We start from the raw sequence: 140,900 nt of genomic DNA on the forward strand, positions 1-140,900 counted from the left end.
GAGTCTTTGGCAGCCCAACATGACAGGGACTGGCAGTCTGTTTCACCATATTCCGTCTAGACTGTGGCTTCCTGCTCTGTGTCTAGGTTTCTCATGAGAACAATGAGATGTTCCGGGACACCTATTTTCCTAAGGATATTCCACAACTTGACGTGGTCGATGCAATCGAAGGCTTTTCTGTAGTCAATAAAGCACATATTGACTTCTTTTTGGTATTCTTTGGCTTTCTCAATTATCCAGCATGCATCAGCAATGATGTCTCTTGTTCCTCTGCCTTTTCTGAAACCAGGTTGAACATCCGGCATTTCTCTTTCCACGTAGCGCTCTGATCTGCTTTAGATGATCCTGAGCATTATTTTGCTAGCATGTGAAATTAAAGATATTGTGCGATGGTTTGCGAAATCTGTTACATCTCCTTTCTTTGGTATGGATATGTAGACTGACCTCTTCCAATCTGCTGGCCACTGTGTTGTTCTCCAAATTTGCTGGCATAGTTTGGTTAGAGCCTTGACTGGTTCCTCTTCTGTTGCCTGCCATATTTCTATACTTATTCCGTCAATTCCTGTAGCCTTCCGACTTGGTAATGACCGGAGTGCTAATCTACCTTCATCTTCCCGTACTAGAGGTTCTTGCAAGTAGGGAATATCTTCTAGAGTATCGTGGATGTTGACATCCCTGCTGTACAGATTTTCAGTATACTCCTTCCTTCTCTGTTTGATCTTCTCTGAGTCAGTTACTATCTGTCCTTTGGCATCCCTTAACATACTAATTCGAGGTTGGAACCTCCCGCTGAGTTCAGAAATATTTTGGAAAACTTGCCTTGTTTTTCCATATCTATTTCCATCCTCAAGGTCTTTACAGATGTCATTGTAGTATTGCTCCTTGTCTCTTCTAACAGCTTTCTGAAATTCCCTATTAAGTTCTTTCTTGAGTTCTTTATTTTTCTTGACTTTGGCTTCTCTCCTTTCCTGGGCAATTTCCACCGTCTGTTCTGACATCCATTTTCCTTTCTTCTGTTTCTTGTTCTTTGGCAGTCTCTTTTCACATTCATCCTTAACAACTTCTTTGATTTCATTCCACAGTTCCTCTGGTTCCCTATCAATGAGGTTCAGAACTTCAAAGCGGTTCTTGATGTTCTCCTTGAAAATGGTGGGTACATTCTCAAGATCATATCGTGGAAGCTGGATAGCTTTGTTTTTCTGCTTTAGTTTGACTTGGAACTTGCACATGAGCAGTTCGTGATCTGTTCCACAATCAGCCCCGAGCCATGTCTTTGCTGTTATAACTGAGCGCTTCCACCTCCTTGCACCAATAATGTAATCAATTTGATTTCTGTGTACTCCATCTGGTGATGTCCATGTGTATAGACGCCACTTTGGTTGTTTGAAGAATGTATTAGCAATGAAGAGATCATTGGCTTGGCAGAAACTAATAAGTCATTCTTCTGCTTCATTTCTGTTTCCTAGGCTGTACAGGCCGACTGTGTTTTCCTCCTTACCTTTTCCAACTTTGGCATTCCAGTCTCCAGCCACCAGCAAACACATCTTGCTTGCATGTTCTGTCAGTTTCAGACTGAACTTGAGCATAAAACTCATCAACTTCCTCTTCTTCTGCATCAGGTGTTGGGGCATAGACTTGAAGAACTGTCATGTTAAAGGGTTGTCCATGAAATCTAATTGATATTAGTTGGTCACTGACCGCATTGTGCCAAAGCACTGTCGTTGCTATATCCTTCCTGACTATGAAAACAACACCGTTCCTTCTTTGGTTTTCATGTCCTGAGTAATAAACGGTACGATTTTCTGACTGAAAGTGTCCCATTCCGGTCCATTTTAATTCACAGATGCCCAAGATGTCAATCTGTAGTCGATTCATTTCATCTTTCACTTCTTTCACCGTGTCAAGCTTTCCCATATTCATGCTTCTTACATTTCACACTCCCATTGTAATTCTATCTTTGCAGCTTCGGATTTTCTTTTCCCGCATGGCAACATCAGCTGCTAGACATCCAAAAGTCTTTAGTCTAACCGCGTCATAAACACCATTGGTACTCAGAGAGATCCTCAGCTCTTCCTCAGTAGCATGTTGAGTACCATCCGACTTGAGGGGTCCATCATCCGGCACTACATCGACAGTCATTCCATTTTGTCTATTCATGTGGTTTTCTTGGTAAAATACAGGAGTGGTTTGCCATTGCCTTCTCCTGCGCAGTCTGAAATGATGCCTTTGTCCTTGTCACTGAAGTGATCATCCACCTCCAGCACCTACCTATATCGCTGCTGCCCAATAGAGGTGCCTTCTTGCTTCAGCTGGGCAGCTGGGATGACCTTCATGCTTTGGGTGACCCTACTGGGAGTATACCTCCCAGCTTACTTCGCTCATGCCACCCAGGAACACCGCCCTCCACCACGATGAGGCAGCATAGCAGGACTTGGGGGGACAGGCTGGGAACTCCCAAGATAGGCAATGCTTTTTCAACAGGAGCTCCTCAGGACAGGAATCTATCTGGTTTGTTTTTGTAAAGTGCCATGCTAGTGGTGCTAGCTAAATAAGTAAGCAAGCAAGCAAGCTTGCTCTGGACTCTGTGGCGGCATGAAGGAGGACTCACATCCACTACTGTGAGCAGCTTAGATTGACTTTTTAAAGGAAACTGAATGGAAGACATGTCTGAATTTTCCCAAATTCATTGAGGAAATGCCCGTTAAGGGTTCTTAGCTATAATAACTAAAGGGAAACCCTGCTAACTGGATAAAGAAACACCATCTTACTCTCTAATATATAGCAGGGGGAGAGCAACTGGCCCTCTCCAACCTCAGCACAGCATCCCTCCAGTGACTGTTGCTGGGATCTCCCTTATGCTACTTTTTAGACTGTGAGTCCTTTGGGGATAAGAAGCCATTTGTTCACACTCTTTATTCTGTCAGCTACTTTGAGAACTTCTTTGTTGAAAAGCGATATAGAAATGTTTTTAGCAAAAGTTTTCATTAATAATGACATTGCCGCGGCTTTTCACATTTGCTGCTGCTCTAAGACCTGGAGAACAGCAGGGGATCCTCTGGAGTTTCAGGGCAGGGTTGGGTGGGCAGGCGTGGCCCTTTTGAGCGGTGTGAGCACTCAGCCTATGCCCGGTCTGGCTGGCCCCTGAGGATGTGTGCGCTGGTACCAGTGTCACCCCTTCCTTGCAAATAACAACTTTGCTAGTCGCCCATTCACTATTCCCTCTAAGGCGTGCATGAGCTCACAAGTTTTTGGATGTCCGCTCAGTTCATTTTAGATCCCACTCAGGCTGAATCAGGAAGGCCCCACTCTGAATGCAGGTGCGCACACACTGCCTTGATCCTGCCGCCCAGAACAAAACTCATTCCGCACAGAGATGAAAAAAATTAGAGGAACCCCTGCACCCCATTGTTCTCTGGGCGGCTCACAAAAGAACAGGGATTCTGAAATCCCAGCATAAGGATGGAAACCCCTTCTGACATGCAGGTAGAGTTTTTAGGGGGGTGGGGGCTGTACCTGTTGAATCTCCCTTGGGCTCAGCCAGGCTCCACCCAGGGATAAGCAGCAGAGCTTATTCTCCCGCAGAGAGAGGCCGTGGGCCACCTCTGCGCCTTTGCCTTATAAGCAAGCTGACAGACAGGAATCCAACAGGCGGAGCTTTTTCTTATAGGGAAGGGAACATTTCACCTGCTCGATTTCCGCCTGTCGGTGAAGGGGGCAGGGGGCAGCCCTACAGGTGAATATACCAGAGAAGTGGGTGGGGCTGGATGGGGGAAAGAACTCAGTGGGCTCCAAGAGGGGGGACCTCACTCACCCGTGGGGGCTGCTGCTGCTTCATCTTCTTCATCATCATCTTCTTCTTCTTCACCTTCTTTCTCCTCCTCCTCCGCTTCCGAGCTGACCCTCATCCCTTCCTCCTTCTGCCTTGGCACCGCCCACTCCGCCTTCCATTGGCGTGTCCTGTTGCCCTGGAGACAAGCCCCGCCTCTCTTTCTCTTCTTTTTCCCGATCCTTTACTCCCACCGGCCCCCGCCAAAAGATAGAAAGGTCTAGAGTGACATAGAGTGGTTTGTTCACGCGAAATGGGACCCGAGTTCGAAAACGAGCCGCTGCCTTTGCCTGCTGGGTGGAGAGGACACGCGGGTGGCCAGTCTCCATAAGAGTGTTATGGCTTTAAAAGGGGCTTAGACCAATTCCTGGAAAACAGGCCTGTCAGTGGCTACTAATCTTGATGGCTGTAAGCTCCCTCCAGGCTCAGAGGCAGGATGCTTCTGAATACCCGTAGCACAGGGAGCAAGCGCAGGAGAGGGGGTGTGTGCCTGTGGGTTTTCCTCCGAGGCATCTGGTGGGCTACTGTGAGAAACAGGCTACTGGCCTGGATGGGCCCTGGGCCTAATATACTGGATTTCTCTATGGATTTATTGGAGCAAATCACACTCGCTCAGGAGGGAGAGCCCGATGCCTTCACTTTCGACGCAATACTGTACACCCGCCACAGACCCACGCCATGCCTCCCTCTGGGGTTTTCCTGTTTCTCCCTGCTTTTCCACTTCCCCCTCTCCGTTGTGTTCCCGGCCTGCGGCCTACTACCTCACTTCCGTTTGCGTAACCACCGGAAGCGGTTCTCCGCGAGGGGCTTGCCGGGGTCTGTAGTCTCAGCGCGTGAGAGGGAAAAGAGCGAGCCGGCCGGCCAGTGAGCGACCGACGGGCCCCGACCCAGCCCATTTTGCATAGCCGCCGCCGAGGCCGAGCGCCGCGGTGGGAAGGAAGAAGGCGGAGGAAGTGGGGAAGGAGGAGGAGGTCGGTGGCCGCTGAGCAGACGGGGGCGAGCGCAGGCTTCGTCCGCGGGGGCGTCGCGGCCGGGGGGGCGGGCGAGTGGAGGCGCCCCGGAGTAGCCTCCAGGGCTCTGCAAGCGCCGGCTGGGCTGGAAGCCTCTACCCCGCCCCGCTCCCCTCGCCGCTGGGGGTGGGCGAGGAGAGGACGGGGGAGGGGCCGGAAGAGGGGTGCGGTGCAGAGGGACCCCCACCATCGGGTGGGGGGGGCGTCCCAGGAGACAGCTGGGGCAGCGCCTCTCTAGCCCCCTTCACACGTTCTGCCCCGCCGCACGCCGTGTCCACAGGTCCCCGTGCCTGCGCGCCATGCCATGCCTTGGAGCGGCCGGGACCCAGGCGGGCTCACTTCTAATCACATGCACACGCAGGTCAGGCGCCTGCCTGCCTCCACACATCCACACGAGCAGGCGCGAGTGGACAGACGTCTGCACAGCCGTCGCCGTGCGGCCTCCTGGCTGGAGGAGGCTCCTCTCTTCCCGCCCCCACCTGCGAGCTGCGCTGCCTGCAGGTCGACCATTTGTCAGCTCTGCAGTTCTACCTGACGATGGGGCAGGCAGCGCGCAGCTCTTGGGGGGCGTGGGGTGAGAGAGAGAGGGGGGCGAGCCCCCTGAGTTGCTGGCTCGGGAGGGGCTGCCCTTGGGAAGGGGCTTGTGCTGGGAGGCAAGGCATGGATGGGCAGAGGCCAGCGGGGAGATGGAAAACAGGGAGGTGTTGCACCCAGGAGATGGATGTTGTGGTGGGGCTGAGATGCGAGGGTTAGAGGGAGGAGGAGAGCAGGATGAGTGAGAGGAGGGTTGCCCCCCAAGGGGTGCTGGTGGCATAGGAACATAGGAAACTGCCATATACTGAGTCAGATCCTTGGTCCACCTAGCTCAGTATTGTCTTCAGAGACTGGCAGCGGCTTCTCCTTCGCCAAGGTTGCAGGCAGGAATCTCTCTCAGCCCTGTCTTGGAGATACTGCCAGGGAGGGAACTTGGAACCTTCTCCTCTTCCCAGAGCGGCTCCATCTCCTGAGGGGGATATCTTGCAGTGCTCACACTTCTGGTCTCCCATTCAGATGCAACCAGGGCAGACCCTGCTTAGCTATGGGGACAAGTCATGCTTGCTACCACAAGACCAGCTCTCACAAGACCAGCGCTCTCTGGCATGTGAGGAAGGGGTGGGAGCAGAGCCAGGGATGTGACCTGAGAACTAGAGACTCTGGGGATGGAGACAAGCCTGTGAGGATGGGGAAGGCGGTGTTTGGGAGGCAAAAGAGAAATCATCAGGGCCAGTAAAGATGGTGGCCACTGAGCAGGAATGCAAGGATGGGGGTCCTGCAGAGGAATTAGATGCTGACTTACCCTCAAGAAAACCCCAGGTTCAGTACCTCACCTGGCAGCATCTCCAGGTAGGGCTGGAAAAGACTCTTTGACTGAAACCTCTGGGAGCTCCTGCCAGTCACTTTAGACAATGCTGAGCAAGATAAACCAAGGGTCAGACTCGATATAAGGCAGCTTCCCATGTTTCTGTGGTCGAGGTCTGTCTGTGAAATTTTAGAGCATGGGATTTTCTTGGCTGGATCAGCCCACGGTCCTTCTCTTGCCACTGGGTGCTCCTAAGCAGCTGTGTTACCTGTAGTCGCAGAATCTCTAGTGTGGCAAAGGCAGATGGATGGCTAACAAAAACTGGTCTTCAGGTCACAAGTAGGTAAAACCCCTCTACAGTGATAATGGAGAACATAAAAACTGCCCTGCTGGGTCAAGCCCAAGGTAGCCTATCTAGTCCAGCACCGTGTTTCACACAGTAGGCGAACAGATTCCTCTGGGAAGCCCACAGACAAGAGCTGAGGGCATGCCCTCTCTTTCTTGTTGTTGCTCCTCTGCCACTGGTATTGAGAGGCATGTGCCTCTGAGGGTGAAGGTGGCCCACAGCCACCAGACTAGCAGCCATTGATAGACCTGTCTTCCATGAATTTGGTTAAGTCCCTTTTAAAGCCATCAAAACTAGTGGCCGTTAGGGATGTGCACGAAACGTGGTTTGGAAACCAAATCGCAGCACATCCCTTTAAAATGGAGGGACCACATATCCCCTTGAACACAAAGAAGACCAAGTCCATACCTGCTCCTCCTCCTCCGCTTGCCACCACTTCTGTAATTGCTGCATTCCCCCCAGCTATACTTGCACACCAATGCGGCGTCTCCCAGCTGCCCTGCACGACGCTGGCATGCACATGGCCTCCATGCATGCACAGCAGTCATTCAAGAACATAAGAACAGCCCTGCTGGATCAGGCCCAAGGCCCATCTAGTCCAGCATCTTGTTTCACACAGTGGCCCACCAGATGCCGCTGGAAGCTTACAGGCAGGAGTTGAGGGCATTCCCTCTCTCCTGCTGTCACTCCCCTGCAACTGTTACTCAGAGGCATCTGCCTTTGAGGCTGGAGGTGGCCTATAGCCCTCCAACTAGTAGCTGTTGATAGACCTCTCCTCCATGAAGTGATCCAAACCCCTCTTAAAGCCATTCAGGTTGTTGGCTGTCACCATATCTTGTGGCAGAGAATTCCACCAGTTGATTATGCGTTTTGTGAAAGAGTACTTCCATTTGTTGGTCCTAGATTTCCTAGCAATCAATTTCATGGGATGACCCCTGGTTCTAGTGTTATGTGAGAGGGAGAAGAATTTCTCTCTCTCCACTTTCTCCACACCATGCATGATTTTATAGACCTCAATCATGTCTCCCTGAAGTTGTCTTTTTTCTAAACTAAAAAGCCCCAGATATTGTAGCCTTGCCTCATAAGAAAGGTGCTCTAGGCCTCTGATCATCTTGGTTGCCCTCTTCTGTACCTTTTCCAGCTCTACAATGTTCTTTTAAAATTATTTATTTATTATTTATTTAATGTATTTGTATACCGCCCCAACCCAAGGTCTCAGGGCAGTTCACAACAAAACCAAAACAAAACATTAAAATCAATTAAATGTTTAAAACAGTTTAAAACAAGTCAGTAAACAATCTAAATTTTAAACAGTTAAAAAGCTAAAAGGCCTGGGTAAAAAGATGAGTCTTCAGACACTTTTTTTAAAAAGTGGTCTCCTGGTCCGTCACTCTTATTCCCACGGGAAGCGTGTTCCAAAGTCTCGGGGCAACAACAGAGAAGGCCCGTCCCTGGGTAGCCACCAAGCGACATGAAAATAGCCACAGATGAGCCTCCCCTGATGTACGCAGTGGACGATGGAGATCATGCAGAAGAAGACGCTCTCTTAAATACCGTGGGCCTAAGCTGTTTAGGGCTTTATAGGTTATAACCAGCACTTTGTATTTTGCCCGAAAGCTTATTGGCAGCCAGTGCAACTCGTAATATAGGAGTAATGTGGTCTCTTCGAGATGACCCGGAGACCAAAACTTTTTTAGATGTGGTGACCAGAATTGTACGCAGTACTCCAGGTGTGGCCGCACCATAGTTTTGTATAAGGGCATTAGAATATTAGCCGTTTTATTTTCAATCCCCTTCCTAATGATCCCTAGCATGGAATTGGCCTTTTTCACAGCTGCCGCACATTGAGTCGACACTTTTAACGAGCTGTCCACCAAAATCCCAAGATCCCTTTTCTGGTCAGTCACCGACAGCTCAGATCCCATCAATGTATACTTGAAGTTGGGGTTTTTTATCCCAATGTGCATCACTTTACACTTGCCAACACTGAACCACTTTTGCCATTTTGTCGCCCACTCCCCCAGTTTAGAGAGATCCTTTTGGAGCTCCTCACAATCCATTTTGGATTTCACTACCCGAAAGGGTTTGGTATCCTCTGCAAATTTGGCCACCTCACTGCTTACCCCTGCTTCTAGATCATTTATGAATAAGTTAAAAAGCATCGGTCCCAGTACAGATCCCTGGGGGACCCCACTTCTTACTTCTCTCCATTGTGAAAACTCTCCATTTATCCCTACCCTCTGTTTCCTGTCTTTCAACCAGTTAGCAATCCACACATGTACTTGTCCCCTTATCCCATGACTGCTAAGTTTTCTCAGGAGTCTTTAATGAGGAACTTTGTCGAAAGCTTTTTGGAAGTCCAGGTATACTTGATCCACACACTTGTTGACACTCTCAAAGAACTCCAAAAGGTTGGTAAGGCAAGATTTCCCTTTGCAGAAGCCATGTTGGTTCTCCCCCGGCAGGGCCTGTTCTTCTATGTGCTTTACAATTTTATCCTTGAGGTTGCATTCCATCAGTTTGCCTGGAACAGATGTTAAGATAATTGGCTGTAATTTCCCAGATCGCCCCCGGATCCCTTTTTGAAAATCGGTGTTACTTTTGCTACTTTCCAGTCCTCTGGTACAGAGCCTGATAGTGGGGATAAGTTATATATTTTAGCAAGGAGGTCGGCAATTTCACATTCGAGTTCTTTGAGGACTCTTGGATGGATGCCATCCGGCCCTGCCGATTTATTTTTCACTTTTTCCAGACAGTTTAGAACATCATCTTTTGTCACTTCTATCTGACTTAGTTCTTTAGCCTCCATCCCCAAAAAGCCTGGTTCAGGAACAGGTATATGCTCAGTATCCTCTGCCGTGAAGACGGACGCAAAGAACTCATTTAGCTTCTCTGCAACCTCCATATCCTTCTTAATAATCCCTTTCACTCCCTCGTTGTCTAATGGTCCAACAGCCTCCCTGGCAGATTTCCTGCTTCTGATGTATTTAAAGAAGTTTTTGTTATTCTCCTTGATGCTCCTTGTTATTCTCCTTGATCTCTTTTCGCCTCCCTTATTGTCACCTTACATTTGTTTTGCCAGAGTTTGTGTTCGTTTCTGTTCTCTTCATTTGGACAGACCTTCCAATTTCGGAAGGAAGTCTTCTTCCCTTTTATGGCTTCCTTGACTTTACCTGTTAGCCATGCTGGCATCCTACTGGACTTAGTGGTACCTTTCCTCCTTTTGGGTATACAATCTAACTGGGCTTCTAGTATTGTGGTTTTGAGTAAACTCCATGCATTCTGGAGCAAAGTGACTCTCCTGATTTTCCCTTTCAGCTTTCTTTTCACCATACTCCTCATTTTGGAGAAGTTTCCTCTTCTGAAATTCAAAATAACTGTGTTAGACTTCCTTGGTGATTCTCTCCCCACATGTATGCTGAATTTGATGGCACTATGGTCACTGTTCTCTAAAGGGTTGATGACACTGACATCATGCACCAGGTCCTCGTTGCCACTCAGTATTAAGTCCAAGGTCGCCTTCTCTCTGGTTGGTTCCAGGACCAACTGTTCTAGGGCACAATCTTTCAGCGTATCTAGAAATTTGACCTCTCTGTCATGACCTGACTGTGAATTTACCCAGTCTATGTGTGGGTAATTGAAGTCACCCATTATTACAGCCCTGCGTCTCCCTGATTTCCTCCTGCAACTCCCAGTTACGGTCAGCATTTTGATCCAGAGGGCGATAGCACGTACCCAGTAGCACATTGCCTTTCAGGCCTTGTATTGTCACCCACAGGGTTTCTGTGGAGGACTCCAGTCCACCTAGGTTTTCTAGCTTGTTAGATTCTATCCCTTCTTTAACATACGGTGCTACTCCACCTCCAAGGTTCCCCTCCCTGTCCTTTCTATAGAGTTTATATCCAGGGATAACAGTGTCCCACTGGTTCTCACAGTTCCACCCTGTTTCTGTTATGCCCACTATATCTATTGCTGTGTTGGGGATTGCTGGTCAATTCTCTACAGATTGCATGGTCAATTCTTTGCCACAGGATATGGTGATGGCCACTAGGGATGTGCATGAAACGTGATTCGGAAACTGAATCACGGCACATATCTTTAAAATGGAGGGATCACACATCCCTTTTAACACAAAGGGAGCACGGTGCTCCCCCCAGCTATGATCACACACCGACAGGGCATCTCCCAGCTGCCCCCGTGCGATGCCGGCACGCACATGGTCTCCTGGACATGGACCTTTTCTCCGTGTTAAAGGGGATGTGTCCACCCTCTATTTTAATGGGATGTGCCACAATTCGGTTTCTGAATCGCATTTTGTGCACATCCCTAGTGGCCTTCACCACATCCTGTGACGGAGAATTCCATAGATTATGCGCTACATTCTGTGACGGAGAATTCCATAGATTATGCGCTGTGTGGAAAAGTACTTTCTTTTTGTTGTGAGGTGAAGAGTAGCAAGAGCACATGGATTCAGCCTGAATGTAAAGGTTGAGGAGTTTGCTATCTATATAAATCTTGTTATAACACTTTAGTAAAAACTGCCAAGATAAGGGAATGTTAGGGTGTCCCTGGAAACAAGGTATTTTTAGTTATACTTGTGCTGTTTAACATGTATGTGTCTGATTTCTTGTCTTGAGCATTTAGTGCTGCTACTGCTTTGCAGGATTTGGGGAGAAAGGACTGAAGCGTTCATCTTGATAAGGGGTTTGGAGTAGAGGTATAAGCTGGGGTTCTACAGGCTTGTCTGTGTGCAGTTGAGGGAGCTTTTGGCATTGGAAGAGGGTAAGAACAGCTTGGAACTGTTCCAGCCTGACTTCTTGCCAAGTTAGATGCTCTTAAGTCCATCTACATTCATGGGCTTTTCGGCCTGTCCAGCTCTGCACAGGATCAGACTTCTAGTTGCCAGGCCGTTGGGAGTCCCAGCAGCATTTCTTCTTCTAAAACACAAGATGCAGGAGAGCTCGAGTTGGTGGCATCCAGTATCTTAGACCTCTTGGGTTTCAGTCAGTGGAGCAGGAATGAATGGGTCAGTGGAGCTCAGAGGCCGGCTGGGACAGAGAGTTGCACTGAAGAGAAGGAGCAGAGCTTGGTTCTCGGGCTGTCACTGGTCTGATGAGCTAGCTCTTGGCCTCAACGGGCTCCCTCACAACAACTCTGAAGGAGGTTGGACTGAGATGCATAGTGACTTGCCAAGGGTCACACCCTGCTCTTGGGATTTAGCCAAGATGTCAAGCTAGGCACCTACATTCAGATCCACTCTCCGCCTGCATCATTGAGTTTTTGTTGTTGTTCTTGTTTTTAAAGATACATCATCTTCTTACTCATCTGAAGTTACTGTGGTAAGGAAGCTTGGTTCGGTGCTTATCAAACAGTTTACTTCATGGCTCTGGAGCAGGAACTGCTTTCAGGAGGCCAGTCTGCTAGAATCCCTGAGAACCTGCGGTTTTGACTTGGCAGTGGATGTCTGCAGGGTTTGTGAAGAACGACAAAATGGCAGCTGGAATGGCATTTAGGAAAGGGTGTTAGATTTCAGTGGGAGTGTATTTCTTGCCCCGCATGAGAAGTTAACTAACACCTGACAGCTCCTCTCATCTACTATGCAACTCTTCCTTTGTAGGAAACCCTACAGCAGGAGTAACAAACTGCAGCCCTCCTGCAGATGTTGGCCTACAACTCCCGTCATCTCTGGCTACTGGCCATTGTAACTAGGGATGATGGGAATTGTATTACAACAACAGGTACAGGGCCACGCTTTGAGACCCCGGCCTATATACTGGCCCACTTTATATATCATGTTATAATTAGGAATGACTGCTGAGAAATACCATTAGGATTTTCTGCCTCATGACTGTCTTGTGTTCTGTTGAGGCACACCATTGGTTAAGGACAGAGTATAGTTCAGGGGTTGAGCATATGCTTTGCATGCAGGAGGTGTGTTATTCAGTTCCCAGCATCTCCAGCTAAGAGGATCTTGGGTAGCAGGGCTAGGAAAGACCTCTCTGTGCCTGAAACCTTGGAGTGCTTCTGCCAATTGGAACAGGCACTACTGAGCCACATGGTCCCAAGGCTCTGCCTCTGTATAATTCGATCATATTGTTAATCAGTTTCATTGCATGTTCTGTACCAGGGTCTCAACGTTGGGTCCCCAGATGTTATTGGACTTCAACTCCCATAATCCCCAACCCAAGGCCACTGGGGCTGGGGATTATGGGAGTTGAAGTCCAATAACATCTGGGAACCCAACGTTGAGAATCTCTGGTCTGTACAATATATGTTTTGTGCCATCAAGGAACTTAGACCTCTTGGGTCTAGTGAGTGAGAAGCTGCCTAATTTTAACAAGGTGAAATAAGCAGTAGAATAAAATTAAAAAAAAAATAGTTTTGTTTTCTTCAGATATTATTTTAAAGTCAAGAACTTTCTCATTAAGCTATAATCTCCTTTGTTACATAACAGAAGCAGAGATGAGTTAGTACTAAGACCCCAGATATCCCAGGAAGATGCTCATAGTTGTACATGAAAGGTGGCCTTAGGTTGCTTCTGTTATAGTGACCATTCTTGGATTCCCAATCTTGCAGCTTAATCAAGTTGAAAAGCTTTTGAGAGGCCTAGCAAAATCATGAATAAGAACCTCAGATTCTCAGAGTAAGTGACTGTAATAGTAGGGTCAGACTATAAGATGATTCCCAACAGTGCAGTGGGCTGAGAGTACTTTCTTCACTGTGGATTCCACTTCCGGCATTCACTGCCTGCATTAGATAGCAATTAGTAGTGAAGCCAGTGCTAGTATGTGCAAGAAAATATCTTTTTCCTAGGTTTCTCATGGTTGCTGTCCCTCCAGTTCATGGTGGGTTACAATAACTTTAGCTTTTAAAAATATTTTTAAAGTATATGTATGAATAAACTGAGTTAAACCATTTGTTGAAAAGCAGTATATAAGTATTTGTCGTATTCATAAACATTTTAGTCAGTAAGGCCCTGGAATCCTTAGGTGGATGAATTCAGTCACTTTTAAATACCTGCATGTGTACTGTATATACAACTCCCACCACGTACTCTTAAATATTAAAGTCTTAACTGATTGATTAAAATGTCTTGTATTGCTGCCAGAGATGTTCACATCAAAATATTGAGTGGTCTTGGCCAAAACCCCTGCTAACTGGGCAAAGATGCACCTTTTACTGTGGTGATTCTCTTTATTTAGCAGGGTGAGAGTAACTGGCCCTATCCACCCCCAGCACAGGACCTCCAGGGACTGTTGCTGGTGTCTGTCTTTTCTTTCTTTTTAGGTTGTGAGCCCTTTGGGGACAGGGAGCCATCTTATTTATTTATTTATTATTTCTCTTTGTAAACTGCCCTGAGCTATTTTCGGAAGGGCAGTATAGAAATCGAAATAATAATAATAATAATAATAATAACAGCCTATATTCTGCCACGATGTCTATAATAACAGCAACAACATTGATGATAAAATTCAGCCATCCCAGGTCCTTGGGAAGGACTCGATGTCTGGATAAAACAAACCAGTCAATAACACCTGTTTGACTGTTAATTAATTAATAAATAAAAAAACATTCCCCTCGGGTTAGTCAACTGGACCACAGTTCCCAAATGGGGACACTTCACCTCATGCCTTTGCCATTCATTCTTAAAATGTAGAGGGAATGGTCAAAAGGCTGTTTCTAGAAGACTACATCAAGAATATTGGTTAGGGTTTCTTAGAACTGCCCAACCTTCCTTTTTTCTTATGTATTGTTGTAACAACCCTGTGAAGTAGACTGGGTGGAGCCAGAGCAACTTGGCCAAGCCGGTCTAGGGCAGGGTTTCCCAGCCTTGGGTCACCAGGTGTTGTTGAACTACGGCTTCTGTCAACCCCAGCCACAGTGGCCATAATTCCTTCCCTTCAGTGTTGTGTGTCTGAATTTGTGCAAGTATTCCATCATAAAGGTAGGCAAGTTGAGGGCTGCCAGATGTCTCTTTAGAACACATGTGAACACTGTCTGACATCTAGACTAATACTGCACATGCTGGAAAAAGTTTCATGTAGTTGCAATGGGGGAAGCCACCTAATGGTACAGCGGGGAAGTAACTTGTCTAGGGAGCAAGAGGTTTCTGGTTCAAATCCCCGCTGGTATGTTCCCCAGACTATGGGAAACACCTATATCAGGCAGCAGCAATAGAGGAAGATGTTGAAAGACATCATCTCATACTGTGTGGGAGATGGCAATGGTAAATCCCTCCTGTATTCTGCCAAAGAAAACCACATGGCTCTTTGGTTACCAGGAGTTGACACCAACTCGACGGCACAACTTTACTTTTTACACAATGGGGGATGGGGATTTTTGCTGTTCTCAGCCCTCTTCCCTCTGCAACCACCTGTGCCTCCCAAAAATATGTCCCTGAGGATCCCGCAACCCTCAGGGACATATTTTCATAAGGCACAGTGTGCTTCAGAAGGAAGGGGAGATCAGCAAAAATCACCCTTCCCCCATTGCATGTGCAGAATGTTTTTGGCACATGCAGCGTTGGTCTGGCTTTTGACTACTATATTGTCTAGCTGTGGACGGGCATGTTTAACCTAGAAATGCTAGATGGTTAGATAGATCCACCCTATCTATCACTGAAACTGTCCTATTCCTTTATATCACAGGACTCCTCTAAGGTCTTGGTTGCCATGCTTTTTGCTAAAGCAACTCATCAGAAAAATAATGTTTAACAGAACTTGCCTGTTGGTTCAGTCAGTTACCTAGAAGTGAAGCTCTTGGACTCTAATAATACATTACCTCCCAGTGTCGGTGACGTCAGCTTGGCCATCATCCCAACAGCCAACTATGATCCTGTCTGGGATAGATGCTCTGTTCAGGCATGTTGTTGAATTGTTCAATAACATTACTGGGAGTCATTTCTCTTGAGACTAGGAATTTTTTTGACAGCTGCAGTTTGTTGTACAATTAGAAGAAAGTTGCATATCCTAAAAAACCTCTTTTACATAACCATTACAGGTGTGAGAGCCTTACTGTTACCTGTTCATCCTAATCTTGTTGCAGAAATAAACTTGTTTAATTTACATCCAGACTAGTCTTGCCTTAGTGTAAATACTGTTGTACTACAGGTGAAACTCGGAAAATTAGAATATTGTGCAAAAGTCCATTAATTTCAGTAATGCAAATTAAAAGGTGAAACTGATATATGAGACAGACGCATTACATGCAAAGCGAGATAAGTCAAGCCTTAATCCTCTATAATAAAAGCCTTGAGCGTGATCCCGTGTCCTTTTCCGGCCCGTGTCTTTCTCGGCTGTTCTGGGCATGCGCGGCGCGCATGCCTAGAACAGCCGAGAAAGATACGGCTGCCCAGACACGGGTGGCCATGTTGAGAACATGTTGCCTACGGAGAAGGCAAAAACAGCAGCAGGGGGACCGGGAGAACAGAGGCAGCAGCGGGGGAGGGGAAAAAAGCCGGGAAGAAAAGAGAAGGGGGGGAAACGGGCCCGCGGGGGGACCGGGAGGGCAGAGACGGCAATGGTGGGAATACTAAACTGCAGCGTCAGGGAGATGAGAGCGGGGAGAAGAGACCGGCCCGTCCGCCGCGGCAGAAACATAATGGCGCCCATGTTGACTCTCGGTGCGGCGGCGGCAGGAAGGACTGGCTCTGTTGGCGGCAGCCACCGCGGCGAGAAGACTGGGCCCGCTGGCGGCCCAAGAAGAGGATTGAACTTCGGAGCAAGAGCAGCACCCCCCCCACTAGAGCCCGTTATTAAAACGGGCTTAAAAATACTTGTTTGTTATAATTGTGATGATCATGGCGTACAGCTCATGAAAACCCCAAATCCACAATCTCAGAAAATTAGAATATTACATGGAACCAAGAAGACAAGGATTGAAGAATAGAACAATATCGGACCTCTGAAAAGTATAAGCATGCATATGTATTCAGTACTTGGTTTGGGCCCCTTTTGCAGCAATTACTGCCTCAATGCGGCGTGGCATGGATGCTATCAGCCTGTGGCACTGATGAGGTATTATGGAAGACCAGGATGCTTCATTAGCGGCCTTCAGCAATTCTGCATTGTTTGGTCTCATGTCTCTCATCCTTCTCTTGGCAATGCCCCGTAGATTCTCTATGGGGTCAGGTCAGGCGAGTTTGCTGGCCAATCAAGCACAGTACACTGTATACTTTTCAGAGGTCCGATATTGTTCTATTCTACAATCCTTGTCTTCTTGGTTCCATGTAATATTCTAATTTTCTGAGATTGTGGATTTGGGGTTTTCATGAGCTGTACGCCATGATCATCACAATTATAACAAATTAAGTCTTGACTTATCTCGCTTTGCATGTAATGCGTCTGTCTCATATATCAGTTTCACCTTTTAATTTGCATTACTGAAATTAATGGACTTTTGCACAATATTCTAATTTTCCAAGTTTCACCTGTAGTAGAAGGTCAAAGAACATGTTGGTTGCACAAAGAAATTCACCTCTGTTCCAAACTAGTTCTTGTGCATGCCCATCTATATATCTATATCTACACACATACATGCACGTGCGCACCCCCACACACACACAAACACAAGAAACTCTTTGTGTGATGTGCTTTCAGGTTGTTCATTTTCCACTGCTGGTAGTATAGCACTAGAACTGCAAAAGGTCCTTCCCGCACAAGTGACACTGGGGCTGTTACTCTGGAGTCTCAAATCTAGTTGTGAATAGTGCTGACGAAGCAGGAGTTTTTCACTGAACTTGTCACATTCTTAACACGGCCTTAGATGTTGCTGCACTCCACACTGGCAGCAGGTGTTCCTTGAACTGATATGTAATTTCATTCCCCGCATCAGGAGCTACTTTAATAGCACAGAACCTTAAAGAGAGACTTGCTCCTAGCCCAGTTTCATTGGGGCGGAGAAGTGCAACACTAGTGAAGACATTGTACTGACCTTTCAGTAGTGGCTGGACTAATGGCAGTCACTGAACCACCACTATCTTCTAGGGGATAAAAAGGACTATTCAGACTCCCGCCAATACCTGTACAGCTATTTGTATAGCTGAAATCTCTATGGCAGTCTTCCCCTTCTCTCAAAATCTGCTTTGTGTGCAGAAAGTCCCAGTTTTTATCCCTGGAATCAAATAACACATTAACAGGATATGTATCCAATCCAGCAAGAGCTACATAAAACAAGAAGGAAGAAGATCAGGCGTACCATTAGTAATTTCTTTATCAATATACAGATATACACACACACACTGTTTTCTAGATAATAAATGTTAATCATTTGTTTACGATGCTCCTGATTTTTTTGGTTTGTTTTGTTTTCTATCCCTGGTGTCTCCAGGTAGGTGGACCAGTGGTCTGACTTGTATACAGCAGGTACTTATGTATGTGCAATGCTCACATTCCCATTAGAAACAAATTCACAAAGTGGCTAACAGTAGTTAAATCCAATACTAAACATAAAAACCACAACATAAGTTCTGGTAAGAACTAATCTGCCTACTTTCACTATCCCTAATACTGGACTAAATTTGGTCCAAATCGATTAGGCAGTTCACAAGTTAGCCCACTTGTGCCTCAAACATTCACATGTCTGCCATCTTGAATTAGGGTAGATGACATCAACACAAACTATGCCTCTGAGGTGTCCATATCACGGCACCAAATTTGGTCCAAATTCAGTGGTGGTCAACAATTTAGGCCACTTATGCCTCAAATGTTCACACATCTGCCATCTTGAATCGGGGTGGATGACATTACAAACTACACCATTGAGGCATCCCTTTGTGTCCTTAAATTTGGTTCAAATTGGTTAGGCAGTCCACAAGTCAGTCCACTTGCACCTCAAATGTTCATGTGTCTGCCATCTTGAATTGAGGTGGATGACATTATCACAAACTATGCCATTGAGGTGTCCCTAAAACTGTACCCAATTTGGTTCATATTGGTACAAGCATTGCAAAGTGGATGGGGACACACACACAGAGCCCGGTGATCTCATAAGCTTACTTTCCTTAAGGTAAGCTAAAAACCAACCACAGTCGATCAGAGAGAAAATTATTAATAGGATCTCTGTGATGGCAGTAAATGAATTAAGAGATGAGAAGAGACTTGTGCCCTTGTCACTCTCCACTGCTCTGAACTGATCCCTCATATTACTGATCACTGCAGCGCATTCCAATTGGAGGTTGCAGTGACCGATCCCTAGTCTGTGCTGACTTCTGGAATGCGCCCCCCCTCACACACACACACACACACACACACACACGTGCATACACACAGTATGCATATGTTCAACGGTTCAGTAGGACAGGTGCATGAGGAGGAAACATGACAAGAGCCAAGACCCTCTGCTCCCCTCCCTCCAAGCCTCTTCCTGGTAAGCATTGCTATATCTGTTGGGTCTCCCCCCCACCCCCACCCCCACCCCCGTTTTGCCTGAAGTTGGACCAAAAAAACAAAACTGGAAAGCAAACAAGTGCCAGAGTCTTCTTTTTTTTTTAAACTGGTCTTGAATGGAAAAGGTCATCATCATGATTGTGTACAATTGTGTTTCAAAGGTGAGGACTGTACAAGTGAGAGTGTGTGCCTTTTCCAGTTATGAGTGCTAAAATAGAGACTTTAACCTAGAAGCATCAAGTAACAGTTTTCGCCGTTAACAATAAAGCAGTTACTGTGGAATAAGTGACCTTGTGCAGTTGGGACAGGGGGAGTATACAATCATCCCTCGGCAACCACAGATTTCCCAATCACGGATTTGGGGGGGTGATTTTTGCTGGTCGGGGGTCATTTTGGGGGATTGGGGGCTCATTTTCAGGGGTCCCCATCACTCCTCCCTGATTCCTGGTGATTTGGGGGGATGTTTTTCTTTTCTTTCTTAACTGTATTTTGCAGTCATTTTGTGACTGCGATTCCCCCATAGCCCCCCGTTTGCCATTGATTTCAATGGAATTCGTCTACCACAAATAATAATAATAATTATTATTATTATTATTATTATTTATTTATTTATTTATTTTACACTTATATCCCGCTCTTCCTCCAAGGAGCCCAGAGCGGTGTACTACATACTTGAGTTTCTCCTCACAACAACCCTGTGAAGTAGGTTAGGCTGAGAGAGAAGTGACTGGCCCAGAGTCACCCAGCTAGTTTCATGGCTGAATGGGAATTTGAACTCGGGTCTCCCGGTCCTAGTCCAGCACTCTAACCACTACACCACACAACTGTGAGGTTTTCCTGGAATGGAACCCTCGCAGTTGGCGAGAGATGACTACTATGAATGAAGATTAATATGTGGGGGCGGAATGGTGTTTCGAATCCCAACAGCCCTGTGGATTTACAAGACTTCTTTAAGATTTGTAGCAGCACTTTCTGGCATAAGTGGATCAAAAAAGGTGTGGTAGAAGCCTGCCAATTTGACAGCATAGATAACTATGGGCTTTGTGTTTCTCTCAAAAATATAAATGACATAAAAAGTGCTGGTTGGAAGACGAATTAAAACTTGCATGGCTCTCCTTAATGTATCTCGCCTCCTATCTCCTCACTCTCCTGTTTTTCAGGAATTGGACCATTTCAGTCTGCCAGAGATGTTCTCCCTGAACTCATGTAGAAGAGGTAAGAAGCTGGCTGGTGACTGGAGCGGGAGGGGGCTGCAGGGAAGAGCCATGTGGTCAAGCAGCTCCAGAACTGGATGGTGGTCTCCCCCCGGCCCCGCCCCAGTTGATCCAGTTTTTCAGGAGACTTGAGCTTCTCACTGTGACTGATGGTGCGTGAAATCCTAACATGCTCCACCCATATCTGCTGCAGGGCCATATACTAAGCTTACTGATATAGGCTGGTATTTTTAATAATGTACTACCTAGAAAAAAGAAAAGAAAAGAGCAGGTGGGTTAGGAAAGACATTGTTTAGGTCCTCACTTGAGCTGGAAAATCCCATGCCCTGGTGTATTAATTGGCCTGGGACTTCATAATTATTTTTCAGAGGTTGAGTCAAGGCATGTTCCAGTGATGCACATCTGACAAAGCTGGCTGACATCCAGACTAGTGTTGCACTAGCCGAATGAGAGAAATTGCTCACACTTAAGTTTGTGGAGCTCTGCAAAGTTGTGGTTCTCTGCAGTGTTGCACAACTCCTAGTGGGAGACCTCCTCTGGGACATATATAAGCTTGTGCAGTGTGTTGTGCAAATCTCTAGCACCTTCCACTACCGCAAGAACTAGTATGAAGCATGCTGCAGGGACAGCTTTACTCTAGCACAACACTAGTCTGGATGTCAGCCGTTGTTACTGGAGCTGTATGTGGCCATAAATCTGCTCATGTTGTCAGTGTCACAAGTGCCAAGATTCACTTTGCCCGTTTTCAGTGGCTATGCTGATAGTGACCCTCCTTGTCTCTGCGAAGATCCAAGTGGAGGTCTACTGCTTCAGCTCACCGTGTTTATGTAGAACTCCTAATCTGCAGAGTACCTGGCTGTCTTTGTTTCCTCTCAAAGCTGCCTTCTTGAGTAGCTCGTTGTACCCATGTTACAGATGGGGAGGTGGAGCTCAGAGAGAGCTACTTGTCTAAGGCCACACATTAACAGGCAGTGGTAAGGCTTGAACCCATGTCCCGTGCCACTCTGGCACTCCTACTGACTTCCCAACTAGATGAAGTTTGATTTTTCTGCCTAGCTTTAAATAGCCTGCAACGTTCTCTTTTGTAGCCTTATATTCCTAGCCCTTAATTGTGCCCTTAGTTCCACCTCAGTGAGACTGCTGTCCTTGGTGCTGACACCTTTACACATGTTCTTCTGTCATATTGTCTTCTTCCCCCATTGCTTAACAAAACTCTTCATTTAGCTCCTTATTAGTTCTCCATACTAGTCACTCCAGCCATCAGTCATCTTTGTTGCCCTTTCCGAGCTCCCAGCAATTGATGCTAACGTGAGGTGCTTGAGCTGGAATAAAGGATTGCTGTTTGTGGCTGCGAGAGAGGTGGGATGGAGCAATTGCTATGACTGCTTAATGAAGTCCTATGTCACCTTTATAGCCCTGCACTGATTTTCATTTGAAGTAAAGATACACTGCACATTCTCACCATCAGGAGTAATGGACTCAAGAATTGTTTTCCTAAAAGCATTGGGCACAAGTGCCAGGTAAGCTGGCATGATGATGATGACGGCGATGGCTGAATCAGCTGCAGGATCTGAAAACTTCTAAATCCGGGCTGTGGGCAGAAAGCCAAAGCAGAGCAGGATCCTCATTCCAAGGCTAGTGGTTTGTCATGGATTCCACGGTGGAAAAGAAAGTAGCGAAGTTTCCTTCCTGGCTGCCTCCAAAGGGCCTGATCAATGCTGCTTCCTTTGAAACAAGAGTGGCCAGTAGTGGCTTCAGCCTGACCTACTGGGCTACCGGACAAAATGTGTTAGTGAAATGCTGTTAAACACTTGACATTGCTTAATAAAATGTACTATGATTTCAAATAAGGAGAATGTTGACTTTTGGCATCTGTCCTACACACTGTTGAGCAGAGTGGAAAACTTTTATTTAACATGCCGTGACAAACCACTAGCCATCCTCATGTGTAGGTTGTTGTCCATCCTTGCCCTTCTTCTTTGGTTCTTCATTACTGTTTTCCAGCTTCCTCTTTCTGGCCTGTCAGAGATGTGATTCTAGCCACTCTTTTCCCCACTGCTGCATTTACAGACCTGATTTCCTTCTCTCTAGAGTAGAAATACTGTGAACACTCTAGTGACCCACCCTTCTGACTAACTGGTGAACCCGATACTGAGCCACCCTGTAACCCAGAGCCTGGCTCTCTTTGTTCCTACTTCCTCTCCCTCATATGTCCAACTTCCCATTTTCCTGTGCTCTTTCCTATCATTTTCCAAGCCATTACTTTTCTTGTAGATCCACATAAATGTCTTGTGAGGTAGAGCTGCCATCTCTTCCCTCTCAGCAATCTCCTCTTTTTGGCAGCTCTAATAATATATTTCACTCCTGCAGCAATAGCCCTTCCTCCACAAGTTAGGAAAAACATGTGTCTTTTCCCCCTAAGAGCGTATATTGCACTAAAGTATCTGGTTCATGGGCAGCCTTTGTGACAATTTCAGATAAGCAAAAAAGTGACCTCCTCCCCCTACCTTCTTGTTGGTTAATCAATAGCAGCGAGACAATAAAAGCCCACAAGGCCAATATGGTATGCAGTCCAGAATTTCAAACACAGAAACATCCCTATTCCGTTTCTACTGCACATCTCTTCCACCAATCACGATGGTAAAGCCAGACGACATTCTTAGCAACTGTAGAAGGAAAGCAGCAGTTGCTGTATCGTGCTAATCACATTATGAGCAGCATTAACGAGTTTTTCTACCCCACTTCCGACCATGCTCAGTGGTGGTGTAACAGCCTTCCCTTCTGGCTGTTGTCTGTCTTATATGGCTGGCTGGTTGGTAGCTGGGCTGATGTTGAGCCCTACTCCTGCTGGTCCTTTGAGGTCAGATTTTTGGTGCTTTTCCCTTCTGTTGGGAGTGTCTCATTGTGAACATACATTTGCGGGAGAGACAGTTTCTTATGTCCACAGCTACCATGGAGAGCAATGGGTGCAGCTGTGTTTCCAGCCATCTGGTCTACTCAGGCTTGTCTTCCAGAGGGTAGTTTGGCTGCAGATAGCCCCATATATGGGAGTGGCACCACAAACTCTGCTCCCCTTTCCATGGTGCTTGTTGCCTTGCAACTAATCTCCATTCCCAGGCAGATCATCTGCTTGTTCCCTGACTGTGTTTCTGCAAGGAAGAGGGGAGTGTTTGGGCCAGCACTGCCTGTGATGGTATGTTTGGTGTCCTGTTGTATAACTGCCTGTGGCTCTAAATCTATTCCCATGCCTGTGGCAGGACCTAAATCTATTCCCATGCCTGTGGCATGCCTGTGTGCTCTAAATCTATTCCCATGCCTGTGGCCTGAGGCATGCATGCGCGCGCACAGAGGCGTAACTATAGGGGGGGCAGGGGGGGCACGTGCCCCGGGCACCATCTTTTCTGGTCATGTGGGGGGCGCCGCCAGGACAATTTTTTTTTTATTTTATTTTTTTGTTAATACAAATGTTTCCTGCTCAGTGCAGCAGCGCTGCAGCAGTCAAAGGAGCGCGTCGGCGCCCCCTCCCCCACGAACGGTCCCTTCCGTGCCGCCCGTGCCCCCCCATTGCTTTGCTGGAGCCTGGCGGCCAGTCAGTGGCCTGGCTTGGCAGCAGCGGCGGGCGCTTGTGAGGAAAAACCTAAGTATAATGTAGTATGTTGGGGGGGGGGCGCGGGGGGGCGCCATTTCAGTGCTTGCCCCGGGCGCCGTTTTCCCTAGTTATGCCTCTGCGCGCGCATGCCTCCATGGACCTCTTCTAAGACTCTGGTTACTTACCTTGGAGTTTGTTTGTGGGTTGTTTTTTTGTTTTGTTTTGTTTCCGCTGTCACAACCACCTGGTGGATGGGGAGCAGCAGCTGTTAACTCTGGTATAGACTGCTACGCATGCCAGTCTGAGACTGAATGGACCTCTCATGCAAAGCTATAAAAATGAATGATTAAAGCTGCAAATGGCTGTCATAGTGACAGAGAGTGTGGGGGAACAGAGGGCAGCTGCCCCCTCTGTTACTCATCTGTGTGTTTAGGAGAGAGGAGTCTTGTCCTTGCACCCCGGTTTTACGGTCAGAAGCCAGGGACAGGGTCTCTGTAGGGCAGGGGTTCCGAACCTGGGGTCCCCAGATGTTGCTAGTCTACAACTCCCATCATCCCCATGGGAATTGCAGTCCAAATTGCAGTTTTGGATAGCTTCATGGAGGAGAAGTCTATCAATGGCTACTAGTCGGAGGGCTATAGGCCACCTCCAGCCTCAAAGGAAGGATGCCTCTGAGTACCAGTTGCAGGGGAGGAACAGCAGGAGAGAGGCCATGCCCTGCATCTGGTGGGCCACTGTGTGAAACAGGATGCTGGACTAGATGGGCCGTGGTCCTGATCCAGCAGGGCTGTTCTTATGTTCTTATCTGGGGACCCAGAATTGGGACCCAGCTTGCTGTAGAAAACTGAAAGTGCACAGTTCTTCCTCCTTTTCTGTGAGCATATTGTTGGGCCCTGGATGCGAGCCCTTCCCTTTCTGCTTGGTACCTTTCAATAGCGCCAGTTTCTTCCCCACCCATTAGTATCATGTACTCCAGTTTGGCTCATATTGACAGAGTTCGCTCAGCTGGTTCTGCCTTTTATGTTGAAATAACATTGCAGTCCTGAGTAGGGGTATGCATGAACTTGGTTAGGTGCTCCTTTTTTGGAGCGCCAAACCGGTTTGTATGTCTGGCATTCGAGCCAGTTTGGAGGCGGGGGAGAGGGGCTTACCTGCCCCGCTGCTTTTCCCTGCCGGTGCATGTCAGCCATTTCCGGTATGACAGTGACTGGGGCTGCAGGGTGGTACACTGCAGCCCCGCAGCAATGGTTTTGGGGACAGTGCTGGCAGGGAGGAAGCGGCAGGGCAGGTAAGGGCACCCTCCCTGCCCCTTAAAGCCCCCCCTCCCGGGAGTGCATGAACCAGTTCATGCACATCCCTAGCCCTGAGGCCGGCACCCTGATGTGTTGTCCTGCTGCAGCTTTTCTGCCTGTGGCTGTCACATCACGGACTGTGGTGTGGCTTGCACCAGTGCAAGTATGTGGTCATGATCCTGTTCCCCAGCCTGTGCATGTCATCTGTGGGCATACTCGTATCCTTCACTCTGTGCACAGGCTTTCCATCCTGGGTGGAACTCATGAGCCATATCTTTTGCATTTTTACAGCTACACCAGTGAAGTCCTTTTATGTAGATGCAGTTGAACAACATTAGCCACCTTGACAGAATGGAACTGCCAGTCTATACGAGACAGCCAAGCCTCTGTATCTGCATATTAATTATCCACCCCTGGGTATTGCCAGAATTGCCATGTGTTGCTAGAACTTTTGTTTCAACCAACTTCTTAGTGGCTTTTTGTGTTGGGTCTTCCTTTCAGATGTTGGCAAGTCCAGCTGGGTGATGTTCTGCTAATGTCTTCAAGCCTCACAGTTGTGTATGTGTCTTTCCCATAAACAGCTAGTTCTTTAAAATCAGCTAATATCTTGTGTGTGTTCCAGTCCAACGAATTGCTGCCTTCAGAAAAAAACATTCTGCATGAGCCACAGTTGCTGCCACCCTATCTTAGCAAAGTAGCAGCATTTTCAGTCTGCACAAGCTGTCTTGCAGGCACACCATTGAGGGTCACTATGAGGTGTAGCCCACTGATCAGCTGAAAAAACAGGCAGAGTTGGGACTTGAGGGAGGCCAGATGCTCATGGAACCAGGGACGACCTTGATTGGATGCACAGGATCAAGAACAAAGGCTGCCTGCAGTTCTTGTGCCTGTGATGGCCTGCCTTTTGCTTCCTGGGGCAGTTGTGATTTGCACTGTTTTGTGAAACACAGCCTTCAGACTTTTCAGGACCCTCTAGAGTACTGCACAGGCGTAAGAAATTGTGTCTGTATTCCAACAACACGATGCTTTTCTTTTTTCTTTTAACACATCCTCCTAACCTTGGAATTAGCAGCAGTCAGACTTTATAGCATGGGGATGGCAGCCCGAATCAATCCTTTTTGGAGAGGGGAAGGCTGTAGGCAAAGTTGGGGCTTGTCCCCTGCCCGTAACCGAGACGGGAGGCGGCGCCTTCCTCCGCCCGGGGAGGCTGAAGTCCACCCCTCCTCCCCCCGGGAGAGTCTCGCTGGGTGGAGGCTCTTGGTGGCCCGCGATGCCCTTTCCGCCGCGGCTTGCTGCAAGCACTACTCTGGCAGGGGCCCGCTAGGGGGCGCTCCGGAAGCTGAGCGCTCGCGACGCTCCTCGCGGCTTGTCTGCTCCGCGCAGCCGCGCGTGCTCCTTCCAAGATGGCGGCCCCCAGCCGGCTCCTGCAGACGTTGTGGAACGGCGCTGCGTGGCCGCTGCTGCTGCGCCCGAGAGAGCCCAGGCCTGCGCTGAGCGGCGCGTGGCGGAGGGGCCTGTGCGAGCGCGCGGCCGGGGCGGAGGAGCCGGAAGAAGACGAGGGCGACGGCGCGATGGGCAGGCAGGGTGAGCGGGGCGAGCTGAGGGTGGCTGGGAAGAAGGCCGCTGCCGCCGCCGCCTCCGGTGTCAGGGAGCGGCGCGGCGGGAGAAGGCCCCGGCCCCTCCTGACCTCGCCGCGAGGCGCCTGCTCTCCTTCATGGCAGCCGGCCCGGCGCCCAGGCGCTCCCCCTGTGCCTCCCCTCCCGGCACCCTGGGGGGCAGCCGGCCGTTGAGGGCCCCCTGCGCCAGAGCGGCTCGTGGCTGCGGGCAGCCGCGGGAGGGAGGGAGGGAGAGTGACGAGCTCGCTGGCAGCCTCCCGCCGCCCGGCTTCTCCAAAGACAAGAGAGCTTTGGAGGAGGCGGCGGCGGCGGCTTCCGTTTATTTGGCTGCGAGAGAGAACAAAGGGATCCGCCGGCCTGCAACGCGGTCTGGGCCCAGCAAGCTCCAGGCCCGAGGCGACAAAACCAGCGCGAAGGCTGCGCCGCATGCATGTTGTGGCAGGACGGTGGCGGTCCCTTTTCCAGTGGCCGCGCCCGGGAATGGTTCGCAGTTATGGAAGCGACCTTTCCCACAGCACCCCCATTAGCAGGCGTCTTCTGCCATGTACTAAATACATTGCTTGATGAAGTGCCGTCAAGTCGGTGTGGACTCTTAGCGACCACAGAGAGGGAGTCTCGCCAGGGTGGGGTCTGATGCCTGCTGAGCCTCTGAATGTGAGAAAGTTGCTGCCTCCGTCTCGTGAAGGGCACTTATCTAATGGGAGGAGGAACTGACTTCCTTTGCATGCATCGGCTTCGCTTGGGCCTCTGGTTCCGCCCACAAACTATTTTATGATTTTCTACTCTGGGGTGGGGTGTGCTTCCCCCTCCTGCCTTCATTTTGGTGTTTGTGGTTTGAAGTGCAGAGGGGTTTCATTTTTAAAAGAACACTTCCTTGGTACCTAGGATTAGCCATGTTAGTTAACTGGAATATTACTTTGCATTGTGATAATGTATTTAAACAGTATTTCAGTAAAACACCTGGGATGAGATCAAAGGTGGGCATGTCCCATCCCCTCAAAATATTGTGGATTTTCAGCCTTCCCCCAATTAACATTTGAATTGTTTCATTAACAGTTTTGCATAAAACTACATTGGTTTTTGTTTTCTAAGGAAAAGAGTTGCACTTCTTCCTTTTTTGTAGCACTCTTGTGCTCAAATATGCCTGCAGGGAGTTGAGTTTCTTTCAGAGGAGGACAAACTCCAGGAATTGAAACTGAGAGAAAATGCTATATGGAAGGAACTGCTTTATCCTGACTAGAACCAAGTGGCTGCTCTGTGGTGGTGCTGGGTACTCAAGGTCTTTTCAGGTTGCTTCTGTAAGCTTCCTGCTCAAGATTTACTCTTCTGGCGTGGTGAAGACCCAGAGGCTAAGCACATTAATGAAGGGCAGAGTTTTTTGCACTGCCTCTGAGCCAAGTGAGAGTCAGTTGAAACATTCCTATGACACTGACAGCTGGGCCAAGTGCTCCCTTTTGGCAAGCAGCCTTCCAAGAGACCAGGCTCCCAAAGAAAGGGTTAGTGAGCTAGTCATTGGAAAAGTTCTGCTGATCTGAGGAAAATTGATACCAGAGGCTAGCAATTTCTTGGTTTCAGTGCAGTATGCTCCAGATATTTAAGACCCATCTTTTTAGCCTGGCTTTTAATGTCTTTTAGTTGTAGTTGTAATTTTAATCTGCCTTTAATTGGGTTTTTATTTTAATTGTTACGTATTTTTAGCCTACTTTCCAGTAGGCTTATGAGATCACCCAGTATTCTTTGTGTGTCCCCCACAGGGTGGATTTGATTTAAATCAAACTGATTTAAATCATGATTTAAATCACGATTTAAATCACTAGCAGGGTGGATAAAAATCAAAAAAATCCAATTTAAATCAAAAAAATCCAATTTTTTTGATTTAAATCGGATTTTTTTGATTTTTATCCACCCTGCTAGTGATTTAAATCGTGATTTAAATCAGTTTGATTTAAATCAAATCCACCCTGGTCCCCCACTATCAACTTCACAACACCTGGACCAATACGAACCAAATTGGGTACAGTTGTAGGGACACCTCAATGGTGTAGTTTAATTAGGTCATCCACCCTGATTCAAGATGGCAGACACTTAAATATTTGAGGCTCAAGTGGGCTAACTTGTGGACTGTCTAACTGATTTGAACCAAATTAGGTGTTTGTAGTGAGTGACACATAGACACACCTCAGTGGTGTTGTTTGTGATGATGTCATCCACCCCAATTCAAGATGGCGGACGCATAAACTTTTGAGGTGCAAGTGGGTTAACTTGTGAACTGCCTAATCAATCTGAACCAAATTTGCTACAGCTGTCAGGACACATTGGGACACCTGAGTGGTGTAGTTAGTAATGATGTCATCTGCTCCGATCCAAGATGGCAGGTGCATGAACCTTTGAGGCACAAGAAATCTAACTTGTGGGCCACCTAGCTGATTTGGACCAAATTTAGTCCAGTTGTAGAGATAGTGAAAGGAAAGTAGGCAGATTAATTCTTACTAGAACAACTTGTTGATTTTAGTGTAAACTGCCCTGAGCCACTTTAGGGAGAGCGGTATATAAATTGAATGAATGAGTAAATAAGTAAATAAAAATAAGTAGTCTGGTTTTAGCTGGTCTTCGTCAGCCCCAGTCCTGTTCCGAAACGAGAATCTGGAAGACTGAAAGTCATTGTTAAGAAAAAATAGTGAGGAACAGCACTAAGTGCTCAAAGCACTTCACATACATTAGTTCAACTGTCCTTGCAACAGCCCTGTAAGGTAGGCCTTTGTTCACAACTCAGGCAGAGAGTGTGTGGTGTGGCTAAGTGAGTTTGAACCAAGGATTTCAGCTTGTGCTCTTAACCTCTGTGCTACACCAGCTTATAGTATGGTCAGCTAATCTTATTCAGAAATCAAGCCATCTGTAAAGTCTTATGGTGAAGCAATCTCTAGTTGTTATTAAAAGAAAGTCATTGCTACCTTGGCTGCTTCAAATAGTCATTGAAGTGTTAGCTGAGTTTTGATATTTTCCATGTTGTTCCCCAAAAACTGGTGATGCTGCAGTTAAAAATCAGCTTAGATGTTTTAAAGGTTGCATTGTCAAATGAGCAGTTTCTACCACATAAGCAGAGGAGAGTGTCTAGATTTTGAAACTACAACTTATTTTCCTTCCCCAACCTCCAGTTTGACTGAGCTAAAACTAAAATATTCATACGTGAGCATAGCTAGAATACCACTTGATTGTGACAGAACGTTTGTTAGTATGACAGTGTCCGATATTTAAATGTAAGTAACACTGCTAATATTCTGTCCATTGACCTTAGTTTCATAGTCTGTTCTATCCCATTCTGTGTGAAACATTGTCTAAGTAAAAATAATAGTTCACATTTCAATACAACTGGAGTTTAATGTTATCTGATAAGACAAGCTGTGGTAAATTCCATTCTCCACTCACCGGCATGGATATACATAGTCCCCACCTGCAGCTCTTTGGAGTCTTCATTGAATGCCAGTTAGTTGTGCCTTTATCCACCCTGTTCCACGAACACTTACAAAGATGACTACAATGAATATTTATGTGCTGCTTTTCAACAGAAGTTCCCAAAGTGGTTTACACAGATATAAACAAATAAATAAAATGGCTCCCTGTCCCCAAAGAGCTCACAGTCGAAAAAGGATGCTGTGCTGGGGTGGATAGGGCCAGTTGCTCTCCCCCTGCTCAAGAGAATCACCACTTTAAAAAGGTGCCTCTTTGCTCATTTAGCAGGGGAATTTAGGGTGATCAACGAATAGTCAAAAGGTGGTTGTTTCCACCTTTCCAATCCACAGGTGAAGTGAGTGTGGGAATCAGTGAGGCATGCTTTCTCTGCTGAGAAAGCTGTAATCAAATGTATGTGAGCCTCCCAACCCTATTATTTATTTCTTTAAAATATTTATACCCTGCCCCTCCAGTGCAATACTGCTTGGGGCGGCTTACAACAATAAGATAGACACAGATACAAGTAATACAATTAATTTTTTTTAAAAAGTCAGATTAAAAACAATTATTAGATTCAAATTAAAACTGAAAATTATAAGAAGCTAAAGAACCTACCAGATATAACAAAATAATAATGATATTAAAAAGCCTCCTTTAAAAGGTGTGTTTTAAGATTTTTTTTAAACATCTTAAAATGTTTTATTATTTATTATTATTATTATTATTAACATCAAGTTGTTGTTGTTATGTATTTATTTATTTATTTATTTATTAAAAACACTGAGGGAGGGAGCATGGCGAAGCTCTTCGGGGAGGGCGTTCCAAAGCCAAGGGGCCACAATCTATGCTTGGATGAACTGCTGAAGTCCTCCTCTGAGTGCCTCAGCCTTCCAGTGTTAATTAGGCCAGTGACCCGTGAGCAGCAGGACCCTCTTGCTGCTGGCCCCCATCTCCAGTTGCAAATGCAAACTGCATTTGCAACTTTACTTGCTTGAAGCCTAGCCCAGAATACTTGTTCTGCTATTGGCTTTCAAGTGATGGATAAAGACTTCTTTATTTCAAAAAGTCTTTTATTGATCAGAGTGTTCTGTATGGCTTAGTTTACTGTTTTTATTGTTTAAACTGTAACTGATAATATTTAAATCTTGATTTTTGTTGGAACTGCCTTGAAGCCCAGTGTAGACCGAAATGCAAATTAATGAAATGAAATGTGACATCCTGGCTGAATAAATAATTGGAGTGTCTTGCCTCTCTATGGTCAGCTGTCCAGGGCTGGGAGTTGCTGGTTTGCAGGAGTGATGGGGTTGGCATTGTGATTATTCCATGGGCACATTCATCTGTTCAACTCCAGCTGTTTTCTCAGAAGTATATACCTTTTTATTCTGGATCTTTTCCTCCTTGCTTTCCTCTTAGATAGGACAATGCAAGTAGGTGAGTCACTTTCTTTTTCCTTTTTCAGTAGTTCACAACTCTAGGTGTTAACAGTGGTGTATGAATGTATCCGTGAATGGATCTCCCTAACGGAGAGAGGGCTTCTGTTGATCTCTTGGTGTGAGAAAACTTTGGGATGTGTTTGAATTCTCAGCTCATACATTTCAGCCATCTCAACGTATTTGGAAGGTGGATGGAGCAAGTGGAGCTGAAACGGAGGCGCTCCATCGCCACACCTTGGAAACTGTGCCCTTGTGCAACTGGGGGTTGTGTTAATTGGCTTCCATGGGTGGTTAGCCGTGGGGGGGTTTGCCCTACTGCAGGGATTCTTAAACTTAGGTCTCCAAATGCTGTTAGACGACAACTCCCATCACTGAGCTATTGTGGCTGGAGATGACGGACATTGTAATGCAACTGCATTTGGGGACCCAGGTTTGAGAATCCCTGCAATAGGGTAATATCTGTTTCCCGAGGACTAGAACTGTGGGAAATGGAACCCAAGGAGGAGGCACTTAAGTGGTGAGTGCTGCAAACAAGAGATGGATGGGGCTGTTCTCCCTTGGATGCTGGAAGATGCGTTGCGGGCAGTGAAATGTCCCAGAAATTTGCAGAATTTACTGTCCCTCGGCTTTTTCTTTTCAGATTCAAGAGATTTGTTGAAGGAATTTCCCCAGCCTAAAAACTTGCTCAACAGTGTGATCGGAAGAGCCCTCGGTATCTCCCATGCAAGAGACAAGCTGGTGTATATCCATACCAGTGGGCCACGGAAAAAGGTAACCTCCTGTGCTGAAAGGCCTGTGAAGAGTGAATTGAGATGTTCTCCATCATAAACTGTACAGGTTAAAGAAGTTGCCTGAGTTCCTCCCTCTCTCAGAAGTATTGTTCCTTCCCATTTGTGAGCAGAACAGTACTCAGAAGTATTGTTCCTTCCCAGTTGCTCACCTTTGCACCTGAAAACAGGCATTTGCAGGAGCACTTACTCTAGTTGGTTTATTCTTAGGTCAGCTACATGCCACTTGCTGACCCACAGCACCCGGGCCCCTCTCTGGAACTCTTCGTTGGCCTTCCAGTAGCAATGCAAACATTCCAGAGGGAAAACCAAGAGACCAAAGTGACTGCATGCCATGAGTCGAAAAGGGTGGTGTGGAGCCGCAAGGACAGATCAGCTCTGCCCACTACTCTGCCCTCTTTCCCACAAGCAGTACAAGGCCAGTCCTGGGTCCTGGCATTATGTTAAGTCTTCTTTCTAGAATGTTCTGTGGCGATGTAGTAGCACAGCTGGGCCAGGGAGGGCAGCAAGAGCATCTTGGAGCTATGTGGGTTCCCTGCCACCTTCTTTAACTTTTTTCTCAGCAGGCTGCCTCTCCCACTATCACCTGTACGTCAGCTTTACCTTGGGGAGGGATAGGGAGGAGAGCTGGCCTTGTAGCAAGCATGACTTGTCCCCTTAGCTAAGCAGGGTCTGCCCTGGTTGTATCTGAATGGGAGACTTGATGTGTGAGCCCTGCAAGATATTCCCCTCAGGGGATGGAGCCGCTCTGGGAAGAGCAGAAGGTTCCAAGTTCCCTCCCTGGCAGCATCTCCAAGATAGGGCTGAGAGAGATTCCTGCCTGCCACCTTGGAGAAACCGTTGCCAGTCTGTGTAGACAATACTGAGCTAGATGGACCAAGGGTCTGACTCAGTATATGGCAGCTTCCTATGTTCTTATGTCTTTAAGAACAATCTACGTGTTATGTGCTTTAATCTAGCACCTCATATCGCTACAGCCATCATAAGTGTTCTATAATGGTGTCTGTACACAATCCCTGGGCTTTATGATCGCATTGTCTAATATAAATGTAACAATACATTGTGCATCTGTTCCTGTTGAATTGTTGGGCATCGTGAATATTGACCATGAATGAATTAGGGATGTGCACGAACTGGTTTGTGCACTCCGGAGAGGCGGGGAGGAGCCTTTGAGGCGGTGGGGGGAGGGTGCCCTTAGGGGTGTGTCCGAACCGGTCCGGCGGCCATTCTAAAGAATGGCCGAACTGCCGGACCGGTTCGGCCCTGGCTGGTTCGGGTCCGGGTGGGGGGGGTATTGCTTTAAGGGCGGGGAGGGCTTACTTACCCCTCCCGCCTGTTTGCCCCCTCCAGTGCCCGTATTCAACAGAATAACGGGGCGCTGGAAACCAGCCGCCCCCACCGCCGCCGCCCCCCCCCCCCACCGCGGGCAGATTTGGCCAAAAACTCAAGGTACAAATGCCGCCGTCGCCCGCCAGCCCTCCCTCCCTCCCAGCTGCCCGCCCGAGTCCTCACCCGATCTCTTTGAAAAAAACGAGAGGAGCTAGTGAACAAAGCTCCTCTCGTTAGGGAGTCCTGTAGCATACTGAAGAAGCTTTGCGCGCGCGCCGCAAAGCACGCCGACCGCCGGAGGCCCGGTCTACCCGCCGGGAAAAGGTAGGGTAGACCGGCGGGTAGGGTAGAAAAGGCGGGTAGACCGGGCCTCCGGCGGTCGGTGTGCTTTGTGGCGCGCGCATGCGCGCGCAAAGCTTCTTCAGTATGCTACAGGACTCCCTAACGAGAGGAGCTTTGTTCGCTAGCTCCTCTCGTTTTTTTCAAAGAGATCGGGTGAGGACGCGGGCGGGCGGGCGGGCAGCTGGGAGGGAGGGAGGGCTGGCGGGCGACGGCGGCGGCATTTGTACCTTGAGTTTTTGGCCAAATCTGCCCGCGGCGGGGGGGGGGGCGGCTGGCTTCCAGCGCCCCGTTATTCTGTTGAATACGGGCGCTGGAGGGGACAAAGAGGCGGGAGGGGTAAGTAAGCCCTCCCCGCCCTTAAAGTAAGGCCCCCCTTCGGTGCCGGTCCAGACTGCTCCGGACCGTGCACATCCCTAGGTGCCCTTACATGCCCCGCTGCTTTCCCCCCGCTGGTGCTCTCCCCAAAACCATTGGTGCGAGGCTGCAGCATATCTCCTTGCAGCCCTGGTCAGCGTCGTACCAGAAGTGGCTGATGCCACTTGGGGAGAGCACCGGTGGTGGGGAAGTGGCGGGGCAGGTAAGGGAACCCTCCCTGCCCCTTAAAGGCGCCCCCGCCTCCGAACTAGCTTGAACACCGGACTTTTGAACCAATTCAATGCTCCACAAAAGGAGCGCTGAACCAGATGGTGCACATCCCTAGAAGGAATATTGATCATGAATATTGACATGCAGCCTCTAGGAATGAAAAAATCTGTTTTGCTGATGTTTGTGGACAAAGGAAACAGAGGCAGAGTAGCTAACGGAAATGGGCAGAGACCTTGGTGGAACCTTCAGTGAAGGCGATCTGTGGCCAGAGAGTGGCATTCTGTTCTTGATCTTTGGCTTATAGGGGAGTGGCTCTTCTCTCTTTCCATTTCTTCACCTGTGAAATGGACCTAAGAAGAAGCTCCATGTGATGCTTGATGAGGATGGGAATAAACTTAGCCACCCCATAACAAATTGTTCTTTGGGCAGCTCACAGCACAATATTAAAACATCCAATAAAACACATCAAATCACAACACACACAAAATAATAATACAGTACCAAACAATTTGGAAACCTGTTTTTTAAAAATCAAGTTTTAAAAGCCTGAGTGAACAGAAACAAGGTCTTGGCATCTAAAATAACTAAGTGATGGTGCCCGATGAAACTCACTGGGGAGGCTGTTCCATAAATGGAGAGTGACCACTGAAAATGCCCTCCCCCTGGTATCTACCTGCGTTGTGCAGGGGCACTCAGAGAAGGGCCTCAGATCTTAAGGTCTGAGTCGGGATGTATGAGACAAGGTGCTCTCTCAGGTAACCTGGTCCCAAGCCATTTAGGGCTTTAAAGGTTAAAACCAGCACTTTGAATTGGGCCAAGAAATTGACTGGGAGCCAGTGCAACTAACAAAACACTGGTGTGATATGATCAAACTGCCCAGTCCCAATTAATAATCTTGCAGCCTTATTACTGCAGTTTCCAAACCGTTTCAAAGGCAGCCCTATGTACAACGCATTGCAGTAATCTATGCAAGAGGTTACCAGAGCATGAGTAACTGGGGCCAAGCTCTCTCTATCCAGGTACAGTTGCATTTGGCGTATCAGCCCAAGCTGATAAAGGCTGCTCCAAGCCACAGAGGTCGCTTGAGCCTCTAGCTACAGTGCTGGATCGATGAGCAACCCCAGACTGTGTACCTGGTCCTTCAGGGGGAGTGCCACTCCATCTAGAACAGGCTGAACGTCATTCACCCAGGCAGAGGAACCACCAACCAACAGTAGTTCTCCCTTGTCTGGACTGAGTCTCGACTTGTTCATCCTCAACTAGTCTGTTACCTCATCCAAGCACTGATTCAGGACAGTCATCGCCTCACCTGCGTCTGATGAAAAAGATATACAATCTAGTGTCATCTGCATACAGATGACTCCTCAGGCCATATTTCCAGACTAGGTTTCTTTAGGAGTGGTCCAGTACTGTAAGAGCTTTCTTCAATAAACCTGGGACCACACCCTCTCTCAGTGAGGCATTTAGAACCTGCTGGCCCAGCTGAAAATTCCTTCTTTAATAGATTTAATAAGCCATAAAGAGCAAGGGTCAGGCATGCACGTGGTCAGCTGAATTTGACTCAACACCTTGTCCATATCCTGGGGGACCAATAATTGAAACCCTTCCAGCTACACTGGGACCAGGTGGTGCTCTGGAGACCTCTCCCAAGAGCCTTCTCCTTCCTGTACTCTGCTAAAAGGGAAAGTGCCCGCTGCCTGCCTTAACGTCCTGCTCTTCTCTTTCCGTTGCAGAAAGTCACCCTGCTCATCAAGTGGCCAAAGAACGTGGAAGTGGAAGGTTATGGGACCAAAAAGATTGATGCTGAGCGACAGGCTGCAGCGGCTGCTTGCCAGCTCTTCAAGGTGATCTTGGCTTCTCTTCCCTGTGGATGAGCAGCCTCAGATGCTCTGCCAGGCCTTGGTGGACTTTTAGGATGCCGAAGCCCATTTGTGCATTTGAAATGGGAACCACTGTTAACACTTGTGGCCCCGGCAGCCAGCATTCTTGAACTGGAAGCTGCATCTTCCCAGAGGTTTTATTTATTTATTTTATTGTTCCGTTCATATATTGCCTTGCATCAAACTCATCCCAAGGTATGAAAATACTAAAATCAATTAAGGCCATTACAAAAACCACATGAAAGCACCAAAAAGCATGCAGTTGTGCTCTGGGGAGATGCCCTGGTCAAAGCAACTGCTTGGGAGTGTGATGGGGCCATCTTTCTTATTTTGGGCTTAGCTTTTGAGGATTAGAGGAACTGGGGAAGCAATGCAAAGGCTAGCAGTGGTTTTAAAATATGGTCACGTTAGCCAACCCCACGTTGGAAGCTGCCTTAGACGGACTCAGACCACTGGTCCCTCTGGCTCAGTATTCCCAAGAATGACTGGCTGCAACTCTCCAGGGCCTCCCCCCACCCGCAAAACAACCCAAGCAGGCATCTCCCAGCCCAACCTGGAGAGGTCTGAGATTGGACCTGAGACCTTTTGCATGCAGAGCAGATACTCTGCCACCGTGCTATAGCCCCGTCAGGTCTTTGGGGTTGAGCAGGCTCTGCATGTAAAGAAAAGCAGGTGCTGTTGTTGTTGCTCCTGCTCCTGATCTTGGTGGGGACACCATTTAGAGCAGGGGTCCTCAAACTTGGGTCCCCAGATGTTGGACTTCAACTCCCATAATCCCCAGCCAGAAAAGCCTTCGTTCATTGTGACTGGGAATTGTGGGAGTTGCATCTGGGGACCCAAGTCTGAGAACGGGGCAGACCCGCTCCTCTTCCTAGTGTTTCAGGGAACACACAACTATTCTTCAGCAGTGCCTCCATCCCAGGCTAACATGGGTTCAGATTTTGGTTCTAATGAGAAATGAAAAGTGCCCACCCAAAAGGCTTCCACACGCTGCTCTTTCCCCAGTGTCATCTTGAATGTTTGCAAGGGCTTCTGGTGCTCCGTTATGGAACAGCAGCAACAAAAAGAGTGTTTTCCTAAACTAGGCTGTTTAGGAAAAACAGCCTCCAGCAACTCAGATGCAGATTTGTGCTGTTGTATGTGCAGGGTATCCCAGTGTATGGCTTGTGGGGGATGGGTGCAGTTGGCCATTGCCCCCACCATATTAATATGATGAATATTCATATACCGCTTTTCAGCCAAAGTTCCCAAAGCGGTTTACATAGTTAGAACAAATGAACGAACTAAGTAAATAGAATGGAATAGAACCATCTGAGCCACCGTCTACCTCCAACTTTGCCCTCCCTGCCACTGTGTTGCAACTAACTCTAGGGCTGCCTGCCCTTGGGGTTCTGGCAAAAACCCAGAGTTGACCCTCCTGGCCAGCAGGAAGGCAGGGTCCAAGAGTACCTTTGGCGCTTGCTCCGAACCTGAAGGATGCCCTTCCGCTTGGCCCTATGCCTGTGCTCTGTAAGCCATTCCCCTTTGTTTTGAGTGTCTTGTTCTTGCGGAAGTTTGAAGTGCTGCAAATAGTGATAGCTTTGGGGGGTGACCATTCACTGAGCTGAAGTGCAAGGACCCCTGTGGAAGAGGAGGAGAAGGTGGCGGAGTCTGGGGTGGTGCAAGCAGAGAGCAGGCGGACTCGAGCGCAGAGAGAGCGCGCACTGCTCCAGACACTCACAGAGCTAAGAGGAGCCCCAGAGAAACTTCCCATCTTGCCTGCCCTAGTCATCATTGCACATTTAAAATGCCCTTTTTCATTCAATTGCTGCAGTAATCCTATTTGTTTTTATTCAGAAGCAGCATCAACAGAAGAGGAAGCAACACCTTTTCTGTAAAAGCCAGGGTAAAAACCCAGGTCTTTATCTGCTTTTGTTGTGAACTATACCTGGTTTCGCACTCTGTACATGCTCAGAGGGAAAGAGGGAAAGTCACATCATACACAAACTGAATTGGTTCTTGGAGATGGTGACCATGTAGGATCTGGGCGCGCAAACAGAGATAGAGACACACTCAGAAAGTTCAATGGGCTTTATTATAAAAAGTTGCTCATCAGGATAAAATAATCCACATTAAAAACATGTTTCTGATTCAAGGTGTAGTGTAATGTGCCTAACTAACATATGTGTGTGCAATCAGTAATTACAGATAACTAATAATCTAACAAATCCTAAATAAAACATTTAGAGAGAAGCAGAGAAAAGAGGAGGAAGGGGGTGGCTTAGGAAGGGGGGTAGCAGTGATTAGTAAGGAGGAGGAAAGTAGGGATCCAAGGCTTGTGAAGGCAGCATATTACCAGGATCAGAGGCTTGAGAACGGTGGATCTTTCAGCTGAAGGAGAGAAGCTTTTGGCTGGAGACAGGAGCTCTTGGATCAAGCATGCAGTTTGCTCAGAGCACGGCTGAGAGTCAGAGCACCATGGCTGGGGAAGTCTTGACTTCTCACTGCGCAGTGGAAGTCACAGACAGTTCCTGTCCATGGACAGAGTTCCTGCTTGTTGCCCTGCGGCTTAGCAGCAAACTCTGGGATTGCTCGTGAGCAGATGTTGCTTGTAGGCACAAGATTGCGTGTAGGCACAAGACTGCTTCCTCTCTGTCCAGTAAGCCTGTTCTTTATAGTTATAGCTTCCTTTGATCTCCCATCATCTTTCCTGGGTCCCAAAAGGTGACAACTTGCTGCTACCTTCTGGATAATGTCTTTTAATTATTCAGGATATTAGCCCAGACCAGGGAGATCTTAATCCCATCTTCTGTTAGCTGCTGTCTTGAGGAGGGGACATTGCCCAAAGCAAATCTGCATCTCTGAGCTGCAAATGGGCATCTTCTCTTGTCCCAGATTTGCTAGCCTGATCCCAAAATGTGTTAAAGTGTTAGTAAAGTAAGAATTAAAGTCTATAGGTGTTTTATTTGTGTGCATTTACCTATGTTGAATTTCTATAGAGAGCAATTGAGTTAATCCTTGACAAAGATTAACATAGACTTCTTGCAAAAGGAAAGGGGAGATCAGCCTCTGGCCTCTTCCACAGACATTATCTGATAGTGAGTCACATTTTAGCATTTGGATTGTTCTGGCCTGGCTTTTGTGCTTCCTTGAGTACCCATTTCACAATACAATGCTGGATTGCCACTTCCCTCACAGACCAGTTGAGATCTGGGGTGTCAATTCACCCTGAGTCCAGGTATTAATTCATTTCTTAATAAGATGGAACTAGACACAGGCCTAAATTCCATATAGTTCTGAGTTGGTAGCTCTGGGTTGAATGTTGGGGTCCCCAACACTTTCTAAAAGCTGAGGGAGACTGAGGAGAAGGTGCCTTTTGGTAGAGCATTCCAAAGCTTGGGGGCAGTGATTGAGAAGGCCTTGTCCCACCAGCACGGCAACCGATCCTCCCTCAAAATTGGCACACAGAGCAGAGCCCCCTCTGATGAAACCTTTGGGAGCACGCGGTCCTTCCGATACCCAGGATACCCAGCTAAAATGCCCCTTTTCATTCCATTGCTGCAGTGACCTTGACAGTCTCTCCTCCTCTCTTTCAGGGTTGGGGTTTGCTGGGCCCCCGGAACGAGCTCTTTGATGCTGCCAAGTACCGCATCCTTGCTGAGCAGCTGGGCTGCCCTGACGAGAGGTGGTACCCAGAAGGACGGTGGCGCTCCAAGTCGGGACCTTCTCTGGCCGACCTCTCGACTTGCTGGAGGCGGATGGAGCCCGATGAGCCCATCCAGCCCCTGGAGCAGAGCAGACTTCTGAAGCCCATCCGCAAGGAAGAGCTGGAGGAGGGCGAGTTGGAAGAGGGCGAGCTGGAGGAGGGCGAGCTGGAGGAAGACACCATCGACATGTCTGACTACCTGTCCATAACCCATCCTGGCGCTCGGACCCCGCCCAGGGACATGAGGTAGAATCAGCTCATCTGAAGTGGGCATGCCAGAGCCAGCGTCCATGGACATGGTCTGTGCACAACTGTTACCCGGCATCAGTAGGGGCATGTGTGCCTTTGCATGATGTCACGGTCCCCAGATCAGGTGCTGCTGTGCTGAAGAAAGGGAGGCCAAGGACACATCGAGGCCAGCCTTGGGGGTCAGGGCAATTGGGTTTCCCCCCAAATCCTACTCGGCTCTACGGTGTACCTGCAGTTCATTCGTCTTCCATGTAGTAGCTCTTCCAAGTGTGTCTTCACCAAGAGCAGCTTGTGCCTGCCTTCCTGGAACACCCTCTTCTAGCAACCAGGGGGCCGTCGGTGTGAAAGAGGGAGGGTCATCTTGCCACCTTGCAGTCAGCTGCCCAGTGCATGTACCCGGCATCCAAGCCATTGCTGATGTTGTTCCAGGTGCAACCTGCTGCTGTCTGCCTTTCACCCTCGGTGGTCCCTTCCTAGAGGGAGGGGTGGAATGCTCTTGGCCATGTTCTAGAATGCCCTGGAGGTTCTGTTAGTCAGTGTGATGCAAGGCCTTTAGAGCTCATGGCCTTCAGGAGCAAGAGAGACCCTGCCAGGTCACCTCCCGTGTGATCCTCCTTAGGCACCAGCCGTGCTCAAATGTGTGTCTCTGTGCCAGCAATGCAGACCCTTCGTAGGAATGGCCGCACACACTCTATAGAACCGGGGGAAAGGCGGGCCGGACCCTGATGACTGCGGAGAGAGTACTGGAAACCAAGCAAGCAGTTTTTGCCAAGAAACTTGGGAGCGGGGGAGTGTCCTGGTGTGGCTGCTCATGCTTAGGGACCAGGCACTTAACTTCAGTTTCCAACCTCTCTTCGTGGTCCTTCACTCCCTTTTCCCTGCCTCTGTGCATCTGTTACCCAGTGTTCTGTGCCTTTCCGCAAAACCCTTCAAATTATTCATGCAAAAAGACTTCAGAGAAAACTATGGAGCCTGTAATTAAATAGCACAGTTAAATATAAGCACAATTATGTGACGACAGATGGTTTGAGGGTGTATGTGTGCATATGTGTAATTCTCCACACACAGACACACTCTTCTCCCTGATAGGGGGTGGCCGCCTCAGAGAGCAGAAGAGATCCTAAGGGCGCCCTTCTCATTTCTTTTCTGCTGCAGGGACGGGTTCTCCGTTGACATGACGGATGACAACACTGCCCTCAGGGCTCTGACCCAGTTTCCTCTGCCCAAAAACCTCCTGGCCCAGGTGATCCAGATCGCAACTTCTTCATCCACAGTCAAGGTGAGTTGCCCCCAGAACGAGGCCCTTTGTTTCATAGTCCAGAGGCGTTAGCTGGATTCCTTGTGGAGGCTCTTCTGATGGGGCCTGAGAATAGAGCCTACTGAGCAAGGGAGAAACGGAGAGCCGTCCTTGGTGTTGACAGTGTTGTTATGTCACAGTCCCTGGTTCTGAATAGTGTGTTTTGATAAACGTGCAGCTGCACAGTTTCCAGAGGGACTTGAAGAGCAGGGGTTGAGGTGATACAGGCAAGCGAGCCAAGCCCGCCCCCCCCCGGGGGGGGGGGAGTGGAAGCCTCTTGGGCCCCTTGCGTATCTGCCCGGGGAGGAGGTGTTGCTTTGCTGGAATGAGCCCTTTGGCAAGCAGGCAGTCGTGCCCCCCTCCCCGCCCCACTGCTGCCTTGCTGCATCTAGCTCCTGCTGGCCCTTGAGGCTAGGTAGAGGCTGGCATGCGGCCTTCTTGGCAGCTGGCATGAGTCTGCTGGCGCTGCTGTCCTCTGCCTCAGCATCCTCTGGCATGGATTGGCTGGCTGCATGGTCCTAGCTGCTCCCAAGTGCACGCCAGGCACAGGGCCACCTGCTCACCCGTCTTTCCCTTGCAGGAGTACATGCAGTTCCGGACAGTGGGGACCAAGACCAAGATCTGCAAGTTGACCCTGCGCTGGCCCTGCCCAATGACCTTCGCTGCCAAGGGACGTCGCAAGGTGGAGGCGGAGAACAAGGCAGCTGCGCTGGCCTGCCAGAAGCTGAAGGTCAGTGTAAGAAGGAAGGCCCCCAGGGCTCCTGATTTTCTGCTGTTGTGCTTAAGCCAAATTCAGTGACTCCGCTCTTGAGGGCATGCTTTGTGTGTTCAAAGCCCCAGATGCTGTCCCCACCATCTCCAGCTCAAGGCTCTCTAGTAGCTGGGCTGGAAAAGGCACCCTCCAGTCTCCCAGGCCAAGAAGTGGTGGATTTCCAAGACCCAGCAAATCCAGACTTGGCATCATTTCCTCTGCCCCCACCCCGCTTCTATCCAGCCCCACCTGCCCAGCCTTCCTGTTTGCCCTTTTGAGCCCCTCCTGCTGCCTTCCAGTCTCACAGCTTCCTTGTTTTGGTTCCAGAGTCTCGGCTTGGTGGACAAGAACAACAACCCCCTGAGCCATGCCATGTACAACATGACGTCCCTCCGGGAGCTGGGTGAGAACCAGAGGAAGCCCTGCCACATCAAAGTCCCCGAGGCTACGCTGCGCAAGATCGAGAACTACTTGAACCACGTACGTCTGCCCTGTGTACTAGAAGAGGAAGGCAGGGTGGGGAAGCAGCTCAGATTTCAAACTGGAATCAGCCAAGGGGAGCTGACCCCGTTTTTGCCCAGGGGATCTCCACAGCCCATCGTTGGCTGAGCTGCTGTGATGTCACAGAGTACTTGTAAACATTCTGGCTGCTAAGGATGAATGTAGTGATGCTATTAATAGGGCAGCTCTTGTGAGCAAAGTAAAAGATCACTCTGAAGCCAAATGTGGGGTGGGAGAAAAACCTCTCGCAGGCCTCTGGAGGAAGAAGGCCTTGGGGACCTTTGGACAGGCTTGGGAGTCTCGTCCAGTAGCTAATAGGCAAGTGAACTTTGGAGCACTGGTGTGGGGAGAGACCAAGGGACAAAAGAGACTATGATGGGGAATGATAATTTTTCATTCCAGATTTCTAGTTTCCTCTTGGGACTTTTCCTTTCCCGTTCTGCCTCTTAAGTTTTCCACATCATTATTGATTACTGCTTCTGAATTGCTTTTCTTGCATTATCCTCCTCATAGTCATGCCAGGTACGTACTATCAGGGACCTGAGATTGAGAGTGGACAAGAATCCAGATCTTAAATTTAGCTCTTCTTTTAGAAATCGGGTTTTGTTTTGGTGGAAGACCTGACATACTACATTCAGAGACCGGCTTCTGCTTCCTACAGGTTATGCCGCAGATGGAGAACAAGGCATGGATGAAAAATACAGCTCTTGCCTCACATCAGAATGGCAAACTTCAAGTGTAAGTTTGCTGTTCTCATGTGGAGTGAGTGTTGGGCTTTGGCGATGCCTCACTCTCCAGCTCTTCCACCCCAGAACTTGGCTTGTGATGGCTTCACCCGCCAGATCCTGGAAAGTAGTTCCAAGAGCAGTGTTCCCTCTCACAGGGATTCCCAGATGTTGTTGACTACAATTCCCAGCATCCCCAGCTGCAGTGGCCTTTGGCTGGGAATTGTGGGAGTTGTAGACAACAACATCTGGGAATCCCTGTGAGAGGGAACACTGTCCAAGAGCACCGTGCTACGTCCCCCATTGGAATGGTGGCAGTGCAGGAGTCTGGCATCTGGCCGGAACTCGTGATGGAGGCAGGACCTGCAGTTGCCACCCTCTCTGATTTTCTCCTCCTTGCCTCAGTTCCCAGTAGACAGCCGGGAGTCCAGGCCGCGGCTTGCTGACGACATGATGAACCTCAGCAAGGAGACGGGCTCCATGAGCGATGCCATCACGGGCAAAACCTACATCCCCTTGTTGGAGTCGGAGGAGCTGCGCCTCAGCCAGAACCTCCTGGCCCTCTGGAAGCGGAGGGGCACCGCCTGGCAGGAGAGCCACCCTCTGCCTGTGGACTCCCACAGGGAAGTCATCCTCTCCGCTGTGGAGCAGAACCCAGTGGTGGTGATCGCCGGGGACACCGGGTGTGGGAAGACGACCCGCATCCCCCAGCTCATGCTGGAGCACTACATTCTGGAAGGGCGTGGAGCCCAGTGTAACATGGTCATCACGCAGCCTCGGCGGATCAGCGCCATCTCTGTGGCCCAGCGCGTCGTGCAGGAGCTGGGCCCCAACATGAGGAAGAACGTGGGCTACCAGGTGCGGCTGGAGAGCAAACCCCCTGCGCGGGGAGGGGCCCTGCTCTTCTGCACCGTGGGCATTCTCCTGAGGAAGCTGCAGGGCAACCCCCGCTTGGAGGGGGTCAGCCACGTCATTGTGGACGAGGTGCACGAGCGGGACGTCAACACGGATTTCCTGCTCATCCTGCTCAAAGGCATCCAGAAGCAGAACCCCGACCTCCGCCTGGTGCTGATGAGCGCCACGGGGGACAACCAGCGGTTCTCACAGTACTTTGGGGATTGCCCTGTGGTCAAGGTGCCAGGCTTCATGTATCCTGTCAAAGAGTACTACCTGGAGGAGATCATGGCCATGCTGGGGCGCCACAGGCACCGGCACTACGAGATCAAGGTGAGTTCAAGGTCCGTCCGTCCCGTTCCCCCCCCCCCCCCCGCCGCACATCCTTGAAATGTGCCCTCTGTCTGGCTTGCTTTCGTGCTTTGCTGTCTTAAAGCTAAGGAAATGTGGCACCATCAGTGGTTCCCCTTCAGCTTTGTGATTGGCAGGGGTGCTTAAAAAGATGTTTGCTGCTGCCCAGTTGAGTCTCTGAAGCCTCCTTGATGTTGGCAAGGAGCAGCACTAGTGCAACCCTGTTACCTGTGGGATGTCGTGGGCCCTCCTGTTAGGCAAGCCAAGGTGCAAGGGAAGCACAAGCCTCCCATGGAGTGGAGCATAGCAGGCCGGAGGGGGAGGGCTAGTCACGCTGCACTTTGCCCCCTTCTCCAAATGGTCATATCTCAAAAATAGTTTCCGATTAGGTTCACACACCCTGTCTCAGACTAAACCGGAGTGGGATATGGTTGGTAAAAGCTCCATGAGAATGCATGTGTCTCTCCCAGGACTAAAACAGCTGCTGGAGTAGCCTGTAGGTGCTTCACTGCAGTGGTGGCATTCTTTTAAGTCTGCTAGTCATTGACTTAAAGGGAGACGTTAGCTTTAAGCAAATGTACATTTGTCTGTCTCAGATACTGGCCATCTGCTTGGGAGCCTTTGTCTGATTCAGGAAGTGGCAAACCCCAGCAGCAGGCAGACATGAGGAAGCGGCTTCATAACCTACATCCTAACCTACTCTCTTCATATGAGAGCCAGCACGGTGTAGTGGTTAGAGTGCTGGACTAGGACCAGGGAGACCCGAGTTCAAATCCCCATTCAGCCATGAAACTAGCTGGGTGACTCTGGGCCAGTCACTTCTCTCTCAGCCTAACCTACTTCACAGGGTTGTTGTGAGGAGAAATTTAAGTCTGTAGTACACTGCTCTAGGCTCCTTGGAGGAAGAGCGGGATATAAATGTAAAAATAATAACAACATCATCATCATCATCCTGGGTATAAAATCAGGGGAACACAGTTCACTAGGTCCAACATTCAATTAATTAGTCAGCAGAAGATCCCTTGAAATATGAATAGAAGACCTTCTCTCGCACTGACTAGCCAAATGGTGAGAGGGACTCTTCCTTGGTTAGTCATGGTTTCTGCCTTCAGCAGAGAGAGAAAACTTCCAAGTCTTTATTTTTGCTTCAATTTCCACACAAATGATCTACTTGATAAAATCTAGAAAGCCCCAGATATCAGACAGAATCTTCAAGAGTTGTCAGAAACGCCTTTCAGTTAACTTTCTCATCCAGCAAAGGATACCCACTTCTCTGGGGCAGCCATCTCTACTAAACCAGGTTCTGCTTGTGGTACACTGTACCTGGGTCTGAATGTATGCTGTGACTGCAGAAGCAGAGAGAAAGTACGGAATGAGTCAGTCACCGTCACCTGCTTGTGCATCTTGATGCTCCTTTGAAAATAAATGGCAGGTTTCTAACTCTTACTATTGTGAAAGGATGTTTGCGAAATGTGTGGGCCATGTTGTCTGCCAACATCTTGGAAATCAGAGGTAGGGGGCGCTGGGGCTTCCATGACAGGACATGGACCATTGATTTACTGGAGTAAATTAAGCAAAATGTGGGGGAGGGTTTGTTGTTGAGCCAAATTGTGCAAAAGTGCATATATTCAAGTTACATAATTCAAACAAGTTGCAGAAATCAGCACTTTTGGCACAGAATTTGGATTGCTCTGCAGAATTTCTTTTTGGTATGGAGATGACACAGTCCTGAATAGAGTTCATTGAAGATATTTCATATGAATATAAAAGCCCTGCTGGATCAGAGCCAAGGTCCATCTGGTTCAGCATCCTGCTTCTTGCAGTGGTCACCCAGATGCCTCCAGAAAGCCCGTCACCCCCCTTCCAGCATCCTAGGGTCCAGTGACATGCTGCTTCTGAATGTGGAGGCTCCATTTAGCTACTCTAAGTGGCAGCAGTAGATAGACCCAGCACCCAGGAGTGCTGGAATCCTATCTTAAAGCCATCTTGGCCATAATTGGATAAACATTGATTATGCCTTATGTGAAGTACTTTCCTTTGTCTTCCCTGACTTACTGCCCCATCTGTTTTCCTGGGTGACCCCAAATTTTTGCATTAAGGGTGAGGGTGAAATGTGTCTCCAAACCATTTTACGGCGAACTCTGAAAATAGTCCAGATGTTTGGACTTCATGGTCATCTGTTGCCTTCTGATTTGGAGTTGGGGCAGAGAGACTCCTCTGACTGAGGAACCTGAAGTCAGGGCAAGACTGGCCAAGTGAGCAGTGCTCCCTCTAAGGCGTGCCAGTGCTCACAAGTTTTTAAATGTCTGCTCAGTTAATTTTAGATCCCGCTCAGGTTGAATCAGGAAGGCCCCATTGTGAGTGCATGTGTACACACACTTCCTTGATACTGCCGCCCAGAACAAAACTCATTCCCCACACAGATGAAAAAAATGAGAGAACACTGCGAGTGAGATCTTGAGGAATGGTGTCATCTTTTTTCTGATGCTCTGATCTCGTCTTTCCAGACAAAGTCCTCTCAAGGCAGCGGTGGTAATGCTTGGCATTTGCACAGTGCAAGCCGTGGCAAGTTTTCTTTCTTTGCTAGGAGTCAGCCCCAAAATGTTGGAGCCCAGACAGTGAACACTGGATGAAATTATTGTGTTTTATGACGGATGTAGTGGAGAGGGAGGGTAAATGAGCTCTTCTTTATCCCTTTTGCAAGTAACATCCTAGAACAGAAACAGGACTACCCGGGACAAATAAACCTTTTCTTCAGTAACTCTACCTCTGAATGTCCCAGTCTAGGTGTCACAGCCAAGTGGCACCGTGACTCTCTGGCACCTGGAATTTCCCTTTTCGGTTTACAAAGAACTTCACCTATGTTACCTTGATTGGCATCATGCTTTTGACAACTCTGTGAGGTAAATAAGTAGCATTATCCCCACATTGCAGCTGAGACTGAGAGAAAGAGGCTCACCTCAAGCCCCTATTCGAAGCCTGGCAGAGCCAAGGTTCAAACCAGCAAAGTCCTGGCTTGCAGCTCCGTCTCGTAGTCAGCGTGCCACACCAGCTCTGGCACCATGGCCTCCGTCCTCTCGTCCACTTGCCTTCTGAGCCTCTGCCTCCAGCCCTTTGGCTGCTTCCGCACTTCACACCCACTGCTCTCAGCTGCCCTCTCCTTGTGATAAAACCTGTGCAGCTGCTCTAAGGGAGCAGTATGGCAGTGACCGGGATGCCAGCAAGCCCTGAGAGAAAGCCGTGCCAAGGACAGGTTGTCGCCCCTCGAGGGGAGGCCCGTTTGACCCTTCCGTGGATGGAACCCGGCTGCCAGTTGAATGTCTTCCTCTAGCAGCAAAGGTTCTCTCTGCAGGGCTTTGTCAGTTTGCTGCGTATGCAGATGCTTAACTCTGCCTCCTTGGTCTCTCAGCAATCAGATGAGGAGTGCGTTCTTGACCTTGAGCTGATCACGGACCTGGTTCTTCAGATCGACGCCCATGGAGAGCCAGGTGAGGTGTCGGTGGGTGGGGTGGCGGGGGTGCAGCTTCATCTACCAGCTGGCCTGCTCTGATAAAGTGAAAAATGAGCAAAGAACAGCCGCTGGGTTGATCCACTTCAGTCTCTGGGGCAACAAAAAAAGTTTAACTAATTTGTGTGACATTGTAGAACTAACTTTCCTTCGAGCAGAATTAAAATAATCTTGGCACAGAAGGTGTTATGGGTAGGGATCACTGTTCGCTCTAACAGGGATTGCCAGTTGTTGTTCACTACAACTCCCAGCATCCCCAGCTGCAGTGGCCTTTGGCTGGGAATTGTGGGAGTTGTAGTCAAGAACAACATCTGGGAATCTCTGTTAGAGGGAACAGTGGTAGGGATGTGTTGGCAGAGTGCTCACAGACCTGACCATATCCAGGAACCCAGCAAGTAGAGAGACTTGAAAAGACTTTAAGATCGCAGAGGACTGAGCACTAGCTAGGGAACCAAGTCCTGCTTTTGACCCATTGTCAGTCTCTCGCCCCTCCCTGCTCCTACCCAACTCCCCTGGTCTGACCCTCTGGAAGCTCAGTCGTTCTCGGAGTTTAAGCCCAAATCAGCCTGGAAGATGACACAGTGTCATCCTTGTGGAAGCTGAGAAACTCTGGGATTGGACCAAGCAGAGTAGAGGATGGCTGAAAGACCTGACGCTCTGTCCTTGCAGGTGGGATCCTCTGCTTCCTCCCCGGCTGGCAGGAGATCAAAGGAGTGCAGCAACGCCTCTTGGAGAGTCTTGGGACACACAACAGCCGCTACCTTGTTTTACCAGGTTGAGAGGGCATGCCCCATTCTGTTTTTGCCCATGGTTGGGGAGGCAGCACTGGGGCAGGAAGGCCAATGCAGGCCTAGTGATGCTCTTGTTGGAGGGGATAGTGGGGAGATACTGATGGTGGCTTCTCTCTCCTGCCCCCCACTAGTTCATTCCAACATCCCAATGATGGACCAGCAGAACATCTTCCCACGGCCCCCTCCTGGAGTGCGGAAGATTGTCCTGGCCACCAACATTGCCGAAACCTCCATCACCATCAATGACATTGTGCACGTCGTGGATAGCGGGACCCACAAGGAGGAACGCTACGACCTCAAGACCAAGGTGTGTGCGCTCCCCTGCATCTGCCTTAATGCTTACGGTTAAGCACCCAAATCAAGGTGATGTACCGGTGTGAAACTGACAGAGACAAGGCCCTGCCTCTAGACCTGCACTCTAAATACACATAAGGAGAAGAAGGGAAGAGGAGGCAAGGCAAGACCATGGAGGAAGTTCTTGAGTAGTTCAGCTCAAACTTCTGAACTTCCCCAAAGCCTCTGCCTCCCCTGGGCCTTTTAAGAGACTGCTGTGCCCACAGGTAACCCCATCAGCCACTGCCCCATTGACCATTTCTAGTGCTTGTTCAAAAGATTGTTAGTTTCCTGTAACGTTTATGGAAACCAACTGGAATGCCAGCTCCACGTGGGGCTGACTGTTACGAGCACTCGTGAATTGGTATAAAATGCGGCAGCCAGGTTTTTCACGGGGAGGCCCGTTGGAAGTGTGGCACCCAACGTTATGTGGTTTGCGTTGCTTAATCCAAGGTGCTGGTTTTCACCTTCAGAACCCTCTGTGCTTTGAGGCCTGGATACCTTAAGGGCCCCCTTCGTCCGCCTGGGCCTTCCCCTGTGCTTAGATCCGCCTCAGAGACCTTGCTCTGGGTGCCAGTGCCCTCTGAAGCCTGAAGGGCATCCACTAGGAGCACAGTGGCCGGCTCTCCCAACAGAGGCTCCCTTGGCCCCTCCTTGGCCCTCTTTCAGACCCTGCATGGCAAAGCTGAGGCCTGGCTGGTTAGGAGTTGTGGGCTGCAGTCTGAGACTTGCTGCTTTTTAGTGTCTGGGTCATCACTGTTTGTTTTTTTTTTGAGGGGGGGGGATTGGTTTGGTTTATGAAGGCTGCCTTGAGTCCCCTGTGGCAAGGGAGGCAGGGCACAAATGTATTGGGATTAAAACAGTTTGCCACTTGCTCCCTTGTCCAGTGTTTCTCCTTCCCAGTCTGTTCAGATTTTGCAGTCTCCCTGGGAGAACTGTTCCGTCTAAGGTTTACACGCGCGCGCACACCAACCCCCAGGCTCCTGTGCAGCAGTTTCTGGCAGGTGTGCAGTCTCTGCCGTGGCCAGCACCGCTGCCCAACTGCCCGGCACCCCGTTTTCCCCTCTCCCTGGCCACCGCCTCCTCTAGTTCCGGCTGCGGATCTCGCGAGACTTCCGAGATAGTCACACAGAGCCGGAGGAGGGAGGGAGGAGGATGGGAGGCGGCAGCAGCTCCCCCCAGCAGCCCAGAGAGAGAGGGAGACCGGAGCTGGGGGTGGGGGAAGGAGGACAGGAGATAGTGGTGCCTCCCCCCGCCCCCGCCGGTGGCTCCCCCTGCTTCCCTCCTCATTTGCTCCCCTTGAAAGGGGAAGGACCTTTTGACATACTTAGAAACCCAGCCTGAGGTGCAGAACTAAAAAGAACACACACAAAAGAAAGGTAAACAACTCATCAGATGCATGACATGGAACTGGTCAAAAGTTACTGAAATATTTATAATCATGTATCAGATTAAGTAACCTACAAAAGCACATGCTTTAAAAAGAAATAGAAGTTAAGGCTCAAGCTCACTTCTCCTTCTCTTGGAATTCAATTCTACCTTTTCTCTTCAGCTATACTGCATTAATTCTGGAGTGCTTTCCAGTCCAGAATACACTTTTATTTCATTCATTCATTCATTCAATTTCTATACCGCCCTTCCAAAAAATGGCTCAGGGCAGTTTACATAGAGAAATAAATAAATAAGTTGGATCCCTGTCCCCAAAGGGCTCACAATCACTGGAGGTCCTGTGCTGGGGGTGGAGAGGGCCAGTTACTCTCCCCTGCTAAATAAAGAGAATCACCACGTTAAAAGGTGCCTCTTTGCCAAGTTAGCAGGGGTTAAGCTTATTTCCATCAGCTTCAGTACTAATGTGTAGAAAATACTCTCTCCAAGTAGAATGAGTGGGGTTTTTTTTCCCTTTTCAAACTAAGGAATCTTTTTCTTATTTGTTGGGCTACCAGTAAACACAGCCACCTAATGGCGTGGCGGGGACGTAACTTGCCTAGAGAGCAAGAGGTTGCTGGTTCAAATCCCCTGCTGGTATGTTTCCCAGACTATGGGAAACACTTATATTGGGCAGCAGCGCTATAGGAAGATGCTGAAAGGCATCATCTCACACTGCGTGGGAGGAGGCAGTGGTAAACCTCTCCTGTATCCTACCAAAGAAAACCACATGGCTCTGTGGTTGCCAGGAGTCGGCACCGACTCGACAGCACAGCTTTACCTTTTTACTAGTAAACACACTATCAGTTAACGCTTACTAGAGTGCTTTAGCTTTAAAATAAGATTTAAAAGATCAGTTGTAATCTGGAGTAAGACGTATATGCATTATTATAAGAAGACCACCATGGATATTTGTTGCCCTCTGGAGCACGAGCACAAATTTCATGTACTAAAAAAAATTTTTGTGGCACATTAGTTGTGTGTTTGTGTGCGTGTGTGTGTGTGTGTGTGAGAGAGAGAGAGAGAGAGAGAGAGAGATGTACACACACTGCCTTGCTACTGCCGCCCAGAGCAAAACTTTCCGCTCACTGATGATAAAAATTAGAGGGAACACTGCTTGGGAGTAGCTCTTCCATCACACACGGCTGTGTGGATGTCAGGCTGCCCCTGCAATGGGTAGGGGGCCAGGCGGAACTTCTGACCTCCACAGCAGGGCCCTGCTTTCTCTTGTGGTGCTGCTTCTCCCATTTTGGGGCCCCGTTTGTCAGGAGCTGCTTCTCAACCCAGATTGTTTCTGGGTGGGGATCTGGCTCGGTCTGTCCCGGTGCAGGCACGGTGTGACCTTGTCGCCTTCTTCTTTCTCAGGTCTCATGTCTGGAGACTGTGTGGGTGTCGAAGTCCAACGTGATCCAGAGGCGAGGGCGCGCTGGCCGCTGCCAGTCGGGCTTTGCCTACCACCTCTTCCCTCGCAGCCGCCTGGACAGGATGCCCACTTTCCAAGTGCCTGAGATTCTCCGCACCCCCCTTGAAAACCTGGTGGTTCAGGCTAAGATCCACATGCCAGAGAAGACGGTAGGTAGCCCCCCGCTCCATAGACCGCTAACGTGTCTGCAGGATTCTACTGCCTTCGACTGGTTCTCATGGGCAGCATCTCCACTTGACCAGTGGCCTTTGGGGGGATATGTATGCCTCCAGAGATTTCGCCTGCGGAGGGGCTTGGAAGAGATTTGTGCCTTCTGGGAGTTGGTTAAAGCCAGTGAGGCTGATGCTGTCTGGTTAAAATGGCATGTTCTTGAGCAGGGAGAAGTTAGCATCCCTCATCCTCCTCATGCCTGCTGCCTGCCACCTTCTCCTCCTGTTTCCTATCCCTGCCCATTTGTGAGTTTCATTTTGTTGTGAAGACAACTGACTATCTTGAGGTTTCATAAGCCCAGTACAGGTGAAAGTGGGGCAGACCCTTCTGGTCTTGGTTTTTAAGCCTTCGGCAGCCAGAAGCCATCAGGCCGAGTAGTCTTTCCAGCCCAAACACTGAACAGCTTGACAGTTCTCAAGCCTCACTTTTCTGTATTGGGTCTCCCTCCTTGATGCGCTAGAAGGCATGTTCGTGAGGACACTTCCGGTTCTAGTTCTGCTCAGTAGGCAAGAGCCCCCTTTGCTTGCTCTCTTCCTTGGAGGTTGGAGCTGGAATGCCCCTTCTGTGTCTCCCCTCTCACGGGTGGCGTGTGTGTTTGGTCACAGGCTGTCGAATTCCTCTCCAAAGCCCTGGACAGCCCAGACATCAAAGCTGTGGACGAAGCAGTGATCCTCCTGCAGGAAATTGGTGAGTCGCGGAAAGTCCGTGCTGCAAAGAGAGGCTGCTGTGCCCCCTGTGGGGAGAGGGGTCCCGTCCAGTCCGCTGCGCCTCTTGGCCTCCCCCTGCTGGTCTCTCCTTGACTGATGCCGCGGCCCTTACAGGTGTGCTGGACCACAGGGAGGCCTTGACCACTCTGGGCAAGCGTCTGGCCCAGATCTCCACGGACCCTCGGCTGGCCAAGGCGATCGTGCTGGCCTCCATCTTCCGCTGCATCCATCCGCTGCTGGTCATCGTCTCCTGCCTCACACGGGACCCGTTCAGCAGCAGCCTGCAGAACCGCACAGAGGTGGACAAGGTATAAATAAGGCAGTGTGGAGGGCTTGTGGCGGGGGGGGCGCGGTGAGGGGAGTGGGCCTTCCTCTGACTGGCCTCCCGCTTGCCTCCTAGGCCAAGGCCATCCTCAGCCGAGAGAGCGGCAGTGACCACCTGGCCTTTGTGCGGGCGGTGGCGGGCTGGGAGGACGTGCTCAGGCGCAGGGACAGCCGGGCTCGGGACAACTACCTGCAGGACTACCTCCTGTATGCGCCCAGCTTGCGCTTCGTCAACGGTGAGTCTCTCCCACCCCTTACAGCAGGGCTCTCCGGCAGGGGCCCCCAGATGTGGTTGGACTACAGCTCCCATCGTCCACAGCGGAGGACCATGGGAGTTGAAGTCCCAGTATCTGGGGGCCCACATTGGAGGACCCCTGCTTGACAGGGCATCCGGCTGGGGCACTGTGTGCCCGGTGCAGTTCTGAGAGCCTGGGCAGCAGTTTCCGTCCTCTGTCTCTGGCCCAAAGCCTCCCCCTTGGGTTTAGAAATCTTTGTGGTGGGTGGGGGTTGAGTAGGTTTAGCAGGACACGCTTGCTTCTGTCTCAGCAGAATGAGCACCACAGGTGTTTGTCCTTTTGGAGAGTCCGGGTGGTGGTGGTGGTGGTGTACTTGGAGTCTGGCTTAATGATTGTGACGGGAAGAAAGCATGGTCACAACTGTTGCCCAAAGAGCCCGGGAAGCGGCCTTTCTGCCGAGCCAGGCCCTTGGCGCGTCTCGTGCTGGCCGGTCTGCCCCCATTGGCAGCAGCTGTCCTCATCCAGTGTCTTGGGCCGGGGTCTCTCCTCGCCCTGCCAGGAATTGAACCTGGGGCTGCCTGCTTGCAAAGCAGGGGCACTCTACCCTGCCGATCCAGAGCCCCTCCCCTCCGTTGTTCCATGAGGGAGGGGCCGCTTCAAATTCTCCGGCCAACATCAGGTGCCTTTTAGTGTTTTCTTGAGTAGCTTTTCAGCATTCCTTGTGAGAGGAACAGCAGTGCCTGGAATATGAACCTCCCCCCCCAAAAAAGGGGAGGGGGGATAGTTAGTGCTTATTCTTAAAAGAAATCTGAGGGGTTTGGCTACTTCACTAATGGTATATTAGTTAATTAACTGGCATTTGGGCACATTGTTGGCTGGTCGGCAGAGAGGATGATTGCTTTGCTTGAAGAGGCCCCCTGGTTCAGCGCCAGTCCTCCTGGCCTCCCTGTTGGCAGAAGGGGAGGGGGCCCCAGTGGGCAGTTGGGTGTGGCCCACAGAGCCAAAGAGCACGATCCGAGGGCAGTTGGCTGCGTTGGCTGCCCCAGTTGTAGCCAACTCCATGGGAGGGAAACAGAGCAGTGTGGGGGCTGGGGGGCAGTTTCACGAGACCCCTCACCCTGGTTGATCTCGCGAGAGGAGGAGCTCAGCTGCTCACAAGATCTGTGCTGACTCTGGGGAGTTTTTAAAGAGGAGGCCAGTGACAAAGGGGAGGCGGGAAACAAAGAGCTCAGGCCTGCGACGACGAAGGGTCCAGACAGGAAGCCGAGAGAGCAGTGGGTGAGAATGGCAGGCTGGGGAAGAGGTGCCTAAATCTCCCCACTCGACAGCATCTTCCTTCTTCCTGTCTGTCTGTGTCGGGGTGGGGCGGGGCTAGTAGGGACCTAGCCCCATGGATTCCATAGAGTGAAGGTTGCCCCTAGAGAAATCCTGCCTACTCTTCATTGTGGGAAGCATCGCTGTGGCTGTGGATGCAGAGCGGAGGGTGGTGGATGAGCAGGGAGTGGGAGAGCAAGAGATGCTTGTGCCTGAGCAGGCGCGGCCTCCTGGGCCTTGGAGATGCTAGACTGCTTTGCCTGCCTGCCTGCCTGCCAGTGGAGAGCATGGAGCCACCTTCGGGAGAGGCAGGAGGAGGCCTGGCCTGCCTGGGTGCTGGGTGCTTCCTCTTGCTCGGTGCGGTGCTCAGCTCTGTCCTCCCTCCCTCAGGCCTGGTGAAGCAGTTCTCAGAAAATCTCTACGAGGCCTACTTGGTGCCGACCCCCTCGGATTGCCTCTTTCCGTCGTCTGTGTGCAACCAATACAGTGAGGAAGAGGAGCTGGTGAAGGGCGTCCTCATGGCTGGGCTGTACCCCAACCTCATCCAGGTAAGCGGGGCTCCTCCCTGTGCGATGGCTACCGGGAGGTGAGGCCTGGTGGCAGCGCTCCATTCCCGATGCACTGAGCTAGCGAGGATAGCCCCCCGCCCACACGCGTCTTTGCCCCTTGAACATGCCGTGGTCTGTGCTTAAACTCGCCAAGCTCTTCATCCAGGAGACATCACATCCTGCAGTGCTGGGGGGAATCAGCTCGAATGCTTAAATACCTCCGTGGGTTTTCCTTCTGGTTGCACAGTTTGTGCACCTACATCAGCACAACGGATCCATTTATCTGGCCTGGCCTCTGCAACAGAATCCTGAAAGGAACAGGACAGGAACCGGGTGGGATGGCAGCTTGTCCTTCTGCTGCGGTGTTGCTGTCATAAGCCTGTTCAGGCGCTCTGGTCCTTCTGTGGGGCTCAGCCTTGTCGATCCCTCGTGTCGCTGTGCAGAGAGGGGCAGGGATTTCCACAGCGAAGGGCGCTGCTCCCATCTAGAACCTGCTTTCCCAGAGCAAGGGGATTGCTCCCGAGTCACGAAGGCCGTGTGTGTTCTGTGGTTCCGTACAAGCACAGAATCCGGTCTTGGTCACAGGCTGCAGCCTCCTGAAAACGTCAGTCTAAAATAGTTTCTACAGTTAAGTCCCTTCTGTGGCTGTGAACGCTGGCTTGGTCTCCGGGGCCCACACAGCGTCGGCTGGCGGTGATCTGCAGCCACCGCTTCCTGCCCCCGCCCTCCCTCCTTCCACTCTTCCACATGCGCCAGGGGACCTTGGTCTCTCCTGTCACCAGGAACCTCCCTCTCGGGACCCCGGCCATTGGGGGAAGGTCCTTGGCATCTCAACGGGTCACGGGTTGGAGGGCGGGGGGTCTCTCATTGCACTGAGGGGGGGGCACTCTCCCTGCGGAGTGGGTGGGTGAAGGCTTCGTCTCGGAGTTTCAGAAGCTGGAGGACCAGGTGGGCTTTCCGGGGCTCAGGTCTCCCCCAAGTGCCTGAGGAGTGCTGGGGCCGAACCCACCCAGCCAGCAGGGCCCCCCTTGAAGGAAGAGCCAGGCTTGCTCACCGGTGACTTCCCCTTGCTTGCTTGCTTGCTTGCTTGCTTCTCTGCCTTCAGGTCAGGCAAGGCAAAGTGACCAGACAAGGCAAGTTCAAGCCCAACAGCTACACGTACCGGACCAAGGCCGGGACTGTCCTCCTCCACAAGTCGACAATCAACAGGTGGGACCCTGGCCGACTCCTCCCTCCCTCCACCGGCTGGCAAGCTGGGGCTTGTGAGCCCGGGGGGTGTGGGGCGGGGGCGGTGGGGAGTGGCCGGCCGGGGCTGAGACTGACCCCTCTGCTTCCCTCCAGGGAGGCGTCGAAGCTGTACAGCCGCTGGCTGACGTACTTCATGGCGGTCAAGTCCAACGGCGGGGTGTTTGTGCGCGACTCCTCCCAGGTGCACCCGCTGGCTGTGCTGCTCATGACGGACACGGACATCCACGTGCGGGGTGAGTGGGCCCTGGCCCTGGCCCTGGCCCATCCCTGGCCTCTTCTCGAAGGGCCAGCAGCACTCTCCCTCCCCAGAGGCCTCACAGGGCAAGGGTCCCAGTAGGATGTCTGTGCGTTGAGGGAGGGGCAGGGAACGCCCTTCCCCATGAAGTTCTCCAGAAGTGCTGCAGAAGGGGCTCCCCCCCGCCGCCCCCCAGTTGGGGCAGAGTTCAGCAGCACGGCAAGTCGGCCGGGAGAGGTGGCTTGGCATTGATGGATGGTGGCTCTCGCACAGGCCGCCCCCGACCCCCCCCCCCCGGACTGCATTCTGAGCAGCCGGCCGTGTGGTGGGGGCAAGGCCGGCCCTGGCCAGGTGAGCTCTGGGAAGGGCTGGCCTTTGTGTGGCGGGGGGGGGGGAGGGCTGCCGGTCTCTCTTCTGTGTGGCGTGTGAGCCGAGGGACTGCGGACGGAAAGGTCGAGGCAGCCTCCGGGCTACGCTTCCCGGGAGTGGCACTGCCCGGGCCCTCCGAGGACATGCAGAGCCAGGCCCCAAGTGGCCTCCCGCCCCACCCACCCTCGCGTCAGCCCTGCGTGCGTTTAGCTTCCCAAGCCTGGACGCTTACGGAGCCTGTGTGGGTGGCCTGGTTGGGACGCTGCCTGCCCCCAGCTCAGGGAGCTGGGCCAGCCGAGCTCACGGCCTGTCTTTTTCATCGTGGACCTCAGCTGTTGTTCAGTTGTGCTTCAGTGTCTCTAAACGAAAAAAGGGAGCGATATTGACACTTGATAATGTGCCCGTTTCTTTTAGCTATTGTCAGTTGTCTGCCTTATAACCAGTTCAGGGATTCTCAGACTTGGGTCCCCAGTCCCCTAGAAAAGACTGACACTTCTCATCAGGGAGCTGGTCTTGTAACAAGCATGAATTGTCCCCTTTGCTCAGCAGGGTCTACCCTGGTTTGCAGTTGGATGGGAGACTCCATGTGTGAGCCCTGGAAGATCTTCCCCTTGCTTAGGGGATGGGGCTGCTCTGGGAAGAGCACTTGCAGGCAGCAGGTCCCAAATTCCCTCCCTGGCAGCATCTCCAGGATAGGGCTGGGAGAGACTTCTGCCTGCAACCATGGAGAAGCCGCTGGCAGTCTGTTTACAGAGTACTGAGCAAGATGGACCATGGTCTCTGACTCAGTATGAGACAGCTTCCTATGCTCATGCTGAACATATACGATCTTGGGCATTTAGGACCAAAATAAATCATTAAGCCAAGCAAGGAAGTGCATGCTTTGGTGAACCAAGGGTGTCGTTCAGTTTTCAGTGATGCTCAAAATCTTTGGACTGGAGGGCTGGGAAATGTTGTGACAGAGATTTCTAGGCCACCTTCGACAGAAGGCTGTAGGTTGGGCTTCTCAAAGTGGGGTCCCCAGATGCTGTTGGACTTCAACTCCCATAATCCCCATCCACAATGGCCAAGCTGGGGATTGGCTGTTAACACAGTGACTCCACCCCCTCCCTAGATAAGGGAAAGGTCCTGGGACCCCCTCTCAGCGTTCCTTGTTCCCCTCAGATGACGGCTGGCGGGCAACCGTCTCCCTGGTCGACAGCGACCTCCTGGTGCTCGAAGGGGACTCCTACACCATCCGGCTCCTGCGTGATTTCCGCGTGGCTCTCTCCCGGATGGTGGAGACATGCCTTTGCTACGAGATGGCAGCTATTCCAGGAGATCTTCACCACCAGCACAGCCAACTCCTGGACATCCTAGTGGACCTTCTCAAAGGGCCTCCCGGCAGCTTTGGAGCCTAGATCATGCAGCGGCCCAGGATCTGGACGTGGGGACTTGTAATTTGTACAAAGATGTTGACAAATGTTTATTTAAATAAAGTTCTATTTATCCCTTGTGACATCATCTCTCTCCGTCCCGGAAGATTCCTGGTGTCTGCTCTGCCGCTGTTGGCTTTGGCTTGTGGTGGTTTGGGAGAAAGTGGCCAGCTCTGCCTGCAAGCAACGTTGAAGGATGCCGATTGTGCATGTCAAGGCCCCCCGAGGACCGTGTGGCCGAGGGCGCTTCCTCATGGCACCTGCACACACACCCTGCCCCCACAGGGTCCACGCACAAGCATGGATTTTGCACCACCTGCCCCAGGGTGGGGCACTGCACCTGAACATGTCTCCAGGTTCTGAAGATGTGCAAGGCAGCAGGGGCAACCCCCAAGTGCAGCAGGGTGGGGGCTGCGTGGCCCTTGGGAGGAGGCAGCCCCCAGCGGCCCCTTGCCTGCCAGAAGACACTGTGGGGCTCAGGTAGTGGGGTGTGGCAGCACTTGGGAGTCTTCATCGTGCACTTAAAAAAAATAATAGCAACCGGATCTAGTTCCAAGGAAACTAGAGGCCTAGCACAGAAGCGGCCTGGTTCCATCGCTCTGTCTTTCTCCCGGCTGACCCAACAGCAGATGTGCTCTCTGCACTTTGCAGCTGCTGCTTGGCCAGGCCAGGCCAGGCCCCACTCTCAGACCTTACCAGTGGGGACCATGCTGGGGGAAAATGGGGTCTTACACTCAAGATGCTGCTGGGGCTGCCAAGCATGGGAGGAGGCCCTGTGCTGTCCTAGGCGATGGTCCTGTAGGCAAAGAGAAGCCTTACAGTGGACTGGCCTCTTAACCTTGGGGTTCTCAAACTTTGGTCCCCAGGTGTTGATGGTCTACAGTTACCATCGTCCTCAGCCACAATGGGACTACAACTCCCATCACCCCCAGCTACTGTGACTAGAGATGATGGAAATTGTAGTCCAGCAACATCTGGGGGTCAAAGTCTGCGAACCCTGACTGACTCTGAAAATGGGGGCCCTTGGAAGCCTTTGGCTGAAGCCTCTGTCTGCCAGTGAGCACGTCTGTCTTGCCCTGTGTGTGGGGTCAGCCACGTCAAGCACCTGTCTCTTCCCAAAACCACTGCCCTTGGCTCTTTTTCGTCCAGGCCCTCTGGTCTTCTTGTGCCAGAGGTTCCCAACCTGTGGTACTCCAGATGTTGCTGGACTACAACTCCCAATGAATTGTAGCTGTGGATGATGGGAGTTGTAGTTCAGCAACAGCTGGGGTACCATAGGTTGGGGAAGCAGTGCGGACAGCAAGCGGCAGCTGCTATTGGGAGGAGGAGGTCAGGACCTGCGAGAAGGTCAGGAGCTCACCCTGGCCTGCCCAGTTAACACCTTTCAATTGCATGTTTAATCCTGGACAAGGCAGGTTTGGAAGAGGGCCTGTCTCCCCGCTGCAAGCCCTGCCGTGTTTTTGCAAGGATGATGGATCAAGACAGGCTTCCCCAGTGGAGACCACCAATTTTTTTGCAAGGGGAGGGCTGACTCATCTTGGTCCTCATCTGTTTCACAAAGGATTCCTTTCGTCTGTCTGGCTTCTGGGCGTGTGGTTGAGCAAGCCTGGGGTGCAGGCGGGCTCAGAGTGCCATGGCCTCTTGCCTTTGGGAAGCTCCTTTTCCCTTGCAAGGGGGCTGGATGGTGCCCCCCACTCGCTGGCAGGCCCCATCCCAGCTGGCTGCCTGTTGCTTGATGCTCTCTTTGCCTTTGGCCCCTCTGTGACTTCCTCTCCGCCTGCGTGATGATGGACAGGAGGGCTGGGCACGTGGCCCCTTTCCAGGGGGTGGGAGGAGGACGCTGCTCTGTGATTCTGATCTTGGGATCGGCCAGTGGCTGTTATGTGATGCTGGCTCTTTTGACAAGCTAGTCTGAAGCTAATAAAAGGGATAAAGGAGTCTCTGCCTCCGTTCTTCTCGCTTGGCTTGCAGTCTGCATGTACATGTGGGCTCCCCCCTCGTCCCTGGAGCAAGATGCACTCCCTCCCCCCCCCCAGTAGGCATGGGGTGATTTGTGGCCTGCGTGCAAGGAGTCCATTGGATGGGGATGGGAGCATGTGGGACTAACACAAATGAAGTGGAAAACCGAGGCGCCCAGTTCTGTGCCCTGTGGAAACAACACAACTTGAGGAAGCGTGTGTGAGTGTATTAAGATGCAAGTTGTATCTACTAGTTTGCCTATTCCGGTTTTGTGTGGGAAGGTGAAGAGAGATTGATAAGTAACTGGTGCCTCACCCTCCACCCACACAATCTTCTAGCTCCTGGATTGCACTCAACTAGCTTCCTAGCCTTAAGGGCTAGAAACTTGGCTTGCTGTTTTTTGGTTTGTGTTTTTTTTAAGAAAACAGAGGCTCTCTTGGAGTTGGACTCTATTCCACAATAACATGTTTTGTGCTCCTGCAGGCTCAGTGCATACATACAGTCCTGCCAATGGTGTCTTCTGGGGGAGGAGATCAAAGGTCCATCTAGTCCAGAATCCTATTTTTCAGAGTGACCAGATATGTTTGAGAAGCCCGTCATCAGACCCAAACATAACGGGAGCAAGTATGGGGGGAGGTTGCCCCCAACAGTTCATAGTAGATGGTATACTGCCTCTGAATGTGGAGGTTCTGTGCAGCCATAATAGCTTATACAGTGCTGGATAGGCTGTCCTGCTTTTGTTACCCTCCAATCTTCGTTTACATTTTAGCCCTTTGCAAAATACAAAGTGCTGCTTATTACCTAGATCCTAGAAAGCCCTTAACGGCTTGGGCCCAGGGAGCAACACCCGGGGTTATGAACCCCACTGACTATTAAGATCTTCAGGGGAGGTTCATCCGGTGATGACTCAGAGGCAAGCTGAAGTTGCTCCAGGAAGACTCTTCCTGCCGAGAGTAGAGCTGCTCCATCCCTGTTGGCTTTTAGGAAACAACGAAAGACACATCTCTTCAGCCAAGCTTTTTAGCTCTCTGGTAGGAGGTTTTTACCTGTGCTTGTTTGTGTGTTTAGCTGAGGATGGTGTATGACACCGAAACATCACCCAGATGTTTCAACTGTTTAGTTTTTCTTTTTTGCAACATAGGGTCTTTTTGCTGCAAGTTGGAGTTAATATGTGCATTGGCTCTCTGGTAGTTCTTACGGGTATTTTAATTTGATCTTTTATTTATTTATTTATTACATCTCTATACCGCCTGAAATGCAAGTTAATGTTTTGACTGTTAAAATTCATTGGTTTGTTTTATTGCTGTAAACCACCTTGAGACTTCAGTAGCGGGCATTATACAAACCAGCCAGCCACCATCACCTCCTACTATAATTTCAAGTGGACTTGTGCGAGAGAACTTCCCAGTGGGCTGAGCCCTGGGGTTTGGATCTGGCTGTCTCCTGCTCTGCTGCCCTCTCCTAGGACCCTGATCTGCCATCTGGGGCAGTTGTCTTCAGTGACGCTCTTTGGACTAGACTTCTGGGCCGAGGTCCAGTCTCCTGCAGGCCTGGGCTGGGGGTGGGTCTCCAAATGCTGAGCACCCTGCTAATTCAAGTGTCAGGATTGTCCATGCAAAATGTGGTCTCTCTCTCTCTCTCTCTCCAAGTCAGTGGAAAGTATCTTATTCAGAATCTCTTCTAAAAACAAACAAAAAGGTTTCCAGCTTTCCCTGAGTGTAAAAAATAGTGCATTGCAGCAGAAGCGCTCTTACCCCTGGACTTTGGGGCTGAAGTCCAGAGCCTCCATGGCCCCTGGGGGGCCCCCAAATCCTCTTTAGTCTGTCCTGGGTGGTGTGTTCGCCTGGCCAAGCATGATGATGCGTAATTTTTGGTGGAGGGCTCCAAAGGTCTTTAGGTCCAGGCGCCAAAATTATCTAAGTGCATCTCTGGCCGCCTGTCCATGCATTTCTGCCACCGCCTTGCAGTGCAGCAGCAACAGACCAGAGGAGTGCTGGTTCTGCCCAGGCTGGCTCCTGCTCCACTTCGCCTTCTGATCAGGCTGCTGCCACCGCCACTGCCGCCCTTCTGGCTTTACTGGCCCTTTATGAACCATCCCTGTTCTTGCCTTTCTCCCCAACCTCCAGGGAGCAGCACCCCAGCAGAATCTGAAACTGTGGTGGCCCCAGTGGTGAGAGAAAAGTGCACCCTGTGAAGCCTTTTGGCCACTGTTTCTGCAGCAACCTGCTCCAGCAGAGAAGCCCTCCTCAAGGTTAAAAAGGGTTGTTTTCACTTAAACACACATTGTGTGGCCTCCCGTGCTGCTCCAGGGACCACGGGAGGCCCTCCACGGTATTAGGTGGCAGTAATTGGATGTGGTGACGCAGCCAGAAGGCAGGCCAAGCTAGTCCTGAGGGAAGGGTGGCTGGAGGCCACCTGGCAACTGCCCGGTCTTCGGCTGAAGGCCTGTCTTGAGTTTTGTCCTCACTGAGCTAACCAAATCACTCCAAGAGGCATCTTTAGCACCTCGATGTCTGCTCTTTTTCCTTAAGTGACACGGGGTGCCTGCTTTCTGGAGAGTTGTTGTGGTGAGAACCCACACCTCAGTATGGCTGCCTTTTCGAGAGACGGAAGCACTTGCACGGCTATTCCAGAAAAGCCCGGCTGGGTCAGGCCCGTCTCGCCCAGCATCCTGCTTCACATAGTAATCCCCCAGATGCCTCCGAGAAGCCCACAAAAGGGCAAGAGCCGAGGTCATGCCCCCCCCCGCCCCAAACCTCCAGGAAGGAGGGCAGCTGAATAACAACTCAGCATCTCAGGCAATCTGGACGTTCATGAAGCAACCTGGGGGGGCGGGGGTGACGCCAGGGCTTCCAAACCTTGAGCCCCCAGATGTAGTTGGACTACAACTCCCATCATCCCCAGCCGCAGTGTGGTCCATCTGATTGTGGGTCCCCAGATGATGAAGGGCTCCACCATCATCTGGGGACCCAGCCAGGTTGGGAAGCCCCGATGATCCTAGCAGGAGGAGCCAGAAGACGGTTCCCTCTGCCGAGGGGCCGCTCTCCTCCTCGGGAGCAAGCCAGCCTCCAGTGCAGTCCGTGGGGCTCACTCCCCCTCCCAGCGGCAAATGCCCCTCCTTGGGCAGGGAGGGATCATGCAGCCCCCGCCCCCCCCCGCCCCAAGGGCTGCGGCCTCCACCGGCGCGTCAAGGCCCCCCTCCGACTGACTCCCCCGCAGCACCAGGATCCCCGGCTGCCCCGCCGCTCTGTCTCCCAGCAGGACTACATTTCCCAGGATGCTCCGCTCGCTGGGGGGGAGCAGGGAGGGAAGCGCCCCCCCCGCAGGGCCGTCCGCGCCGGCGAGCGCCTCCCCCGGATTGCTGCATCCCGCATCGCCGGCTCTGGGCTGGGTGGGGGACGGTGCCTGCCCGCCCGCCGCCCGCGCCCGTCTCCCTTGCCAGCACCAAAGCCGCCGCCGCCGCCGCTGCCTTTGTCCTCGCTCGGCTGGCCCCGGCAGGCAGCGGCGGGCGGGGAGGGATGGCCGCCTCGGGGGCGCCCGCTGCTGCTGCTGCTGCTGCCCAGGTAAGGGGCGCTGCCTCGGGACCTGCTGCTGCTGCTGCTGCTGCTGCTCAGGCCTGGGAGGAGGGGAGCGGCGGGGGGCGCAGCTGTCTCTCCCCGTCTCCTCCCCCTCCCCGCCGCTGCCCCCAGAGCTCCCGCCCTGGGACCTTTTCCCCGACGGGTCAGTGAGCAAGGGAGCCCCTGAGCATGGGTGGAGTGCTGCTCGCCCCACTGCCTCGCTGCCCCAGCTGGGGGACGTGTTGAGGGCACGCCCCGCCCCCTCTCACTCCTCCCTTGCATGGCTCGGAGCCGAAGTGGGAGGCAGGCAAACTAGGGGGCGACGACCCCATGCGAAGCCAGCCTGAGAAGGAAGGAGGGGGCTCTCCGGGGTAGTTGCCACGGAAGAGCTGCCGCCCTTCGACCCACCCCCTGCCCTTGCAGCCGAGCGGGGCGAAGGCTGCTCTTCCCATCTCCCGGGCAGGGACCGGGAGTTGGTTACCCAGCGTGGTGGCGAAGGGCGCTCGCTTACTGCGCAGTAGGTACTCCGGAATGTGAGCGGCGCTGAATCGCTCCCCCGGAGGGGCTTTGTTGGAGATGGAATTCATGTGCGAGCTGCCAAACTGGCCGCCGGGAGTTCCAGCGAGCAGGCGGGGCGGGCGGGGAGCGGAGCCTGCAGAGGAGCCAGAGGGCCCTGCAATCTCGGCGTGGCGATGCTGCCCCCCCAGGCGCGTCTCCAGAAGGGCCGCCGTCGGAAGCGGGTCGGTTCCTTGTCTTTGCAAGAAGGGGAGCAGCAGGTGTGAGGCCAGGCCAGGCAGGGCAGCATGTTGGGGACAAGGAGGAAAGGGGGAGCTGGCTCCCTACATCTTGAACATTTGCCCTGTGGTCTGTGGAACTCCCTGCCATAGGCTGGTGGGAAAGGCAAGAATGCCAAGTTTGGAAATCTACCTCTCTGTTTAGTTATTTAGCGTGTGTATTTGCTGCTCTTCAGCAAAAAGGCTCTTGGAGCAGCTTTATAAGAAGCAGTTAGATCAAAAATTCTCTCGAAGCAGCAATACAATACAAACATTCAAAAATACAATTAACATTGCACACAAGCAGAAATGCAGCAAAGCACATAACATTCCCCCACTTGAAATATTGTTTTAAAACGAATAGCTCTGAAATGCCCAGGAAAAGAAAATGGTCCTGACAAAGAAACGGGACGGAGCTGTAGGGCAATCTGGGAGAGGGAGCTCCAGGAGTGCGGAGCCAAGGCAGAGAGGGCCCCGTCTCTGGTTCCCACTCACCACCCTGCTGAGTAGGCCCTGGGAGGACCGTCTTGTAGAACAGAAGCAGGTCTGGCGGCGACGAAGATGAAGCAAGACGGATCCGTTTAGGATTTCTGACTTGCCATTTCCCACAGTGTGACAGAAAGAGGGGTGTTGTGAAAGCTGGAATGGAACAAGCCAGAACATCCATGAAATGAACAAAAAGGCTGCAAGATGCTGATGCTGATGATGATAATAATTAAGAATAGCAACTTGAAGAAAGAAACAGAGGGTTTAATACTGGCTGCACAAGAACAGGCACTAAGAACAAATGCAATAAGAGCAAAAGTAGAAAAATCAACAAACAGCAAGTGCCGCCTTTGTCAAGAAGCAGATGAAACCATGGACCACCTGATCAGCTGTTGTAAGAAGATCGTACAGACTGACTACAAAGAAAGGCATTACAAAGTAACAGGGATGATACACTGGAACATCTGCAAAAAATACAAGCTACCTGTAGCCAAAGATTGGTGGGACCATAAAACAGAAAAAGTGGTAGAAAATGAAGATGCAAAAATATGATGGGACTTCCGACTACAAACAGACAAACATCTGCCACACAATACACCAGATATCTGTAGTCGAGAAGAAAGAAAAACAAGTCAAAATAATCAACATAGCAATACCAGGTGACAGCAGCATAGAAGAAAAATAAATAGAAAAAATAACAAAATACAAAGATCTACAAATTGAAATTGAAAGGCTGTGGCAGAAGAAGACAAAAATGATCCCAGTCATAATTGGCGCCCTAGGTGCAATTCCAAAACTCTTTGAAGAGCACCTCAATACCACAGGGGCCACAGAAATCACCATCAGCCAGTTATAAAAATCAACTTTACTGGGAACAGCCTATATTCTGCGACAATATCTATAATAATAACGATATTGACCATAAAATTGAGCCATCCCAGGTCCTTGGGAAGGACTCGCTGTCTGGATAAAACAAACCAGTCAATAACACCTGTCTGACTGTGTAAACAAGAAATAATAATAATGATTATGTATGTATGTATGTATTTATTTATTTATTAAAAAGTGGACTGCATTAGATCAGAGCTTCTCAAACTTGGGTCTCCAAGGCCAAGTAGCTGAGGATGATGGAAGTTGTAGGCTAACACCATCTGCAGACCCCACACTGAGGAACGCCCCTGGGCTAGTTTAATCTGTCTCTCCAAGTAAGCTGTTGCCTAAGAAGTTCATAGCACCACAGGCAGTTAATTTATAGGGTGCTGCACTCTGGATGTTGGATTTCTAGCCTGCCACTATTTTACAGTTGTGAGTTAACAGCAAGGTGTGTGGTGTGGCGTAGAACATGGAAGTGATGCATGCTGTTTCAGAGCCGTCCTGCAAGCTGCACAGAATGTGCTGGTGGGTTCGGCAGAATTCTTGCATATACCACTTCAGATTGCAAGTGGAGGGGAGTGTCATCTTTTTGAATCCTCTCATATTTTTCTTTTAAAAACCTTGCATGTAGTAAACTAGCATGTTAGGGAATGGGCTATGCGAAACCGTCCTTGATGTGGTGGTTTCCATGACTCTTCATATGGAGAAATATTTAAAAAACAAAGTACGGCCCTCTCCTCTTCTCCCACTTGCAGGCTGAGGTGGTATAGCCCTACTGCCTTCTGCACAATATCTCAATAACATTTGATAGTCAACGACTGACTAAAGGGAGAAATCTGGACCTGACATATAAATAGTGGACTTGGGATGGGGGAGATCTGGCCAAGGCTAAAGACAAAGCAAGCTTTTAGGGTGTCAGAAATAAGAGCAGCCCTGCTGGATCAGGCCCACGTCCTATCTAGTCCAGTTTCCCATTTCCATAGTGGCCCAGCCCACCAGATAGGAACATAGGAAGCTGCCATATACTGAGTCAGACCATTGGTCTGTCTAGCTCAGTATTGTCTACACAGACTGGCAGCGGCTTCCCCAAGTTACAGGCAGGAATCTCTCTCGGCCCTATCTTGGAGAAGCTGCCAGTGAGGGAACTTGGAACCTTCTGCTCTTCCCAGAGCAGCTCCATTCCCTAAGGCAAATATCTTACAGTGCTCACACATCAAGTCTCCCATTTATATGCAACCAGGGCTTACCCTGCTTAGCTAAAGGGACAAGTCAAGCTAGTGGCCATCACCACATCCTGTGGCAGAGAGTTCCATAGGTCAAAGAGCTTTGGTTTGGACCTCTTGCACTGCCAAGCTGTTCATGATTCATGAAGTTCCCAGCCTTGCTCCTCAGATGTTCTTGGACTAAAACTCACACCATGACTTCTGCCCATTGTAGCTGGGGATGGTGGGAGTTGTAGTTTAACATCTGGGGACCCAAGGTTGGGAACTCCTGGTCGATTGAAATAATTATTCTCTCTCTCTCTCACACACACACACACACACACACACACACACACACTCCACACCTACCTTTAGTTTCATTCACTAGGGCAATGTTAAAAACACTTTCCAAACACTTTCCATATAATAACTTTGAATAAAATAAAAAGACAGGCTGGCACGACGATTGCTGCCAGCTCTAAATCAATCAATCCAGCTTTAAAAATCTGGGACAAATGCAGATTAAAATGGAATACTGCAGCCTCCCAACTATCTCCTGTAAGCTGTGGCAAACAATTTAATTGGAAGGGGGAAACTAATTAATTATACCATCTGGGGACATCAGAGTTTCTTACGAAGACATGATCATATCATATTGGCGTGTGTGTGTGTGTGTGTGTGCGCGCGCGTGGGGGTGGGGTAAGAATGCTCTCAATTTTATATATTTCTAGAGTTCTATCATTTGCTGCTTGTTCAGTTATCACAACCTCAGATCCCCAGAGAACCTCTTGAGTTTGAGGCCTCTCTGAATAATTAAATGGGACAAAAGCTGTGTTAGAAGTCAGCCTTATGATCCAGGCTGCTGGAGAAAATGGAGGAATTTAATTATAAAGCTGGTTCTGCAGACATGAGATTGGAAGAGAGATTATGGAGGGAATACAGAATTTCCGCCATGTGTAAATTCAGTCTGTACTGACTCAAAAGAAAAGCAATGATGTTTTTGTATAGATGGTACTTGCTGCTTTTTAATTTCCAAGGTGTGTCATAGATTTGATCAGGGTCAGCAACGTAGGCACACTGGAGTGGCTTTCAGGCACTGTTGGCGGAACTGTGAAAAGTTAACTATTTATTGGAGTTCTGCTTCAGATACAATCCATGCACGTGTGAGAGCTGCAATCCCTTGTCTCTAGATTCTCTGATCCAAATTCTGCTGACTTACTTGAAAGAGGAGGTAAAATTTTTAGAAAGGGAATATTATTATATTTATTGGCTTCCATTTTGTTAGAAAATCTGACAGCTAATCAATAGGTCTTGAGAATATGGTATTCTGTGGACTTAGCTAAACGGATGTACTTTGAAGGCTCGACAAAGTGGGTCATTATTTAGTTCTAGGTATGGAAAGCATCATGCTTCTTAATCAAGGTTACAAGTGTGGATCACAAGCTCCCTCCTCCTGGTCCCTCTCATCTCAATTGGGTTTGCTGTGCCCTCTCCCTCTGCTAACCATAAGGGTTATGTTGGCACCAAAAGTCACACCAACCAGGGTGTGCTCTGAACTGTTTAACCAGCTTTGAGAAGAAGAGCAAGTCTCAGTTTGGGCTAACCCAGAGGTTTTGGCCATTGTGGCCGGGCATGTTGGATGTTGTAGTCCAACAGCATCGTGGGACCCAAGTTAATAGGAACATAGGAAACTGCCTTATACAGAGTCAGACCATTAGTCCATCTACCTCAGTATTGTTAAAACAGTCTGGCAGCAGCTTCTTCAAGGTTGCAGGCAGGAGTCTCTCTCAGCCGTATCTGGAGATGCTGCCAGGGAGGGAACTTGGAGTTTTCTGCATGCAAGCAGATTGCATGCAATACAGGCTCTGTACCAGAGGACTGGAAAGTAGCTAATGTAATTCCGATTTTCAAAAAGGGGGATCCGGAAAACTACAGGGTGGTTAGCTTAACTTCTATGCTGGGTAAATTGATGGAAAGCATACTTAAGGACAAAATTGTGAAACATATAGAAGAACAGGCCTTGCTGAAGGCGAACCAGCATGGCTTCTGCAAGGGCAATTCTTGCCTCACTAACCTTAATTTGGAGAGTGTCAATAGGCATGTTTCTTTGAGAGTGTCGACAGGTATGTGGATAAAGGTGATCTGGTTAACATAGTGTGCTTGGACTTCCGAGAAGCTTTTGACAAAGTTCCCCACCAAAGGCTCTTGAGTAAACTTAGCAGTCATGGGATAAGGGGACAGGTTCATGTGTGGATCGGTAATTGTTTGAAGGACAGGAAATAGAGGGTAGAAATAAATGGAGAGTTTTCACAATGGAGGGAAGTAAGAAGTGGGGTCCCCCAAGGATCTGTACTGGGACTGGTTCTCTTTAACTTGTTCATAAATGATGTAGAACTTGGTGTAAGCAGTGAAGTGGCCAAATTTGCAGATGACGCCAAACTATTTTGGGTAGTGAAATCCACAACAGATTGTGAGGAACTCCAAGAGGATCTCACCAAACTGGGAAAATGGGCAACAAAATGGAAAATGCGGTTCAATGTAAGCAAGTGTAAAGTGATGCTTATTGGGGCAAAAAGATGATCAGAGCCTGGAGCACCTTCCTTATGATGCAAGGCTACAGCATCTAGGGCTTTTCCATTTGGAAAAAAGACTACAGGGAGAAATAATAGAGGTGTAAAAAGTTATGCAGGGAGTAGGGAGAGTAGACAGGGAGAAATTTTTCTCCCTCTCTCGCAACACTAGAACCAGGGGCTATCCCATGACATTGAAGGTTGGGAAATTTAGGACCAGCAGGGGAGCAGCAGCAGGAGAGAGGGCATGCTCTCACCTCTTGCCTGTGGGCTTCTCAGAGGCATCTGGTGGGCCACTGTGTGAAACAGGATGCTGAACTGGATGGGCCTTGGGCCTGATCCAGCAGGGCTATTATTATGTTAGCATGCAGATGCCCTTCCCAGAGCAGCCCCATCACCTAAGGGTCTTAGAATGTTCACATATAGTCTCCCATTCAAATGCAAACCAGGGCAGACCCTGCTTAGCAAAGGAGACAATTCATGCTTGCTACCATAAGACCAGATGTGCTCCCATTCGAGATTCCCTGGGCTAACCATCATGAATGTTGATGCTATTTTCAAGCAGCCAAGAAACTGTTGGAAATTCTCTGTGGTGAGAGAATCCCTTTCTCGTTATAGCAGAGTGCACAGAGGCACAACACAGCGGATTAGTTAAGCATGCGTGTGTGCTGAGAGTAAAGTAACTTGGAGCCAATGCATAGTTTCAAATCAATATAAAAGGCATTTATTAAGGAACTCCATTCTAGATAGGAAAGTGAGGAGTTAGGATCTCTAATCTACCTGTATCTATCTAGCTGGAAGAGAGGCTTGCCATGTTGCAAGGTAGGAGGCAAGGGAGGAAGTTGATCCCTAAGAGTAGCAATCTACATATCAAAGGGATAGCATCAGAGCAGTGGAGAAGGGATGGCCAATGTCTTGACCTTCTAGCCCTCTGACTTACTAGTCTGTCTTCCACTGTCTTTGAGACAAGAGACAGCGCAAAGTCCTTTAACTTCCAACACCCCCTCTCGATGTCTCGTGACTCAGCTCACAAGATTCATTTTCTCTCTCAGCTTTTCAAAGCAGGGTCTTGGTAGTGGCTTAGTGAGTATGTCTGCAAGCATTTCATTTGTCGGGCAGTAGATCAGCTTGATTAGTCCATCCTTCTGCAGACTTCTCACTACATGGTACTTCACATCAATATGTTTGGTACGACTCTTTACATCTTCTTGTTTGGAGAGTTGAATGCAGCTTTGGTTGTCTTCATACACCGGTATGGGCTGTGGTACCTCTGTACCTAGGTCCTTCAGTAGTTGACACAGCCATTGTATCTCGTGACAGCCCTGTGCAGCTGATACATATTCCGCTTCAGTGGTTGATGATGCTACTATGTCTTGCTTTCTGCTTGACCAGCTTATGGCTCCATCTCCATAGAAAATTATGTAACCACTGGTGGATTTCCTGTCTGTTATATCTCCACCCCAGTCTGCATCTACGTATGCTTCTAGTTTTGGTTGACTATTAGCTGGCAGCTTGAGCTTAAAGTGTGCAGTACCCTTTAGGTACCTAACAAGTCTTTTAATTGCATTCCAGTCCTTGACTGTTGGTGATGCAGTCTTTCTGCAAAGTAAGCCAACTGCTGTACTAATATCTGGCCTAGTGAGTGTACTAATGTATAAAAGCTTACCCAATGCTTCTCGATATCTATGGTTGTCAGATAGTGGCTCAGTTTGATCTTCTTGCTTTATGTAGTTCACTTCCATTGGAGTTGGTGTAGGATTCGCATTTTCCAGTCTGAGCAAGTTTATCAAGTCTTTAATTTTCTGTTCTTGGCTGATGAGGAAACTTCCATCTTTCTCTCTTTGTACTTGAATGCCCAAGTAGTGTGCAATGTTGCCAAGTCGCTTGACTTCCACATCTCTGTTCAGATGATACATTATTTCCTTGCTGTCATCTGGATTTTCATAGGCAAGAATCAAATCATCAACATACGCCAAAATGTAAGTCCACTTGCCATCTATGCACCTTGTGTATAGACAGGGATCCGCGTTGCTTCTTTTGAAGTTTGCTTGAAGCAGCATATTATTTAGTTTTATATTCCATGCTCTGGCAGCCTGTTTTAAACCATAAATGCTCTTTTGCAGTTTGCATACATAGTCCTCTTTGCCTTTCTCTAAGAAACCTGGTGGTTGTTGCATGTAAATGTCCTCTTCTAGTTCGCCATGCAAGAATGCAGTTTTCACGTCTAGGTGTTCAACATGCATTCCTTTGCTAGCAGCAATACTTAACAGAGTCCTTACTGTAGTATGTTTAACCACTGGTGCAAAGGTTTCATCATAATCTTCTCCATATTTCTGTGAATATCCTTTTGCTACTTATCTGGCTTTGTAGCGCTGAATCTCACCATCAGCATCATGTTTGAGTTTGAAAACCTATTTGCAGCCTATTACTTTCCTTCCTTGAGGTAACTTAGTAAGAGTCCCGGTTTTGTTTTTCTGTAGAGCCTCAAGCTCTTCAATTGCAACTTGTTTCCACTTCTGGGCTTCTGGTTGTGGTAGCTGGGATATTTCCTCCCATGATGAAGGTTCTGGTTGTTCTGCCGTTCTTGTGAGGTAGGACAGTCTCGGAGCTGGAACACCTCTGTTTGAGCGCGTTGATCGCCTCACCTCACCCTCTGTGGTCTCTCTCATTACCTCGGGTGCGTCTGGTGGATCGCTGGGGGTCTCTGTGTCGAGTGTGGTTGGTTCTGGATCTGCTGTCTCCTCCTCCTCAATTCCTCTGAGATCAGGAAGCATGATCCAGTCATCAGGGTGCTTAGTCTGGTTGCTTGCTTCGGTGTAGGCCCCCTCTGAAGGTGTAGCTCTTTCATTCTCATCAAAATACACCGCTCTGCTTATGGTTATCCTGTTGGTGTCAGGATCCAGAATTCTGTAGCCTTTGGATTGTGCTGAGTAGCCTACAAAAATCCTTTTTGTGGCCCTAGCCCCTAACTTAGTCATTTTTTCCTTTGGGATGTATGAGTAAGCCGTGCTTCCAAAGACATGCAGGTGCGTCATTGACGGCTTATGACCATGCCAAAGTTCATATGGTGTTGTTCCTATAGGCTTTGCGTGCATTCTGTTTTGTATGTATGTAGCAGTCATGATGCCTTCTCCCCAGAATTTCTGTGGGAGGTGTGCGTCAGCAAGCATGCATCTTACTATGTCCAGTAGAGTTCTGTTCTTTCTTTCTGAGATTCCATTTTGGGACGGGCAGTAAGGTACCGTGGTTTGATGCACGATTCCATGTTCTCTCAGGAACTGCTCTGTGGTGCTGGACATATATTCTCCTCCATTGTCTGTGCGTAGGATCTTTGGCTTCCAGCCAAATTTGTTGCTTGCCATCGCCACATATCCTTTTAATTTCTCGAGCATTTGTGACTTCTCCTTTAGTAGAAAAACACTCGTGAGAAATCATCTGTTATTGTTAGAAAATATTTTTGATTACCTATGGTTGCTGGTAGTGGTCCAGATATATCGCTGTGGATCAATTCCAGGGGTCTTCCGGTCTTCCTTTCACTCTGCTTTGGATATGGCTTGTTAACTGCTTTGGACTCAAGACAACAAACACAGTTAGTTACAATGTCACATGGTACAAAATCAATGCCATTAGCTAATCCCTTTCCCTTCATGTTCTGGATTGACTCAAAACTCCTGTGTCCCAGCCGTCTATGCCATAGTTGCAAGCAGTTTTCATGCAGGCATGACTTAGCAAGGTTCACTTCATTAGGCTGGTATGCCTCAGGTTTAGAATGGGCTGGTCTTTCTCTGTCTGTAGAGTGCTCTTCCACACAATAATGACCTTGGGATTCAGAGCCTACAAGGCAAACTTCTCCATTCTGGGTAACAACGCATTGTCCATTTTTAATATACAGTTCACAGCCTTGTTTTTCTAGCTTGGAAATTGAAATCAAGGAGCTTGAGAAGTCAGGGATATACAAAACATCTTTAAGAAAAAATGGTTTAACAGATCCATCCAGCAATTTGCAATACAAAACTCCTTCACCTTTCTTCTTGGCCTTAATTGTAGTATTATTGCCCCAATAAACAGTCTCTTCAGGAATATCAAACAGTTCAGTATAGAAAGCCAGATTATGCGAAATATGCACAGACGAACCAGAATCCAAAATAAACTTTTCATCGCTTTGCATCAAATTAACATTAAAGCTTTTGTTGAAATGATTTCCATTCTCCTTTGTCTGATTGAAAACCTTTGTCTGATTCTTGGGACAGTTCGCCACCTTGTGGCCAAATTGGTTACATAGAAAACTTCTAAAGGCATTACTCCCAGATGGCCTCATTTCAGGAATAGTCTCTCTGCTGGCGGTCATGTGACCTCTCTCTCTGGACTGAGTTTCTTTGGCAGCAACGAAGCCAGATCTCTTTGTATGTAAATGTGGGGGCCCCATGCGGTTTCCTCTTGCAGCATTCCCTCCCCACCTTGAGTTTCCTCTGGAATGATCAACTGTTGCTTTAAGAGCAAAGTTACTTGCCAATTCACTTTCACAGCGTGAATTCAAAATTCTCCTTCTGCTTGCCTCTGAGGACAGCGTTTCCACAGCTTTCTCAAAGCTTAGATTGGTGTGGGTTTCCAATTGGCCGATTATATTGCTATAGCTGGGGGGCATGCTTAAGAACAGAGCTTCCAGCTTCTGACTCTCTGAAAATTGTTCCCCTGCCTCTCTAAATTGGAAAAAGAAATCTTCCAAAAATCCCACAAAAGTAGCAAAACAGTCCCCATCTTTATATTGGAGATCTTGCATTTTCTTAAGTTAAAGGTGTATGCCCACCCTTTTTTCATATGCAAGGAATCTAATTTGCTCAGCATTTCCTTTGAGGTTCCAAGATCACATATAGCATAAAGGAAATTTTTACTCACAGAAGCTGCAATCATCGCTTGCGATTTTGCATCTTTGATGAGCCAATTTTGTCTGGCAGTCTTCTCAGCATTTGTGGTTCCTTCGTGCGGCGGGGTGGGGGGGTGGGGGGTTCTCCTCAGTAACTTGTTGGAGTCCTTCTGCTTTCAGTGCAATCCTCAGTCTGGTTTTCCATTCCAAATAGTTGTCTGCATTCAGGATAGTCAGCCTGAGTTTTCCCTCTAGGTATATAGCCATCCTCACCTGCTCCAAAAGGCAGTTGCTGTAGATTAGCAATTCAAAGTGTCCACGCTAGATCTCAATGGATCTCCCGGAACAAACCTAACTCTCTAGTTGCAGTACACGCAGCTCAAAATACTGGGCTCCCATAACCTGTTGGAAATTCTCTGTGGTGAGAGAATCCCTTTCTCATTATAGCAGAGTGCACAGAGGCACAACACAGCAGATTAGTTAAGCATGCGTGTGTGCTGAGAGTAAAGTAACTTGGAGCCAATTCATAGTTTCAAATAAATATAAAAGGCATTTATTAAGGAACTCCATTCTAGATAGGAAAGTGAGGAGTTAGGATCTCTAATCTATCTATCTAGCTGGATGCAGATGGATTCTGCATCCTCTCTGCACATATGGTGCAGGGAGAGAGGCTTGCCATGTTGCAAGGTAGGAGGCCAGGTAGGAAGAGAGAGAGGGAGGAAGTTGAATTCCCTAAGAGTAGCAATCTACATTTCAAAGGGATAGCATCAGAGCAGTGGAGAAGGGATGACAAATGTCTTGACCCTCTAGCCCTCTGACTTACTAGTCTGTCCTCCACTGTCTGAGGCAACGAGACAGTGCAAAGTCCTTTAACTTCCAACAGAAACAACATAAAAAAGCGAAAGAAAAACACATATGACATCTCAGTTATCTAATACATCAACTTGGATTCTACTTCCCCATCATGTCTCCTTATCATTTATTTCTAACTCAGTGACAGCTAAATAATATATATTATTTATAATATATAATATATAATTAAGTAATATATAATATATAGGCCTTATTTACAAAGAAAATCTAAATCTTGGATGTGGCATTAAACCATGCACTAAATTATAATGTATAAACGGTTCCCACATTAAAACCCATTTGTCCTCTGATTTGTTCTTTATGTATGAAGTAATCTTAGCCATTGATGCATATTCCCAAAGCTTAAGTTGCCACTCATCTAATGATGGAATTAAATTAACTTTCCAATATAAAGCATAAAGAAGCCTAGCAGCAATTATCATATATAAAGACAGCTCAGTATATTTTACAGGTATATAAGGTTTTGTAATATTTAACAAAATAATAACTGGTATCAAAGGAAAGTTAATATTTAATATCTGTTGCATCTTGCAGTGAATTGTCTTCCAAAATTGCTGGACTTTACTGCACGTCCACTACATATGAAAGAATGTCCCCACCTGATTCATGCATTTTCTGCATTTTCCAGGAGATTTATTGTCTATCTTTGCAGTCATCACGGGAGTAAGATACATAGGAACATAGGAAGCTGCCATATACTGAGTCAGACCATTGTTCTATCTAGCTCAGTATTGTCTACCCAGACTGGCAGCGGCTTTTCCAAGGTTGCAGGCAGGAATATCTCTCAGCCCTATCTCGTTGGAGATGCTGCCAGGGAGGGATTTCGGAACCCTTTGATGCTCTTCTCAGAGTGCCTCCATCTCCCAAGGGGAACATCCCACAGTGCCCACACATCAAGTCTACCATTCATATAGTTTTAATATTTGTAATATATGGTTTTAAATGTTTTCAGTGATTTTAATTAATTGATTTGATGTTTTAAATTATTTTGATTGTAAACCGCCCAGACATGGAAGTTTTGGGCAGTATAGAAATGTAGTCCGAAAACTTCAGTTGGTTCAGAATGCGGCAGCCAGGTTTGTCTCTGGGTCATCTTGGAGAGACCATATTACTCCTTTGCTGATGGAGCTACACTGGCTGCCAATAGGTTTCCGGGCAAAATACAAAGTGCTAGTTATAACTTATAAAGCCCTAACTGGCTTAGGCCCTGGGTATTTAAGAGAGGGTCTTCTTCACTATGAGCCCACCGCCCATTGAGGTCATCTGAGGAGGTCCGTCTCCAGTTGCTGCCAACTCGTCTGATGGCTACACAGAGACAGGCTTTCTTGGTTGCTGCCCCGAGATTGTGGAATGTGCCCCCTACTAAATATGATCCTCCCCATCTCTGGCAATTTTTAAAAACTTCTGAAAACCTATCTTTCCAACCAAGCTTTCTCAGCCTTTAAAAATTTGTTGGCTTTAATTTTGTTATTGATTTTAAATTGTTGAATTGTTTTAAGTTTTTATGTGTGTTTTAATTGTTTTATGTTAACCGCTCAGAGATGAAAGTTTGGGCAGTATATAAATGTGATAAATAAGTAAATAAAATAAACTGCAACCAGGGTGGACCCTGCTTAGCTAAGGGCACAAGTCAGGCTTGCTACCACAAGACCAGCTCTTCTCTCTCATTGGTTTGGGGTTGACATGCACTCCAGGGGCCCCACGGACTGAGTAGGGAAAGACCAACTCTCTTTAGTTTGAATTGTGGGTCCCTGGACAAGGGAGGTCACCCTTTGACAATTCACATCCTCTATAATAAAAGCCTAAGTGTGCGCCCGTGTCAAATGCCTGGCGTGCGTCCGTGTCTCCCTCGGCTGTTCTGGGCATGCGTGGGGGACACGACCGAGGGAGACACGACCGCCAGCACCAGGCGGCCATGTTGGGCAGTTGATTGGCCGGCCGCGGAAAGGCCAGAAGCGGCCGCTGCGAAGAAGCCGGGGAAGCCCCGGGAAGCCAGGGAAGAGGCAGTGGGGGAAACTGGCCGAGGCGTGGCCGAGGCGGCGGCGGAGCCATGGCCGAGGCCTGGCCGCGCCGCCGAAGCCGGGCGGGGGGAAGAGGCGACGGGGGAAGCCGGCCAAGGTGGTGGTGGAGCCGCCGCCGAGGCCTGGCGGCGCTGCCGAAGCCAGGCGGGGGGGAGACTTTGGGGCCCTTGCCCGGCCGGGGAGACCAGCCGTGGCATGGAGGCTGGCGGCGGCGGGAGGGGGAATGGCGGTGGGGGCCCCGGAGCGCACAACTCCACTAGCGCCCGTTATTTAACGGGCCAAAAATCACTAGTTAGCTTATAATTGCTTTCATTCATACTGTTGATTTTAATGCAATAAAAATTGACCCCCACACACACCACTACCCCCCCCCCACACACACACCAAGCCACAGTTGGTTCTGGCCCACTGGGCCATTTGGGTTGTGCGCTATAGGAACTGAGGAATACCAATAAAAATAAATTTTATACCAGTTTTCTCTTAACATGTTATTCACTGTGAATTTAATATTCACCTTCCATTAATACCCCCATTATTGCATATCAATTGCTTTGTTTAAGTTTTGCATCTATTTAATCATGCAGTCTTTTACCTGTTCCGATTCTGAGTCATACTCCAATAACAACCTGTATAGTTATTTATTTATTTATTTAATTTTTATACTGCCCTTTCAAAATAGCTCAGGGAGGTTTACAACAGGATAAAAACAATTAAAACCAGTTAACAATTAAAATCAGAACTATAAAAACAGAATAAAACCAATTAAACATTAAACCAATTAAACACTTATATAAGTCCTAATAAATGCTCTGAATTTTGTGTTATTGATATTTCAAATTCTGTCAAATCTCTAAGCTTCCACACTTCTTTTTGTATCTCTTTCTGAACTATACACTTTATTTGCAAATACTGAAACTACAAGAGGGCACTTGTCCGCTCTGAAAAAAGAGTCTTAGCTGATTTTATTTTTATTTTACCAGCAGACTTTGCAAATGATATGCCTTTTCTCTCCATTGTTCAAATTTCTTAGTATATTCCTCTTTATAAAAATATATGTGTATTATTGAAGCTAAAGGCGATAAGATGGACTTATTTTTTTTATACTTGTCCCAAATATTCAGTAATATTTGTTTGTAATAGAATGATTTTTAATACCCACATCTGTTCTTTTTGTATCAGTCCATAAATATTTATGTAATCCATCTGAAAGTCCTGCCCCGTCTGTTTTCATAATCCATCTATATGGTGCTTTAATCCAATCTGCAATCAAAATCAGACAACTAGCTTGATAATATAACTTCAAGTTAGGGACAGCCAATCCTCCACGTTTGTTTATGTCTTGCATAATCTTAAATGCAGAGGCGTAACTAGGGAAAATAACGCCTAGGGCAAGCACTGAAATTGCGCCCCTGTCCAAACAGGAATGATGGGACTTTTAGTCAACAATATCTGGAAATCCCTGTTAAAAGGAACACTGTACCATCTAGGCATGGTCATTGATCAAAACCTGAAAACATGAGCCATCTCTGTAAAAAACTTAGAACAACAGTCAGGAGTTATGCGAGGATTCCAAGTGTCATTTTCTCTCTCATCTCATTCTTTTTTAAAAACATGACTTTGTCCTAGAGGATCATCTGCCCAAATAGCCACTAGCAAAATAGGGGAAGAAGAAGGTGGTGGTGGGTCTATAAACCAGTGAATGATTCCTGCCAGCCTTTGTCTTATAATGACTGTTGGCTCATGATGGGGTATATGTGCATTCACCAGACCAGTGCTTACTTTGACACCAAGAGGGAGGAGGATACATTAGTTTGCCACACTAGACAGAGGCATTTGCAACAGGAGCAGACAGCCAAGTTCTGCCAGGGCCAAAACCAGCCCCTGACAGACTAAGAAATCATTGTAATTTGCCCCTTCCTGTCACAAGCAGCGTGCTGTTCTTTTATTATTGACTCTAACTCTCAAATATCCCAGTCATGGATGGAAAATTCAGGGTCAATTTACAAGAGACACATATTTTACATGGAAGTTTCTTTTGCGCAGGTGTTGTGCAGAAACCCATGTGTAGTGACCGCCAGGGGCATAGCAAGGTTGGAATGGGCCAAGATGAGATTTTAAAATGGGCCCCCAGCCCCTCAAAGTCCAGGGCCTCCACACATCCCAGGCCCCCAAGGATTTAAGTCTGATATTTCAAAATAAGTCTGCTGCCTGGAAATACATTTCACTGAATACACACATGCACACTTCACAGTATATAGTGATATACATTGAGTACTATATATTTGTGCTACTTTTAATGCCTAGAACACACTAGCAACGCTAATTATTAAAATGGCCCCCTCACTGCAGATTAGCAAAGGAGACTTTCAACCATGCAGGGTGAGCCTATGTTTGTTTTCTCAGAATTGTGAACAAATTCAGTGAAGTTTGATTCCAGGAGGTTTTTCACATGAGGCTTTTAAAGCCCTTTAACACACATCTCCTCTGGAATGGAGGTGCTGCATTCACATGTTGGCCAGATTTACCCTGAAGTCCTTGCAAGTTATTGGAGAGCAGTTCACACACAAGAAAAATAAAATAAAATAAAAGCACCACACATGCTTCATAGTTCTCACTCAGACCTTCTGGGTTGCAAAACAACTTGAACATAAGTGCATTTATGAATGAATGAATGAATGAATGAATGAATGAATGAATGGATAAATAAATAAATATTTGTTCCAGAAGTTTTTGTAATTTTCTGACATGAAACAAGCCACTTATAGGCCTTTTTAAACAGTTTTTGTTTTTAAAGCCAGCACATTTTTCAGTCTGTTTTAAATTAAATATTCAGAGACTTCTCAGTCTTGCCCCACCCCCCATATCAAAGCCCTATGGCAAGCAGATCCCTATATATGGGGGTAACCACAAAAAGGAATTCACTGCCTACCTGGCAAAAGCTGTGCTGGATGGTCTGGTCTGCTGCAGGGAGCTCTGCCAGCCTCCTTTCTGCCTCCCTTCGGGCCTGCCGAGTTCAGGCTTCAGGGAGGCCTACTGGGAGGAGGCCTCTCTGGAAGCCCCGCCCACCCGCCGATCAGCTGAGAAGCACCAGGGAGAGAAGAGCTCTGCAGTTTGCAGGCTGCTCCAATCTAGGCCTCATTGCCGATCCTAGGCCGGAGCTGGAGGCAAGTGGCTGAGGGGCCTGGGGCTGGGCAGGTGGGCAATGGGGTGGGGGTGGCAGGGACTGGCGTCTCGTCCCCACCTCAGTGGCACCTAGGGCACGTGCTCTGCCTGCCCCCCCCCCAAGTTCCACCTATGCTTAAATGTAATTCTAGGCCTTTTATAGGCCTAAATAAAAGAATTTATATGTCTTAATGATTAATCCTGTATCCTGAACCATACTATACTGATGTATATATTCCATTATCAAGTCTAGTTAATCCTTTGGCTGAGTAATTGCGAGCACCACGTCGTCTGCATATAATTTTATTTTATGTTCTTGCCTGGCCATTTTAATTCCGGATATTTTATTCTCTTGACGAATCTTCCTTGCTAATGGCTCAAGAGCCAAGATGAACAATAAAGGAGAGAATGTACAACCCTGTCTTGTCCCTTTCATAATGAAACATGTTTTAGATATTGTCCTGTTTACTATTATCTTCGCTGTTTGTTCCTGATAAATACTTTAAATCCATGAGAGGAAATTTGGCCCACAATTCATCTTTTTCAACACCATAAGCATGAATGGCCATTCTAAATTGTCAAAGGCTTTCTCCACATCAAGGAAAATCATCACTGCCTTCCTGTTTTCCAGGCTGATGTTATCAATAGCATTCAGAATATATCTTATATTGTCTTTCACATATCTCTTCGGGACAAATCCAGTCTGATCTGCATCGATTATGTCTTAAAAATTTCTTTAATCTGTTTGCCAAAATAGCCATAAAAAGCTTGTAATCCACATTCAGCAATGAGATAGTTCTATATATGATTCTGGACGAGTTGGATCATTCCCTTCTTTATAAATCAAAGCCTCCTGCCATGAAGAAGGCACAGTATGGCAATGTTGTATTTCGTTCATCATCTGGGTCAGTGGTTAAATTAGAATTTCTTGAAATGTCTTATAATAAACTGCAGAAAAACCATCTGGCCCTGGAGATTTATTCAGTATTAACTTCTGTATCACCTCTTTTGTCTCTTCCTCTGAAATTGGATTATTAAGTATCTCTCTCTGCTGATCTGTAAACTCTAAAACTTGTGAATGATCTAAATACCGTGTAATCTTCTCCAAATCTGGCATTTTCTTCTTGTATAATTAGGTATAATATTTAACAAACTGGTCTGCTATCCTATCTGCTGTCGTGACAAACTCTTTACCATTCCAGATTGAAGTAATAATTCTCTTCTCCTACTCTTTTCTCAATTGGTCTGCCATTAACTTATCAGGTTTATTGCCCTTCTCAAAATATTTCTGCTTAGTAAAATTTATTTTCTTATAAGTCTCTTTTGCTTTGATAAGATCTATTTGTTTATGAGACTCCTTTATTTTTTGTAATATGTCTACTGACGTGTTTTGCTTGTGCCTTGATTTAAGCTGCTGTAATTCATTTGTCAGTATCTCTTTCTGCTTCTGTAAGGCTTTCTTTCTATTTGAGGCCATCGAGATGAAAGCTTTGCTAGATTCCCACACTGTAAATAAGGATACATCCGATGTCATATTGATTTGGAAGAAGCTCTTTAATTCTGTTTGACACTTCTGTTTGATATCCTCTTGTAATAATAGAAGATTGTTAAGTCGCCATCTTCTTGGGGTTATCTTTCCCCTTTTTACATTTACACTTAATGGATTATGATCTGCATAAGTTAATGGTGCCACTTCCACTCCTGACAATTTAGGTAATACTGACTTTGACATCCACTACATGTCTATTCTTATGTTTTATGAGGTCTTGAAAAATAAGTATATTCCTTTTCTAAAGGATATTTATATCTCCACGCATCAACCAGAAACAATGATGACATGTAATCCTCCACATTTTGGGGTAACTTGCCAGAATTCTTGAATGGAGAAGAATCGCACATGAGGGGCTGGTTGTGCTGGCCAGAGGGAGCCTCCTCCTATTCCCTTCACCGCTGTTTGACCAACCAGGTGTGCTTTTCTGTCTGCCATTGCAAATGCCGGCTGGTGTATTTCTCCGGGAACCCTTTTGACCATGTCTCTTTGAATGCTGGTGGGCCACAATTCATGGCCTCCTTTGCCAAAGGGGAGCAAAGGCAGAACAAGTGAGAGAGGCCCTGCCTGGAGGTTCCTCCTCAGTCCTCGCCATCCCTTTGGCACTCATCTGCATGGATCTGTCCACCACCAGCCCTGGGCTCTGGCAGTCGCTTTCTACACTTCTTAGCTAGCAGGTTGTTTTCTCACTTTGGGGTGAGACCTGGGCGTCCCATGTTCTGGGTTGCCCAACAACTGTTAGTGACGCCTGTCCGTGAACAGCCCAAGTGAGCCACCTGCACAGGCTTCTCGAATGGCAGCTGGTGGCTCCCGATGTGCTGCTCTCTGCTCCTCAGACCAGGGGCTGGAGTACAACACCCATCATCCCCAGACACAGTTGCTAAAGGCCACTGTGGCAGGGGATAATGGGTGTCGTAGTTTGACATCTGGTGACCTGAGGTTGGGCAATCCTTGCCTCACAGCACAGTACTCTGGGCCTGTGTAGATTCTGTGCTTCTACAATCACACCACATCTTCTGAGCACCCCCCAAATCTCTGCTTCTGCTCTCTTGAAGGAGCAACCTTCTACGTCCTGGGAATGTTAAGGTACATAGGAAGCTGCCATATACTGAGTCAGAGCATTGGTCTGTCTAGCTCAGTATTGTCTTCACAGACTGGCAGCGGCTTCTCCAAGGTTGCAGGCAGGAATCTCTCTCAGCCCTAGCTTGGAGATGCTGCCAGGGAAGGAACCTGGAACCTTCTGCTCTTCCCAGAGCCACTCCATCCCCTGAGGGGAAGATCTCTCAGTGCTCACACTTCTAGTCTCCCTTTCATATGCAACCAGGGCAGACCCTGCTTAGCTAAGGGGACAAGTCATGTTTACTACCGCAAGACCAGCTCTCCTCTCCTAGGAATGTGCTGGCCGGTGAAACCTCTTGAGCCAAAGGGGCAGTGAGCAGGATTTCCAGGCACAAGGCATGGATTTTCAGCCCTTGTCAAATGACAGTCGTGTTCTGTGCAAGAGAGCAAATCTTGGAACGTAGTCCAGGCTGTGCTCCCAATGCATGGACAGCTGTCTCGGGGTGTGCTTTGCTTTTGAGCCAAACACTTCCCACCCTTCTGAATGCCTCTCTTCCCCCCGCCAGGCTGGTTGTTCCCAACCAACTTGGAGGACACTCTTCCTTCCTAAAAGCTGGAACGGGCTGGTGAGGAGGAGAGTCCACTTTCGGGGATGCAGTTTACCTGGGGGAGGACCGGAGATATCCAGGGATACATTCGGGGCTTGCTTTATCGTTGACACAGGTGATGTTTGAGGACGTGGCGGTCTATTTCTCGCCAGCTGAGTGGGCAGAGCTAGCGGAATGGCAGAGGGACCTGTACCGGGCCGTGATGGTGGAGAACTACGAGGTGATCGCCTCGCTGGGTAAGGATCTCTCCAGTCCGTCTCTTGGAGGTTTGGACTGTGTCTGAGAGTCTGGGGGGAGAGCACCATGAGCAGGGGCCCACAAATGGAGGCGTGGCTCACTAAACAGCCATCACGGGTGGATGCCACCGACCCGTTCTCATCCCACGTGTCCTTTGGTGGTCAGCAAGTGAAAGACAGTTGCTAAGACAGTGTGTGGGGAGGTCCTTTGTCCACCCTACCAACCCTGTGGTTGTTGGACGAGGATAAGGAAGGTGCTCTGTACTGTCCTCTGCTCCCGTGACAGGCCGTCTGCCCACCAAGCCAGAAGTCATCTGCAAGATAGAGCGCGAGGAGGAGCCCTGCATGGAAGAGCCCCCAGAGCCCCCCCAGAAGAAGAGGCCTCTGAGCCCCTGGCTGGGTGAGTCGCTTTGTGGGTCTCTGCTGAAGGTCTGGGGGGAGGAGGATAGGCAGCCCAGGGCAGAGATGGCTTCCCACCATCTCTCGGGAAGCCTCTGGCCCAGACCGAGAGATGTGGCAGAAAGCCTCTTCTTTGGCAGAAAGCCTCTTCTATCCCCACTTTTTGGATCTGGGTGGTGCATCCTCCCCCCCCCCATTTAAAACATTTGAGCTTTCTGTGGAATGTATCCTGTTTTGGCAGTGGGACATGATGTTTCTTGGTAGGGATCATGTGCACGGAGGAGTACGCAAAACCCCCGAACAAGCCACAAGTGCCAAGGGGGGCTCAGTCCCAGTCCGTGACGGTGGGAATCTCTTTTCCTCTCTTCCCAGCAGGAGATGGAATCAGGATGGAGGAGGAGGAGGGAGAAGGCGAGAGGGCAGGCCCAGCCCGGCGCGAGCGGAGGAGCAAGGTCTGCCCTGCCAGGGCGGAGAAGCCGGTGACCCGGCCGAAGACGGCCCCGCCCCAGCCCGAGGAAGGGGCTCTGCCGCGGGTGACCCTGAAGATGAACCCGCCCAAGTGCCCCGAGTGTGGCAAGAGCTTCCTGAGCAATGTGGCCATGACCATCCACATCCGGACCCACACGGGGGAGCGCCCCTTCGCGTGCCACCTGTGCCCCAAGGCCTTCCCCTCCCGAGGGGACCTGACGCGGCACCTCAAGACGCACCTGCGCCAGAAGGAGGCCCCCGGCAGCAGCCCCCTCCCCAAGAGCCAGAAGTGCCTCACGGCCAAGCTGCAGCTGCTGCGCCAGCTGGGGGCGGCCCCAGGCCCCAAGAAGCCGCACACTTGCCCGCAGTGCGGGAAGAGCTTCAGCAAGAAGCAGGACCTGCGGAAGCACCAAGGGACCCACTCGACCGAGAGGCCCTTCTCCTGCCTGGAGTGCGGGCGCAGCTTCCGGCTCAAGCAGATCCTGGTGGCCCACATGAAGGTGCACGTCGGGGAGAGGCCGCACGCCTGCCCGCAGTGTGGCAAGCGCTTCAGCCAGAAGCACCACGTGGAGAGCCACCAGCGGGTGCACACCGGCGAGAAGCCCTTTGTCTGCACCACCTGCGGCAAGCGCTACGCCCAGAAGCAGCCGCTGATCAGCCACCTGCGCGTCCACACGGGCGAGCGGCCCTACGGCTGCGCCGAGTGCGGGAAGACCTTCCGCAACCAGGCCACACTGACCATCCACAAGCGCATGCACACTGGGGAGCGGCCTTACCGCTGCCTGCTCTGCGGCAAGACCTGCAGCCAGCTGCAGCATCTCAAGAGCCACCAGAGAGTTCACCGCGGAGAGCAGCACCTCATCGAGGCCGGCGACAGCAAAGCCCTGGCCCTGAAGAGGGCCCGCGAGATGGCGGAGAAGCCCTACCCGTGCCCCAGGTGCGAGAAGCGCTTCCGGGACGGGAAGATCATGGAGGCCCACCTCAAAACCCACGAGGAGACGGAGAAGGTGCTGAAGCTGGCATCTGGCTCCACCACGCCCAGCCACAGCCTGCCTCTTCCTGTCCAGCCCCCAAAGCCTCTGCTGGAGCCAAAGCCCATCAGCAGAGGGACAAGTGCAAGCAAGAGGCCTCCTGGGGCGACCCAGCCAGGCCCACCGGCTGTGAGAAGAGCCTTTGCGTGCACGGATTGCGACAGGAAGTTCACACAGGCAAAATACCTTACAATGCATCGGAGGAGCCATACATGAGAATCTGGGGGCGCTATTAAGGGAAACCTTGTGAGCAATACCTTCGGTATGGAATGTTTTGAAGTGCAAGCTTTCAGATTACACAGAAATCTTCCTCTGGCCATGTGCTGAAGAAAAGAGACCTCTGAATTTTTTTTTTTTTAAGTCCTGCTATAAAAGCATATGTTTATAGGGGAGATTTCCCCCTTCTATCCTCCTTTTCTTCCCCAGGAAGACGAAGCTTGAAGAAGATTTCTGTGTAACATGAAAGCTTGCATCCTAAAACACACATTGCTCCAAATATCTCAGTTTTTTGGTGTTTTCTTTTTCTGTGGCTACCATGTCGCCATTTTTGACTTTGAACTCTGGATGTAGCAGGACACTGCTCAGTAGTCCTTGATAACCTGTTGCAGAGACTTATGCCTTATCACTGTCCTCCATGGAAGATGTCCTGGGCAAAACGAAAACAAAAAAGATCTTTATTGCTGTTGGATGCAGCGATGGCTGCAATCTGAGAGGTCACAGCCCTGGAGGATGGAAGCATAGCCGTTAGCATCACAGTGGGACCTCCTCCACTTTCAGAAACTGTGGGCCTCTTTTTACCAGCTGCTCGGGACGAAACAGGTCATCACTTTCACACTCTCCTCGTGAGCTTCCAAAGGGCACCTGGCTGTATGCTGCTGGGGGCAGGAGTAGACCTTTGGCCTGATCCAGCAATAGGAAGAAAGCGAGTGGAGCCCCAAGAACCTTGCCCCAGAAAACCCATTCTAGTTTATGAGCCTTTAAAATTATGCTTGGAACTTGGTCCTTTCCATGCATGTCCTTCTAAGAGAGGTGGCATGCCCCCCGCCCCCAATTCAATCCGTGATTAGAAATTTGCCCCCTCTCAAAGTTGCCATGGTCCCCTGCTTTGCCCTAAGTCAGGGTCAGACCGACCACTGTCTACATTATCCAAAGAACTTCTCTTGGGCAAACTTGCAGGATCTCTGAACAGACATTTATCCAGGTTTGCAAGTCGCTGCTTGTCCAGCTGCCTGTAATGGGGGCTGTAGGACAGGGATGAATCTGTGAATCGGAAGAGAGTTGCAGAGCAACCCTTCCTGCAAGAGGGGTTTGTTGCATTCGGCAGAGGTGGGGGTAGCCAAAGGAGGCATGGCTGCCTCTGCTTCCCAGAGCTCTGTTTGCACCTCTCTCTCCCACCCTGGAGGCTGGCCATTCGTGGGGTAGAGCTGCATGGTTACCCACACAGCTCTCTACCTGATGAATGGCTGCCTGCCAAGGTAGAAGAGAGAGGAGCAAACGGAGCTCTGGAAAGCAGAGGCAACTGTGCCTCGTTTGGCTACACACACACACACACACACACACACACACACACACACCCCTGCTCATTATGACAAGCCACTTTGGCAACCCTGTGCATGTTTACTCGGAAGAAATCCCCTCTGAGTGCAGTGGCATGACCGTGCGTAGATCTCTGTGTGAGCAGGAGGGTAATTTGTGTGGACTTGGGTTTGCGAGATTGGGTTAGTTCCCTGCCTTTAATCCTGACTGTTCAGCCCAACATGGTGTCTCTCCCAGCTGCTGGGGCCTCCCTTCTTGTCTTTTTTTGGTTTCGTTTTTTAGGTTGTGAGCCCCTTTGGGACAGGGAACTCTTGTTTTATTTCTTTTTCTATGTAAGCCACTTTGAAAACTTATTTGTTGAAAAGTGGTATAGACGTATTCAAAATACTGTACTTCTGTCTGTCTTGTTCACACAAACCAGGTAGCAAATGGATAACAGTAACCCCCTCTTCCCAAGTGCACTTAAAAGACTGGTCCTAGTTCCAGTTGACAATACCGATTGTGTGAACACCCCTGCTCCATCTATCCCAGCACGTCAAAAACCACCGCTGGTGATAGCATTGTGAAGATATTTTTGTAAAGTAAAGGTGCAAAGGAGATGGTCCCAACTGTGGTGGACAGAATAACCCTAACCCAGCGGACATCCTCTGGGATTTATTTTAATCTACATTAGTGGTCAAGAACATTGAAGTCCAAGGGGTGAGTTATCTCAGTGCAGTGAATCCATACAGAGAATACACTCTCTGATTAGCAAGGTCTGGGTTACTCCCCTATAGGCCTTGTTTTGGGAGTGGGTCGGGGGGCGGGGGCTTAAAGCTATTATCCATCCGCTGGACGTCCTTTTTCCCTTGCATCAGGGTTGCTCTGCCCAGTGAATTATTTAGCCTCTGGGTAGCACTTAACAGTGTTGCTGGGTGTCTCATCAGCAACACACCCCACTGTTGTGAGGAAGGACACTACGGTTCCCATTTAACATATGAGGCAGCGGCGGAGACACTTTGAGCGGGGGTTCCCCCCCCACAAAGAACCCAGACCATGCTCAGGGGCCACACTCCTGCATCTGATGTCAGGCGCGCAGGGGGCATTGGTGCACCTGCAAACAGGGCCACTTTTGAGCAACTTCAGCCAGCACTGGGCTCCCAGCCTGGCCAGTAGTTGCCCTGCCCCCCCCCCCAATTCCGGGTTTTATCTGGAATTTAAGCATCCACTCAGATTGCTTAGCCCACCCAGATTCTCTCAGATTTCTTCTTCTTCTTCTTCTTCTTCTTCTTCTTCTTCTTCTTCTTCTTCTTCTTCTTCTTCTTCTTCTTCTTCTTCTTAAGCTAAGCTCTATCTCTTGTAGAAGAAGAGTTATGGAGCAAAACGTGAAGTCACTATTCTGCTCAAAAATTATTTTCAATCCAGTTTACATAGTATGCAAATTAGGCGCCTGGATTTGGAAAGCCAGAATACAGCAACCCTGCCGGCCAGGAACACGTCTCCCTTCTTTTAGGCGCTCCGGCAGCCGTGGTGCTGGCTTTAACTCACTATTTACTTGCAAATGGGGCCACAGGGCCCAGTTGGCAGACCCAACCAAGGCGGCAGGGGGCTGGACAGGGGTCGCTGGCGTTCTCCCTCTGCCACTGGAATGATGCCTGGTCTCGGAGGTGGCAGAATGGACTGTAACACTTGAGGCTGGCGATGCTTCCTCATGCCAAGTAAAGATCCTCCCTGCAAGCAGAGTATTAGCACAGCAGGGACAGAAATTCTAATCCTTCTCCCTGCTGTGAGTTTTCTGCTTGCAGGTTTCAAAAATAATGAAACCTTTTCTGAGTAAAATGCATCTTCCCTCTCCCCCACCCCCACCCAGCAACCTGCTAGAGAAAAAGGATCGATTTGTGGGGAGAAGTGGGGCTGCTTAAGGTCTTGCTTTTTTCACAGTAAGATGTAGCACCCCAGATGCCAATTGTGAATTGCCTTGTGTGCCCTTCTCTCTCTCATGATTGTGCTGCACACGGGTCCATTCTGATTCTTGAGGCTAAATTGTAGAACCAAGTTCGACTCTGCATTCAGTGTTTCCTGAAACAGGGGTTCCCAGATGTTGTAGACTACACCTCCCATTGCCGTTGCAGCTGGGGATTGTGGGAGTTGTAGTCATCATCTGGGAATCCCTGTTACAGGGCATACTCGCTCTGATGCTCAAATGAATGTAACCCTTCTGATTTCCCTGCAAACTTGCATTCCCCTTCCCCTCCTCAGAACACACAATGCTGTGTCATGTTGATTTCTAAAACTGGTTTGAAAACCAAGTTAGTTGAAAGCTGATGTGAGATGGTGCTGTAGCCTTTCCCCGTCCCCCATGCCCCCCTGACCTTGAGCCCCCTCCTTTCTGCCCACCTCCCTACTCCTCCCTCAACATTTTTCCCATCCAAAAAAGAGGAAATTCTAGATATCGCAAACTTCCCTTTCCCCTATTTTATTACCCCTCTGAGAGTTTGTGTGGTTTCCTTTTCTTTGATGTAGTGTTGCTGCCTAAACTGGGGGGAAATGCATTCAATAAAATATGAATTTTCTTTAAAAGAGTGAGAGAGGGGCACCTTTTCACTTCCAGTGGGCATTCTTTCAGACCTTTGGGCCCTTGGAAGTGAGACTGGCAGCAGCTTTTCTGCAATCTCCCTGTGATGGCCCTCTGGTCCCACAGATGAGAACGGGTCCTCAGCGCCCATCAGCTAAGGAGACTGGCTTTGAAAATGACAGCGGTATTAAAATGCGCTCAATAAATAAATAAATACCATAACCATTTGTTTGTATTTAATTTGAAATGAACTTCACAAATGACAAACAAGCCCGTAAAGTATCCAGTAAAGACAAAGCAATCAAAATAAACAGCAACCTAGAAGGGCAAGAGGCAGTTTTCAAGACGAAAGGCAGGTGTGGGAGGTGGCGTCTGTTTTCAGACAATTATCAGGGAGGGGGCTGCACAGAACTCTTGGGTAGAGCTCTGTGTTCCTGAGATGGCTCCAGAGAAGGCCCTGCTCCTGCCGGAGGCTAGCCTAGCCCCTTCATGAGGCAGAAATTGGGGCCTCCACCTCATAGGGACATAGGAAGCTGCCATATACTGATTCGGACCATAGGTCCACCTAGCTCAGTATTTACACCTACTGGCAGCGGCTTCTCCAAGGTTGCAGGCAGGAATCTCTCTCAGCCCTATCTTGGAGATGATGCCAGGGCGGGAACTTGGACCCTTCTGCTCTTCCCAGAGTGGTGGCTCCATCCCCTGAGGGGAACATCTGACAGTGCTCACACTTCTAGTCTCCCATTCAAATGCAACCAGGGAGGACCCTGCTTAGCTAAGGGGTCAAGGCATGCTTGCTATCACAAGACCAGATATTGTGCAGGGGGTGGCAGAAGTAAAACTTGCAGTCTTCATCACTGACAAGGTCGACAGCTGCTCCCCCCCCCACACACACACCCCACTTCAGCTATATAACTGCACAGACCTGCTCCAAAGTCCACAAATGGGGACTCTCCGGTCCTTGCTGTCTTTCGTGCTGCTGCCACCTCTTGTCTCCATCTGGATTCTCCTCCTCAAGGGGATGCCTGCCTGCCTGCTCTTGTGTTTTACTGCCCATGAGCAGCAGTGAGACCACATTACTGCAATCGAAAGGTAAACTCCAGTTCCAAGAGCTAGCTCTGCCTGCATCGCCAAGGGGTGAAAATGTAAACCAATTTGTGGTTCTGAAAGGATGGAGTAGGCCTCCTCTAGGTGCCAAAGAGACATGAGCGCCTGCTCCTTCCCACCCCACTCCCTCCTTGAGTGGGGAGGGAGCGCCAGGCCTGCCTCCCCAACCCACCCCCCTCTTCTGCCTCACACAGTGAAATGCAGGAACCGGGTGTATCTTGGGGAAGCTGCAAGAAGGAACCTTGGAATATGGATGAGGCCCATTTGTAGGAAGTTGCTCCTTGGCAAATTTGTTCGCTCTGTCTTATGCGGAACTTGAATTTCCACTGCACGGAAATCGGGAACGGATTCTTGTGTGAAAGGACTGTGGGTTCAGTCATCCTACTGCAGAAGCGCTCAAACGTGGGTCCCTAGATGATGGAGCACAAGAATGCAATGCCCACCATCAGCTTTGGCCATTGTGGCTATGAATGATGGGAGTTGTAGTCCAACAGCATCTGGAGTCGCAAGAAGCTGGGACCCCTGCCTTAAGGGATGGCAGTGGTCTAGATGTCTGGAGGAAGAGTGTACTTGAAGTTTTTCTGCCTGATGCAGGGCCGTGTGAAACTTGGAAGCTGGCACCCCTTCCTTAGTAAAATGAATCCGCGCAGTACAAGAGCCCACTGCTGGAGGGTGGCTGCTGCGTGTGAAGCAGGAAGGGGCTCCCCCAGACCGCCTTTGCGCTGAGCTGCCAGGGGGGTCCTCGCCTCAGGATGGGATGATGGGCTTTGTAGTTGAAGTTGTCTCCGTCCCTGACAGGATCCAGGGGAGGAGCATCTCTCCTCTTTGGTCTTGCACCCTTTCCCCCACCCTGCAAAGGGGCAAAGCAAAGGGGCGGCAGCAGAAATATTAACAATAACAAAACCTCATAAATGCACTCCATTCTCAAGGATAGACCATTACCACTTAAGAGGCAGTTATAATATTATAATACTATATCATCATCATCAGAAATCACCATCAGCCAATTACAAAAAACAACTTTACTGGGAACAGCCTATATTTTGCAGTGATATCTATAATAATAGCAACAATACTGATAATAAAATTCAGCCATCCCAGGTCCTTGAGAATGACTCAATGTCTGGATAAAACAAACCAATAATTAACACCTGTCTGACTGTGTAAACAAGAAATGACAACAACAACAACAAGAAGGTAGTACCCAGTGAGGCACTACCTTGGCATGGTTGTTGGGCTTGTGTGCTCTGAGGAAGGTAAGAGCTATGCCAGAGGTCCAACCATACTGGACAGGTCTCACCAGAGGAGCCAGACAAAAAGTGCCTCTCCCATCAACAATATGGTGAGACGTAACTTTAATAAATCTATACCGGATCAGTCATCGCCCGGGTCAACAAGGACCGTGCCAGGTGCTGGAGTCCCTGGACATCTGGTGGCAAGTGGGCAACAGGACTCAGGATCTTCAGTTGAGCAACCAGGGCTGGAGACTGCAAGGTTACTGGAAGAAACATCGCTTAACCGGAAAAAATATACGAAAAATGCCAACAAGGAAATAATGATCTGCTATTAAAAGTCTAGTCCAACTAGAAGAGATTATTTAAAAACAATGTACCAAATTTGGAAAGAGAAGCATCCAGATACAGAAATAACAGAACAAAGGCTAGCAGACCAGAGAAGATTCATAATAAGAAATAAAGTATTCACAGAAGTTGAGCTGGAAGAACTGCAAAGAGCAACACAGACTCAAGATATGGAAGAAGAATTACCACCAATTGAAGAAGTTGCTCAGGTGCAGGTGGAGGAGGTGTTGGAAATAGAGGATGCCACTGTTGCTGAACTGTTCCAAAATCAAAACCAGGCAACCTCCCCTTTGCCTTCACCTCAAAAACCCAAATGCCATTTAACAGAAAAGCAACAAGAACTAAAGCAAAAAATAACTGAGCACATGAACCAAACAACCACCAGGGTTCAACTTCCAGCTCTAAAAACAGTTGCCAAAAAACAACTTGCTCAGGCATTAACAGATGTCAGTGCTGCACTTGCAGAAATAACAACCAATAATTTACAAGAAACAAACCAACTAATGTACAGTGCAGCAACAATAACAACACAAGAGCTCAGATATAAGATCAGTGGACCTGTAAAAAAAGAAAGCAGTACATCACCTAAATGGAAGATTAGATTAGAAAATAAAATCGCCAGGCTTAGATCGGATGCTAGTAAATTGAAAGATATGAAAGACCAGAAGCTGAAGAATGAAAACACCAAACAGTATCTGATCCAAAAATACCACCTAAATTCAAGGAAAATTAGAGAAGTCCTGGAAATAATAAAGCAGCAAATAACAGCAGTGTCAAAGAAGATTAGCAGATACGAAGCCAGAATTACACAACACAGGCAGAATCTCCAATTCCAGTCAAATCAGAGATGTTTCTACCAAAAAATAGAAGGAGAAACTGCAAGAAACGTAGAAACACCAAATAAAGAAGAAACAGTGCAATTCTGGGGGAAATTATGGAACAATCCAATAGATTATAATAAAAAAGCAGGCTGGGTGAAAGAGGTCAAAAATGTAACCAACAAAGGCAAGATCTAATAATAACACCAGAATTAATAAGTGAAAGAGCAAAGAAAATTAAAAATTGGACTGCACCAGGTGACAATGAACTGCATGGCTTTTGGCTTAAACACCTAATAAGCCTTCATAAATAACTATCAAAACAGTTCAATCACATTTTGCAAGGAGGTGATATTGAACAATGGCTAACAACTGGGAAAACTCATCTCATCATGAAAGACCCAGCAAAAGGTGCAGTTCCAAGTAATTATAGACAGATCACCTGTCTGTCAACCATGTTCAAATTATTAACTGGAATAATAGCAGATGAAGTGATGCAACACTTATTAACTAACAAACAGCTTCCAGTTGAACAGAAAGGAAATTGCCAGAACACCAGAGGCACAAAAGACCAGCTGCTGATTGACAAAATGATTTTAGAAAACTGCAAGAGAAGAAAAACAAATCTAAGTTTTGCATGGATTGACTACAAGAAAGCCTTCGATTCATTGCCTCACACATGGTTACTAAAATGTTTAGAAACAACTGGTGTCAGCAAAAACATTCAGATATTTATTAAAAAAAGCAATGAGCATGTGGAGGACACAGTTAATCAATGGAGAGACACTTGGACAGGTTAGCATTAGAAGAGGCATTTTCCAAGGGGACTCACTATCCCCTCTGTTGTTTGTAATCACCATGACCCCACTTTCACAAATACTAAACAAAACAGGCCTCGGATACCAAACTTCTAAAACATCAAGTCAAATCAACCATCTGCTGTACATGGACGGTCTGAAGTTGTATGGAAAGTCCCAGTCAGAAATCGAATCACTGCTAAACACTGTCCGTATATTCAGACACTAGATCGTAAGACCAGGAAAATCATGACCATCAATCATGCTCTGCACCCCTACAGTGATGTAGATAGTAGGGGTGTGCACAGAACCGCAGCGCTGTGGTCCGGCACTTTGTCGGGGGTTCCTTTAAGGGTGGGGGAGGGTTTACTTACCCCTCCCTCCGCTTTCGCCCCTCCAGCGCGCGTATTGTATGTAGTAATTGGGGCGGCAGGATACCTCCCTGCCGCCCCATCTCCCTCTTCAGTGCAAAAGGCTTCACGGAGCCTTTTGCGCACGTGCACGTCACACGCGAGCTTCACATCTCCCCGATGTGCGCATGCGTGGCACACGCATGCATGTCGGGGAGATGTGAAGCATGCGCGTGACGTGCGCATGCGCAAAAGGCTCCATGAAGCCTTTTGCACTGAAGAGGGATAAGGAGCGGCAGGGAGATATCCTGCCATCCCAATTACTACATACAATACGTGTGCTGGAGGGGCGAAAGCAGCGGGAGGGGTAAGTAAACCCTCCCCCGCCCTTAAAGGAACCCCCCCATCCGAACCGAACCGGCCAGGTCCAGACCGGTCCGGACAGTCTGGAGGCCTTTAGAATGGCCTCCGGACCGGTCCGGACCCATCCCTAGTAGATAGGCTATACCTCCCTCGCAGCTCAGGTGGAAGAGGAATGCTGCAAGTCCATCAAACAGTAGAGGAGGAGAAAAGAGGCCTTGAAGAATATATCAAGGACAGTGAAGAAGATGCACTTAAAATGGTCAATAACGCAAAACTATTCAGCACCAAAGAAAGAAAGCAGGCCTACAAGAAAGAACAAGTCAAGAACCGAGCAGAAAAATGGAAAAATAAGCCACTGCATGGTCAATATTTGCACAATATAAGTGGAAAATCAGACATCACCAAGACCTGACAATGGCTTAAGAATGGCACTTGAAGAAAGAAATAGAGGGTTTAATACTGGCTGCACAAGAAGGGGCACTAAGAGCGAATACAATAAGAGCAAAAGTAGAAAAATCAACAAACACCAAGTGCCACCTTTTCAAAGCAGCAGATGAAGCAGTGGACCACCTAATCAGCTGTTGTAAAAAGATCGTGCAGACTGACTACAAACAAAGGCATGACAAGGTAGCAGGGATGATACACTGGAACATCTGCAAAAAATACAAGCTACCTGTAGCCAAAAATTGGTGGGACCATAAAATTGAAAAAGTGGTAGAAAATGAAGATGCAAAAATATTATGGGACTTCCGACTATAAACAGACAAACATCTGCCACACAATAAACCAGATATAACTGTAGTCGAGAAGAAAGAAAAACAAGTCAAAATAATCGACATAGCAATACCAGGGCATAGCAGAATAGAAGAAAAAGAAATAGAAAAACATAACAAAATACAAAGATCTACAAATTAAAATTGAAAGGCTGTGGCAGAAGAAGACCAAAATAATCCCAGTGGTAATTGGCGCCCTGGGTGCAATTCCAAAAGACCTTGAAGAGCACCTCAACACCATAGGGGCCACAGAAATCACCATCAGCCAATTACAAAAGGCAACTTTACTGGGAACAGCCTATATTCTATAACAACAGCAACAACATTGACAATAAAATTCAGCCATCCCAGGTCCTTGAGAAGGACTCGATGTCTGGATAAAACAAACCAGTCAAGTCTGACTGTGTAAACAAGAAATAATAATAATAAAAATAATAAGATGCTTTCTGAGCTGTTGAAAAAGATGTCCCTTAGATTAATCTAACGTAGGGTAGTAGCCAACTCTGGCTGGAGCTATTGCTTGTTTCAGAGGCCAACAAGCCCCTCAGACCCACACTGCCATCTCCTCCCCAGATCCTTGCTTGTGGCTCTAGGTTAGGCCTCCTAGGCAGTGGTCCCCTCCCAACATAAGTCCTCCTATCCACATCATCATTATAGAAACGTTGAAATCAAGCTGTCTCCTCTATGACCCTCAAGATACTTATTACAGCCATGCAGCAACTCGCATAGGAATATAGAAAGCTGCCATATACCGAGTCAGACCACTGGTCCATCTAGCTCAGTTTTGTCTGCAGAGACTAGCAGTGGCTTCTCCAAGGTTACAGGTAGGAGAATCTCTCAGCCTTACCTTGAAGATGCTGCCAGGGAGGGAACTTGGAGCCTTCCGCATGTAAATGCTTTTCTCAGAGTGGCCCCATCCCCTAAGAGGAGTATCTTACAGTGCTCACACATGTAGTCTGCCATCCATTTGCAAACCAGGGTGGACCCTGCTTAGCAAAGGGGGCAATTCATGCTTGCTACCACAAGACTAGCTCTCCTCCTCCTCTCAAACTGAGTGGACTTAAAAGCAATTGCCATAAACGACATATTGCAAAGTAATGTTTAAAAAGCTAAGAGGCTTCTCCTGAAATGAATAGGCAGCATGTTTAAAAAGAGCAGAAGGAAGTAGCTTTTTCTTCTCACTGTAACTGGACACCAGGGAAAGTACTCATATCCCTATGGCCCATTGGGATGGAAGAACTGAACAATTAACATGTATAACTAACTCATTAATCACAGATTTAAGCATGCAAAGCATATGCTCTGCCCCCAAGTTACTATGACACAGAATTCTGCTGTTGTCGGAAATAATTATTTCAGGCTTGTTTTGAAATTGTTTAATAGGCTAATGTGGAACGTTGTGTGTTAGCATAAAGTATTCTCACTACAGCTAGAGTAATAGTGGCAGCCTCCTCTGTCCCTGTTCGTTTAGAAAAAAGGGTCCCTTGTTGAATTAAGTGATTGGAACTCACAAAAATTATGCATGATGTAGAGAAAGTGGATAGAGAGACTTTTTTCTCCATCGTTTTACTAGTATTTGGGGACATGGCTACTCATTGAAACTGATTGGCAGTAGATTCAAGAGGACTTATTAAGACAATGCATAATTATTTAATTCTAGAACACAGACATTCCCAGCCTTGGATCCCCCGTTGTCCCCTGCTAACTGAGCCAGCTGGCATCTTAGGAACATAGGAAACTGCCAGATCCTGAGTCAGACCATTGGTCCATCTCACTTAGCAGTATTGTCTTCACAGACTGGCAGCGACTTCTCCAAGGTTGCAGGCAGGAATCTCTCTCAGTCCTCTCTTGGAGATGCTGCCAGGGAGGGAACTCGCTGCCACAAGACCTGCTCTCCTCCCCAACATGAATGCCACTGCACCACCCTTTCCATGCCCACCGGATAGGAAGAATATAGGAAGACAGGAAGCTGCCATATACTGAGTCAGACCATTGGTCCATCTAGCTCAGTATTGCCTATCCAGACTGGCAGCGGCTTCTCCAGACTTTCATGCAGGAGTCTCTCTCAGTCCTATCTTAGGAGAGGAGAGCTGGTCTTGTGGTAGCAAGCCTGACTTGTCCCCATAGCTAAGCAGGGTCTGCCCTGGTTGCATATGAATGGGAGACTTGATATGTGAGCACTGCAAGATATTCCCCTCAGGGGATGAAGCCGCTCTGGGAAGAGCAGAAGGTTTCAAGTTCCCTCCCTGGCTTCTCCAAGATAGGGCTGAAAGAGATTCCTGCCTGCAACCTTGGAGAAGCCGCTGCCAGTCTGTGAAGACAATACTGAGCTTGATAGACCAATGGTCTGACTCAGTATATGGCAGTTTCCTATGTTCCTATGATGCTGCCAGGGAGGGAACTTGGGACCTTCTGCTCTTCCCAGAGCAGCTTCCTCCCCTGAGGAGAATATCTTACAGTACTGACACTTCTGGTCTCCCACTCAAATGCAACCATGGCAGACCCTGCTTAGCTAAGGGGACAAGTCATGCTTACTGTTCAACCCTAGCCCAACATCCCTCCAGTGGCTTTTGCTGGTGTCATAGGAACATAGGAAGCCTCCATATACCAAGTCAGACTCTTGGTCTATCTAGCTCAGTATTGTCTTCAGAGACTGGCAGCGGCTTCTCCAAGGTTGCAGGCAGGAGTCTCTCTCAGCCCTTTCTTGGAGAAGCCAGGGAAGGAACTTGAAACCTTCTGCTCTTCCCAGAGCGGCTCCATTCTCTGAGGGAAATATCTGACAGTGCTCTCATGTGGTCTCCCATTCAAATGCAACCAGGGCAGACCTTGTGCAGCCAGTGTCAACCTTGTGTTTCTTTTGAGTCTGTGAGACCTTTGGGGAAAGAAAACCATTTTCTCATTGTTATTTTTCTGTGTAACCCACTTTGACACCTTTTTGTTGAAAAGCAGTATGTAACAACAACAAATATTTATATACCATTTTTAACAAAAGTGTCCAAAGCAGTTTACATAGATAAATAATAAACAAATAAGTAGTAGTAAATAATAACAATTGTTGACTACAACTGTCAACATCCCCAGCTATAATGAGAAAAGGCACATTAAGGGGGGGGGGGAATCAAAAGTAACCCTAAAAGTTCTTTTGAAATATTTTTAATGTGAATCTATTATGTTTTAAAATTAAGAGTTGTTAGCTTTGAATAGGTCTTTTATTCAAGCAGTGAGTTTAATGCCTTTCATGAGAATAATTTGTTGACTCAAGAGAATACTATCTTGATCAAATGTCTTCAGCATATCACCCCTATTAAGACTCAGTATGAAAAAGTAGTGAGTGAACTGAAAGCTAAAATCAAGTATGGATCTTTTTTTTTTAATGGCAACCCAACACATTGATGCAACAACACACATTTTGAGTACTACGTTGCGACAGGTTGTGGTATAACAGAGAGATATCATCAAGAGCCTCATCAGCAAGCAAAAAGATATGTGGGTTGGACTCCTGGCCAGCCAGCTGTGTCACAGAAATCCAGCCACCCCTTGATAAAGAGGGTAAGACGAAGAGTACGAGCCATGGAGACTCTTGGCAAGGAAGCTGTATAACAAGGACCAGACGTTTCAGACTGAAAAGGCTGGTTTGATTTCTGATGCTGAGCTTAGGTTCTGATCTCCTCTGAAGTGCTGGTGAGAGGGGACAGTGGGCTTTCTTGTTGCTGTAGAGGTGGCCAGCTCACCCAGTCTCCATGATGCTAAGAACTGGGCCTATTCCTTCTTTTAAAAACCAACCAACCAACCAACCAACCAACCAACAAAAACTCAGCCTCCATGTTTACCCTAAAATCAGGAAGGTTGGCTGGGCTTTCTTGATTTTATTACACTCCAGCTCTTTTATGCAGTGTCTCTTTTATGAATATGTAGAGCAGGCCTGCTCAACTTTGGCCCTCCCTAGCTGTTTTTGGACTACAACTCCCATAATCCCCAGACAGTGGCCAATAGCCAAGGATTATGGGAGCAGAGTAGACCAACATCTGCCGGAGGGCAGGAGTTGAGCAAGCCTGGGATAGGGCCACATTGATCCCAGAGCAAGTAATTTGCGGTAGGTGCAAAGGTGTGTTCTCGTTTGTTTTAAAATATTACAACATTGTGATTCTGCATCATATGTTGATAAGTGGAGGGGAAAGTAAAATGAACTTTATTATACCCCCATACTGATGATGATCTGATTTTCTGTAGTCACTGTAAACTGGAATTAACGAGTATCGTTCAAAACCGCACAGCAGTGCAACTTTCAGTGGGCAAAGTTTTCTAAACATAAAGTTTTACTTAAGGAGTTCAGTTGTAATGCATTATTTAATTATTTATTCACCCATGCTAGATCACTGTGGCTCATCTATAAACTTTTTAATGTTTTAATTCCTGTGTTTAATTTGAGGAGAGCTGGTCTAGGGGTAGTGAACATGACTTGTCCCCATCCCCAGCTAAGCAGGGTCTACCTTGGTTGCATTTGAATGGGAGACTACATGCGTGAGCACTGTAAATATTCCCCTCTTAGGGGATGGAGCCGCTCTGGGAAAAGCAGAGGGTTCCAAGTTCCCTCCCTGGCAGCATCTCCAAGATAGGACAAGATTTTATTTTTTTAAATAGGACAAGATTTTTTAATTGAACCAAAATAGGGCTGAGAGAGATTCCTGCCTGCAACCTTGGAGAAGCCGCTGCCAGTCTGTTAAGACAATACTGAACTACATAGAGCAATAGTCTGACTCAGTATATGGCAGCTTCCTAGCCTATGTGTCACGTTTGTTGTAAAATGTCCAGAGATGTGAATTTGGAGCAGTATAGAAATATGTTTGCTTGCTTAGCAAATAAATAAATAAATAAATAACGACTGCTGCCACACCCATTAATGCTTACTCTCTTCATTAACAGGTTTAGTGGGTACAAAACCACGGCTTATTTCCTGACTTGAGCAAGGGAAGGAGCCCCATGAAGAGGAGAAGGAACGAATCCCCTCCATGTGCCGCCTTGGGTAAGTAACTGGTGAGCCAGAGAAATGGCCAGTATGCAGCCAGCTGAGTGCTACCTGTGGGTCTTTATGAGGAGGGATATTGGCAATGAGGGCTTAGCAGCTTTGCCTCAGTTAATACTATGTTTGTGGTGCTTAACTGGACCCTTTTGCATGCATCAGTGCAATAAAATGCTACTTTAATGTGGTTATCTTGTATCCCCCTTTCTCCCTGTTCCAGGAGCCAGAGAAGGAACCAGAGAGGAAATAGCCCATAGAAACCTGGAAACTGGAGGGATCTACTCCAGAAACTGAAAAATGACCTGCAAAGTGAAAAATGATCCTGAGTCAGTGAAGTGTCAGAAACCAGAGAAACTATTCAGAGAATACTTCAGAGAAACTACTCCTGCTGTAGGCTCCCAGTGGCATCTGGTGGGCTAATGTGTGAAACAGGAAGCTGGACTAGATGGGCCTCCTTGGGCCTGATCCAGCAGGGCTGCTGTTATGCACATATTGTGGGGAAGCTTTCAACTTGAGGCAAAATCTGACAATTCACACCAGAATCCACACAGAAAAATGGGAAAGATCCTACAAGTGCCATGTGGGGAAATCTGCAGGCCTAGGGAGCACTTATGAGCGAACCCATACGGGAGAGACGCCCTTTCAGTGCAAGAACTGTGGGAAACAGTTCAGCCAGAAGGCAAATCTCTGCACACACTCCATCGTCCACTCGGGGGAAAAGCCCTTCAGGTGTCCCGAGTGTGGGAAAAGGGTCAGCCAGAGAGTGTACCTCTCTCTGCACCAGAAACACCACACAGGAGAGAAGCTATATGAATACTGAGTGTGGGGAAAGTTTTATTACAAAGAGAGTCCTCGGGAACCACCAGAAAATCCACTTGGGTCCTTACCCCTGTGCTGATTGTGGGAAAACATTCCAGTCCCAGGTAGGCCTGAAGGACCATCAGAGGCTTCACACTGGAGAAGCCCTTTGTGTGCACCAAATGTGGGGAATGCCACACTGATATACTCAGAAAACCAATTTCATACTGAGAGGTTTAAAACACACTATATGATAAGAACTTAATTAAAGGTTATCTCTGGAATTTCCTCTCTAGCCCCAACTGTTATCTCTGAGACTTCCTCTGTAGCTCAACCATTATCATCGGAATCTCCTCAGCAATTTCTATTGTTATTATTTACCTACAAGTGAGATAATGTAATCATCATGTAATTACTTGCCTACATGATCTGTAAAGTATAAAAGTCTGTTGTAAATGATGCTCGGGGTTCTGGAATTTAGGCAATAGCCGACCAGAACCTTTGCTTCTGCAGAGCAAATAAAGCCTTTTAAAACTTCTCTGCTGGTGATGTTCTTTGGCTCGCTGACCCAGTAAAAGAACCATTTGGATGGTATAGCAACACCAGCAGTTCTCACTGAAGTACCACCACCAGAGATTCCACCTGCAAGAGCAGCTCTACCAGTGCAGTTACTGTGACAAAACGTTCTGGCAGAAGGCCACACTTAAGTCTCACCAGACCATCCACAGTGCGAGTGACCATATACCTGCACCGAGTGTGGGAGCAGCGTCCGTTGCAGGAACCCACTCAACAAGCACTTGAGAGTTCATATGACGGGGAGAAACCTTCCTCTTGCTCTGAATGTGGGAGCAAGTTTCCCCCCAAATGCAGCCTCCGGTCCCATCAGCAAATTCACATGGGGAAAGCCCTTCCAATGCAGTTACTGCGGGAAATGCTACAGGCAGGACAGGCTGCATCAGAGGCATGAGCAAGTCCATACAGAGCGACGGCCAGAGTTCAGCAAGTGTGGGAAGAGGCTACGGACTGATAGTGAGCTCATGACACACCAGAGAGCCCACGCAGGGGAGAAGCCCTTTCACTGTCCCCGTTGAGAGAAGAGTTATCACTGAGAAAATCTGGGCAAGCACATGAAACAACCGTGCAAGGAATAAACAACTACCTTCAGGAAACACTGTGCAAAATACTCTTTAAACTGAGAGCTCATCATCCACGCTTTCCTGCCTGTGCATCCCTGTCCTGAAGCTGGACCCCTGCTGAGATAGAAAGATGTATTAAGGTGGGGAAGCCGTTTTTCGGCTGCTTTGAATCCAATAGTTTTGCAAGTTGAGGATTTCTAAAAGTTCCACATTAACTTTCTATGGAGGTACCTAACATGTAAGTTACGTATGTTTGTAATGTAACAGTGTGGAAGGTTCCAAGAATGTGAATTAAAATATTTCCATACCTATAATCCCTGACCTAAATTGTCTATAATTTTTTTATTTTAAACCATCTTGCATTTTTTCTGGAAGACATTCAGGTTCAGATGTGCACAGATCCTTGAAAGTGCCTTTTTGCGTGTGCCTTTGGATTCATTGAGAGAACTGTGAGAACACCTATCAGTCATTGTTATCCTGATGTCCAGAGGGAATGGATTGGTCTCTCTGGTAACTTATTTCATTATGTATTAGTTACATTTCTGTCCTGCCATTCCGTTAAGGAGCTCTGTGTGGGTTACAAGCTTCTCTCCTCTCCCACCCCATTTATCCCCCCACTTAGGTTTGCTTGCTGAAGACATGACCCTGCTGGCAGTGCGTGCACACACTCACTCACAAGTTTTTTGATGTCCACTCAGTTAATTTTTAGAAACTGCTCAGGTTGAATCAGGAAGGCCCCACTCTGAATGCATGTGCACATGTAATGCCTTGCTACTGCTGCCCAGAACAAAATTCTTTCTGCACACAGATGAAAAAATGTAGAGAGAACACTGCCTGCTAGGTTTTTCTAGGTCTCTGGTCCACTCATTTAGCTTGCCTACGAGCCACATACCACTTGCACTGATCCCACACTGATCTCCATGGTAGTCTGGAGACTACCAGACTAAATCTATCCCAAAAATGACATCTGTGTAATTAGTAATCTGAATCACTGAAGAAATATTTTTGCTTTTTAATGTACTTTGCAACTTCACATCTAAATCTAGATGTTATTTTTATACCTGTTGGAACAGGTCCTGCCTTGTTTCTCCTGAGGAATTTATTTTTTGCCTCTGCTGTATTTAAGTTTATCTTTCTGTAAGATAAATACACCAAATGTAACACTCTTCATGAAGCTGTAATTGTTGTGCTCCAGTAGCTTTTCCATTTGAAAATAAACATCAACATAACATTCTATGTAGGCATAGACATTTTAACAATTTATTGGTAGTTGAGAGGCTTATATCTATATGAGATATATAGATATGAGATCCATGAATGAGATCGCGGACATTGGATTAGTCAGAGATTCCAATAAAGACCAAGAAAATGTTTTAAATTAGCTTGAGAACCCTTCGTCATAAACACTTTCCACTCTGTGTGGAAACCATGAGATTCCTGTTGTCCTCCATATAGACAGCTTTTCTCAGATATTCTTGGTTCTTCTACACGATCCATTTTGTAGTGTTCGTCCATGTTGGTACCACTGGCTTCCACAGGGCCAGCACAAGACAGAAGAGTCATGTTAGAACTGGATCCCATCTGTTGGCAATGGTGCAGAACAATCGTATGAAGTCACCTGCTTTTGAGTGAGACCATTGGTCCATTTGTCTCCATACTGTATCTGCTGACGGAGAGTGGTTCTCCAAGGTTTCAGGCAGAAATGAGTTTCTTCCAGCTCTTCCCAGAAATGCTAGGGATTGGTCTCCATGTAAATCACGTGCCTTACCACCAACATATGGCCCCTCCTTTGTGCCAACACCTATATAGTGCCCTACATCCAAATGAATGCAGCACTTGCTGAAGTTCAATTTCCCATTGCACAGGGGGAGGGAGTTTTCAGCAATCCTCCCTTCCCTCCACAGCCCCTTGTCTCTCCTGGAAAAATGTCCCTGGAGGTCCCACAACCCTCAGGGATGTATTTGCAGAGGAGATGGGGTTGCAGTGGGAAGGGGGGATGCCAAAAACCAGCCCCGCCCCCCTGTGCAGGCAGAACATATTTCCATGAGTGCAGCATGAGTTTGGATGTAGGTCATGGCACAAGCAAAATATCACAGGTAGGAGGCTTGGATGGACCTGCCCTAAAGGGCTTGCAATCTACAAATGGTCTTGGCCACTAGTGCAAGCAGTTGCAGTATCAGGAGCAGAGAGAGCAACGGTGGCCATAGATGTTTCCAGACGGGAAAGGCTGGTTCTTGCCCTGGGGACTCCATGACCCCTTTTCTGGGCAAACTGCAGAGGAGCCCCTTCATCCAATTTCTGCTGTCATCCTGCAGTCCCCACTGAGCCTTGTATCAATAGCCCTCACAATAGCAGGTCTTGTGGTAGCAAACATGAATTGTCCCCTTTGCTAAGTAGGGCCTGCCTTGTTTGCATTTGAATGGGAGACACCATGCATGAGCACTGTAAGACAGGGTTTCTCAACCCTGGGCTCCTAGATGTTGATGGACTACAACTCCCATCATCCCCAGCCACAATGGACATGGCTGGGGGTGATGGGAGTCGTAGTCCATCAACATCTGGTGACCCAAGGTTAGAAAGCCCTGCTGTAAGATATTCTCCTTAGGGGATGGAACCACTCTGGGAAGAGCACCTGCATGCAGAAGGTTCCACATTCCCTCCCTGGCAGCATCTCCAGATAGTGCTGAGAGAAACACCTGCCTGCAACCTTGGAGAAGCCCCTGCCAACCTGTGTGGACAATACTAGATGGACCAATGGTCTGGCTCAGTATATGGCAGCTTCCTATGCACCTCCCTGCCCCTGCTGCAGGTTCTGGCTTCTCTCTCTCTCTCTCCTTATTCTTCTCCATAATGTCCTTAGCACGAGGGGTCACAACATTCCTTACAAGAATCCCTCTAATTTAAGGAAGAAATCCTTGAGCCTTCGCACCCAGTGCCACCTCCTTCTGTCCAGGAATGAGCTTCAGTGCTAGAGAGGAGGTAGCAATAAAAGCCTGTGCTGATGATGACAAGATATGAATCCATGGCTTTTAAACTGGAGGAAACCACTCGTGCTGGAGGCAGAGAGCATGGGTGTGAGCCCTTGACCCATTGCCAAGGGGCAGGGAAGATGAAGGCAAGTGGGGTGAAGGCAAAGCACCCGTCTCCTCAGAGAACCACTGCCTTGGGGAGTTCAAGGGTGGTGGCTTCCTAGCAAATGTGTCTCCCGCAGATATGTTCTCAGCCACAAGTCTTCCAACAGGGAAAACCCTGGGTGATTCTGAAAGGCATCTAGGACTCTCCTGCGTTAGCAGTTTCCCAGAGTGCGGCTGGTCAGAAGGGGAGGCTCTCTGTATAAGCTGGAGTGCAAAAAGACCCCATCAGTTATTCCTCTCTCCCCACAGGTCTTTCAGAGGAGCTGCATCGAGCTCTCGTACAATTCAGTGCTTCTTACCTGCAAACTACCAATTTCGGGGGGGGACGGGGTGGTGGTGGTGGGGGAAGAGGCAAAGACCATTCTCAGGATTAATTTCCAAAACTACTTGGTCACTGTCCAGACTAAACACATCAAATTGCCCAAAAGGCCTCTGTGGATTCATAGGAACATACATAAAAGTGAGGACATGTACGAAGAGCTAGATTTCAAGTTATGGCTTTGAGTCATTCTTTGTTCCAGGCTCGTAATGCTTGCATATTAGCCAGAGACATCCCATGGACCATGTCTTCCAGCTTGTAGAACAACTGGAACATGGTCGGCGACACCGAGTGGCACTCAAAATAGCGCCTAAGTTTGGCCAGACTCTCCATGACTTCTGTCTTCGAGGGACAGGTCAGCAAAGGCAGATCCTCCGCCTTCTCTTCATCCTCTGCTGTTCCGCATGTTGGTTCTGGACACTCTTTGACCATCTCAGCAGCTTCTTCCTGGTCCCCAAAGCACTCCAGCCCTTCATCCACCAACACAAACTGCTCAAACTGCTTTTGGTTCATGAACCCTAGTGCCTGGACCACATCCACAGGAGGAGCCAGGATGCGGGGACTGAGGCCAAAGCCAGCTGCTCGGAAGCAGTTAGTGATCGTCTGTGGGCAAACCTCTGACCAGGCCTGGGCTATCATATGGACAGCATCCAAAAGCGTCAGGTGCTTAGATAGTTTGCCTGTTGATGCGGAGGCTTGACTGTCAAGCACCACAAGGAGGCGGGTTAGCATCCTCCTCCGGTAATGGCATTTAAAATTCTGGATAACCCCTTGCTCAAGGGGATGGGTCTGGGGAGAGCTAGGAGGCACGAAAACCATCTTGATGTTGGAGAGCTCCATGTAGGGATGCACAGCACACTGGACTAAGAAGAGCACCACCGTCCTCTGCTTGTGCTGCATGTCTTCGTTGAACTTCTGGAGCCACTCGGTAAAGATGGCTGTTGTCATCCAAGCCTTGCTGTGGGCTCGGTAGCTCACCGGCAGCTCTTCCACATCGACCCCTTGGAAGCCAAATGGCTTTTCTTTCTTGCCGACAATCAGGGTATCCCTTTTGTCGGAAGCATCCAAGTTGGTGCAGAGCAAGACGGTCAACTGGTCCTTGGCTTCCTCTCTGTTCTCCACAGCCAGATCTTCTGGGGTTGCCCTAAATAAGATGCCAGCCTCGCCACAAGCGTAGATGTTGAAGGGGTCATACTTGCTGAGGATACAAGGCAGGACTGTGCTTTCCCACGGCTCTTCCTCCAGTTGCTCATCACCATTCTGTTTCTCGGTGAGAGGCCTTTCAAGTGGTCCTTTCTGCCTGGCTTTGAAACCCGTTGACCAGCCCAGGCCGGCATCCCATTCTGGCTTCCCTAGTGCCTCTGAAAGGCTTTTGGCCTTGTCTTGTAGAAGCATCCCATTGGGAGAGACACTGGACACACAGCTTCGCTCAAACCACTGCAAGAGGGCTGTGTTGCTGGCCACACCCTTCTCTTCCAACTTGCGCTTGCGTCCTGGGTTGGCATTCTTGCACCACTCAGCGAGGATACGCTCCTTGTTCTTGATGATGCGGCAGATCTGGGGCTGGGAGACTCCAAACCTTTTTGCTAGTTCACTCTGGGAGACCTTGGGCCCCTCCAGCATCTCCAGCACCCGGACCTTCTCCTGCAGGGATAGCTCCTTCCGCTCTTTCCTTTGCACTACAGTCTCATTTGGAAGGGGCAGGCTTCTCCTCCTGCACCCAGAGTGACTATAGGAATTCCCTGCGGGGCACACGGCCTGGTGTGTGGGGAGGCCAACGTGCTCTGTGAAGCTTCTTCCGCAGTCACTGCAGATGTACGAACATTGCCTGGCATGGTTCAGCTGGTGCTTTTCTAACTCTGTCTTTTGGCCAAAGTTCTTCCCACACTCCAGGCACCAATGTGGCAGATCTCCCATCTGGGACCTGCAGATCGCAAAGGCAGGGGTCCTGGGACCATGCCCCATTCTGTGCTCCATCAGCAGTCTCTTGTCGCTGGCTGGCCCAGAGGCAGGCTGCTGCGGGTCTAAGGGGTTCTTCCCAGATATGGAATGGGGGAGTCCGTTCTCGCCAGCCTTTCCAGGCAACTTCTGGGTAGTTGCTTCCTGCCTGCTGAGATGCATCTCCATGTCTTCCTCCTCCTTAACTCTTTTTGAACGTGGATCCTCTCCTGGAAAAAGAAAATTAGGGGGGGTTAAGGAAGAGGCCAGCTGAAGGGTAATTCGCTTGTGCACAGGCTTCCATGACCTCTAAAAGGGTCCAGGGTTCAAGATCCATGAAATACTCTGTCAGACCTCCAGCTTAATTCAGGCTGGGGAATCACACCAATGGACAGAACTCAGAATTTATGCCTGAGATGCTGAGATGAAAGATTGTAAAAAGATAAGCAGTACTTTTGCAGGCTGGATAGTAATGGGAGGAGAGCTGGTCTTGTGGTAGCCAGCACAAGCCAGGAGTTGTCCCCTTTGCTAAGCAGGGCCCACCCTGGTTTGCATTTGGATGCAAGACTACATGTGAGCATTGTAAGAAATTCCTCTTAGGGGATAATGGGGCCGTAGCTCAGTGGAAGAGCGTTGCATGCAGAAGGTCCCAGGTTCCCTCCCTGGCAGCAACTCCAGATAGTGCTAAGAGAGATTCCTGCCTAGAACCTTGGAGAAGCTGCTGCCAATCTGTGTAGACAATACTGAGCTAGATGGACCCAGGGTCTGACTCAGTAGAGGGCAGCTTCTAACTACTCTATGTTCCTGTGTTCCTATTACTGAGACTTGTTGCGTACCGTTTCATTTCATTACAAATATGTAATGTTTAAGGACTAGTTACATGAATAGGTCGTATATGCATTTACCCATTCTTACTTATGCAACCAGGATAGGCTTGACTTGGGGCAAAGGGGTTACTGCTTCTTCCCAGGTTACTTGAAATAACTTGCTCTGGTTTGACTTGATTCAGCATTGATTCCTTACGTGTGACTCTGTAGAATCTTGGAAATGTTCCGCTAGGAGGGTCTGGGTCCTTGGGGCCTAGGATTGCCATCTTTTCCCACCAGTATTGCTCCTGTGCTTTGACAGAGCCTTACACACACTATTTAGCAGGGCAAGTTTTTTTCATACATATCTCCATGCCAGTAAAATTCTGCCTGGTAAGTTTCTACCTGTCAAGCTCGTAGCGGACTGTAACAGAGCGGAAACGGAGGCTTGCTAAGCTTATTGAACAACGTTACTAAGGTTTATGACTAAACTATTACTAAATTAACAGTCCTACTCTGAGCGAAAGATCATCTGAACAGGAAAAATAACAGTCTCCGGCATCCAGTAAGAATACAAACTGACCAATAAGTCTACAGAACTGATGACTGAACGTTATAAACGGTACCTGCAAGCCTATACACAGATCTCCATACATCAGTGACAAGAACAAAGACATTGTCTATACACATAAATCCCCAAAAAGCTGTTAAAGGGGAAAACCATGCAGTGGTGGTTCAGGAACAAAGACAAAGAGACCCTCTTTCATGTCATCTTATGGCAACCCCAGTTATCTTAGGGTGCTTGCTCTCTGCTCCTTTCTGCCACCACCATATGAAAATGATACTCCTGCAAATATGTGTTTTAATTGTATCCCACTTTTCCCTGCAAACCATTGTAAGGCAGCTTACAATGCACCACACACATTAATATGAGAAAAATAATAATTACAAGAATCAAAACCAAGCAACAGAATCAAGTAATAACTTCAGCAGCAACAGACCTCAGCCCAAGTCAAAAGCCCCGCAGAGCCAGCTCTCCCTTAGCTATTTTATATTTGTGACTGATTGAGTCCCCAGATGTTGTTGGACTATAGCTCCTATCATCTCTAGCCATTGTGACTGGATGATGGGAGTTGTAGTCCAACAACATCTGGGGACCCAAGTCGGAGAACTACAGCTTTTAAGCTTTGTTTGCTGCTTTTCTGACAAACCCTTAAGCTAGCTTACATCCCCACACAACATAATCTATCATTTTTTTAAAAAGCATAAATCAAAATAAAACATAGGAAACAAGCATCCAATTACCATCAGCAAGCTACCCAGCAAAAACTACACGCTACTCCAAATCTGCTGATACAACTGAATCTTCGCTACTCTGCAAAGCAGATGGAGAAAAATGAATGCCCTGAGCTGGGTCGTTCCTTTTTTACAGAGCCTTACAGAGAATGTTTTGCTCCACATGCCCAGTGAGCTTCCCTTTTGGGTCTGTTCTCACAATCAGGGTTAGAGTAGCAGAGCCTCCTCCTGCCCTGATTTGGGAGCCAGCCACCCTCCTGACTGTCTATCATGAGAATTCTCCAGTCAAGGTAGGAAGAGGGGAAGAGGCTCATCTGTGAATGGGGGATGGAGGCGGGAGCTGGGAGGTAGGGATGTGCACAGAACCGGTTTGGAGGCCCTTTATGGGGTTCCACCGGTTTGAAGGCGGGAGGGGGCGTACCTTTAAGGGCAGGGGAGGGTGCCCTTACCCCTCCCGCCACATTTCCCCCACCGGCGCTCCATTGTAAAAGTCCCTGTCGGGGAGGCAGCATACCTCCTTGTCGCCCCAGTGTCCTCCTCAGCCGGAAGTCAATAGAAATATCCGGTGCGCATGTGCGTGCATGTACCCGGTGTGCACATGTGCACCGGGTACTTCCGTTAACTTCCAGCCGAGGAGGACACCGGGGCGGCAGGGAGGTATGCTGCCTCCCCGACAGGGACTTCTACAATGGAGCGCCGGTGGGGGAAATGTGGCGGGAGGGGTAAGGGCACCCTCCCCCGCCCCTAAAGGTATGCCTCCCACCGCCTTCAAACCACCCTCCACCAGATCCATGCCTACCGGGAGGCGTGGAAAGCACTTTTCCTCCACCCCCATTCTCGACTCATTCTGACTCTCTTTGGCCAGGTTTCCAAAGCAGTTTCAGCAAACTGGGAGCATGAAAGGCAATTTGTTGTCCAAACTCACAATATGGCATTGCTTCGTATCTCCCTTCATGTTGCCAGGCCCCAATGCTAACCAATGAAATAGAAGCACTTTAATTTTTTTTTTTTAAAGCAATACTGAGTGACCTTTACAATCCGTGCAGACAGACCATGACAGACAAACTTACCTTGGAAAGTTTGGTTGTCTCCATCCAGGTTCTTCTCCTTCATCATCCCCACCCGACGGGGTGCTCCTGAGGATCTTCTCAAGTCCTTCACTCCTTCCTGGTGGAATATGCCAAGATGTCTTCAAACACCACTGGAAACTGCAAACAGAGGTATGACCCATTCAGTACTCTTTGCTGCAATCTGTCACCCCCAGTTCTCAGCTGTGCAGAGGAAGAAAGAAACTGGGCAAGTGTTTACACGGCTTGGGACTACAATATTGGAAGGCCTGCCTTTTCCTGCATGAGCCTGCCCACTTAATACAGTCGTCATCCATGGCCTCGCTATTCATCTCATTGTCACGTGACATGGGACAGGGCCTTTTCAGCAGTGGCCCTTCCGATTTTGGAATCCCCTTTTCTGGGAGACCCGGTTGCCTGCTTTTGCCACTGACATCTATGCAGGTGGTTAAAACTTACTTGTTCTGCTGTGTTTTTAGTTGGAACATTTTGGTTTGGTTTTGGAATCGGATTTGCTGCTTTTGTTTTTACCTGTTTTATTTATTTTGCCGTTTATAATTATATTGTAAAATTTGTTTTTAAAAACAAAAAGTTGGACTGAAGCATGGGGCACAAGTATTTGGAATAAGTAAATAAGTGGATGCACAGTGGACTACAGCTAGAAGAAGGGAAACAGCGACATATGACTAGAATAGCACAGCTGGCCTTTGTTATAAGAACATCAGAACAGCCCTGCTGGATCAGGCCCAAGGAGGCCCATCTAGTCCAGCATCCTCTTTCGCACAGTGGCCCACCAGATGCCTCTGAGAAGCCTACAGGTAGGAGTTGAGGGCATGCCCTCCCTCCTGCTGTTACTCCCCTGAAAATGGGATTCAGAAGCATCCTGCCTGAGGCTGGAGGGGGCCCACAGCCCTCCGACTATTAGCCGATGATAGACCTCTCCTCCATGAAGTTGTCCAAACCCCTCTTCAAGTCATCCAGGTGGTTGGCTGTCACCACATCTTGTGCCAGAGAATTCCACAAGTTGATTATGCGTTGTGTGAAAAAGTACTTCCGTTTGTTGGTCTCAGATTTCCAGGCCATCAATTTCATGGGATGACTCCTGGTTCTAGTGTTATGGGAGAGGGAGAAGAATTTCTCTCTCTCCACTTTCTCCACACCATGCATGCTTTTATAGACCTCTATCATGTCTCCCCACAGTTGTCTTTTTTCTAAAGACGCCTGCGTACCGAAGGACCAACGCATGTTTGTCAAAATGATGTCTAGTTTCTGTGAGAGGGGTATTCCATGGGGTAGGTTTCCAGGGATGCAGCGTAGAATGCACCCAACAAGAGCTGCTGTGCGTGTGTGAATGTCCTGCCCAACATTGCATGTGAATGCTGGCAGGTGAGCAAGAATGCCTTGTGGGTCAACATTTGGCCCTCAGGACCACATGGGGATCAGCCCTGCCTCATGGAATTGTAGGGCTGGGTGCCCCCTCTGACCCCTTTTCCCACCAGGGCCATAAGTCAAGTTATTTCTTGCAGATCCTAGTCATGGATCTAAGTAAACCAGTTGTTTGCAAGGCAAATCCAGACTAATTTACTGAATAGCACTTCAAAGGGAGTAGTCTGAAGAATTTCTTAATCTCAATAGGTCTTCCTTTAGGCATTTTAGCCAGGATGTCATTTTCAGATGTTGAAAACAGGTTTGAGGGAGTGTCTGTGTGTTCTTTGAGGGAAGGAATGGAAAGATTCTTATAGCAGTGCTCAGACTGTGGAGAAAGGTTGGGGAACTCTTAATGAACTCCACTGGAGTCATCTCCTAACACTGCAACGCTAGTCAGATAATGGCTTCCCTGTAGACTTCTAAAAACAGTAGCTGGATTGGGGTGGCACGTAAGGTAAGGAGACCAGGCCCCCTCTGCCCCCCCCCCCAATTCAAGCATTGCTTATTCTACTGGTTAACTGACCCATTGCCTAATTCCTGACATTGGTGGTGCTGGAGTTGAAGCGTGCCTGAAAGAAACACCCAGAGGCTCCCTCCCCAGTCCCATATATGTGGCTGGGTTGTTGTTATTAGGTGCTGAGCAGCACTCTGCATGTGCCCAGAGCCACTCTCTTCTCTTCTTCCTCTTCTACTACTACCACCAACACCACGATGATGATGACGTCCTATGCTGGAAACCGGAGAGAGGTTCCAGGACAAAACTCATAGGGACCTAGGAAGGATGCTGCCTTCTGCTGAGTCAGAGCTTTCCATCCCTCTAGCTCAGGATTGTCTACCCAGACTGCCAGCGGCTTCTCCAAGGTTGCAGGCAGGAGTCTCTCTCTGCCTTATCTTGGAGATGCTGCCAGGGAGGGAACTTGGAACCTTCAGCATGCAAGCAAGCAGGTGCTCATCCCAGAGCGGCCCCCTCCCATAAGGGGGGCAGAATATCTTACAGTGCTCACACATTCAGGTCTCCCCTTCAAATGCAAACCAGGGTGGACCCTGCTCAGCAAAGAGGACAAGTCACCCCGGCTCCCCCAAGACCAGCTCTCCTCCTCCTCCTCCTCCCAGCTCGGCCAAGCTCCCCGCCTCCAAGGAGCACCGGGCGACCCAACTCCACAGGCAGGCAGCCGTGCCAGGCAGACACCCTCTGACCCTGCCGCCTTACCCGAGCCTGGATCCAGCTGGGCATCCTCCTTTGGGCGGATCCTCCGGTGCTGGGACGAGGGGGCGGCGGCGGCTGGGGGGGGGCCTTGGGTCACTCGCCGGCTGAGCCGCCTCCTCGCGGCGCCCCTGCCCAGGTGGCACCACCCGCAGCCGCGGCGGGGAAAGCCGGAGAGGGACGGGGGGGGACGGAAGCAGAGCCGGAGGAGGGACGCAGGAGCAGGCTGCCTGCCGGTCGCGGGGGCCAAGCGGCTTCTGGCGCGCGCAGAGGCCAGGAGTGCGTGGCGGCGCGCGGCTGCCGTCCAGGGGCCTGCGCGCAGCTGCGGGGAAGCTCGCCTCCTGCCTTCTTCTCCCCCGCGCGCGAGCGCGCCTCCAGCCAGCGCCGCGCCCCCGCCCCCGCCCCCCGTCCCATTCTCGGCGGCCCGCTCTATGTCCACCGCGCCAATTGGTGCTGGCAGCGGCCGCGCCGCCGCTGCTCGGGGTCTCTTCCCTGCCTGGATTGGACGGGGAGCCCTCCAATGGGCAGGGCGCCGGGAGACAATGGCTTCTTGCGCCGCAGCGCGTCCCGGGGGAGCCGCCCGGCCTGGCAGCGCCGCCGCTATTGGCTGGCCAGCAGGAGGTCAGCAGGCGGGAGGAGGGGGGCAGGCGCCCCCGCCCGGCCAGGGATGGATGGCGAGCGCGCAGGGAGGCCCTGGGTGGAGCAGGCGCGCGCGGAGACGTCCCCTCCAGCCCGGGCTCTCTCGGGGAGGCAGCAGCGCGCTGCGCGCACCTGCCTCTTGCCGAGCTCCTCCAGCAGCGCCCAGAAGCAGGAAGGAAATGTACCTCCTCGCCGCGGCGCCTCTGACCCGCCTGTGCACAATATCCATGGAAGCAGCGCCGTCTCCAGTGTGTCCTGTGTGTGCGGTCACGGTGGAGGTCCCCTGCTATCATCACAGCAGGCAACACAACCAGCTCGCCCTTCTGCCTGCGCCGTGTGCAATGATGGGGAGAGCTGGTCTGGCGCCGGCCGGCGGCAAGCATGCATCGCCCCCTTTGCTAAGCAGGGGCCTCCTTGGTTTGCATTTGGATGGGAGACTACATGTGTGAGCCCTGTGAGATATTCCCCTTCGGGGATGGGGCCACGCTGGGAAGAGCATCTGTGTGCTTAAATGCAGAAGGTCCCAAGTCACCCTAACCCTGGCATCTCCAGATGTGGCTGAGAGAGACTCCTGCTTGCAGCCTTGGAGGAGCTGCTGTGGACAGTACTGAGCTAGATGGACCAATGGTCTCTGACTCGGTAGAAGGCAGCTTCCTATGTTCTGGACTTCCTATCCACAAGATGCAAGGGTGCCTTCTTTCCCTCCCTAACAAGAGCTGTAACCTGTCCCCACACATTTGGGTTTAGGAAAGTGCTTCCAGGTCCAGGAGATCTTAGCCTCAGAATCTCTCATGTTAGAAATTAAGGAACCAGATATTAAGAGACAAATGTCTGGTAACATTAATGTGGGGGACACTTGCAGAAGCGAATCGACCAGCACAAAGAAGGTGTCCAGATGATCTTCCCCTACCTGCAGGTTCTCGCCTGCTTGTGGGACAGTGTCTTCTCTGTGATTGTGCCCAGGCTGTGGAACTTCCTTCATGTCCTCTCTCCTGTTTTCCATACATTATTTGTCTGGGTCTCTTGTTGGGGAGTATAGAATCCTGTTCTGTTCTTAATCTGGGCCAGCCTGGTCTTAATTCTGTGTTTGATTGATGTTTTTAATTATTTGTTGTTTTCATGGGATTTATTGTATTAATTGTTACAATTTGTTATATACTCTCCTAGGTTGTTTTAATGAAGGGCAGTCTAAAAAGTAAAAACAAATACATAAATAAATCATTTTTCAAGAGGATAAGAATGTATGGACTGCCTTGCTGGATCAGGTCCATCTCCTAGCATCCTGTCTCTTAGAGTGGTCAACCAGATGACTCTGGGAAGAAGTCCACAAGGAGGACAGGAAGGCAATAGCCCTGCCTCACTCTTTGCCCCCTTCCCTAGGAACAGATATTCAGAGGTATACTACTACTGAATACAGAGGTTCTATTACTGCACTACTAATATTTATATACATATACCGCTCTTCAACAAAAGTTCTCAAAGCGGTTTACAAAGAAAAATAAATTATACATAAATAAGATGCTCCCCGTCCCCAAAAGGCTCACACTCTAAAAAGAAACACAAGGTAGACACCAGCAATAGCCACTGGAGGGATGCTGTGCTAGGGCTGGATAGGGCCAGTTGCTCTCCCTCTGCTAAATATAAGAGAATCACCACTTTTAAAGGTGTCTTTCTGCTCAGTTGGCAGGAGGAGAGCAACTGGCGATATAATGAACAATCACAAGTGATAAACATCTTCGTTAATTCCCTACCCCAATGGAGTTCCAAAGTCATAGGTTAGTCTGGTTTGAAGGGGAAAAAGCCTAGAGGGATATTTGTTGGGGAGAACTAGTGAGCATGGAAGGGGTTTAAGTACCCCTCCCCACCCATTCTCCCCGGCAAACATTTCCTTCCCCTACCTTCCCATCATCCCAGAAAACTAAGCAACCTTTTCATTTGTCAAACCTGAAAGTTTCCCATCCAGATTCATTTTAAATACTTTCAGTGGAGGAAACTTATTCTGTCCTGCTCAGTTATACTCATACTTGAACAATTTCCTCCTTGTAATCAGTATATATGCGAGGATTACTTTTCTCTGTGGTTTCTTTAGAAAAGCGGAGTACTGATGCCTCCCAGAATGAATTATCCCTGTTTGCACTTAACCATTTGTTTCTGATTATTCTTTGTGACATTCCCCACTTCCCCCCAAACCTGCAAACATAAAGGATAATTTGTGTTCTCAGAAACTGAAAGCCTGGCAAAGTGGGCTCTAGGCCACAAAAGCTTCTACTACAACCCATACATTAGTTTTTAAGATAAGCCAGGATTCTGTCACTTGGCTAGATGCAGAGTTAACCAAAAGGGAAAGGCGAAGGGTGGTGTGCGCTTCCCAAGGAATTTGTTAGCTCTCTGTATAGCATTTGACAATACTGGGGACCTGACCAGGGTGATAGGTGTCTGGACAGCAGCATTTGGAGAAGGCAAATCCCCATCTGCTGTATCTTGCTTTTAAATTCTCCACCCCTTGTTTGATAGATCCAGAAACCCAGGAACTAATCCCCTCCCTCTCCCCAACTGATACAAATTGCGAATGTGTTTACACATTGCGAATGTAGGAGGAGGATGTGAAGGGGTACCTGTCAGACCGCATTCGCCCATGTGAATCTGCCAGGACCCTCCAGTCATCATCTCAGGCCCTGCTCATGACCCCACCACTAACAGAGATCCGGCTGTCGGGGATTAGAGACAGGGCCTTTTCGGTTGTGGCCCCTCGGCTTTGGAACACCCTCCCTGAAGAGCTTCGCCATGCTCCCTCCCTCAGTGTTTTTAAAAAACATCTTAAAACACACCTTTTTAAGGAGGCTTTTTAATATCATTCTTTTGTTATCTGGTAGGTTCTTTAGCTTCTTTAGCTTTTTATAATTTTCAGTTTTAATTTGAACCTAATAATTGTTTTTAATCTGACTTTTTTTAAATTTTAATTTTATTACTTGTATCTGTGTCTGTGTTATTTTTGTAAGCCTCCCCGAGCAGTATTGCACTGGAGGGGCAGGGTATAAATATTTTAAACAAACAAATAAATAAGGTTTGGCTTAAGGTTTGGCCTTCAGAGGTGGTTCTTTCCCCCCGTATCAAAGGTAGTAGTCATATATAAACCCTTTTCTTCTGCTGTCACTGCGTGTGGTTCAGCTGGGGTCAAGGACTCTTTTACCCTTCATAGAAAATGGAGTCTATCTGAGGCTTGATTGTAAAAAAAAAACACAGGTGTAGGTATGGAGGGAGGAGATCAAGAAGGCAGAGACACCAACAGCAAGGATGTTAGCCCCCCGCCCTGCACAAAGGAAGGGTATTTATAATTGCAGTAAAAGTATTAAGTTTTAAGCCTAAAAGTAAATAAATAAATAAATTTTTCTTCTTCAATCAAACAAACAAAAAGTCAGGAGGAAGTGGGTAACGTTCCTGTGTCTGTGTCTGTGTCTGTGTCTGTGTTTGGTTGGGGGTTTTGTTTTTTTTGACCAAGGCTTGTTCTGGGGGCTGTGTAGCATCGGCCTTTTGGCTAAGAAAGCATTTTCTACTAAAGTCTTCCATTTTAGTTTCTCTCTTGCCTGGAGACAGTGGGAGGAGTCAGCTAGGGCTGAGGTGAGTCATACCTGGTGGGAGGGGCCACATTCCTGTTTGTCACCATTTGAAGCCTACTCTCAATATAAGCGGCAATGACCAGGGAACTTAGCAATCAGGAATTAGCAAACAGGGTCATAGGAGTTTTGTGTGGAGTTTAGTGAGGAATTGTGCAGGAGAGATTGAAAGGAACCCCTTTGATTACAAGGAGCCTAGGAGGAATTGAAGGTACAAACTACTCTCTTTTTCATATTTTCAGGAAAGTAATTTTAAACTTTTGAATAGGTGACAGCTGCAGCTAAGACCTAACTTTCAAATAAACAATCTCCAAATATACTGAACAAGCAACACAACTAATCATGAAGATAGAAAGCCAGCAAGTGTTACTAGCTGACCTTGCTCTGAGACAAAGGCTTTAATCAGCTATATGGATGTCAAGCAGCATCTAGATAGGCTCTTAGGCAGTGCTGGGGTGGAGTCAGCTTTCATGGTGCATGTCGGCACCAATGAGGTTGGGAAGTGCAGTTGGGAGGTCCTGGAAGCCAAATTTGTGCTGCTAGGTAACAGACTGAAGTCCAGGATTCTCAAGGTAGCATTCTCAGAAATGCTACTTGTTCCACACACAGGGCCAGCAAGACAGGTGCAGCTGAGGGGTCTCCATGCATGGATGAGATGGCGGTGCTGGAGGAGGGGTTTAGATTTGTTAGGCACTGGGATACATTTGGGACAAGGTGAGCCAGTGCAAAAGGGACAGGCCGTATCCTTGGATCAAGATGGAACCAGACTGCTGGTGCTTAAAATTAAAATGTTCACAAAGTAGCTTTGAAAATGACCTGTGGGGGATAGCCGACAGGAGCTGGGCAGCATTCGGTTTGGCAAATGCCATCCCTTCGTGCGAGGGTGTAAATGCTTCAGATAAACCAGAAGGGGACAGAGCAGAACCACCTAAAGAGCAGACAGGAGGATACGCTAGGTGGTCAAAGAGAGCACACAGCCAGAAGCACTCACCAGATAAGAAATTCAGTGTATGGGTGCTTGTATGCCAAATGCCAGAAGCCTCTGAGCCAAGATGGGTGAGCTGGAATGCTTGATTGCTAATGAAAACATAGATATAGTGGGCATAACGGAAATATGGTGGAATGGTGAGAACCAGTGGGAGACGGTTATTCCTGGGTACAAACTCTAGAGAAAGGACAGGGAGGGGCAAATTGGTGGGGTGGAGTAGCACTGTGTGTAAAAGAAGGGATAGAATCTAACAAGCTAGAAAACCGAGGAAGACCAGAGTCCTCCACAGAAACTCTGTGGGTAACAATACAAGGCCTGAAGGGAAATGTGGTACTAGGGATATGCTATTGCCCTCCTGATCAGAACTCTTGATAGTGACTGGGAGTTGCAGAAGGAAATCAGGGAGGCTTCAAGGAGAGGCAAGGCTGTAATAATGGGTGACTTCAATTACCCACACATAGACTGGGGAAATTCACATTCAGGTAATGACAAAGAAGCCAGATTTCTAGACATGTTAAATGACTGTGCCCTAGAACAGTTGGTCATGGAACCAATCAGAGAGAAGACGACCTTGGACTTAATCCTGAGTGGTGCCCAGGACCTGGTGCGAGATGTCAGTGTTGTGAAACCTAACAAGTAAAGCCAATGAAGCTACAAGGGGAAGAAAACTTACTTCAGAAATTGGAAGGTCTGCCCAGATGAAGAGAACAGAATGGAACACGAACTCTGGAAAAAGAAATGCAAGGAGGCAATAAGGGAGGCGAAAAGAGAGTTGGAGGAACATTTAGCTAAACTCATCAAGGGGAATAACAAAAACTTTTTTAAATACATCAGAAGCAGGAAACCTGTCAGGGAGACGGTTGGACCGTAAATGATGAGGGAGTGAAAGGAATTATTAAGGAGTATATGGAGGTTGCAGAGAAGCTAAATGAGTTCTTTGTGTCTGTCTTCACAGCAGAGGATACTGAGTATATACCTGTTCCTCAACCAGGCTTTTCGGGGATGGAGGCTAAAGAACTGAGTCAGATAGAGGTGATGAGAGATTACATTCTAAATTGTCTGGAAAAATTAAACATTAACTAATTGCCAAGGCCAGGTGGCATCTACCCAAGAGTCCTTAAAGAACTCAAATGTGAAATTACAGACCTTCTTGCAAAAATATATAACTTATCCCTACAATCAGGCTCTGTACCGGAGGACTGGAAAGTAGCTGGTATAACACCAGTTTTCAAAAATGGATCCAGGAAATTACAGGCTGGTTAGCTTAATGTCTGTTGCAGGCAAATTGCTGGAAAGCATTCTCAAGGATAAAATTGTAAAGCATATAGAAGAGAACCAGCATGTCTTCTGCAAAGGTAAATCTTGCCTCACCAATCTTCTGGAGTTCTTTGAGAGTGTATCAACAGGTGTGTGGATTAAGGATGATTCAGTTGACATAGTATACCTGGACTTCCAAAAAGCTTTTGTCAAAGTTCCTCATCAAAGACTCTTGAGAAAACGTAGCAGTCATGGGATAAGGGGACATGTGTGGATTGCTAACTGGTCGAAGGACAGGCAACAGAGGGCAGGTATAAATGGACAGTTCTCTAAATGGAGGGAAGTAAAAAGAGGGGTCCCCCAGGGGTCTGTACTGGGACAAGTGTTCATTCTTTTATAAAAGATATAATAAGAATGATAATAATAAATTAATAATTATACATTAATAGATGATAATTTATTTGTTAGCTTCCCCATAACAATTTGTTCTCTGGGCGGTTCACCACACAGAATTAGAACATGCAGTAAATAAAATAACACATTAAACCATAACAGACAAAAAGGGAAGAAATAAAATACAAAATAAAATACAAAGCAGTTTAAAAACCTCACAGGGGAGGCTATTCCATACATGGAGTGCAACTACCGAAAAGACCCTCTGCCTAGTAGCCACCTGCTTCAGCTCGTTTGGCAGGGGCACCTGGAGGAGGGCCTCCAGACAAGAGCTTAAGGGGCAAGGCGCTCTCTCCGGGAACTTGGTCCTAAGCCATTTAGGGCTTTAAAGGTTAAAACCAGCCGTTTGAATTGGGCCCAGAAACGGACTGGGAACCCGTGCAGCTGACAAAACACTGGCATAATATGCTCAAAACGTCCAGTCCCAGTTAATCATCTTGCAGCCCTGTTTTGTGCCAGCTGCAGTTTCCGGCCTGTCTAGAAGTTGGGGTAAGCAGCGAGGTGGCCAAATTTGCAGATGACACCAAACTATTTAGGATAGTAAAATCCAAAAGTGACTGCAGTGAGCTCCAGAACCAAAAGTGGGGGTCAACATGCTGACTGGGGTAGTGGGCAACCAAATGGCAAATGCAGTTCAGTGTTGGCAAGTATAAAGTGAGGGGCAAAAAACCCCAACTTCACATATACACTGATGGTGTCTGAGCTGTCAGTGACTGACCAGGAGAAACATCTTAGGGTCATAGTGGGCAGCTCACTGAAAGTGTCAACTCAATGTGTGGCAGATGTAAAAAAGGCAAATTCCATGCTTGGAATCATTAGGAAAGGAATTGGAAATAAAACTGCTAATATTATAATGTCTTTACAAAACTATGCTGCAGCCACATTTGGAGTACTGCCTACAGTTCTGGTCACCATATCTTTAGGACATTGTATAACTGGAGAAGGTGCAGAACAGGGCAACCAACGTGATCAGGGGACTAGAGCACCTTTCCTATGAGGCAAGGCTACAACACCTGGGGCTTTTTAGTTTAGAAAAAAGATGACTGCGGGGAGACATGACAGAGGACTATAAAATCATATTTAGTGGAAGTGGATAGAGAGAAATATTTCTCCCTCTCACATACATGTTAACCAGGGACAGCCCATGAAACTGATTGCCAATTAACCTATGAAATTCTGTGCCACAAAATGTGGTGAGAGCCAACAGTCTAGATGGCTTTAAGAGATGCTTCAGAAGAGGAAAACATCAGGACTTCAGAAGAGGAAACTTCTCCAAAATGAGGGGACTAAAAAGGAAGCTAAAAGGGAGAGCCAGGAGGGTCAAATCACTCCAGAAAAAAATGAACGTCTATGGAGACATGATAGCGGTTTATAGCATCATGCACGGTGTGGAGAAAGTTGACAGAGATAAATTTTTCAACCTCTCTCGCAACATTAGAACCAGGGATCATCCCATTAAACTGAAGGTTGAGAAATTATTCCAACAAAAGGAAGAACTTATTCACACAGTGCATAATTAATCGATGGAATTATCTGCCATGGGATGTGGTGATGGCCACCAGCTTGGATGGCTTCAAGAGGGGCTTAGACAAATTCATGGAGGACTGGTCTATCAATGGCCACTAGTCTGGTGGCTATAAGCCATCTTCATCCTCAGAAGCAAGATGCCTCTCAATATCAGTTGCAGGGGAGCAGCAGCAGGAGAGAGAGGGCAAGAGAAGACCTCTTGCCTGTGGGCTTCCCAGAGGCAGCTGGTGGGCCACTGTGTGAAACAAGATGCTGGACTAGAGAGGCCTAAGGCCTGATCCAGCAAGAATGTTCCTATGCTCTGTAGCACATTTGGCTTGTTCTGTGGGCTAGATCACATGAATTGATCATTCTGTTGTCATGCTCTACAACACTGATACTGTTCTTTCTGAGGAGTTAAAGTGAGAATGGCCTGGGAATACAAATGTCTGTGTATCTACCATCTCTTCAACTTTCCTGGTAAGCCATTAAGCTAACCTGCAGGAATTGCTAGATCTGGTTGATCCAGTTTAGGGACTAAGTCAAGGTCACCCAATTTAGAACAAAGACTGGACCTATCAAATGTATTGTTCCCATCTTGCAGGAGAGTTCACAGGCATGCTAACCTGTTTGCTTAGGTGAATGTTCTCAGAGCAGTATCCTCTCCAGCCTTTTCCAGGGCTCACTACAGTGAGAAGGACACAAGAAAAGAGAGCAAAGGAGAACTCTGGGATTGTCCTGACCTTGGATGTGAGCAGCACTTCAGATTCTGCTCTGTCCTGCTTCAGGCAGTGCCGTCATCTCTTCGTGATCCAGACCCTGGATGCCCCAGACCCTGGACAGCTCCCAGAGCAACCAGTCAGCCCCATGGTCAGCACTGACCAGGAGCACACAGAAGTTAGATCATGCAACAAAAGAGAACGTTGCTCCAGCAGTGCCTCAGTGAACTGCAGGGTTTTGTAGCCTGTTACTCAGGTAGGGTGGCTTTGCCTTGCCCCTTCCATAAGCAGGCTTTGTGTTTTTAAAGGGGTCTTGCCTGATTTTGCAGACACCTGCTCTGGTGTCGCTGGGGGACCTCCACCATGGCCAAGAGGTCCTTGGAAGATTCCTCTGAATCCGAGGACACTGGCAGGCTGGGTCCTTGGGTTTTGACAAGGGAGGGGTCTGTAGCTCAGTGGCAGAGCATCCACTTTGCAAGCAGAAGTTTGAGCCAGGCCTCACCTGACATCAACCCAAGGCTGTTTTCAATGCCTAAGAGTTGGCAAAGTCACCCAGTCCCATCTTAACTCACAAGGTTAGTTAAAGGGAACCTCTCCTTGCTGCCCCTGCCTCCCAGGAAGGTACACTTCTCATTAGTATTATTGCTCCATGTATCGCTTGGGTTTGGTTTGGGTTCTTCTAGAGTAATTTGGAAAGTCCTCTGGAAAAAAAAAATTCCTTTGTGGAGCAATATGAACAAACAGCATGCTGAGTGGATAAAGGGGGTGCTGGTGGTGACCAATAGCTGCCCTTGGGTGAGCTTGGGTGAGCTCCTGGATATTGAATGGCTGTTTCACTTGGCATGGCCTGCCAGGAGTTCCCAGCCTTGGGTCCCCAGGTTTCTGCTTGCCTGCAGAAAGTTCCAAGTCCCCTCCCTGGCAGCATCTCCAAGATAGGACTGAGAGAGACTGAACTCTTGGAGAAGCCGCTGCCAGTCTGGGTAGACAGTGCTGAGCTAGATGGACCAAGGGTCTGACTCAGTCTATGGCAGCTTCCTCTGTTCCTATGCTGTTGCACCTCAACTCCCATCAGCCACTGAAGCCCAACTGCTGGGGACCTCATAGCAACACAGGATGCTGCCATATACTGAGTCAGACCATCGGTCCATCCAGTTCAGTATTGTCTACACAGACTGGCAGCGGCTTCTCCAAGGTTGCAGGCATGTATCTCTCTCAGTCTCAGCCCTGTCTTGGAGATGCTGCCAGGGAGGGAACCTTCTGCATGCAAGTCTGCAGGTGCTCTTCCTAAGGGGGATATCTTCCAGTGCTCACACATGTAGTCCCCCATTCAAATGAAAACCAGGGTGGACCCTGCTTAGCAAAGTGGGCAACTCATGCTTGCTACCGCAAGGCCAGCTCACTCCCCGCAGTTTATGAGGGACTGGCCCAGCATCATACAGCAAGCTTCATGGCTGAGGGAGGCTCTGAATACAGATCTTCCTGTTCCAAGAGACCAACACTCTAACCACTATGTTATACTGGCACTCAGTGCTATACAAAGAAGCCTGTCCTTTTGTCTTTTCTGACAACTCCCATCATCTCCAGTCACAATGGCCAAAGTTGGAGTACCCCTGAGTTAATAAATAAATGGCTGGGGATGATGGGAGTTGTAGTCCAACGTAATCTCTGGACCCATACTGCTCAGTTAATAAATAAATGGCTGGGGATGATGGGAGTTGTAGTCCAACGTCATCTGTGGACCCAAGTTGGAGTACGGCTGAGTTAATATATAAATGGCTAGGGGTGATGGGAGTTGCAGTCCAACGTCATCTGCAGCCCCAAGCTGGGGAACCCGTGATTTAATATAGAAATGGCTGGGGGTGATGGGAGTTGTAGTCCAAAAAAATCTGCAGCTCCAAGTGGGAGAAGGACCCCTGGGTGGGACGATGATGGGGAGGGGGGAAAGAGGCTCCTCGGCTTGGCCAACCCTGGGCTGGAGGGAGGGGTGGCGGCAGGAAGCCTCCGGGTGGCGCCAGCGAGGACCTCCGGCCGGCAGGGGGCGCTGCGGCAAGGACACGGGCAGCCGCTCCGCTCCTGGCTACGGCGAGAGCAGCAGCTTCCTGGCACTGGCCCGGCACGGCCGCCGCTCGCTGGTTCGCTGCTCTTGCGCTGCGCTCCGCTGCTCGGCCAGCCCTTCCCCGCCTCGCCTCAGGCCCGCAGCAGCGGCGGCGAAGACGACGACGACGGGCCATGGCCGAGTGGAGCCCCGCCCAGGTGAGGCAGGAGCGGGCCCGCGGGGGGCGGTTGGGGCGAGATCCGGGCCCCGCGTGGGGGGGGGGCGAAGGCAGGAGGAGAAGCGGTTGCGGGGGGGGGATGCGGCCTCAGCGCCCCCGCCGTCCGCTCGTCGCCACCCCCCCGGGACTCCCCCCGCAGATGCCGAGCGAGGCTGGCCGCTGCTTCGCCCCTCGCTGCCCCGCGGGACGGAGAGCGGCAGCCCCGAGGGAAGAGGAGCCCCGCAGCCGCCGCCCCCCCGCGCCCTCCCTCTCTCCTTCCCGATTTGACGCAGCATCGCCTCCCTGTCAGTGGAGGCAGCGGCGCTCCTGGGGGGGGAGGGAGGGGGGCAGAAGGGGCCGGCCTCGGTCTCGCCTCATCTCACCCCCCCCCCCCGCAACCCCACGACGTTGGTTTTCTCTCCCGCTGACGAGCTGCTGCCTGGCCGGACCCTGCGCCTGGCGGGCTGCCTCTCCTCCTCCTCCTCCTGCTGCTTTTGCTTTTGGCATTGAAGCAAAACCTGGGAAAGGAGCCGCCCCCCCCCCGCGCGCATGGCCCCCATCCCACCAGTGGGGACCCGCGAAGGGCCGCCCCCCCCGCCGCCGCCCCGTGGCATTTGCCCTGCTGCGGTGCCCAGATGCTTTCAAGTCGCCCACCAAGGGGCAGTGAGCATCGGAGCCAGAGGAAGCTGCCATAGACTGAGTCAGACCCTGGGTCCCTCTAGCTCAGGATTGCCGGCACAGACTGGCAGCAGCGGCTTCTCCAAGGGCTGACCCAGTTCCGCTGGCTGCTTCCTCTGATCTCCCCTTTTCCACACATGCAGGGCAGTGTGTGCCTCTTGACCAGACCTGGCCCTGCTTGGCTTCTGCAAGATGGCTGCATCGTGTGCCTCCCAATGGTGCCCAGAGATTTAAAAATGGGATGCTGGTTTTGAGGAATCAGTTAGGCTTTTCTTTGTTCTTTCCTCCTAATTTATAGATGTGAATCTGGCCCGTGTAATTCTAGCACTGAAAGGCTGCCACGGGCCCTTTAGGCCAGCCTCTTGCTCAAAGGACATATTTACAGCCAAGCCTTGAAATTGTTTAATATTTCTCAGTGACAGTGTGTTTTTAGGCACTAGGGCCTTGCCTGAAGTATCCTTGATGGAAGCCTGCCCAGTCTTTCCTTGTAATCCCCAGAGACAGCATGTCCTAATGTCCTTAAGCACTTTTCTCCATTACTGGACTGCTCATGGAGTTAGATTTTTCTAAAAGTTCAACAAAACTTGCCTTCTTGTTACTTAATCCTTTTGCTGGTTGGATATCCCTATCTTGGATAGGGTTCACTTAGCCTGCTTATACAATGTTGTTTGCTCAGGTCAACACATAACCAGTCTTTTCATTCTTTCTTGCTCTAACGTGCCTTGTAAAACCTTCATAAACTTCAGAATTCTTTCCAATTTTCTCAACTGTGTTGACTTGTGCCATCCATGTATGTTCATGTGTTCAGCAGAATGATTAGTACCGTTGCTTCCTTAGTCTTGGAAATTGTACTTGTGCTGATGCAATTTAGATGCTTCGCTCCAAAGCCACCTGCCTGCTAGTCTTCAGAAGCCAAAAGCACAACTTTCCTTTTCCATCATACAGGTGAAACTCGGAAAATTAGAATATCGTGCAAAAGTCCATTAATTGCAGTAATGTAAATTAAAAGGTGAAACTGATATATGAGACAGACGCATTACATGCAAAGCGAGAGAAGTCAAGCCTTAATTTGTTATAATTGTGATGATCATGGCGTACAGCTCATGAAAACCCCAAATCCACAATCCCAGAAAATTAGAATATTACATGGAACCAAGAAGACAAGGATTGAAGAATAGAACAATATCGGACCTCTGAAAAGTATAAGCATGCATATGTATTCAGTACTTGGTTTGGGCCCCTTTTGCAGCAATTACTGCCTCAATGCAGCGTGGCATAGATGCTATCAGCCTGTGGCACTGATGAGGTATTATGGAAGACCAGGATGCTTCATTAGCGGCCTTCAGCTCTTCTGCATTGTTTGGTCTCATATCTCTCATCCTTCTCTTGGCAATGCCCCATAGATTCTCTATGGGGTCAGGTCAGGCGTGTTTGCTGGCCAATCAAGCACAGTACACTGTATACTTTTCAGAGGTCCGATATTGTTCTATTCTACAATACTCGGACCTCTGAAAAGTATACAGTGTACTGTGCTTGATTGGCCAGCAAACTCGCCTGACCTGACCCCATAGAGAATCTATGGGGCATTGCCAAGAGAAGGATGAGAGACATGAGACCAAACAATGCAGAATTGCTGAAGGCCGCTAATGAAGCATCCTGGTCTTCCATAATACCTCATCAGTGCCACAGGCTGATAGCATCCATGCCACGCTGCATTGAGGCAGTAATTGCTGCAAAAGGGGCCCAAACCAAGTACTGAATACATATGCATGCTTATACTTTTCAGAGGTCCGATATTGTTCTATTCTTCAATCCTTGTCTTCTTGGTTCCATGTAATATTCTAATTTTCTGAGATTGTGGATTTGGGGTTTTCATGAGCTGTACGCCATGATCATCACAATTATAACAAATTAAGGCTTGACTTATCTCGCTTTGCATGTAATGCGTCTGTCTCATATATCAGTTTCACCTTTTAATTTGCATTACTGAAATTAATGGACTTTTGCACGATATTCTAATTTTCCGAGTTTCACCTGTAATTTTCCGAGTTTCACCTGTATAACATTTTTCAGCTGCCAAAGGCTGAACTGTCACTCAACAGTGATCTGTTGAGTGTAACTCTATGGCTACATTTAATGGAGTCACCTCTCAGTTTTGCACAATGCAATCCCTGCTGCAGTGTAAGCCCTTCTAATCTGCTTACCTATCTAGTGTGACACCTCTGTCTCTGAGTGACTCTGTCACTGGTGTAGCACCACATGATTGTAATTGCAACATAACCAGCACTGGATGCGTGAAATGGCCACTACTTCATGTAATATCCATAAAGTGTAGCATGCATTCCAGTTGTTGTGTGGAGCATTTCCCTGTTGCTGTCAGCTACCAGGAATCCTTCCTGGTGGCATAGAGACTCTCCATGTGGCATACCATTCCTCATATTTGAGTTGCAGAATAATGACAAGCTTTGACTCTCTAGACTCCATGGGTGGCTTCCAGGTCCTTCAGAGAAGTATGAAAGGACTGCATCTGTCTAATTAATTACCATGATGGTGGTAATAACAACAGTCTCTTCCTCTTGAAGCCCTCTGCTAGTCTGTCCTGCCTGCCCTCTTCCCAGCCCTCCTTGTGTCGTCTGCTTTGTCTCTTCTCAGCCCCCTTTGTCTCCTCCACCCCTGGCTGTGCCTCTTGCCATGCTGCTTCCTGTGCCTGGAACAGGTTTCCCCCTCCCTGTTTGTCTGACCACTTATCCTCTTCACTTGTCTCTCTGGTTTCTCTTTTGATCGCTACCCTCTCTTGTTTTCCATCCATCTGGGAGCGAACATTTCCAAGTGCCAGGGTACTAATGGTGGCTGGTGAGTTCCAGCTGACTGTCCTCCTGGTGTGGCATTGCCAGGTGTGACTGCTTGCTTGCTTGCTTCTGTGCTTAACCGTGGGCAAAGTTGGTGGGGGGAGCGTGATCAGGCCATGTTCTCTCCTTATCCTGCTGAAGGACAAGTGTTTAAATCCAGCAGCATGACATGGTACTAATAACTGATGGATGAAACATGGGCAGGGACGGGGGACAGCAGAGTCAGCTCTGAAATCGTCTGTGCTGAAGCTTGAAAGGTGCCTGGAGAGGCACTCGGGTCATTTCCAGGTTTTGCACAGCACTTGAAGACCTGTTGATACTCAGGAATAGCCACCATGTGGTGACTTACTTCCAATAGGCATCCCTTTACATTTGTCTGTACCTTGGTTCATCTGCAGCCCCTGGTACGTCCTGTATGTGCAGGATTTTGCATCTGCCTGGATCACCACCCTAAGTTTCTAGTCTTTACGTACTTCTCTTACCAGGGTGTGTGTGTGTGCGTATGCACTTTAAATGGCATTTTTGAGAGAATCAGTAGGTGGACAGGACAGGCCTTCCAGTGTTCATGAGGGATTCAGCACTTTCCATGTCACTTCCCATGCTTGGCAGGAGCAGAAGTGTATAGAATGTGCAAACAGATCCATTTGCTGCGTCCCTTGGCCCAGTAGCTGGTGACTACTTTTCCTTTTTGAGGAAGGATCTTTCAAGAACATTTAGCCCCTAGATCCTTACCCTAGAAGCAGAGGTGCACCTAGGTTATTTTGGAGCCTGGACTTAAAGACCTTTGGAAGCCCCCTGAGCCCCCCCCCCACAGTATTTTAAACACATGTTTAACGTGACCACCACACCACCTAGGACAGACTAAAAAGGATTTGGAGGCCTTGGACTTTGGCCCTGAAGTCCTCTGCCTAGAAGTACTGGCAGAGCTGGACACTCCAGCAGGGGAGAGCTGCTTCCTTCCCAGGCTGTGTTGGTAGGTGACTCCTTTCCCACTTCTCTTCTTGCAAACAGGCCCTTGAGTGGGACGCGGAGCCCCAGCCCCTGGCAGCCCCTCAGCCCCTCAGCACCACTGAGCAAACGCCCATGGGGGATGTGCTCCCTGAGGCAGCAGAGCTGTCCCTGACAGTTGTGGCCGAAATCCAAGCGGTGGAGAGCAAGGTGGATTCTTACGCAGCACAGCTCATGAGTCTGGAGGGCAGGATGGGGATGGCTGAGACGAAGCTGGATGGCTGCGAGAAGACTGCGGTGGAGTTTGGGAACCAGCTGGAGAGCAAGTGGGCCGCCCTGGGGACCCTGATCCAGGAGTATGGGCAGCTCCAGAGGCGGCTGGAGAACATGGAGAACTTGCTGAAGAACCGCAACTTCTGGATCCTGAGGCTCCCCCCAGGCTCCAGAGGAGAAATCCCCAAGGTAAACATGTGCTGGGGGAGAGGCCAAACCTGACCGACTCCTTTTCTCTACCCACAGATGGCTGCTTTGTGTAAGCCACTGCCGAACTGGCTATACCACCAGTAATCCTAAATTGAGAGCCCTTCAACTTATGTTTGTCTTCAGTTGTTTTAACCGTCAAGACAGGAGTAAATTGGATGGGGTAAAATAGCACCTGGGTAATTAGAAGTCTTGCCTCCGTCTTGGCATAAGAGGCTCTGCCTAAATTCACTCTCTGGGGGAGAGACCCCCAAACCTTCCTCTTATTTCGTCAAGCCTTTCAGAGACTGAATAGCCTTGGGGATTTTTTAGCTTAAATTTAATACATGCTTTTAATTGTATTTCAAAATCCTTAGGACAGCGCTGTGTGTGTGTGTGGTGGGGCAGTGGGGGGGGGGGTGGAATCCTCCTCCAAGTCAGGCCCCTGTCTGATTTTAATATGTCTGCTTCATATTAAAAAATAACCATCCTGTAATCACAACAAGAGGCAGGTGAGTTGGTTTCCTCAAAATAATGGTCAGTGACCACAGAAAGGAGAAACTCCTTTTCCCAGCTCTGAGGAATCCAATTCAGGTTGAGATGTGGTTCACACAGTCATCTGACTCTAGTTTTAATGTGTGCTACTGACATTAGTGTGATTGTGTGAACCATGCCAAAGTGGGAATCTCTGATTTATCTCGGGCTGTAAAGCACCTTGGTGTGGGTTCACACAGCCACGCTAATGTGGGTAGCCCATGTTAAGTCTGGATTCCAGAGGAGGTGGGCCATTACTTCTCACACGGCTTGATGTGATTGCAGGTCCCTTTGCTGTTTGATGAAGCCTCCTGCAGTTTCTCTGAGCAAGAGTGGAGGAGTTTGGATGAAGGGCAGAAGGACCTCTACAGGCACATCATGAAGTGCAACTACAAGGCCGTGGTCTCAATGGGTAAGGAGGGCCCACGTGGTGTGGCTGAGCAAATGGTGTGTTGGGAGGAGAGGCTGGTGTGGATGAGTCCTAGTCCCCAGATGGCCTGCGGGCTCACTAGTTGGCTCCAGCTCAGTTGATCACCCTGAATAATCCAGACCAAGGTCATGAGTGGAGAACAGGGCACTGAAGACGGGAAGCCCCCATATCCTGTGTCAGGCCATTAGCCCATCTTGTCAAGTAAGGGGTGCAAGGGCCTTCCTGGAGATCGGTTTAACTGGAAGTGCCAGGATGGGACCTGGCACCTTCTGCCTGCAAAGTCTGCACTCTGTCTGCCACTAAGCTGTGACTCCTGTGGATAGGAGGTGCTTACAGAGCAAACATTTCCAGATAACTTGTGCAAGTGAGCCAAGCTGCAAAACTGGCATGGTCACTGGCCAGCCTGTCTTGGCAGGCAATTCTTTACTAACTCCAAATACGGTGATCAGTCCCTGAGTCCCTTTATGTGAACAAAACCCACCCACAAAGTCATTCCAGGAGAAATCAAAGTGGGTGGGAAGAGACCCAGTTGCTTTAATTCTGTCACCCATAGGATCTTAGGAACCTGGCTTATACTGAGTCAGACCATTGGTCTTTCTAGCTCCCTCTTGTCTACACTGACTGGTAGCAACTTTTCAAGTCTTCAGGCAGGAGTCTCTCCCAGCCCTACCTGGAGATGCTGCCAGGGATTGAAGCTGGGACCTTCTGCATGCCAAGCAGACCAATGCTATTCCACTGAACTATGGCCCTGAGGGGAATATCTTACAGTGCTCACAACTGGTCTCTCATCCAAATGCAAGCCAAGGTGGATCCTGCTTAACAAGAGGCCATTCATGTTGGCTACCACAAGACCAACCATCTTCCCACCGTACTCTTATCTGAAAGAAGAGGAAAGCAAAGCCTTGTTCTTGCTAAGAGTGTTCTTTTCCCACATGCAGATGCCGCCATTTCAAAACCTGACCTCCTTTCCCGGATTGAGCAAGGGGAAGTCATGGATCAGGGGGATGAGGAAAGAGAGCCCCTTAAAGAGTCCGTCCTGGGTGAGTAACAGAGTCTACAGCTTTGCAGCTGTGTGCGAGAGAGTTTGCTTAAATCCAGCACTAGCCCTGGAGGTACGAAGAGCCCGGTTTCTCAGACTTGTATCCTCAGATGTCGTCCGACTACAACTCCTATCACCTCCAGCCACAATGGGCAAAGGGAATTGATGGGGCTGTAATCCAACATTTGAGGACCCCTGACTTGGACAACAGCAAACAACTCGCACAACCTTGACAACATTTGCCAATCTCTTCTCTCCGCCTCTGTGGCCTCTGCGATTCTGCTCCCGATCCACTCGATGGGCCATTGCACTTGCCTCTCTCCATCTGCAATCTGTGCTGCCTTAAAAACAGGATGGAAATAATATTAATATTTATTATTAGAAATATTTATAACCCACTTTTCAGCAACAACAAATCTCAAGGCAGCTTACATAGCCAAGGCAATGAGCAAAGGGGTTATGTGCCCACAGAGGCACACAGTCTAAAGATGCACAGAAGGGAGGCCCCAGCAACATCCACTGGAAAGACCTGAAGCTGGGCTGGATCAAGGCAGTTGCTTTCCCCTTGCTAAATATAAGAGAAGCCCCCCTTTGAAAGGTGCTTCATTTGCACCGTGTACGTGACGGTGGTGGTGAGATCTGACGGCAGCTTCATCTTTCTTTGAGGTTTTAGTTCTTTGTGGATAAACGTTTGAGCCTCTGTAGTGTGCTGTGGGAAAGCATGTTTTGATGTAAGATGAGATGGACCTGGGTTCAGGCTCCTTTTTGTCCTGAAACTGGGGCCACCCCCAAAGAGCTGCCCTGCACAATCCAGAGAGGACTGCCTGGGGATCACTTGTAATGTTGAAGAGGATGCTGGGATGAAAATGCTTAACATGGCAAAAGCAGTCATGCTGATCCAGCACAAGGTTTGCTAAAGTGACAGTCCTGCCCATCCTGACCTGGGAGTGAATCACAGTTAAATCACTGGGGCTTACTTATGAGTAGATACGCATAGGATTGTGCCAGAAGTGAGCTTGGGCAGCTCCCTTCAGAACGTGCTTAACTCTTCCATGGAAATCCAAGAGCGTTAAACATGCCCCTGTTTTAAAAAAACCCAACCACCAAATACATCCCCCTGTTTTGCAGAACTCTTGTGAGGATAAAAAGGGACAATGTCCTGAGCCCTTGGGATGTGGCAGAAAAGAAACCAGTCTTCAAATGTGTTTGAATATTAAAAGCAGAGACTGGTTTTGTCCCCTGGGATTTCCACCAAGTTACTCAAGACTGTATAAACTGGGATTTCCACCCCCTTAAGACTGTCTTGAGGAGGTGGGAATCTGCACCAGGACAAGCTGAATTCTGCAATTGGCACAAATTATGCAAATCAAACACATTTTATTGTTCCCAGCATGTTCTCCCTCATCCTCGCTTCTGTGACTTCACCAGAAACCTCCTACATATGTACAAGCGCATCTTGTTGTAACAGCCATAAAGGCTAGAAACTTCTTTAAAAATTAAAAAAAGGACCATATTTCTCAGAATGTGGAATTCTCCACCCAAAGCACAGGTCTCATGCTTGTGCTGTGCTTATATGGAATTGCTGAGTAGTGCAATCAGTCCTTGAGTTCATGAAGAAGGTGGAGGTGATCCCACATGTCAGTTGTGAGGAGGTGAGCTATGTAATACTTCAGGTTGGGATGGGCTGGACCCACCGGAGAGCAGTCCCTTTGGAATCCTGTCTGAAATGTAGCGGTGGTGGTGGTCGTGGTGAGCGGTTGTTCCTCTTCTCCCTTTAAACAGGCTCTCCCATTTGTGCTCTCAACGATAGTTCCTGGATAGAACAGGAGGAGATGTCCCTTGTCAAAAGCATGGGGGACTTGGAGGAGAGAGAAATCCCTGGAGACTCCGACATGGGTGAGTTGGGCAGAGGTGGGGTTGGGGAGGCCTAGGAGCACCCTGTGATACTTGGGCTGGGAGAAACAGAGAGATACTGCTCCTGTGCCAAGGGCAGGAGGCAGTAAGGTGAACATGGTCAGAGGACAGGTAGAGAGGCAGTGGGCAGAGGAATTTCTCCCACCTTCTCCTGGGCTTCCCTTTGCTTTGGTTCCAGCCATCAACCATAGGAGAGCTGTGGAAGTGGGTAGGACACAGATTGCACCCAGTTAGGTTTCCTTACCATCAGGGCTTGTAGCCTTCTGTGATTCTGCATGCAGAATTTGGCATCCAAAGCAAACTCTGGCATTGAGCATTGGAGAAAGCTGTTAGGCAGCTGTCTGGAGAATGGAGTCTTGGGGCACTGAGAGGTAAGAGGCCAGTGTCTGGAATTCTGCACAGATCCCCGAGTATCTCAGCCTTCCTTTTAAAAACAAGTTTCCGACCCTTATGATCATGGAGACCTGTTTGGTTGACTAAGATAATTTCTACCCTGGTTTTTTGTCAATATGTTCCCCAAGATGGCTAACAATAACATGCACATATCAACAAAACACATTCCGCATATGGGGGAATGTTTTGCTTGTGCAATGGCAAAGGGACAATTTTTGCCTATCCCACCTTCCCTCTGTGGCCCCTGATTCCCCGCTCCCCCCCCATATGTCACTGAGACTTTTGCAGCCTTAGTACCATATTGGGGTCAGGAAAGAATTTCCCCCAGTTCAAACTGTCAGAACCCTGTTGAGAGGGTGGCAAATGTTCTTCCTCTGTAGCCAGTGGCCTGGCTTATCTGCTCGAGGCAGAGGTTCTCAAACCTGAGTCCCCAGATGTTGTCCCTTCAGCTCCCATAATTCTCAGCCATAATGGACCAGGGGGCTTTTTTGTTCCCTCCTACTGTATTCCCCTAAACACCACCAAATTGCCTGTTTTCGTTGTCTTACCAGGCACTCCACAGCTCCTAGAGGAAGACCCGGAAAGCTTAGAGCTGCCTGGCATGTTTCCCAGAAAATGGACGGAGGTGTTCCAGGGTCCAGGTGAGGAACTGCTCTGTGAAAGCCAGCCCATCTCCATCACTCCTCCCCGGAAGCCTCCCGGGAGCAACCTGAGACGGTCGGCTCGCTGCGTGGGAGATTCTCGGAAAGAGGACCCCTCCACGTTAGCGGTGGAAGCTCACAGCGGCCCATACATCTGCTGTGAGTGTGGGGAAGGCTTCCTGGACAAGCAGCTCTTCACTACCCACCAAAAGAGCCATGGGGGAGGAGGGACCTACCCGACAATGGACCTTGGAGGGGGCCTGAAGACAAAGCCCAGCCCAGCCACTCCCCAGCCGCGAGCTCAGGCTCCGGCCCGGCCCAAAGCTCCCAAGCGCCCTGAGCCCCAGAGAGGCCCCAGCCTCAAACCCAGTGCTGGGAAGCGCCCAGGAAACCACATGGTGGAGCGGCCATACACCTGCACGCAGTGCAAAGAGAGCTTCAAGCTGGAGGTGAGCCTCTTGCTCCACCAGAAGCTGCACACGGCAAAGGGGGACGGGCCTCTGACGTGCACCTACTGCGGCAAAGACTTCCGCGACCTTTCCAAGGCGGTCCGGCACCAGCGCATCCACACGGGCGAGAGGCCCTACCAGTGCACAGAGTGTGGGAAGAGCTTCATCCGGCGCGACCATCTCCTCAAGCACTGGCGCGTCCACACTGGCGAGACGCCCTACCAGTGCGCCACGTGTGGGAAGAACTTCCGCTACAAGGAGTCTCTGAACTGCCACCAGAAGATCCACACCCGCAACCCTACGGCGCACCACCTGGCTGTGGGGACTCACACCGGCCTCGTGGCCTTGAAGCAAGAGCAACCGTAGCGGCTCCCGCTCTGAGCTTGGCCACTCCCAGCATGCGGCAGCACAGGACCCATTTGCCCCCAGATGTAGCAGGGCATGCTGGGACACGGGGGTGGGGCGGGCTCCCTCTTGTGGACTGTTTGAGTGTAACTTGCCCCAGGTGAGGGGTTGGCACCAGGCCAAGACATAAGCTACGTCCTGCTTCTGCCCTGGTGGGATGCACTTTGCACTTGGACGGGCCTTGGCAGCCCCACCTCGGAGGCGGCTCCATTCTGCGGAGAACCGTGCTGCAGGCTGCACAGGGGGGCACCTGGTGAGGATTCCCTGCTGCTCCCTTCTGCACACGCAGGAGCCCAGCATCGCAAGTGCTGCCAGGCGACACTGTGGCAGAGCTTCTCCATGAGGTGAATGTCGGTACCCCATGAATCACACGGCAAGGACCAGGAACTCGGGAGGCGGCAGACATGAAAGCGCCTCTCCCTTTGATCCTGTCCAGAAGGGCTCCAGCCCCACTAAGCACCTCCTCGGAGCTGAAGTCAGAACCTGTCGCTTCCCAGTTAATTGTTACTAGTAAAGGTGTTTGTTTTTCCCCTTTTGAAACTGCGTTTGATTACACGCCCAGATAACGTGTACAAGTGAGAGCAGCTTCAACCAGACTCTGTAATGGGTCAATTATTATACAGCGCCAAGAGCTCGTGTTGTGTCGTTTCACCGTATTCCAGCAGGATATACCGCCTGCCCCTTAGTCCTCAGTTCTCACGCACTCTACGGCATCCGAGAACTGCCCCTGTTGTCTTCTTGTTGGTGTTAATTTTTTTTGTTCCAAAGGCATCTTTGTAAATATTGGTTGAATTATATATCAATTTCAGTGTTGTTGAGCTAAGTGTCAGCTGAGGTGACTGTAATGAACCAGCTTTTCCTCCATGTGATGTCAGGTGTTTGGTCTGTGGCTGCGTTTCTTTTGTAACACTTTATTTTGCAAAATATGTCAATACAGTGTGTCTCTTCTGAAGCCCTTGACTCATCTCTGGCTAGGGGGTATAAAGAAGTCTGGCTGAGGCAGTGCTCAGAGGCAGGTGAATTTATCCATAGAGCCTCTTGTTCCCTGACATTTAGGGAGCTGAAGAGCATCTAGGCTCCAAGTTCCCTCCCTGGCTTCTCCAGGATAGGGCTGAGAGAGACTCCTGCCTGCAACCTGGGAGAAGCCGCTGCCAGTCTGTGTAGACAATACTGAGCTAGATAGACCAATGGTCTGACTCAGTATATGGCAGCTTCCTATGTTCCTAAGAATTCCATGATTGTAGTAGCTGGTCTTGATGAAGCTACCTTCTCCTGAGTCAGGCTTTGGGTCCGTCTAGCCCAGTGTGCTGTTCTTTGACAGGCAGCAGCTTGCTGAGAGATCTTTCCTGCAACCTGATCTTTTTTTACCCAGAGGTGCCCTGGCATCTTGGACCCAGGGCCTGATAGTGGCGGCTTCACAAGCCAAGGCTTGAGTCTGGGACCTTCTGCAGGCAAAGCATATGCTCTGCCCACTGCTCTGCTACAGGCCCCACCCCTGAAGAAGAATACGAGATCCTGTCCTGGAAAAGCTGGACTGCAACCTGTATGAATTAGGCAAACAGAGGTCACTTGAGTGCTTTCTCCGATTTTGCATCATTCATTTTGTATGGGAAGGGAAAGACCACTCCTTGTCCTTAACTAGTGGTCATCTCACGAGCTGCCTCTCTGATTTCTGCAGTTTCCAGAGGTGCTGCACTTCAGGGTCACAAGGGCTGGAAATCTGCTTCTTAGAATGAAAGTGGAAGTTTTGAGGAAGCGGAACTCTGCACCCTCTACCACACTACAATGCTGTTATTTTAAAACATGTATACCCTGCTTTGTAAAATTACAGTACCTGGCAGCAAATCTAAAAACAATCCCAGAAACACACTAGGGCAGTTCACACAATCGGCAGTAGGGTAGAAGAAACCTCACGTAGGAGCTCTGCATACTCCTGGCTTTTGATCGTGTGTCAGTTGAAAGTGAGGTGGGGCACTTGATCGTGAGCTAAGCCCCAGCTGGGTAAGAGTAGCATGCCCTACCCAGATTCCGTCCCCAGAACAAGGTAGGAAGCAAAATTCTCCTAGCCAGCTGGGGCTTGACAGACGCTCAAGCTCCCCACCTCTGATCTTGTTTTTAACTGACACATGATTGAAAGTCGGAAGCATGCGGAGCTCCTGAATTTGGATATGAGGCTTCTCCTGCCCTCATGTCGATGGAGTGTCCTGCTCTGTCCTAACAGTGGGTGGCTTCCTCTCGTGGCAGGGTACTCTCTGCACAACTCCCTGCTCAAGTTATCAGCTGGCCTAGTGGTCCATCTCGCCTAGTACAGCCTGGCATAGGGGACCTGTTAGCAGGAGAGGCCGAGGCCTAGTAGAGGGCTTCCACCACTTTGCTTCTAAAATGAGGGGCTCCGAGCCACCCGGAAACCCCGTCCTCTGCTCGGGAAGGTCTGCCTCTGGAGAGAAGGCTGGCGCGAGGGGGAATGGCCTTTGTTGTCGTCTTCACGCATTGGCGGTGCCACTTGATACAGAAAGTGGCTTCTTCTGGATCCTCTGCTTGGAGCATCTTGGGGTGGGGGGAACAGCAAGGGCAGGTCATCTTGGGAGTGTTTTGTTCTCTGTCCTAGACCTTTAAACTCTGCCTCGAGGACCTTGGGGGTCCCTTTGCTGAGGGCTTGGCTAGAGTCTGGTTTGTCAGTGGTTTGTCCTAATGAGTGAGGGGGGCACCAAAGGAGGCGCAGCTGCCTCCGCTTCCTGGCAGCAGCTGGGGTGGCTGCCGCCATGGCCCAAGGCAGCACAGCCCCTGGGTGGGGCCACCCAAACTGCTACCAGGAAGCAGAGAGGCAGTTGAGCCTCCTTTCGTGCCCCCTTGTCTCAATGGGATGAGCCGCTACTGCTCGGGGTTATGGAGTGGTGCCGCTGGGTAGCTGTCACTGGCCCAGAGCCCTCAGAAAAGCCCGTGGCTTGTCCTCGAGACCACGTCTGTGCCCAGAGCCTGTGTGTAGTGGTGGCAGAGTGACACTCCTGGGGCCCACCCAGATAGGAGATGGCCATGGAGGCCAGCTGGCCAAGGACCTTGGTGCCTGGAGCGGCCCTGGGTTCACCGCACACAAGAACAGCCCTGCTGGATCAGGCCCAAGAAGGCCTCTCTAGTCCAGCATCCTGTTTCACACAGTGGCCCACCAGCGGCCTCTGGGGAGCCCACAGGCAAGGGGTATGTGCATGCCCTCTCTCCTGCTGCTGTTGCTCCCCTGCAACTGGGATTTGGAGGCATCTTGCCTCTGAGGCTGGAGGTGGCCCACAGCCATCAGACTAGTAGCCATTGAGAGACCTGCTCTCCATGAATCTGTCTAAACACATTTTCAAGGTGGCCATCGCCACATCCCATGGCAAGGAATTCCATAGATCAGTTATGCGCTGTGTGAAAAAGTACTTCCTCTTGTGGGTCCTAAATCCCCCGACCTTCAATTTCATGGGATGACTCCTGGTTCTAGTGGGGGGGGGGGTGTGAGAGAGAAATTTCTCTCTGTCTACCCTCCCCACACCTTGCATCATTTTATACACTCTTAGCCTGGCTGACAGTCTTGGGGCAGGGAGGAGTGGCCCACCCCCAGGGTTGCAGACCTTTGCGTGCCCAAGTTGTGCTTTGGGATGAACTATGCCCAGGGTCGCTAAGATGGGTCCCCAGCACTGCTGGACTACAGCTCCCACCATTCCCAAAGACCAGTGTGGCTGAGGATGATGGGAGTTGTAGTCCAACAGCAGCTGGGGCCTCCAGCTTGGGAACCCCTGGACTAAGCCACTATCGGGTAAAGGCAGAAGAGCCTTTCAAAGGCACAGCACCCAAATGCCACTGCCGGTCTGCTTCCATGGAGCCCTGGGGGGGGGGGCAACCTCTGGGTCACTGGGCCGCCCTCCTCCTCCTCCTCCTCCTCCTCCTCGCCTTCCGCAAGAAGCGCCTTGTGCTTTGAAGCGGCCCCAAGAGCGGGCAAGCCAGGCTCGGCTTGTACTTCTGTCCAAAGCGCGCAGGAGGGCGGCGGCGGCGGCGGCGAGTCCGATGGGATGTCCGAGCCG

The 140,900-nt window shown here is 49.1% G+C and overlaps 4 protein-coding genes across 14 annotated transcripts in view; 3 read left to right on the forward strand and 1 right to left on the reverse strand.

Moving 5' to 3' along the window:
* The first annotated feature begins 4,607 nt into the window (after positions 1-4,607).
* On the forward strand, positions 4,608-59,047 carry DHX30 (DExH-box helicase 30). Of its 8 annotated transcripts, XM_053259784.1 has the most exons (21): positions 4,608-4,797; positions 20,068-20,122; positions 31,482-31,499; positions 32,142-32,272; positions 36,279-36,389; positions 40,001-40,356; positions 41,515-41,638; positions 42,237-42,386; positions 42,735-42,887; positions 44,039-44,860; positions 48,288-48,366; positions 49,056-49,160; positions 49,309-49,484; positions 52,301-52,507; positions 53,174-53,255; positions 53,390-53,583; positions 53,676-53,835; positions 55,540-55,697; positions 56,803-56,906; positions 57,039-57,178; positions 58,714-59,047. In XM_053259784.1, exons 2-21 carry the CDS (start codon positions 20,095-20,097, stop codon positions 58,947-58,949), a joined length of 3,534 nt encoding a protein of 1,177 aa, XP_053115759.1. In that variant the 5' UTR covers positions 4,608-4,797; positions 20,068-20,094; the 3' UTR covers positions 58,950-59,047. The 8 variants fall into 8 exon arrangements, with proteins under 8 accessions (XP_053115759.1, XP_053115761.1, XP_053115757.1 ...); XM_053259786.1 differs by lacking the exon at positions 31,482-31,499; XM_053259782.1 differs by lacking the exons at positions 4,608-4,797; positions 20,068-20,122 and adding an exon at positions 26,373-26,586.
* A 5,103-nt stretch (positions 59,048-64,150) lies between these two features.
* On the forward strand, positions 64,151-103,807 carry LOC128331750 (zinc finger protein 501-like). Of its 3 annotated transcripts, none has more exons than XM_053265560.1 (6): positions 64,151-64,486; positions 84,636-84,756; positions 85,043-85,156; positions 85,528-86,560; positions 101,456-101,555; positions 101,773-103,807. In XM_053265560.1, the coding sequence occupies exons 1-5, from the start codon at positions 64,442-64,444 to the stop codon at positions 101,493-101,495; spliced, it is 1,353 nt and encodes a 450-aa protein (XP_053121535.1). In that variant the 5' UTR covers positions 64,151-64,441; the 3' UTR covers positions 101,496-101,555; positions 101,773-103,807. The 3 variants fall into 3 exon arrangements, with proteins under 3 accessions (XP_053121535.1, XP_053121536.1, XP_053121537.1); XM_053265561.1 differs by having other exon boundaries at positions 85,531-86,560; XM_053265562.1 differs by lacking the exon at positions 85,043-85,156.
* Positions 103,808-104,724: 917 nt separating this feature from the next.
* On the reverse strand, positions 104,725-115,627 carry LOC128331735 (tigger transposable element-derived protein 3-like). 2 transcript variants are annotated; one of them, XM_053265532.1, is made up of 3 exons: positions 115,503-115,627; positions 112,050-112,187; positions 104,725-109,107 (listed from the first exon to the last, which is right to left on the reverse strand). In XM_053265532.1, the coding sequence occupies exons 2-3, from the start codon at positions 112,093-112,095 to the stop codon at positions 107,126-107,128; spliced, it is 2,028 nt and encodes a 675-aa protein (XP_053121507.1). In that variant the 5' UTR covers positions 112,096-112,187; positions 115,503-115,627; the 3' UTR covers positions 104,725-107,125. The 2 variants fall into 2 exon arrangements, with proteins under 2 accessions (XP_053121507.1, XP_053121506.1); XM_053265531.1 differs by lacking the exon at positions 115,503-115,627 and adding an exon at positions 114,685-115,049.
* A 10,211-nt stretch (positions 115,628-125,838) lies between these two features.
* The window catches only part of LOC128331379 (uncharacterized), a 22,929-nt gene continuing 7,867 nt past the window's right edge, over positions 125,839-140,900 (forward strand). The window contains exons 1-7 of the mRNA XM_053264723.1: positions 125,839-126,107; positions 130,645-131,043; positions 131,860-131,986; positions 132,943-133,044; positions 134,826-134,939; positions 135,902-136,805; positions 140,800-140,900. The exon at positions 140,800-140,900 is cut by the window's right edge and continues 65 nt beyond it. Of these exons, the coding sequence (XP_053120698.1) occupies positions 126,084-126,107; positions 130,645-131,043; positions 131,860-131,986; positions 132,943-133,044; positions 134,826-134,939; positions 135,902-136,805; positions 140,800-140,900 (1,771 nt within the window). The 5' untranslated portion in view covers positions 125,839-126,083. The remainder of the gene's footprint in view (positions 126,108-130,644; positions 131,044-131,859; positions 131,987-132,942; positions 133,045-134,825; positions 134,940-135,901; positions 136,806-140,799) is intronic.

The sequence above is a fragment of the Hemicordylus capensis genome, chromosome 6, assembly GCF_027244095.1.
Source record: "Hemicordylus capensis ecotype Gifberg chromosome 6, rHemCap1.1.pri, whole genome shotgun sequence".
NCBI lineage: Eukaryota > Metazoa > Chordata > Lepidosauria > Squamata > Cordylidae > Hemicordylus > Hemicordylus capensis.

Coding starts and splice junctions, on each gene's coding strand:
- DHX30 (XM_053259782.1), top strand. CDS start 26,406: ATGGCGGCCCCCAGCCGGCTCCTGCAGACGTTGTGGAACGGCGCTGCG. Junction 32,273..36,278: donor CCAGTGGGCCACGGAAAAAG/GTAACCTCCTGT, acceptor TTTCCGTTGCAG/AAAGTCACCCTGCTCATCAA. Junction 41,639..42,236: donor CTTCTTCATCCACAGTCAAG/GTGAGTTGCCCC, acceptor TTTCCCTTGCAG/GAGTACATGCAGTTCCGGAC.
- LOC128331735 (XM_053265532.1), bottom strand. CDS start 112,095: ATGATGAAGGAGAAGAACCTGGATGGAGACAACCAAACTTTCCAAG. Junction 109,108..112,049: donor AGACAACCAAACTTTCCAAG/GTAAGTTTGTCT, acceptor TTCTTTTTCCAG/GAGAGGATCCACGTTCAAAA.
- LOC128331750 (XM_053265560.1), top strand. CDS start 64,442: ATGGCCGCCTCGGGGGCGCCCGCTGCTGCTGCTGCTGCTGCCCAG. Junction 64,487..84,635: donor CTGCTGCTGCTGCTGCCCAG/GTAAGGGGCGCT, acceptor TCGTTGACACAG/GTGATGTTTGAGGACGTGGC. Junction 86,561..101,455: donor AAGCCCTACCCGTGCCCCAG/GTGCGAGAAGCG, acceptor CTTCATTAACAG/GTTTAGTGGGTACAAAACCA.